A 144,179-nucleotide genomic window follows, 5' to 3' on the forward strand; every position below is an offset into this window, starting at 1 on the left:
TGCCACCTGATGTGCTGAGACTACCTCTGAGCCCGTTTTCCCTGCCAGCTTGGGACTTCAGTACCCTGTCTTGTTGAGCCAGACACGCTAGCCTGCTGCAAACACAGACCCAGGTCTGAACCATGTCCTCCAAAAGCTGCAGACTTAACTGAAAACAGCTTAAGAAGTGCTCCTGTCTCTAGCATCCAGACACCCAGCTCCCAATGGGATCCAAACTTCAAATAAATACATTTTACTCTGTAAGCTTATACAGGGTAAACTCAAATTGTCCACCCTCTATAACACTGATCGAGAGAGATGCACAGCTATTTGCTCCCCCAGAAATGAATTACTTTGGGTTAATTTATAAGCAAAAGTGATTTTATTAAATATAAAAAGTGGTTCCAAGTAATAACAGAGAAAACAAAGTAAGTTACCAAGCAAAATGAAACAAAACATGCCAGTCTAAGCCTACTACATTAAGAAACTGATTACAGATAAAATCTCACCCTCAGAGACGTTCGAATAAGCTTCTTTCACAGACTGGACTCCTTCCTAGTCTGGGTCCAATCCTTTCCCCTGGTACAGTCCTTGTTCCAGCTTAGGTGGTAGCTAGGGAATTTTTCATGACTGCAGCTCCTTTGTTCTGTTCCCCCCCCCCCCCATATAACTTTGGCACAAGGTGGAGATCATTTGTCTCTCTCTCTCTCTCTCTGGGTCCCCACTCCTCCTTCTAAATGGAAAAGCACCAGGTTTAAGATGGATTCCAATACCAGGTGACATGGTCACATGTCCTGGGAGACCCCAAGCCTTCATTCTTCCTTGCCTGACTCACAGGAAGGCTTGCAAGTAAACAGAGCCATTTACAATTGTCCTAGTTCATGGGAACCATCACGATTCCAATGGCCCACACTTTGTATAATTACAGTAGGATCTCAGAGTTATATTTCATATTTCTAGTTTCAGATACAAGAACGATACATTTATACAAATTGGATGACCACACTCAGTAGATTATAAGCTTTGTAATGATATCTTACAAGAGGCCTTTTGGATGAAGCATATTCCAGTTACATTATATTCACACTCATTAGCATATTTTCATAAAATCATATGGAGTGCAGCGTCACAACAAGTTCTACCAGCGTGCCATTTTCCACAAGGCTGGCCTGTGTTAACCTCTTATGCTTAACAATCTGTTCCACCTTGTATTTAGCTAAGGCACTCTGCTTATCTTTTCGAGACCTGAAGAAGAGCTCTGGGTAGCTCAAAAGCTTGTCTCTTCCACCAACCAAAGTTGATCTAATAAAAGAAATTACCTCGCCCTCCCTGTCTCAATCACATTAAGGTTTTCTACTTGACATTTACTTTGTGTGAGCGACACCTACTCTTTGCATTGCTGGAGTCCTGTGGTACACCAGTCCTCTCTAAATGTCTGATATGTGCTCTGATTATCAAAAGCTTCGAACCAGTGCTGCAGGCATTCTAAGCACTAGGTACTATGCCCTAGATCAGGGGTGGGCAAACTATGGCCCACAGGCCAGATTTGGCCTGCAAGCCATTTCATCCAGCCCTCGAGCTCCCGCTGGGAAGCGGGGTCTGGGGCTTGCCCCGCTCTGGCACTCCAGACAGGGAGAAGGGTCGGGGGCCACTCCACACAGCTCCCAGAAGCAGTGGCATGGTCCCTCTCCAGCGCTCCAGCCAGGGAGCAGGGTTGGGGGCTGCTCCACGTGGTTCCCAGAAGCAGCAGCATGTAGGGGCATCCAGGGGGCTCTGCTCTGCACACTGCCCCCGCCCCAAGCACCGCCCCCGCAGGTCCCATTGGGCAGGAACTGCGGCCAATGCGAGCTGTGGGAGCAGTGTCTGTGGACAGGGCAGCGTGCAGTCCGCCTGGCTGTGCCTCCGCATAGGAGCTGGAGAAGGGCATGCCGCTGCTTCTGGGAGCCACTTGAGGTAAGCATCTCCCCGAGCCTGTATCCCTGAGCCTCCCCCCGCGCCTCAACCCCCTGCCCCAGCCCTGATCCTCCTCCCACCCTCCAAACTCCTTGATCCCAGCCCAGAGCACCTTCCTGCACCCCAGACCTCTCATCCCCAGCCCCACCCCACAGCCCACACCCCCAGCTGGAGCCTGCACCACCTCTCGCACCCAGACCCCAATTTTGTGAGCATTCATGGCCCGCCATACAATTTCTATTCCCAGATGTGGCCCTCAGGCCAAAAAGTTTGCCCACCCCTGCCCTAGATTTTTAAGTATCTAGGCATCGCTGTGGTCAGCGTTGCAATGCCAAACTGATATAGGAGCCTACATCTCAGTTTCAAAAGGACTTCTAAGTAGCTAAATTCCCTTTGAAATTGAGCACAGCAACACTACATACCTTGAAAAAGCTGAGCCTAGGGCTCTAACACCTGGTATCTCCCAATGTACACTCCACTACTTGCCTCCCACACCACTGTCCTCAGGGCCCCCAGACATCCTACCTCTGTGACCCATTCCTCACCAGCTGCCCTTCCAGTCATCCTGGAACAACTTCTGAGTAAGAGGAAAAAGAACAGAAGCAAATTCACCCTTAAGGGATTCACCACACTGCCCTCTGCTGACATAACCCTGTTCAGCTGGCTCATCCTATTTCCTCTTTGCAGAGGATGGTATACGTCCTGCTATTGCTTCAAGATAACACTTACATAGAATGTAGAAACAATCCTACTTTGGGAGGGGATGGGTTAATGATCTGATAGTATTTTCCATTTCTGATCTGAATGTTTCAGAGAAGTCTCATAGTACAGTTATTTTATTTGGATCCATATGTACACATTAATATCCATGGTTCAAGGCCTGTATATTGCCCTCCTTTGACTGCAAATAATTCAGGTATTTGTATCCTATAATTCAAATAGGATAACTGTCAGAATGCCATATAAAGGTATAAAGAGTATGTTTTTGACCAATGAAAATGAATAGGAGTCCTTTTTATGATAAAACCTCACCCTCCTCTCGAAAACATGTGTCAGCACATTTATTTGCCAAAGGTATCACCATATTCAGGCTCGCACCTTAGATTTCACTGTGCATTCATAGCATACAAAATAAGAGTGAGCATGTGAGAGAAATGCCACCCTCTGGCAAAATGAGTTAAGTAACTGCTAGTACTTGCCAACAGATAGGCACCTTGTGTAGAGCTCAAAGGTGATGGGAAAGGATTCCCATTCCAGAGCCCTTCTGGTGACCCTTTCTCAGGAGTATGAGGGAGAAGGAAATATTCCCACACTTTTCCACCAAATCAGAGATAGAAAAGCCCCAAGTGAAAGATAAAGTCTTTGATAGTATAAATTTAAATAAAATAAAATGATTTTTTACATAGTAGTTTCCATTCCCTTGGAAAGTAAAGAAAATGACAATGTATGATCCCAAGATAATGACAACAAAAGCTGTTAGTTTACTTATATTTAGGGAAAAATATTTTAACCATAATTCAGGAACATAGCATCAGAAACAAAAATAAAGTAAGTGCTAGAAGAGGTTATAATTAGCATATTTTAATTTTCATCTGTGAAAAGATGCAGTAATTTTAAATCGTGAGTATTTGTTTTAAAGTTAGTACTGTCACCACAGAGCAATGATTATTTCCTAATTATGACTTCCTGTCCAGTGGTTCTATTTTTGATGGAAGTAAGTACAGTAACTCTTCTTAAACAGAATTCCGACTGCTCAGACAAAACACAGTTTTCCAAACATAGTTCTTTAGATGGGAAACAATTTTTCCAAACCAGATGTGGCCCAGGATCTTTTCTGCCTACCCAATAAATCCAAATGTCTCTTGGGATAACTGGGTGCTTGATTACAATGAATATTATGTGCGGGGGAAATAGAACACATCAGCTTTTGACCAATTAATGTTTAAACTGTATCTCAAAGTGATAATCAGAAAAACTGGGGCTTCAATCCTGCACCTGGAGCTACATGGATAGATGCATATGCTTTTACTGAACCAGTAGGGCTCCATAGGTGTCTCAGGGCCTAGCTACATGGTGGAGGAGCAGGGTCTTAGTTTGATTGTAAAATGCTAGTGTCATCTTGACTATTGATCCAACGCTTATTTTCTGTTTCTTGACATACAGCAGAAAACTTAAATGTTGTCAATATTTGATGTCAGTTCTTGAAAGTGTTACAGCTTCATTAACGAGCAATATTAATGGAGCAGTTGCAGTTCACAGGTTGCATTATTCACTCCTCTGTTATTTATGACCTGGCCACTCCATTAAAAAGATATTTATTTTCTATAGAATGCAAGGAATTACTGTACATCATGTATGTCAGAGTACTGCAACAGTTTAATAGGGAATGCAACAAATTACCCCTCAACTTTAAAACTTTTTAGGATACAGTCTATATTTTCCACACAGTAGACTGCTTTCCACAGTAGTAATGGCGGTATCTAGCTAAAACCATAGTACGTTATAGGACACACTTTTGTTTCTACCATCTATGGAAAAAAGAGCAAGACAATCAGAAGCAAAATCAGGTGTTTAAAGAATATGAAAAAGTTTGGCAGCTTTAGTTTCCTCATTAGCATTCAAGGGATGTAGTTATCTCCTCTGTACTTGATGCCCTGTATATATGTAATATATTTAAAAGCACTAATGTAATTTATTATTCTTGATTATGCTGTTTTTCTTACAATGCAAAAATAATCACTTATTTGACACCAAAATATTAAATCCTGATCGATATTCCTTATAAAAAGGGTTTTAAAAGACTTGGCTTATGAATCATAGAGTCATAGACGTGTAGGACTGGAAGGGGTCTTGAGAGGTCTTCTAGTCTAGTTCCCTGCAGTCAAGGCAGGACTAAGTATTATAGACCATCCCTGACAGGTGTTTGTCTAACCTGCTCTTAAAAACCTCCAATGATGGAGATTCCACAACTTCTATAGGCAGTTTATTCCAGCATTTAACTTCCCTGACAGTTAGGAAGTTTTTCCTAATGTCCAACCTAAACCTCCTCTGCAGCAATTTAAGCCCACTGCTTCTCATCCTGTCGTCAGATTAACAAGAACAATTTTTCTCTCTCCTCCTTGTTAACAACCTTTTATGTACTTGAAAACTGGTATCATGTCCCCCCTTAGTCTTTTCTTCTCCAGACTAAACAAACCCCGTTTTTTTCAATCTTTCTTCATAGGCCATGTTTTCTAGACCTTTAACCATTTTTTGTTGTTCTCCTCTGGACTTTCTCCAATTTATCCACATCTTTCCTAAAATGTGGTGCCCAGAACTGGACACAATATTTCAGTTGATGCCTTATCAACACAGGATAGAGCAGAAGAATTACTTCTTGTGTCTTGCTTGTGACACTCCTGCTAATATATGCCAGAATGCTGTTTGCTTTTATTATAACAGTAATACACTACATATTTAGCTTGTGATCCACTATGATCCCCAGCTCCCTTTCTGCAGTACTCCTTCCTAGGCAGTAATTTTTCATTTTGTATGTGTGCAATTGATCCTTCCTAAGTGGAGTACTTTGCATTTGTCCTTATTGAATTTCATGAGTGTCTAAACCAGTCACTTCTGTATGGGTAGTTAGCAGAACTGCAGTTTGGCTCTAAAATATGGTATGAGCTATACATCATTACAACAACATCATTCCACCTTTGTAGCTATGCTTTAATGGGATGTTGTGCATCAATTACTATTTGAAACTGAGTCTGGTGGAAGAACAAATATACTTAGAAATGTCCTTTTAACAAGCAATACTCCTGGGGGAATTCTGCACCACTGCACAATGCAGAATTTTGCAGAAATTAATGTTGTGTAGGCAGAATTTCCTTTCCCCCACAGAAACTGGCTGCAGTGCTGCTGGCCACCACTAGGGGCCACTGGATGCAGCAGAGCCCAGTTCGCACATAGAAGACACTGCCAAAGGAAGGGAGCTAGAGGGTTCCCAGCAGCTGCAGTTCCCAGCACGCCTTGAGGGAAGGAGACAGCCTGCAGGAAACTCCATGCAAGCCTCCATCAGGCTCTTTCTCCTTCTGGATCCCTGGGCTCTGAGGGGTAGGGGGCAAGTGTCTGGGCATGGCTGGGCTTTGGTGGGTAGAGGGTGTGAGTATCTGGGCAAGGAGGGGCATGGTTGGGCTCGGGGGGGCCTGCAGCTTGGCTGTGGGGGGAAGGGAGTGTGGGTGTCTGAGCTACGGGGGGTCCTGTGACTGGGCTCTGGGGGGAGGGAGGGGTTGTGGATGTCTGGCTCCCTGCTGGGCTCGGGGGGGGCAAAGGGGGCAGAGAAACAGGAACTGGGTTGTCATAGGGCTTTCTTTAGCTCTCTACTCCTGGGGGAATTTTTGTGTGTCTGTATTGTTACAGAGATACTTGCTGATTTTGAAATAAATTACCAAATTAATTGAAACGGGCGTGATTATGCAATGTTATTTTGACAAAATTTGCAGAATTTTAAAATATTGTGTGCAGAATTTTTAATTCTTGGCGCAGAATTCCCACAGGAGTAAAGCAAGAGATTTTATAAACCGAGTAAGTTTTGAAGTCCACAAAATTAGGATCCAGACAGAATTTCTTTTAAAGCAACCCTCCCAGCCTCAACCATTTTGAAACGGCCAAGAGAATGTCAGCAGCTTATTTTACACCCAAAGGGGTTTCATATTGTACTCTGATGCTTATAGACTTTATTTCATGTTCAGTAGGGCCACCCAACTGATGATACTGAAAAAAAAAAATCAACTTCTGACAGTTGATAAAACTTAATCACAAATGGAAATATTCAATTTGCCAAATAAAAGATTGATTGATATGAAAACGGTATTACAGTTATTCTTCTAGGAATAAATTTGTTAAAGATCATTATGATTTTTAAAAGAGTAACAATTCAATGTTTTTTTTAAATACTCCATTCAGACATCCACACCCTTTCCAGCTTTCAATTTCAAATAGCTGAACTTCCCTGTATCTTAATAATTTTGGTTTTAATTATGTTTCAGAACTGTTACTTGACTTTAATTATATTGTAGTTTGTAAAAATTAATGATTTCCTCTTCCCTCCTCCCCCACATTTCTCTAATCTGAGTCAATGCCTGTCTGCTGTGTGTAAAGAAGGAACAGCTTTAGAAAATCTGGTCTTAAAATCCTCCTTTTTATATACCTCATGGTAAAAGTTGTTTAGATTATGGGAAGCAATGTTTTTTCATTAACTTGTAATGTTTTATCAGTTGAAACTTTTGAAAGTACTTGGGAATTTATTTCACTGTTTCCTTATACTTCTTTTAAACAATTTTGTCATCTAACAAATATTTGCTTACAATGCATGTTTTCCTTCTTACAAGGTAATGTTTTCTAATCTTAGTAAAACTTGCCAGAGGGTCTAATATGACAAACAGTGGGAACAGTACAAGGCCAAAGCCACCAAAGTGTAACTTTTGATAGATGATAGTTTGCCAGAAGCTGGGAATGGGTGACAGGGGATGGATAACTTGATGATTACCAGTTCTGTTCATTCCTTCTGAAACACCTGGCATTGGCCACTGTCAGAAGACAGGATACTGAGCTAGATGGACCTCTGGCCTGATCCAGTATGGCCGTTCTTATGTTCTTAATACATGCTGTTTTTGTTTTTTTACTACTAAGTTAAAATTGATTATAGTTCAGCAAACTTTCATTTATAGTGTAGTCTTTTTTTGTTGGAAAAGAACTTTTGGTGAATTAAAAAAAACCTCATACTAAAAAAAAATTCCAATACTTTCATTGTACCATAACTTTAATTATAAGTAAGATTTCTTTTGAACAATACTTGACCTATCCTGCACTCAGACTGAAGTAATGGGACTCCATTTGGGTGTAACGGTTCCACGCATCCAGATTTGACGGCAGGATTGGGCCTTAGGAAAGCCTCCTACTGTTGCAGCATAGCTAAATATGGAAGATGAGACTGAACTGGGCCTACACAAAGCAAATGTTTCACAAGTAAAGTGGAAAGTCACAGGCTACAGGTGGTAGACATGGCACGACACAGTCACAGATTCTACAGCAAAATCACAGCATGGGAAGTACTTTGTTCTGTTTTTATCTTTAGCAAATTCCACCTAATTTGTGTCTTCGCCAACCATGCATCAGTTTTGTTTTTTTAAATATACACCAGCAGGTCCATCCCAACAACTTTGATAGCAACCCTGTATTTTAAATCAGGGAGCAAAACAGTAAATATCTGACAATGGGGAATGCTTTCATTCATGCTTAATTTTACATCCATGAGTAGTCCCATTAAAGGTAAGCGTGTATGTAATTATTTTCTGGACCTGAGCCTAATTTATTTCAGTATTTTACTGATAGTAACTGTGTTCTCTCCCTAAATGCCCAGCGCTATATAGAAAGGATAAAAGTTTTGAAAATTCATTTTAAGTTTCAGCTGTCCAAAAGTTTGATATGCCTTATAATAAGAACAAAATTCAATATTTAAAAAAAAACAAAACACCTTGAGAGGTGTGATTCAAGTCCCTTTGGAGATATTTTTATTAAAACCATGACAGAAAGAGAAGTCACTGAGTACAGATCAGTGGGGCCCTGACTATCTGGTTCCAATTACTGCTCTCCTCACCTAATGCCACTCAACACAGGCTGCTCCCAGCTTCAGAGCCATCCAGCCTCTTCACTACCCCTCCTCTCCCCAGCCATCTGCCCTCTCCAGCCCCACATCTCCCAGCTGCCCCTCTTCTCCATCCACACCCATCTGCCAACCCCATTGCAACTTCCCAGCCACCTGCCCTCTAGCTCCGCTACTGCCCCTCCTCTCCCCAGCCATCTGCCCTCTCCAGCCCCACATCTCCCAGCCGCCCCTCCTCTCCATCCACACCCGTCTGCCAGCCCCATTGCAACTTCCCAGCCATCTGCCCTCTCCAGCTCGGTTACCGCCCCTCCTCTCCCCAACCATCTGCCCCCTCCATCCCCACCTCTCCCAGCCACCTCTCCTCTCCATCCACACCCATCTGCCAGCCTCATTGCAACTTCCCAGCCATCTGCCCTCTCCAGCTCCGCTACTGCCCCTCCTCTCCCCAGCCATCTGCCCCCTCCATCCCCACGTCCCCTCCTCTCTCCAGCTGCCCTCTGCCTCACCTCCAAAACTACCCACTCTCCCCAACGGCTCCCCCGAGTCCCCAGCTGCCCGCTCCAGCAGCCGGTGCCTGGGGCTCTTGGGAGCGGCAGCCCCAGGGCCCGCGGGGGGACGCCGCGCCCTGCCCCGAGAGGCCGCCTGGGCTGTGGCGCAGGAGGGCTCGGCGTGGGAGCAGCGCCTGCGCGCCTGTCCCGCCTGCTCTCGCTCTGGCCCAGCGCTGGGACCGGCCGCGGCAGCCCGGCGGGAAGGAGGGCGGGCTTGAAGGGGCGGGAGGCGCACGCTGTTTCCCTTTCTCTTTCGCTGGGCAGCGCGGCTGGGGCTGCTGCCGGCCAGAGGCCGACGGGCGCCGCAGGTACTGCTCGGGGGGGCTGGGGCGGACACGGGGCAGGAGGCGCCGCAGGTGCATGGGGGGAGGGACAGGAGTTTTCCAAGAGGGAGGGAGCGCCACACTACAGCCCTGAGTCTGGGCCGTGGTGTCCCGGCCTGCCCAGCGCTCGGGGAGACTCCCCCCCTTCCCCTCAGGCCGGGGGACGGGACCCGCGCGGGGAGAGCCGCCCTTCGCCGGGACCCACTGTGAGGCCTGTTTACGGGCTGTGCCTCTACGGAAGGAGGAGTTCGCCCTGTGTGTGGTTCAGTGGGACGTTCCCAGGCTCCTCCAGGGCTTACTGAAAATCTCCCAGGGTCCCGGCAGCTGAAGCGCAGCCCCTGCACCTGTCCCCCACCCACCTTCTCCCCCAGCCCTGAGTGTCACCTTGCCCTGGTCACTTTGCTAGCCTCACGGTAAGCTCATGGGGGGCGGAGGCACTGGCTTAATTCTTGTCAGCAAAAAGCACCTAGCACAGAGTCAGTGCTGCGGATTGCCCCATGCGAAGGACTGTGACACTTGTCTGTTGGGACATCATCATTATGCTTCTCCTTTCACATGCCTTGCAGGTATGAAAACGCCTAGTCCAGAAAAGGAGCAGGAGTTATGAATGATGTCCCTGTGAGAGGTCTGGAATGTCCATCAAATGCCTGGAGAGGTGCAGTTGCACAGAGCAGCTCCTGTGAACCACATCACCTCCAGCTGTCAAACTCACGCCTCTGGCCTAAAGCGTTCAGCCAGCATCGCCTGCCCCACGAATGGCTACCCAGAGGAAGCACTTGGTGAAAGATTTCAATCCTCATATCACCTGTTACATCTGTAAAGGATATCTTATCAAGCCAACCACAGTAACTGAATGTCTCCATACCTGTAAGTAGTACTTTGCAAGGTATCCATCCTTCACAAGTAATGCATCCTCCAGATATCACCACTCATTTTTTAAAAATTGTATAGCCTGAAAGATTATAAAGTGTTTCAGGATGTTCAGCTTGGATATACACTGTTATCACTGAAAAATCTCACTGTGGAGTACTTTGGGCCTTAGAGTTAATTGGGGAAGAGAGAAGTCAAATATTTCAGTGGGATTTATTATGGTTCTGGTAGTATACTCTATTTAAAATTACAGTATACTGTATCCAATGTACATTTCTAGTAACATAAGAACATGAACTATGGGGAGGGAAGGCTCTGAACTAAGCCAAGCTCTGCCAGTTGGTGAGAAATTTTCTGTCTGCACTGAAAATGAATGGCCAAGGCATCTGCACAAGACCCCCCACCTTTGAGTTTCTGCACATGGAACTGACTACAGCTTTACAATGTATAGCCACCAATGTGGGAACCATTCCCTTTGTGGCAAGTTGAGTTGCTACTGGTGACTATCCAAGAACAGAGACTACTTCTCCCTGAGAATTCTTTGGTTTGCAGAAGAGCACTCTGGGAGATATAGCATAGGAGGAATCTGTTGCAGTGAAGCATGTCCTGCTGATCTGTATGCCAAAAATACCTACATTCTTGTGAGGATGGAAGGCTTCCAAAACTTCTGGGGCTGTGGATTGTTTTCACTTCCCAGTTCTTTAACCCCAATCAGCCGTCAGAGTTCTTCAAGCCTAAATCATACAATTCTAGTAATTTAGGCTTGATGGATCACACAGGGTGCTTCCTGAATAATACATGCTATTTGTGCGGCACAGAAGGGCTACTGATGGTGTTAGTGCTGTGGCTTCTCAGGGACTTGACTTATCATTTAGCTAGTAAAGCCACACCCAGATGATGAAGATGTTGATGAATGGCATCTCCTCAGCCTGGATTCTCTCTTCGTTTCTCTCCCTTTAGACCAGATGTATATTATTAGCTTTTCTTGGTAGAGAAGTTGTAGATGCAGCTGCTCTGCCACTCGTAATATTTAGGTATCTGGACAATGGTCTAAGTGCAGTGTCTGTAATAAGTAACAGCTAGGAATTTTAAACCATCCTGTGCCTTCTGAATGATAGAGACAGGGAGAACTCTCTGGGGTATCTTACACACAGAGTATAGTCCTTGCAGATCAGACTCAAAGAGCAGCATCCTCATCAAGTGAGCGTGTAATGTCTACTCAGTGAAGTTCAGGAAGGAGGGAGTACTAGCTTTACCATGATTTAAAGATGCCATTCCACACAGAAAAATTACCTGGGCCAGAATTTTCATAACTGTTTGTTGTTGCGTATTAAATATTAATAATAATAAATATATATATATATATATATCAATCTGAGTGTCTTTGACATAAATTACAAAAACAAATCTCCCTGCTGTAACTACCAGCTCATCCTACAGCATCTCCTAACAGGACTGTACTCACTTCAGAAGGCCTACAGAATTTCCCAACCCTCAACAAACAAACCTCAGTCCCTTTGGTGCCCTTCCCTCCTCTGAAGCCTAAGTAATTGTGTATGACTTGCAGTGTGTCCTGAAGGTCAGTAAACCCATCCAGTTTTGGAACAAGGTGAGTCCCTCAAAGAGGATACCCTACCACCAAGACCCCTCCATTTGTAAATAGAGGGAACTCCAATTTGAGTCTCTGCTCCTTGTAATTGTGACAGTAAGGTGGTCTCTTGAGCGTGTACTTAAATAGGCAGATAGGCACTTAATGGAGCGTGTAAGTGGAAGATAAGTGCCTAAGCAATTTTCAGAAGGGTGATAAAGTGCGTGCAAGTCTGCAGTAGATTTGGGGAATAGTTGATCCTTTAATGGAATTCTACATTGTAAGTGAGTGGCTGATTAACGGTCAACTTTATTTGTGCCCTTGAACAAGTGAAGTGTTTTTAAATTATAATTTTAAGCTTGCTAACAAGGACATTGTTCTAAAAATTAGGTTATTTTTAAAGTTACTATATAAAGAGGTAAAAGTTTAGTTTAATAAAGTAGCTGATCTACAGAGAAGCTTTTCTGTGTATCGCCTATCTTGTTACTTAGCTGTGGGTAAGGGAGAGATGAGTCAGAGCTGGAGAACCACATGCTATTCAGATCCTCTGGTCCTTCCATATGCCCCTTCTTGCTCCAAAGGCGTGGAGGCTGGAGTAGCCTCTGAGAACTGACTCCAGTTTGTCTTTGAGTTTTAGGCCTGCACTCTCTTGATTTGGGCTGGATTCTGAGGGAGGTTTTGCCCTATAATGAGCACTTCTATTGAAAATTTCATCTTATATAAATAGAACAGTTATTCAGTGTAAAATGCAAAATATAATGTAACATATAAGCAAATCTCTTGTTCCAATATGAGACTTCTGCTTAGTTGCAATCAGTGCTTAGATACCTTTGTGATTATCATTGAAAATCTTAGAGAGGCTCTTTCCCTTGAGCTATTTTTGACATAAAGAAACTAGAATGGTATGTAAATACAATTGTTTGCAGTCTTGTTGTAGCTGTGTTGATCCCAGGATATTCGAAACACAAGGGGGGTGAGGTAATATCTTTTATTGGACCAATTTCTGTTGTGGAAAGAGAGAAACTTTCAAGCTTACGCAGAGCTGAAGAAGAGCTCTATGTAAGTTCAGAAGCTTGTCGCTTTTTCAAACAGAAGTTGATCCAATAAAAGATATTACCTCACCCACCTTGTCTTTGTAAATAAAGTATCAATCACGTTGTGTTCCTTCAGTGTTAATGTGGGTGCAGCAGCACTGACACGTATACATAACTGTTTGGCTCAGTACCAGGGTTTGAAAGTGGATCATCCGTATTAACAATTACCCTATATAAAGGGAAACTATCGCACTGTATGGCATGATTTGTATGTTAGTGAATTAAAGGTATGTCACATTGGTGCTTTTAAGCTGTGGTAAGTCACCTAGAGTGAGTCGTGAAACTTGTATAATGGTTTGCCCTAAGTGTCATGGTGCAGCCAAAAATCAAGTATATCTGACGCTTCTCTCGCTTCACTGACATGCATGGCACATATCTCAAAATTCTGAAACCCATCTCACATTTTGTTTATTTTTTTCTCCGTTGTATTGGCTGTCGCTTTGTGTTGTACTATAAAACAAGACAGTTAAAATTGTACCATATTTGTGTATCTCATACTGTAAGTGTAAAGGTTTTTAAAAGGTGTTAAATAAATATAGTTGTCACTTAAATTCCTGCTCCGAGATTTTTTCCCCCTACTCTAGAAATTTCAAGTGATAGACCCAGGACAATATGCGGAGTTTTCCATATTAGGAATAATAGAATAAGAACATGCCTGTGACAGATGAAAATATTGGTTGATGGGCCTACTCCTATAGAGGTATCAAAGTCTGTACAAAGTTTTTGAGTGCTAGAATTCGCATTTTGAGTTCTAATTTACTGACAGATATGTAAAAGTCATATATAGCTACTGGTAAACAACTCCCTAATGACAGCACAGTTGTACATAATAAAGAGCACAAGTTATTCAATATTCATTTACAAATCAGTTTTTCCTTTTTCTGATGATGACCAAGTGTTTTGGGCTGGTAACATTCAATTTTGGTCAAACTATGCCCTTTTTTTCTTTAACCTGGGGTAATGGAGGGGGAGTTCTTATCTTGACATCTGTCCTTTTTGGAGGATGAGAAGATTTTTGCTTATTCTGAGTTGCATGCAGAGGTAATTATCAGTCACTTTTATAAAACTAAATTACGAAGAGCTTAATTGCAGATCTGTAAGAAGTCATTGCGACTACTTATCTGCTTAAAGTAAAACATGTCTTTAAGTGCTTTGCTGGATCAGGGCCTTAATGTTGTTAGGTAGATTTTATAGCTCTTTTATATTTGAAGTTTAGAGTATTGACAACTTATTGCATACTGTTTTCTAAGGTAATAGTTTGTAAATATATTCATATGACACTAAAAACGATAGTACTGAAGTATTCATGTTTAAGAGGTTTAGGTATAAAAAAAGTTCATATAAGAGCAGACAAGACTAGAATATCAAGTTTGTTCTTCTGTTCTTAAGCCCTTTGAAGAATTTTTGCTCTGTAAGATCGTTTTGTTTTGTGCATGTATTTTCATACAAATGAAAATCAAGTTCAGTATTTAGAGAGTCAGAAATATTGAAGTATTTTATTGTTGATTGCTGTAATGAGATCTGTGTAGCGAGTCTCTGTGGTTACTGTTTGTTGCTATTCCATATTAATACTTAATACCATGCAACCCCAGATAATGAAAGTTCATTTGTGTCCTGAGGGTTGTACTGTGCCTCCTTGATGGCATCTGCTTTCTCCTCTGCACCCTGTGTGTCACAAGCCTGAAGTGCATCAGGTGTGCCCCTGTTACTGGACTTGCCAGCAAGAGATCCTCCTCACTTCGTTAGGATGATGGGGGACCTGCAGTGCAGCCTGGCTTCTAGATCCATCCATCCTTGGGAAGCCAGTCATCACTCTTTATAATTAGGAGGGCCAGCCAGTGGGCCTTAAAGTCTGTGCCCCAGACTCAGGGAGACGTGAATGCAGACTTTAGAACTTCTTGTGCTGGCTTTCAAGATTATTAAAATGCTTGTTTTGTGAAGATTTCAGGAGTCCCTCAAAGATCCCCATATTATTAGGGTTCACTGTTTTTGTTTCAGAAGTGGTTTTAGTTCTTTGGAGAATTGTTGGAAGAAATTACAAAATAGTTTTTCAGTCCATTTATTAAAGTATTTGCAGTTCACCTTTCAATTCAGGTGAAAAATAATAAATAGAAGAGAGTTAATCTGCATCCAGAACATTTAAACAAATTAATAATATCAGACCTATTACTTCTTGCCAAATTATGTTCCATGTTTTGTCTTAATGATGCTAAAATCTGCACTTAATCATATTTGGAAGCAACCACAGTGCCATACTTTCTGATTAAAAACTATAGCAGTGTTTGGGTTAATATAAATTTGTAGGCTCTTATTTTGATGTTATTTATTCCTAATGCAATATCCATGCTCCTCTGATTATTCTGATTTTAAGATTCAAGTACTGAATGTTCACCAGTGCTTCTACCATCACTGTTGTTAAAGGTTATATATCTGGTGAGGAAAATAGCTCATTTCAACCAGCAGAACAATTTTTTATAATTTTCTTTTTACCCTTTTAGAAAATAGTAGATGTCAAGTTTTTCAGTCACCAACATTGCAAGGAATTCTGTATCGTAACTGATTGCAAACTTACCTTCATTTCAGATCCTCCAAAGTCATGGCTAGCTCCTGCTCTGCTGAGACTCCCCAGCATGCAGTTTCTCTGAATTGCTGTGCAATGTTGTGAGGAATATAAAACAATAAAAAAAAATTGCATACTTATGAACAATACTCTCCTAACCTGTATTCGCTCAATGTTATAATATCTCAGCAGGCCACAGCTAGTCTTAATTTTTGGGAACAAGAAACAGATAAGTTAATGGTGCATTGTAATCACTTGTGTTAAAGAATACCCCTCTTATCCCTGCTACCAGAAGCATTCAGCATTAGTCTGTTTTTTTTAATTGCAAGCCAAATGTGAGCAATAATATTTTCTTGATCTAAAAGTTGCACTGTAATAATGTATAATTTTATCTAATGCACAATTTTTTCTTTTACAGTTTGTAAGACATGTATTGTTCAGCACTTCGAAGACAGCAATGATTGCCCCAGGTGTGGCAATCAGGTGCATGAGACCAATCCATTAGAAATGTTAAGGTAAGACAACATTAAACAACATTTGATTAAATATAACGGTCTTTTTAATAACTTCATTGTTCTAAGGAAATACCATAATTTTCTTCTTTTTTATTTTTAATTTATTCAAATGCTGCCTCCTATGTGTATGCTCTAGGCACCCTTTATATTACTTGAATATAAAACTAAATGAATACCCAGCATAATCCACCAGCAGCAAACTGGTCAACTAAAAAGTTTCAATTTCCCCTCCTTTAAATTACTCCCGGTCTTCAAATACATAGAAAGAAAGGTGACCATTGTAGTTTGATTAACCTCCATTTAGAATAAATTCACTTAAAAGGAGAAAGCACTTTAAAAATACCTCTGACATCTACATTAAATGTTATACGCTTATTTTGCAACTGGGAAAGGAGCAGTGGCACAAACTCTATATATTCCCTAGAAAGCTCTTCCAAAACTGCCAGTTCCCCTTCTAGGCCTCTTCTTTTAATATGATTTTTTTAAATTTGCTGTTACTATATTTTAATGGTCTGTCGTTTTGCCCATTGCTCTGTAGCCTAATGTTTATATTTAAATTTACTGTTGTTTCTAGTATGGCCTTTCACTATATTGTTCATTCATAATTCAAACATTCCAGAATGCACTTGTACAGTTGCTGGGTACCATTTCAAACCCGATCTCTAATAAGTCCCTTTTCCAGAATTGCCTCACCAAGAATTGCATACAGTAAGCTTACATATGTAGATGATTGCTTGATCTAGGCCTGTAAATTGATTGGCATTAAAATTTATATACCCGTACGCCTGTCTGGATGCAAGCATCCTTAAAGTCTAGCATTAAATATCCATAATATACTTTGATTTATTCAAGACATTAGGCAGAAGCTAGACAGAAATCCCCTCTTTAGCAGACAAGAGAACAGTAGACATGGTGTTTTCCATCCCTAAAGGAACCCAGTTTGATGCTATATGAAATAGAAACAACAGAATTAGCGAATTACTATGTCGGATTCCCAGTGGCATGTTTCTTGATTTCTCTCTATCATATTTATAAGTTGCCTATCGCCTTGATATCAACATAAGATTTCCTCAGAAGAATTCAAAGTTTCAAGAAAAACAGTTGTTTAACAGAGTTTTGAATTGTCATGATGTGAAAATATATTTCATGCAGTTAAAGGCATAAACCTCCAATACCTAAATTCTCTGTCCTATCTGCCTTGTTGAGCAGCTTTTCCTTGATCCAGTTTAGACTAACAAGGCTACCTCTAGAAAATGTTCTCCCTTAAGTACATAACTAATTTCCCACAGTGCAAAGTACTTACTCTAGAGAGAAACAAATGTATATGAAATATGGAATCCCATAGGCTGAAAGGCCAAAACAGTTCACCGCTATAATCCTCATGGAGAGAATGGGATATCTATTACTTTTTTAAAACACATTTTATTTTTGCACCAGCCCTAGCGCTGTCCCCCATTTCCTGCGTCTTTCCTTCCTTTTCTGTCTCTGATAGTGTCACCAATATACTGGCAACTGCAGAAGTTAACAGGAGCTACATACACTCCAGAACAGTTTTTCCAATGTCCCTCTGTGTCAGCCCAGGTACATAATGGAGTATAAGTTCTCCTACCAGCCGATGGAGTTGGAGAAAAGCAAAATTCTGGTGACAACACTCCTGCTATAGAGGGCTCTGGCTGTGTCTGTTTGTCTGCAGCCCATGATGATAGTTCTTTCCTTCTTAGCCTAGCCATCTTTTTCTGTATGTGTATACTTTTCTTTTCTCTCTCTTACCTCTCTGTCAGGATTAGATTATTTAGTGAAGGGCACTTTGAAATGACACTAGAAGAAATTGTTCCATTCTTCTCAGCACTGATAAGGCCTCAACTGGAGTACTGTGTCCAGTTCAGGGCACCACACTTTGAGAAAGATGTGGACAAATTGGAGAAAGTCTAGAGAAGAGCAACAAAAATGATCAAAAGTCTAGAAACCATGGAAAGATTGAAAACAATGGATTTGTTTCTTCTAGAGAAGAGAAGATTGAGGTGAGGGGGGGTTTCATAGTAACTATGGTCAAGTACATAAAAAGTTGTTGTACAGAGGGTGATATCCTTATCCCCTGAGGGTTGGACAATAAGAAATTAACTTAAATTGTAACAAGGGAGATTTAGTTTAGACATTAGGAAAAATGTCCTAATGGTAAGGGTAGTTAAGCACTGGAACAAATTGCCTGGAGAGTTTGTGGACTCTCCGTCATTAGAGGTTTTTAAGAACAGATTAGACAAACTCCTGTCAGGGATGGTCTAGATAATACTTAGACCTGTCTCAGTGCAGGGAACTGCGCTTGATGACATATCCAGGTCCAGTCTATGAGTTCTGAAGGGAACTTTTAAGGTGAAAATTAGTACCCATTTGCTTAGTCATTAAAATATGTTCATCATGGAAGGAGCCTTGGCCTTGCCAGAAAGGGAGTAAGAACTGCCTACACAATGTTTATTGCCTGGTGGTTCTCCTGAGGATGGCTGTTCCAACACTTTTTGTCCATGTTCCGCAGAGATAGTTACAGCTCCAGCCTTGGATGACTCTGTAGATTTGGGTGACCAACTCTTCTCCCTGATGATTACTTAGTAGGCCAAATGATAATTGGGAGAAATGCAGTTTCTCCCATATATTGTCCTTATATGAAATATATCAGCCTTCATGGCCATGGCCTCTGTCCTAGTCTCATGACAGCTCACAGTTTCAGCCTTTGACCCAAAGGAGAAAGAAACCTCAGTTTCAGAGTTTTTCTCAGCAGCGGATTAGCATCCCTTTGTGGATACCATTATTATGGAAAAAGCTATGAAAACTAATAATCCTGAAGGGAAAAAATTCCTATGGGGGTGAGTTGGACATTTTCAATGTCAAAATGTTTTAAAAAGAAAATATATTTATGCCAATTGAACAGGTGAGCTGCATTATTAATCTACAAGAGAACTCCTTGAAGTCGAAGAAGAGAGCTTCAGTTATTGCTAGCCAATGGAATATGTTTATCCACAACATTTTTGACAGAGGATGAACTATAATGGAAAACCCCCCACTATTCCAAATGCTCTTAAACAACTTTTAAGTGGCTCTAAGAATGTATCTAATTTCAGTTCTTGTAGCATCTAAAGGTATGTGTACATTGCATCTGCGAGCAAGCCTCTCAGCATGGGTAAATAGACTTAGATTTGCGGGGCTCGAGCTTGCATGCTAACAATAGCATTGTGGACATTGTGGCTCGGGCAGTAGCTTGAAGACCACCCAACCCCTTGGGTCTAAGCTTAGGTGGCTAGCCCAAGTCTCTGCCAGCACTGCAATGTCCACATTGCTATTTTTATTGTGTTAGCTCAAGCCCAGGTAGCACAAGTCTGTCTGCCTGGGCTGGGAAGTTCACTCCCAGCTGCAGTATAGACGCACTCTAAAGTAGAATCCAACATCTAGAAGTGCATAGAAATACCACTTTCCTAGTTGACTGGAAGGGAGGGTCCAAAGGTTTCAGTGGGCTGGAAATCAGAGAGAGAGCACCTGAGAGAGTTCATGATTTTTGCAGTTTCTGTGCAGCTTGTGATCTGTTTGGCCTACAAAATCCTGCCATTAGTAATGTGGTATAGATCTGGTAAAGTGATATAGCAGAAAGAAAACACCAGTACAGTAGAGTCTGCAAGGGTTTTTCCTCCAAGGGTGATAGATATAGATATAAATATATTATAGATATTGACATTAGGGCTGTCAAGTGATTAATTAATCACGATTAATCAAGCTTTTAAACAATAATAGAATACCATTTATTTAAATATTTTTTGATGTTTTTTATACATTTTCAAATATATCTATTTCAGTTACAACACAGAATACAAAGTGAACAGTGCTCACTTTATATTTATTTTTTATTACAAATATTTGCACTGTAAAAAACAAGAGAAACAGTATTTTTCAGTTCACCTAATACAAGTACTGTAGTGCAATCTCTTTATTATGAAAGTTGAACTTACAAATGTAGAATTATGTACAAAAAAATAACTGCATTCAAAAATAAAACAATGTAAAACTTTAGAGCCTACAAGTCCACTCGGTCCTACTTCAGCCAATCTCTCAGACAAACAAGTTTGGTTACATTTTCAGGAGATAATGCTGCCAGCTTCTTGTTTACAGTGTCACCTGAAAGTGAGAACAGGTGTTCGCATGACACTGTTGTAACCAGCATCACAAGATATTTACGTGCCAGATGCGCTAAAGATTTATATGTCCCTTTGTGCTTCAACCACCATTCCAGAGGGCATGCATCCATGTTGATGACGGGTTCTGCTCGATAATGATCCAAAGCAGAGCAGACTGATGCATGTTCATTTTCATCGTCTGAGTCAGATGCCACCAGCAGAAGGATGGATTTTCTTTTTTGGTGGTTCAGGTTCTGTAGTTTCCACAACGGAGTGTTGCTCTTTTGAGACTTCTGAAAGCATGCTCCACACCTCGTCCCTCTCAGATTTTGGAAGGCACTTTGGATTCTTAAACCTTGGGTTGAGTGGTGTAGCTATTTTTTAGAAATCTCACACTGGTACCTTCTTTGCGTTTTGTCAGATCTGCAGTGACAGTGTTTGTAAATCAAACGTGCTGGGTCATCATCCAAGACTGCTATAACATGAAATACATGGCGAATGCAGGTAAAACAGAATGAGAGACATACAGTTCTCTCCCAAGGAGTTCAGTCACAAATTTAATTAACGCATGTCACCAGCATGGAAGCATGTTTTCCGGAATGGTGGCTGAAGCATGAAGGGGCATATGAATGTTTAGCGTATCTGGCACACAAATACCTTACAACAGCTACAAAAGTGCCATGGGAACTCCTGTTCTCACTTTCAGGTGATGTTGTAAATAAGAAGCAGGCAGCAGTATCTCCTGTAAATGTAAACAAACTTGTTTGTCTTAGCGATTCGCTGAACAAGAAGTAGGACTGACTGTACTTGTAGGTTCTAAAGTTTTATATTGTTTTGTTTTTGAGTGCAGTTGTGTAACAAAATGAACATTTGTAAATTACACTTTCACAATAGAGATTGCACTACAGTACTTCCATGAGGTGAATTGAAAAATACTATTTCTTTTGTTTATCATTTTACAGTGCAAATATTTGTAATAAAAGCTATATAAAGTGAGTTCTGTACACTTTGTATTTTGTGTTATAATAGAAATCAATATATTTGAAAATGTAGCAACACATCCAAAAATATTTAATAAATTTAAATTGGTATACTATTGTTTAACAGTGCGATTAATCGTGATCAATTTTTTTAATTGCAGTTAATTTTTTTGTGTTAATGACGTGAGTTAACTGCGTTTAATCAACAGCCCTTCTATATATTCAGAAATTAAATCAATCGAGCCTCTGAAAATTTTTCATCCAAAAATGTTTCAATACAAAATGGCTTTTTGAAGAAAATGGAATTTTTTGTTTCATTAAAAAGTTACAGTGAAATGAATCAAAGTGAAAATTGTTTTGTTTTGAATCAAAAAAATTTTCAATGTTTCCCCCCCTTTTCCAGTGGGAGAGATGAGGATGGGAACAACAATAATCCCTTTAATAACTGAAACAAAATGATGATTCAAATAAAGACAGTTTTAATTTCACTGAAGCATTTCAGTGAAGATTTTTGAACAAAGTGAAAATATTTTAATTTGGTTGAAAATTCACAGAAAATACTTGTTTTTTTTTTTTAACTATCCCCCAAAACTGAGTTGACACAGGCAAAAAAAAGTTAACAGATGACAACCTAGAGTTCAACTCAGTTCTTGGGTATGGAGCCCTGTCTTTCCATAGGCATTCTTCCCTCTGTGTCCCTCAAGCAGTTATTTTATGGTTCTTCCCAGAGTACATGTGCCAAGAGGAGGGTGAAGTTGAACTGAGGTTAATCCCTTGTTCACTAAGGACCAGATACTGCCCCAGCAACCTGTCACTGCTGTCTACAATACTGATTTCCAAGGCAGACTGATGAGCACTTTTTCTCGTAGGTAGAGAATTTTGAGATTTTTCTCTGCAATGGCATAATAACATAAGAACGACTATACTGGATCAGATCAATGGTCCATCTAGCCCAGTATTCTGTCTTCTGACAGTGTCCAATGCCAGGTGCTTCAGAGGGAATGAACAGAACAGCTATTCATCAAGTGATCCACCCCCTGTCACCTATTCACAGCTTCTGGCAAACAGAGGCTAAGGAAATTTCAGAGCATCATTTTGCATCCCTGTCCATCCTGGCTAATAGCCATTGATGGACCTGTCCTCCATGAATTTATCTAGTTCTTTTTCGAACCCTGTTATAGTCTTGGCCTTCACAACATTTTCTGGCAAAGAGTTCCGCATGTTGAATGTGCATTGTGTGAAGAAATACTTCCTTTTGTTCGTTTTAAACCTGCTGCCTGTTAATTTCATTGGGTGACCCCTAGTCCTTGTGTTATGAAGAGTAAATAACACTTTCTTATTTACTTTCGCCATACCAGTCATGATTTTATAGATCTCTGTCATATCCCCCCTTAGTCGTCTTTTTTCCAAGCTGAAAAGTCCCAGTCTTATTAATCTCTCATATGGAAGCTGTTCCATAGTCCTAATCATTTTTGTTTCCCTTTTCTGTACCTTTTCCAATTCCAGTATATCTTTTCTGAGATGGGGCAATGAAATCTGCACACAGCATTCAAGATCTGAGCATACCAGGGATTTATATAGAGGCAATATGATATTTTCTGTCTTGTTATCTGTCCCTTTCCTACTGATTCCCAACGTTCTATTAGCTTTTTTAACTGCTGCTGCATACTGTGTGAATGTTTTCAGAGAACTATCCACAATGATACCACTCAAAAAAGAGATACTGAAAACAGTTAATTTAAATCCCATCATTTTATATGTATTGTTGGGATTATGTTTTCCAGTGTGCATTACTGTGCATTTATTAACACTGAAATTTCATCTGTTATAGTATCAGGACTTCATCTTTGTTGTGGATGCCCTAGTTAGACAAGCCTTAAGGCTACAAACTTGATGGGCAAAAATCACTTTGGTAGTTTTGACCTACAAGAGACACTCAAATTTTAAATTGTTAAAGAAGAATCTGAAAGTTGCCTTCCCCCTTGGGTCAGCCCTTTTTACCAAAGGGTTAGCAGATTTGGGGATGCAGTGTCCTGACAGCTTTTCACCTCCTCCAAGGCCTTCAAATGTGCCCAGTTGTGCACACAAGTCTTTTACTTTCTGGGTTTTTTATAGGCACATACTCTGCAGTTTCTTGCTGACTAGAGTAAAGGTGTATTAGGGATAAGTAATTTTGTTGCTCCGTATTCCTCTATACCACACAGTATATAACCCACAATTTTTGTGGTGCTGTTTGAGTTAGGGTTGAGTTTTTCTTTGAATAATTTTGCATGTAGTTCCTTTACATTGGTAGGGTTTGTATTGTTCAGGTAACTTTTATCTAAATTAAATTGGGCAGACAGGCAGACTACTGTATAGAGGGAGAGATATCACAGGAGCTAGTTTGGTGGATTTGGTTTGCTATTTTTTTCTCTCTGCTGAAAAGAGGACATTTAACCATTGTCTGGGCTTTCAGAGGGAACTGAAGAAACCAAATTAACAGATAAGAAATTAACTATTCTCTGAGGTACAGTTTGCATGGTGAAACTGACTATAATTGATCTAATATCACCTGGGAAAAGCTGTAATAGGTATCTGACTCGTGCTTAAAAAGGTAGTTTAGTGTTAATGATAATTTTTGAGGATGCATGATGGACTACCTACCATCTCTTTGTGCCCAGCAACTATCTCTTTCTTTCTGTAAGGGTAAAAAAAATAACCCCCAACCTTTTACACCGGTAATAGTAGTCTGAGTTTTTCCTACTTTGTAACAGATATTCTACCAGGAGAGCTTATGATTAAAAGTGAAGAAAATATCCATATGGGATCAATATAAGAGCAAATATTCAGGTCTTAATTACATCAGAGTTGTTTATTTGTTTATTCCCTGGGGGTTTATGGTTAGGTGTTTGTATGTAGAGCAGTCCATGGGAGAACGACATGTTTAAATCGTATACAGAAAAGACAGGGTGATATTCAGCTGCATCTGACCAGTTTGGTTAATGAGTATCTCATAAAATGTCATTCTGAGCTTTTGGGGAGGTTAGGCATGAAAGGACCTCTCTCTCTTTATATATACTATATATAAATGTTATAGGTATTCATATTGCTTCCCCTCACCATAGTGCCTGAGTGACTCTGGTGCACTGTGTTTGTCCTCTCAGAAGATGGTGTGTAGCACAAACAATGCTACTTATGTGCTGAAAACAAAAATATAGTAGAAATATTTCTATGTTGATGTGAGAATTTCACTTAATCTGAAAAATACATTTCTGAACTATGTAAATAATTTTGTGCTCTAGACAGGAAATATGAACGTGAGAAAAAAACTAAGACCACAAGCTAGAACTGCAGAAACAGCAATATTCTGTGGGAAGTTTCCTTAAACCCAGTTACCCTAAAAGGGGTTTATTTGACAAGAACCTTCATAAAACAAGTAGTTTGCTAGTTACAATTTATAAAAAACAGTTTTAAAGATATGTTAAACTCAAAGTTATCAGAAGAGCAAATGAGCAGAAATATCAAACTGAGTCTTCTGATGTTGACTATATGGCTTGCTGTATATATTTTACACAATGAGTTTTCAGAGAGCCTATCCTTATCATTGCTTGAGAACAGAATAATATTTTATGTGCAATGGCATTAAACCCTGTATGAAGTTTTAACTAAAACGAATTGCACTGTAGTTTATTATGCTTGAAACTTCTCAGGGATATATGAGTGAACTGTGTTATTACATGTTTGAACCAGTTAGATTTTTGAAATATAGGTACTATATCATTATAAACTAACTTCTGAGTAATTGCCATAAGTGTTAATTTTTTAAAAATATATCTTTCAGTTACTAGTGTTCAGGGCCTGTCTAGACTGCAAAGTTAACTGTGAAATTCTATGTCAATCTTGAAAATGGAGATTCAGTTTCTGAGGGATGTTACATTGTTAAAATCACTTTGGGCCCTGTCCTGCATTCCCTGTCTAACAAAAATTATGTATGCACCAAAAATCATTGGGGGCTTTGGGTGCACCAAGAAGGTAGGATCACACACTTTTGATATCCTGCTCTAGGGACACCAGTGAACCTGAATGAGTTTTCAGTTTGCCTTGTGATACACAATTAGTAGTGGAGAATTGCTTTGCTCATGTAATTCATCCTGTCTTTTAAAAATAAAAATGTCAGGGTTCAGTCTAAAGCTGGTATTTACATTTGATTGTTTATGCTCTTCTGTACCTTTGGGGTTTTTTTGATGCAGGGAAAGGTGGCTATAGTTAATCTCTGAAAATACTTGCTTCAAGTTTTACAGGAACTATTATGTTAAATAACAGAAAGGATTGACTTTGGAATTATCTAACGTAGGTGTTCAGGTTTCATTTTGGAATTGGTTTGGTGTAGAATGAAAGACCTTTCCTTGCAGTTTTGAAAACCTTAGGATGATGGGACTACTCTGAAAGGCACATCTGAAAGTGACAAATACTTTCAAATTTTTTTTTATTCCCTATAGTTTGTAGTCAGAGCCTAACATTACTTTTTCTGCCATTTTTTGATTTATTACTTCAGACATATATTGATTTGTGTAATATTTATGCTTCTTAGAGAGCAAATGTGAAAATGACTCTGGTTTGTTTCCTTATTGAAAGAAAACATTAATTGTAGACCATGAAACCAGTACTCAATGCTATTTTCCATCTTTGGCACCCAAGTCAGAAGACAAAATAAAAGCCAACAGATGGGGAGTTCCACTCTGTAAACAAAAAGGATGGAGGAGGTTTTTTCGGGGTTTGTTTGCCCTTCTGGGGAATTAGGAGCTGTTTTGTTGGGGAGGGGGGCGGTGTTGTAGTAGTAGGAGGAGGAGTCAGATGGAGCTACTTTAGGATATAGAGTTGGTTCTAGGTAGCCTGTGCATATTCCCACTTGTGTAATATGCCCTTACCCCAGCACCACTAAGCTTTGGGAACCTTATACAAAACAGTGCCCCTTAGCTGCACTGGACATTCAGAGCTGAGGCTATAAAAGGGCCTCAGTGCACCTGGGCCAGGCTGGCAGGCTTATTGGGGTAACTATCAGAGCAGGAGTGCTTCAGTGTCCTGGGATTCTTGTTCTCCCTCTAGCTCTATGAGTGTTGCTCTCTTAGCTTCCCTGGCCTGTTGGGACAGCCCATTTTAGATGGTAGAGTCTCAATTTAGTTCTGGCATGAAGTTGAGAAATAATTAGTAAGTGATTTGTAAAAGTGCCTAGAATATGAAAAATGCTATAGCAGGGTTTTCTTCACAATGTGACACAATAGGCCAGGACTAAAGTTCAAAAACGAGTATAGGTGTCTCATACCAAAATGCTTTGGTGACCGATCTAATTTGACCTTTTTTTAATTAGACATGCTGTCTGTAAAGAGAGAATCTGGAATTCTCATATACTTACTACAGGAAGATAATTATCTGTAGAAATCACCTTTATCCGTTCCCCAACTATAAGATCACCTCTCTCCTCTTCCTTAACTTTTCACCCCTCATAGGAAAAGGTAGTGAACAAGCATGCAGTCTATGGGAGGATTATATTATAAATAATACATTTATAATAAATAAATTTTGACTGAAATTTGGCATGCATGTCTCAGTCAGAGAATAAGGTTGTGTACCTTAGTTTCTTTTTCTGTGAAATTTGAAAAAGGTATTTTATTGTACAGTTGAAGAATGGATAAAACGAAATCTGTTTGAGTCAAAATCATTTTGTGGAAGAAAGGTAACAGAGGCTACGGTGGGATAGTGCTTGGGATATGCTACAGACCCCAAGGATCCGATTTGAATATAGATGGAGACCTCTTTAATATTTTTAATGAAATAAATACTACTGGGAATTGTGTGATTAGGGGAGACTTTAGTTTCCCAGATATAGTTTGGAGAATGAGTGCTACTAATAATGGTATCGCTCAGATATTCCTGGATGTGACATCTGATAGATTTCTTCACCAAATAGTCACCGGACCAACAGGAGGTGATGCCACTTTAGATTTAGTATTGGTAGCAAGGACCTTATAGAAGAACTGATTGTAGAAGACAACCTTGATCGAGTGATTATGATCTAATTTAATTTAAGATAAATTAAAGATAGATAAATGAAAATAGGTCTGTAACTAGGATCTTTGATTTCAAAAGGGCAAACTTTAAAAAATTTAAGGGAAGTAGTTGGGGAAGAGGACTGGACTGAAAACTCAATTATCTGAATGTAGAAGAGGCTTGGAATTACTTTAACTCAAAGTTGCAGGAACTATCTGAAGCCTGTACCCGAAGCAAGGAGAAAAAATTTGTGGGGAAGGGTTGAAGACCAAACTGGATGAACAAGCATCTTAAGCAGGTTATTAAGAGAAAGCAGAAAGCCTACAAGGAATGGAAGATAGGATGCATCTTGGAGGTCAGAAAGTGTAGGGGGAAAGTGAGAACTGCCACAAGCCAAGCAGAGTTGGACCTTGTAAAGGGAATTAAAACCAATAGTAAAAGGTTCTTTAGCCACATAAATTAAAAAAAAAGCAAGGAAAGAAGTGGGCTAAACACTGAAGATGGGGTGCAGATTAATGATAGTCTAGGCATGGCGCAACACCTAAACCAATGCTTTACCTCAGTTTTTAATAAGGGTAATGAGATTAGAGGAAGTGGCAGGGCCTAATGGAAATGAGGATATGGAAGTAGAAATTACCACATCCAAGGTAGAAGTCAAACTCAGACAGCTTAATGGAACCGAATCGAGGAGCCCAGATAATCTCCAGCCAACAATATTAAAGGACCAGACACACAAAATTGCAAACACAGTAGCTGGGATTTTTAATGACTATGTAAGTTTGGGGATTGTATCCTATGACTAGAGAATTGTTAATATAGTACCTATTTTTAAGAGAGAGGGGAAAAAATGATCTAGGATACTATAAGCCTATTCGTTTGACTTCAATTATATACAAGGACTTGGAACAAATTTTGAAAGAGAAAGTAGTTGAAGGCATAGAGGTAAACGGTAATTAGGATAAAATGCAACATGGTTTACAAAGGTAGATTGTGCCAGACCAACCTGATCTTTTTCTTTGAGAAGATAACTGATTTTTTAGATAAAGGAAATGCAGCAGCTCTAATCTACCTGGATTTCATACAGTTCCACATGGTTAATATGGAGAAGATGGGGCTTACTGCAAGAATTGAAAGGTGGGTAAGGAACTGCGTAAAGGGGAGACTACAATGGGTTATACTGAAAGTTGAACTGTCAGACTGGAGGGAGGTTACTAGTGGGGTTTCTTAGGGATCAGTCTTGGGACCAATATATTTAACATTTTCATTAATGACACAGAATTACTCAATTTGGCACAGAACGTGGGAGTGTGCAAATAAATTTGCAGATGACACAATGTTGGAAACTATCGGCAATACAGAGGAGGACTGGAATATCAGACAAGAAGAAGTGGATGACGTAGTAATAGAAGTGGAGTAATAGAAACTGAATATATTTAATAGTGTAAAGTGAAAAGTCATGCACTTAGGGAATCATTTTTGCTATCAGCTGGGGACATATCATTTCGAAGTGGCAAAGGAAGAGAGGGACCTGGGTGTTTTGATCTGTCACAGGATGACTATGAGCCACCAATGTAATGCGGCCGTGAAAAAGACTAATGCAATCATAGGATGCCTCAGATGAGGTATTTTCAGTCAAGATAGGGAAGTGTTATTACCATTGTACAAGGCACTGGTGAGACCTGATTTGGAATACTACATGCAGTTCTGGTGTCTCATGTTTACGAAAGATGAATTCAAACTGGAACAGGTTCAGAGAATGGCTACTAGGATGATCAGAGAAATGGAAAACCTTCCTTATGAGAGGAGACTTAAGGAGCTTGGCTTGTTTAACCTAACCAAACGAAGGCTGGGAGGAGATACGATTGCTCTTTATAAATACATCAGAGGGATAAACAGCAGGAAGGGGGAGGAGTTTTTTAAGTTAATGGCCAATGTTGGCACAAGAACAAATGGATATAAACTGGCCATCAACAAGCTTAGGTTCATAATTAGTGAAGGTTTCTAAGCATCAGAGGACTGATCAGGAATAGCCTTCCAATGGGGGGAAGTGGAGGCAAAAAACATAACTGTTTTCAAGACTGAGCTTGATAAGTTTAGTGGGGATGGTATGACATTCCAGGGTGCCATCCAGACCTGTGAGGGCCTTTCTCACCCTTGCCCTGCACCCTAGGATGTCTCACAATGCTTTGCTCCTGTAGCTCTCACCTGGGCTACTCTCAAACAGCCTGCCAGCCACAAATCAGTCACATTCTGGTGTCCACTTCCAGGTGGCCCCAGCATTCTCACAGTCCTGAATTTCCCCCAAAAACATGTGTTCTGTACTGTCCAGCACTCTTCTGGACCAGATTCTCATGCCAGGATCTACTCCAAAGTCCAAAGGCTGTTCCTTTTGTCGTCTTAGGTGAGAGAGAGAGAGAGAGATGGATAGGGAGAGATATCTTGGGGTGTTTTTGCCCCTCACTTTATAGTTCAGTCCCTAAAGTTCATTGCTACTGTTGGAGTCTTGTGGTGAAAGAGGTTTCAGGCTATTGTTTGCTAAGATACAGATCTGTTCATACAGTAACTCCTTGCTTAACATTGTTCTTGAAAAATGCAACTTTAAGCAAAACGATGTTTAGCTAATCCAATTTCTGCATAAGAATTAATGTAAATACAGGGGGTTAGGTTCCAGGGAAATTTTTTTCATCAGAGAAAAAACATATATACACACACACAGTATAAGTTTTAAACAAACAATTTAATACTGTACACAGCAATGATGATTGTGAAGCTTGGTTGAGGTGGTGAAGTTAGAGTGTGGAAGAGGGTGGGATATTTCCCAGGGAATGTCTTACTGCTAAATGATGAACTAGCATTCAGATGAGCCCTCAAGGGTTAACACATTGTTATTGTAGCCTCACACTCTACAAGGCAGCACGAATGGAGGGAGAGGAGACATATCCTGTGTGAGAGAAATGCGCATTGCCCCTTTAAGTATGCTGTCACCACTCTAAGTACATTGCCTTTTTAAGTAGATCAGCAAGTTGAGACAGTAGCTGCGACCAGCAAGCTCCCTCCGTCCAGAGCCCTGTCGTGTCTCCACCCTGCCCTATATGGAGAAGGGGTAAGTGGGGGACAGGAGCAGGGGGGTGGGGGCCACCCTGAAATTAGTGAAGGTTACTACTGACACACCCACACACCCCCACACAGCAAGCAGGAGGCTCCCAGGAGCAGCACATGGCAGTGCGGGCAGCTACAGCACAGGGAACTTAGGGGAGTGGGGAGCTGATAGGGGGGCTGCCGGTCCACCTGGGTTCCAAGCCCCTACCAGCTAGCTCCAATAGGCTGCTCTTCCTGCCAGCAGTGGACAATGCAGGTGGCTGCCAAACAACATTATATGGGAGCATTGCAGAACTTTAAACAAGCATGTTCCCTAATTGATCAGCAACATAAGAACGAAACAGCATTAACCGGGACGACTTTAAGTGAGAAGTTGCTGTGCTTGCTCCTCTTCCTTGCCAAAAAATGGCCACTTGATAGATGATTGTCCATCTACTTTTATGATATCTGGTTAGAGGTGTCATCTTGTCCTTTGTCTTTGAGCAACTGGTTTACCCAGACTTGTCTGGTAAACACATTTCAGACCTAATTTAGCTGTTTATAACTTTATATATAAATAATCATGATATTATTGACCAGTGAGTTATTAGTTTTCAAATGATATTTTACAATGCATATTTTGTACAAAGATTATTATAGTAGCATGTGGTATGTGAATACCATTATAGATGGTATGATGAGATTGCCTATACTGGCATATGGTCCATCTGTGACTGCTAGTGGCAAATATCTCCAACTGCTGGACATTGGACACTACATGGGGAGGACTCAGAGTTACTACAGTGAAATTCCTTCCCAGGTGTCTGGCTGGTGGGTCTTGCCATCATGCTTGGGGTCTAACTGATCATCATATTTGGGGGCAGGAAGGAATTTTACCTCCAGGTCAGATTGGCAGATTGCCTTCCTCAGCAGCATGGGCACGGGTCGCTTGCTGGTTTAAACTAGAGTAAATAATGGATTCTCTGTAACTTGAAGTCTTTACGTGAGTAATACTCAGACCTCCATGCTTCGGGAGTCAGATTAGTGATCAGCAATACCCAAAAGAGTCACAGTAGTGTTAATTCATTTTTTAAAAAATTTTATTTATTTATTTATTTATTTAAATTTATTTTTACACACACACACACAGCAAAATGACTGACCAAGTATTATTATTTTATCAACTACAGTTGACTAATAACCTAGTAAAAGCATCCTGATTGGTTAATAATTAAATCACACAGTGTTTTAATATCATCTGCCACAAAGAGCCTCAGGAGACATTCTACAGAACCACTTGCAAGCCTAAGTCTGATTATCACTGCTTTTAAATCATGATTTGAGGACTTCATTAACTCAACCATAAGTTATGGCTCTGTTACAGAAGTAGGTGGATGGGGTTCTGTGGCCTGTAATGTGCAGGAGGTCAGACTAGATGATCACGATGGTCCCTTATGACCTTAAAGTCTATGAGTCTAAATAAACAAACTGCAGTTAGGAGTTTCAGATGATACACACACACACAGCTTCAAACAGCTTTGTTTGCTACATTGTCGTTTTGCAAGTTAATAACATCTAATATGCATGATAAGGGGTCAAGGATGGGAAATTTAAGGGCTTTTTGTTTAGAAAATATTAATAATGGTGTTAGTAAAATGTTAATTACTACTTCAGTATTTTTAACACAGAGATTTACCATAATTTCCAGAAAATAACATGCTCTTTTCATTGAATTTTGATGCTGAAAATTAAAGGAGGTGTGTGTATGAGTGCATTTTCTCTTCTACATTATTAATTATTGTGAGGGCAAGTAGAGTGCGCAACAGACATCTCGCATAATCCAACAGCAAACACTGCATTTGTGATGTGACCTCTGAGTGACTCTAGAATTGTTCTGTTTCCCTAGTATTATTATATTGTACCTTATTTGTTTGCCTTAGAGTCCTGTTTGTTGTCCAGGTTCTGAACAACGTACTTTACTGTTGGTGAGAGGAGATGAAACAGTGAGGAGAGGAAGGAAGAGAAAACAGGAGAGAAGAGGAAACAGAGAGGGAGAGGAGACCAAAAGGAGAGGTGAAGAGGTAGAAAGAAGAGGATAGACTAAGTGGACAGGAGAGTGGGTGAGATTAAGAGAGGTAAAAGAACATTGTTAGCTTTAGCAATAAAAACATAGATGCATGTTATTTTCTGGAAAATATTATATCTGTTCTTGGCAGCTGTATTGAAACAATGGGTCATATTTTAGTGATCAGAAAATTGAGAGAGAATTGATATCAAAACCCTGCATTTTTAAGTCTCTAAACGCCCTTGTACATAGTGTCTAACCATAAATACAGTATGTGGTGGGTTTTTTATGAGAGACTGTAGATGAACTGAAGGCTTAAAAACCTATTAGGACAGCTGTCTATTGACCAAATTTAGACCTGGATTAAATGAGTGCAACTCCTGTCAGGTGTAACTGGATCACAAACCAGTGTAAATGAAAAAGTAGCACAGCTAGCATCAATTTGGCACCTGGTAGCCTCAGTTCTCACCTGTGCCAAATTCACGCTCCTTGGGGAAAGTTGGGATATGGCTCAAAGCCACCTTTTTGCTTCCTTGATCCTGCGCGGCTGATGGCCAAAAGGATTCCCAGCATAATTTAGAGCAGCCTCTAACTTATGCTCGCAGCAACCAATCAGCATCCTGGGGGATCTGGCAGAGCCCTCTGTGCTCAGACCTGCTCCTAGAATGTCCCACTCCATCACTCCCTCTATGTGAAGAAGTGAAACAAGTTGCATTGAGCCAACTACTCTAGCTTTACTTTAGAGACTAACCAATTTATTTGAGCATAAGCTTTCGTGAGCTACAGCTCACTTCATCAGATGCATACTGTGGAAAATACAGAAGACGTTTTTATACACACAAAGCATGAAAAAATGGGTGTTCATCACTACAAAAGGTTTTCTCTGCCCCCATCCCACTCTCCTGCTGGTAATAGCTTATCTAAAGTGATCACTCTCCTTACAATGTGTATGATAATCAAGGTGGGCCATTTCCAGCACAAATCCAGCTTTTCTCCCCATACCCCCCCCACTCTCCTGTTGGTAATCCTGTTGGTTTGTGGTGGGGGGCGGGGGGAGAAAACCTGGATTTGTGCTGGAAATGGCCAACCTTGATTATCATACACATTGTAAGGAGAGTGATCACTTTAGATAAACTATTACCAGCAGGAGAGTGGGGTGGGGGGAGAGAAAACCTTTTGTAGTGATAAATACCCATTTTTTCATGGTTTGTGTATATAAAAACATCTTCTGTATTTTCCACAGTATGCATCCGATGAAGTGAGCTGTAGCTCACGAAAGCTTATGCTCAAATAAATTGGTTAATCTCTAAGGTGCCACAAGTACTCCTTTTTGCGAATACAGACTAACACGGCTGTTACTCTGAAAACTACTCTAGCTTTGTGTCACCTGTGGGATTCTCAGCGGGAGGAGTCCAGGGTTGAGTCCCCAGCAAAGCAGCCAGAACAGGGACCAAGGATTTAGCCTAATGAGTGTCAAAATTCAGGATGCAGAAAGTGGGGTGATCAGGAAAAGAAACTTACAGAAGGGTTTAAAAGCAAGCCCACCCCACCACTTTCTTATACCTCTTTGCTAACAGCTTGACAATAGAGTGGAATCATCTTTGCTTTATTTTTTACTTTACTTTTTGTTTTCGATCTTGTCCTTCTGTTCTGTGGTGGGTAAATTACATTCATTTCCCACACCCAATTAATGCAATATTTGTGTATATGCTATTCTAGCACTTACTCCAATCTGCACCTCCCTTTATATCACCATTGAATTTAGTCCTATGGTTTTACTATTCTATAATATATAGTTATATTTTATATGGAACTGTTAGATTATTTTATCAATAGTCTGAATTGTTGATACCCAAAATACATACATTCTCTTTTAATCTAAAGATTATTTGGATGTCATATTACTATAGAAAACTGTATGTTTTGTTAATATATAAAAAAGCAGTGTCATAGAAACTGAGTTCCTATCCAGGCTGGTAGAAGTGATAGCAGACGCATATTCTGTCTTGTTTCATAAAGTTTAAGATAACAACTTCAGTACTAGGTAGTTACCCTCGTCTGTTTACACACACCGAGATAAAAATATATTTGCTACCATTATCTGTAAGTAGCCTTCCTTTTGTTAGTTTGTGACACAAAACTATAACCTTATGAAACATAATGTTTGTGTGTGCTAGCACTCTATATTAACCCAGTGGTTATTTTTCTGTATGGCTACCTGTTTTTAATTATTTTTAAGAGGTGGTGTGTCGTTGCTTTGTTTGGTGGTACCTTGATACTGTAGTGATGGACATCTTAAAAATGCTTATGAGCATAATAGTTTATAGCAACATTCTTTAGTCCAGAAAAAAAACACAGTCAACCAGAAATTTACCAGAGAAACATTACGGTCAATGAATTTATTATTTAAAGTTGACTACAATGGCCACCATCTTAAAATGGTTGGGGGGGTGGTTACGTTTTATCGTTTTTCTAATTGTCCTTTTCAAATATTAAGTAAACCACTTCACAATGATACACAATAATTTGCATGTGATAGAAATTGAAAAATACTATGAATGTTTTATATAGTGAGATTGTTTTTCTCCTCTTTCTTCCCCCCTTCCCTTTTTCTCTGTATTTTTTTAAATACTGACACCTGAAGTTATGCCTGATTCTGTAACAAATCAGTGCAAGGGATGGGTGAGAGGAGATAAGTGTGAATATATTTTTCTCATGTTTTTCTTTTTTATTCATTTTGAAATCTAATGATGTATTACTTACCAGGAGCATTGTTATATAATTCCTGAAATGTTTGTTTAGGAGGCTTTTTAAATTTGTTTTTAATTACTTATAAGGGGTGTCTAAAATCCTGCATAGGCATCTTCTTTCTTTGAAAGAAATATTTTTTTTCTTCCTTGAAAGGTTGGATAACACATTAGAGGAAATTATATTTAAGCTGGTGCCTGGACTTCGAGAACGTAAGTTTGATTAGTTTTGCTACCTTTTTTGTGTTATTGGAAGCAGCATTTCTAGTGATATTTCTATATTGCTGATCTGAAACATCACTTTGCTTTTGTTTGATGTTAACTAGAGGAACTTCAGCGTGAGATCGAATTTTGGAAGAAAAACAAACCTCAAGAAAATGGACAAGGTGATTTTTTTGTTGCTGTTCTAGCTATAAATTTAATAATGTATCTGTTCAGTAATGTAATGGCTCCTCCATAGGCCACAGTCCCATGTAAATACTGGTGTTTGTGTATAGGTCCATTGAATTAAGTGGTTGGAACTACACAGGTGCATAAAATTACACTTTTGCATACGTGTTTACAGGATCAGGGCCACGATACCTTGATGTTTGTCTATTTAGCAATTGTAAATTTTAAATCTAACAATTTCATCCTTATTTTTACTTGCATTTCCCAATAATATTCCCATGTTTGAGATTCATACTACTTTCTGCTTTGAATTCTTAATATCTTTTATACTTGATGTTTTCTACTTTGATCCTAGTTATAATCTACCAGGGGTAAAACATAGAACTACGTGAGTCTTTATATACAGTTAATTTCTTTTGTTATCAAATTTGGCCAGCTGTTAAGTGGGAGGTTGTCAAGAATTAGGTTTGACAAGTAACAGAAATATTTTTCCACAAGTGCTAAACAATTGCTTTATATATATATTCCAGAATGGATGTCTTTCACTATTTAGTCTTAAAAATCTTTGGGAGTCCTTTATTGAGCTGATAAGTAGTGCAGAAAATCCAGGGGTTTTGTATTCTCTAAACTGGCTTCATGATTTGGATGCCACAGCGTGTTTGACTTTTTGTAAACCATTTAAAGACACACAGTCAATCCAAAGAGAGATTTATTATGCTGTATGAGGATCATCTGTTTCAAAGAGGCATTGTCAAGTACTCTTTTTATAATATAAATATAAATTTTTTATATATTTTCTGTTTATAATATCCTCTTTGCAATTTGAAAAAATAATATTTCCTACCTCACTAGTACTTTGTACATTTACATTTGGCAAACATTACAGGGACAACTTTAATTTTTTCTCTTCGTATTAATACAATTATTTTAATGTTAGCCTATAGTACAATTTAGACAAAACTTTACTAGTCCACTACAAAGTACCAGATATAATTAGAAGTACATATTAAATAAACTTAAGACAAATATATTTATTTATTAATTTTTATTAAAGATAAACAGAACTGTTGATAGTGTTATTTACTCATCATAATGATCCATTAAAAGAAGGGTGTCCTTTACAAGATAAAGGAATATAACAGAGTCAAGGAAATACACTGTAAATTTATACAGTTATAAGGATTGTACGATTGATATATTTTTAACCAGTTCGTCCTTCTAGATCTTCCTCAAATAGTTCAGTTGTTAATCTAAGGACTTCTTTGCTTTGTAAATCAAAGTGTAGAATATAAACGGGTTATGTAGGCTGGCTACTTCCATCTCACCACGATGAAGTCTTCTTGGTTGTCATCTAGGCTGAAAGGTTGCTTGCCTTTGCTTCTACTGTGCGGTTGTTGTGACATTTTGGGGATCACCCAGGTGATTCTTTCACCACCTGTCTTGTAATTTTGGGTGCTTTACTGCTATGCTATAAGAGCTCAGAGTTTTGACACCAGTAGCCAGCCTACAAGCATAAAGGTCTCAACCCTGGCTTCCACCTGCCTAGTTAGTCGTTGCAGGGCTGATCCCACCAGCCCTTCTAGTCTCGAGTCTCTCCCAAATCTGTCTGCCCAAGTTCTTAACTACCGGACACTTGGACTTTTCTCCTCCAGTTTGTCACCCCTGAAGGAGTGAAACCTGCCCCCAGTCATGAGTTCACTTGGGCACACACACTCCATACAGTTTGCACAACAAACTCTTGCTTGCAGTAAAAATAAACCAAAGTTTTGTTTGATAGAAAAATCATAAATTCAAAGATGGAATAGGGAGGAAAAACAAACACACGTTACACAGAAAATATATATAAAGATGGAGTCTCGGTCTTTACACTTCTATGTTAGTTAAATTCCCTTTTCTCATACAAGTTACCTATTGCCTCTGAACAGTTTCCCAGCATATACCCTCTGTTCTACAGGGGATCCCATGTTTCCCAGATAGCACCCAGCTTAGAGGCTGGCCCTCAGTTTTTGGATAGCCTTCACTTCAAACCCTCTTCTCTTTTAACAGGGTGTGCCTTTTTTTTTTTTTTTTTTCCCCTTTCTGTCAGGCTCTGGTAATTCATGGATACACAGAGCAGGGGAAACTCCCTCCTTCCTTAGTTTTCTTTTCAGTTTAAATGTCTTTCCATTAACTTTAATGATCCACCATTGTATCTTCCTGGCTGGACAATGGGTGGGTATTTGAAGTTGGTTTCATGTAAACAACTGACCTGGAAGATGCCCTTCTCTGCCTGATTACTTGACCCTCTGTTCTGAGGTGATGCTGTAGTTACACCACAGTTATTACAATTTTCTACACACACACACACATTCATAACCATAATCTGTATACATATCACCTAATGACCATCAAGGTCAGAACATTACAAGCTTTCATAAAAGACCTTACTTGGCATATACTTATACACAATAACACTGTATACAACCAGTTGATTCAGTTGCTTATTCTCTCGGGTTCAGACACACCTGTTCTCCCTGGGGTGTCTGCGCCCTGATTGTCACAGTTGTTACCTTCTTTTTCTTCTCAGGTGTCTGTGGCAGCTTGCTTGTAGAGATCGATAGGATAACTGTAGGAGTGCTTGAGCAGGGTAGCAGAGAGTGTGAGTGAAGGGTGGTCACTTAAGAGTTTTATACTCTTCTTTCTATTTTAATGGAATTATAGGAAAATACACCTCTTTCAGGTCTCTTTAGATTCAAGGTTGGCTGCCGTTATACTTTCATGGGCTCCATGCCTGGTTTTGGTCACACCTTCAGCTCCTGAGCACACAATCTGTTTAATGAATTTGTCGCATACTTCTAATTGCCTTTGTTCTCTTATCCTCAGATAATCTTTTAAAGTTAGTTTTATCTTTTTTTTGTTGTTATTGGTATTATTATTATTATTCAGTCCATTTCCTGAGGGCAGATCTACACTTAAAAGGTGGCAACGGCACAGCTGAACTAGAGTAATGTTTAAGTGAAGGACACGCCTATGCCTATGGGAGAGCTCCTCCCGTTGGCGTAGTTACTCCACCTCCACAAGAGGCGCTAGCTGTGTTGACGGGCAAACCTCTCACACTGACATAGCGCTTTCTATACAAGGGGTTTGGTCAGTATAACTACTGGTGTGAACAATCCACACCCCTGAGTGATGTAGTTATACCAAACTAAGTCTGTAGGGTAGACATGGTCTCAGAGATCTCTCCAGTTTCATTAGGGTTCAGCAGGAAATGAAATTCTGTTTGTAAAAACTCCAGACGCTCTTAATATAAACATTTTCAGTTTTACAGTCTTTTTTAAAATTAAATAACTTTTAAAGAGGGTCTCTAGCTTAAATGGTCATTACAGAATTTATTGATTCATCATAATTTTTGGAGAGATGATTCTTCCTGACTTGGGGGAGGGGATTGCTTACATATTAAATAATTAATAAAGCTCCCATCAATATATATATTCTATACTTAAAAGGCTTCTTAAATTAGAAATCAGTTTAGCAAGGTTATTAAATTTCAGGTTGGTACATAAAGCATTTTACCATAGCCATGATATTAACAAACCATATTAAATGTTTTTCATTCACTTAGAATACTTGCAGATACGCCATTTCAACATTTAAGAAATAAACAAAAATTTTCTGTAAGGCATTTTTCCTAGAATTTCCAGAATGAAGATTTTAGAGTGATTGTGAAATAAACCCATTTCAATAAGGATATTTCCAGCATTCTTTTGTTTGGGTTTACTACAGTGTTTTTTTTCTTGGAAAGGGGAGCTTGCAGAGACCCGCTATACTCCTGGGTTTTATGTCTTTGATAAGGATCTTCAGTGTTCCTCTTTGAGTGGTGTCCCTGTGGGTGCTCCATTCTAGGTGTTGGTGCGTCACTGCGCCGGAGATTGGAGATTTCTCGCAGCAGTACGCGGTCGGGGGAAGGGCACCCACAGGAGTCGTCTCGTGCAACCGTTAGAACCTCCTGTAGTGTGCACTCCCCCAACCGTCCTCGGCTGCAGACAGATTTCCGCGGCAGTGCTCTCTTTGATACTTTCTATTAAAAAAAAAAAAGTTGCAAGTTACATAGGAACTTCTTTTTAGTCTATACTTAGTTACATTGTTTAGTTGGTCTTAGTCTATACATAATTACATAGTTTCATTAATTTCTCTTAGATGTTTTTCTTTAAAAAAAAAAAAAAAAAAAAAGAAAAGAGAAGAACGAAAAAGACTTTTTCTCTCCTTAACTCCCCTTTGGGAATAGTTTCTGTTTACCATTACCTTATCTCTAGAGAGGTGGGAGAGGCTTAACTGCAATCATGCCGGGCTCAACAGGATTTAAAAAGTGTGACTCCTGCCGTGAACCGATGATGGCCACACATCCTGCATTCGCTGTCTGGGAGAAACTCATATCTCCCAGAAATGCATACATTGCACCAACTTAACAACAAGGGCAAGACGTGACAGGGATCTCCGCTTGAAAGTGCTTGTCCTGGAGAAATCCCCCCAACCTCCGCAAGAGACATCTTCCGGGGAGTCTCATAAATCGAGATCCCTGAGCTCTGATAAGGCTCTGACTTCCAAACTGTCAGGAAGCGAGCCTTGACCTCTCCATCAAGGGTCTCTCAGAAAAAGAGAGCTTCCCCAGCGAGGTCTTTACCCTCAGTGCTCCACTCATCCAGAGTTAGCACTTACGAGGCACTGGGCTCCTCCAGCACCATCCCTCAGTGGAGCCCTGCCCAACCTCAACGCGCGGCACAGGAGTTGAGACGTCAAGTCTCCTCCACAGCACACCCCGGTGCAGAGCACGGCACAGGCAGCGGCACCGCGGTCAATGCTGCCACCACCGGCACTGACCCAAGACTTGCTGCCGCCTAACAAGCCGAACCCAGTACGTGTTGGTGCTCCAACGGTCGACCACAACCCCAAGGCGGGACCAGCACAACTCCTGCATCCTGCTGACATAGCAGTTTCTTCAGCACCACAGTCACCGCTGCTCGGCACTGAACACTCCCCGAGCTACATAGTGCGGTACCATCCTTCATCTCCTGCACCACTCTCCATGCATAGTGGCAAGGAAGGAGATGTGCAGGACAATGGCGTCTCCTCTCAACGTTCATCCCCATCACAAATGAGACCTACGTGGAATGCTGTGAAGCCTAAGCCTCATCCCTCCAAGCATTTACAGCCCTGGTATGCACAGCACTGCCTTACCCATTACCACCTTAGCCCATGCAGTGGCCACAATGGGGTCCTTGGCCCACATACCAGAGCCCCTATTCTGGTCCCCCTTCCCCAGCAACAAGAGGTTCCAGGGTACACCCATCATTACCACACAGAGAAACCTCTGACCCCCCTGAGACAGAGATAGAAGAGGAAGAGATACTATCTCAGGCAGACCTGGATGATTCACCACGTGCCCCACACTCATCTTCTGCACCAGATGAAGCAGTGACGCCGTCTACCCCTACGACACCAGATGACCTGAAACGGTTCCAAGAACTCTTCAAAAGAGTAGCAGACAGCCAAGAAATTGCCTTGCATGAGGTGCAGGAGAAACAACAGAAGTTGTTAAAAATCTTACAACCAGCATCATCGACCAGGATTGCCCTCCCCATGGATGAGGCTATAATGGAGCCTGCAGAGGTAATATGGCAAACAGCGGCATCGGCACCACCCACCAACAAAAGGGCTGACAGAAAATACTTCGTTCCAGCCAAAGGCATGGAATTTTTGTTTTCACACCCTCAAGCCTGTTCTCTGGTAGTAGAGGCTGCTAATCAGCGCAGTAAACAGCCTCATTTCTGCTCCTCGCTGCAAGATAAAGAACACAAAGAGACTGGACCTCTTTGGGTGAAAAGTTTACTTGTCAGCCACCCTTCTGCGTAGAGTTGCCAACTATTCTGCTCTACTAGCAAATTACAACTACTCTAACTACAGTAAAATACAAGAGCTTGTGGAGGATAAAGCATAAACATAGCATAAACATCCTCAACTCAACACCATTATCGATGAGGGTCAGTTAATAGCCCGCACAGTGCTGCAAGCCTCAACGGATGTAGCGGACACAGCTGCCCGAACAACCGCAACAGCTGTCGTAATGAGAAGAACATCATGGTTGCAGGCTTTGGGAATTCCAAAAGAACTACAAATAGAAGTGGAGGACCTCCCCTTCGATAGGGATAAACTATTCTTGTCTCAAACAGACAACATCCTCCATACCATGAAGGTCTCCCGAGCAATGCTGCATACACTAGACATACACCCACCGCCAGACAAACGCCCTCGCTTTACACCATACTAGAGGTCACGAGACGCCTTGTTTAACCGTCAACAAGCAAGATACTTCACTCAGAACAGACCCAAACAACGGGCCCAGAGACGACGAGCTCCACAGAACCAGGCCTCGTCCACCTGTCCATTTACATCTAAGCCACAATTTTGAAGTCATGGTCAAGAGTATGCACGACCTCCCCACACCTCTAGTGCCAATAGATACCCCATCCCACAATTTTGATCACCGTCTATGCCCAGCTTACCATGCCTGGGCTGCGATAACGACAGATCAATGGGTTTTGGAGATCATGCAGTCTGGCTACACCATTCCTTTCACAGCTATCCCTCCCCCCTACAGTCCCCCCTTCCCCGTCCCTCTTCAGGGACCCCTCTCACGAGCACCTTCTGCAGCAGGAGGTAGAGCACCTCCTACTGCTGGGTGCTGTAAAACCAGTACCACATCAGTACCGAGGGAGGGGTTTTTTATTCCAAATATTTCCTGACAGAGAAGAAAGGAGGGGGATGGAGACCAATCTTAGATCTCCGAAAACTCAACAGGTTCATATGCAACCGCAGGTTCAAAATGGTCACTCTGGCCCCAATAATCCCAGCGCTAGATGGGGGGACTGGTTTGCAGCCCTTGACCTCCAAGATGCATACTTCTATATTACAATACATCCTGCCCACAGACGGTTCCTGAGGTTCACAGTAGGACCCATCACTACCAATACAGGGTCCTTCCCTTTGGACTGTCCCCTGCTCCCCGCATGTTCTCAAAAACGCTCACGGTAGTAGCAGCACATTTACGATGCAAAGGAGTCATCATCTCCCCCTATTTGGACGATTGTCTTCTCAAGGGTGCCAACCGACAAAAAACAGCAGGCATGCTGAAGACCACAATAGACCTGTTTCACCACCATTATCTACAGATAAATGAAAAGAAATCCACCCTGGAACCAACCGAGCAATTGGAGTTTATTGGAGCCGACGTAGACTCCATACAAGCCAAGGCAATATTGCCAAACCACAGATTCACTACATTGACCAATCTTATTTCCATGGTGACCGTCAGCCCACAAACTTCAGTGAGGACATGCCTTCAGATTCTGGGATGTATGGCAGCTACGACTTTCGTAGTAAAGTATGCCAGACTCCATATGCGCTCTCTGCAGCACTGGTTGAGCACGGTCTGTGCACCCAGCAAACACTCAACAGACGTGTGACACTACCACCCAGGGTTATCCTCTCCCTACAATGGTGGACGAAGCCAGGGAATGTGTGCTCTGGGATTCCCTTTCAACAAGACTACCCATCAGTGACTATTACAACAGATTCCTCCCTGATAGGTTGGGGCGCTCACTTGGGTCACCACAATGTACAAGGCAAGTGGTCTGCAACAGAAACCCGACTACATATCAATCTCCTGGAACTCCATGCAGTACACAATGCATGCTGACGCTTCCTCCCTCTCATACGAGAAACCTCAATCTCTGTTCTCACCGACAATGTAGCATGCATGTTTTACATCAATCACTAAGGAGGAGCCAGGTCTCACTCGCTGTGCATAGAAGCCATGAATTTATGGAACTTCTGCATCCGCAACAATATAAACATCACAACATCATACCTACCAGGGTGCCAAAACATTACAGCCGACAACCTCAGCAGGCACTTCTCACAGGAACACGAGTGGGAAATCCACAACAGTGTTCTCAACACAATATTCCAAAAATGGGGTCACTCAGTAATTGACCTTTTCGCCTCAGTGACAAATCACAAATGTCCACTATTTTGCTCAAGGGCAGCCCTGGCACCTGGATCGTTAGGGGATGCCTTCCTCATCCCATGGAATGCATCACTCATGTACGCCTTCCCGCTGATACCACTGATCCCACGGGTCATCCAGAAGATACGACTCGATAAAGCATACATCATTCTCATTGTCCCCACACAGCCCAGACAGACTTGGTTTGCATACCTCTCACGTCTAGCAGTCTATGCCCCACAACCACTGCCTTTCCGGATGGATCTCCTTCCTGTCCCAGAACAAGAGCCTGACGCTCCATCCAGACCCAGCGAAACTTCATCTCAAAGCATGGCTCCTCTGTTCGGAGAAAGTAAAACAGGTATTACTAAATAGCTGTCCCCTCACCACTAGAAATACTTACCGCCATAAGTGGAAAGATTCTCCCTTTGGTGTCAGCAAAAACAGCTGGATGTGACCAAGGCGCCTCTCTCTATGATTCTAGACTGCCTACTAGAACTTAAGGAAACAGGGTTAGCCATAAGCTCTATTAAAGTACACCTCGCTGCCATTATGGCCCTCCACAAACAGATAGAAGGGGCTCCAATATTCGCTCACCCAATTAAATGGCGCTTTCTAGCAGGTATACAGAACATGTACCCAGAGGCACGCCAACCTGCACCATCATGGGATCTCAGTCTTTTGTGTTCAAATGTCTCACAAGACCACCCTTCAAACCTCTAGCAACCTGCTCACTCCTTCATATGTCAATGAAGGCTGCATTCCTAGTGGCAATCATGTCTGCCAGATGTGTCAGATGTGTCAATGAAATAGGAGCATTTATGGCTGAACCACCGTACACTGTATTTACCAAAGACAAAATTGTTATGTCCTCACCCAAAATTCTTGCCCAAAGTGGCTACAAATTTTCATATTAACCAAACCATAACTTTACCTGCCTTCTATCCCAAGCCACATAACAACTCTCGAGAAGCAACATTGCACATGCTAGATGTCAGACGGGCTGTAGCCTTCTACTTGGACAGAACTAAACCTTTCCGCAAGTCACCAAGACTATTCGTCTCTATAGCAGAGCGCTCTAAGGGCTCTACAGTATTCACTCTGAGACTTTCCAAATGGGTCTCTACCTGTATTCAGACTTGCTACCACCTGCATCACACCCGTGCCCACATACCCATGGGCATCAGTTCCCACTCAACGCAAGCCATGGTGACATCGATTGCATTCTTGAACAATGTCCCCTTAATAGATATTTGTAGAGCTGCAACCTGGATATCGGAGCACATTTTTGCAAAGCATTACGCTATCACCTGAGGCCTTGTCTCAGACTCTATCGTTGGCCTTATAGTGCTCTCATCAACGGAGGGACTGTCGGGAGAGCGTGTGCTACAGGAGGTGCCAACGGCTGCACGAGACGACTCCTGTGCGTGCCCTTCCCCCGACCAAGTACTGCTGCGAGAAATCTCCGGCGCAGGGACACACCGATACCTAGAGTGGAGCACCCACAGGAACACACATCTCGAAGAACCATCGTTACTGTACAAGGTGAGTAACTTCTTCTTTCTGAAGTCCTTTTGACCAAATTGTGTTTAACAGTTGCAATTTTTACAATTAAAACTCCAGTTAAATATTCTATACAAAGTATGAATCACAACAACCAAGTTTGCATCCATTTTCCAAAACATAGCATAAAAGGAATTGGCATAGAAGGTTAAAGCAAGATAAAGTTAAAAATGCAGCATTTCCAAGTTTTTGTAAATACTCTTAGGCGTCCTAAGTATCTCCCTTGATACTTGGGGACTTGTCCCTCAGGTGACAGGAAGCAGAAGCCTCCTGGAATTCCTTTGATTAGCTAGAAAACCTCCTAACATAAATAACTAAAAACATGTTTGTCATACTCACCAAGCACCCTGGCTATAATCTGCTTGTAACTATATGTTACTATTCAGTAAAGGTACAAGCAAGTTTGTTATGACCTAATGTTTTAAGAATAAGTTATAATAATTTTATTAATATCAGTAGTGAGGTCTGTTCACCGCAAGTCTCAAACTACCAAAATATGCTGCCACAGATATAGGGTCTTTCTGTTAGAGCAAAGGTGACCTTGGGCTGAGGGGTTCTGGATCTGCAAGACACTTCTAAGTTCAGATTACAGGATATGTTTACATAACAGAAGCATTTGGAATAAGTTAGACTCCCAGAAAGTGCTTAGAAATCTGCTCTGAAAAGAAATTAAGTGTATGGATTTCTTACTGAATAATTTCACTAGTGCTTCCTTGTGGTACCGGCAGCAGCTTAATACTGTAATGTGTGAAGGACTTTTCTGCCATGTGTGGTTTGGTTCTTTTGACTTGAAGAAATTTCTTGGATACTGATTCAGTATTATAAGTCTAAAAAAGATTTTTTTTTTTTTCAATCGCATCAAGTCACGCTTTAATAGGTTGCTTGTACCAGATGCCTGGACAGTTGCCTAGACAAGATCATAGTTGAAATAGCTGCAAGGACTTTTCTGGGAAATAGCATAGAGCTCTTAAGGCCTGGGAGGGGAGTTTGAATTCCTGTCCGGGCGTCCTGAAAGATATTTCTCTTGCACATGTTCCTGGATTGTTTATCTGATTGAAAGTTAGCTAATTCCCTAGTGTCTGGTATTGGAAAAGCCTTAACAGGAAACCCAGATCCTTAATTGAAGCTTCCTCTATTATTCAACGTTAGTAACTACTGAAAATTAAAGTTATGCAAGGTTTTGTATTTGCTGCAGAAGCCGTGAAGCACAGATAATTCTCCACAGACAAATGCTTGTCATATGTACTTTGCCTGTTCGAGGGAAGGGGTTTAATTCCTGGAATTTCACAGAACTTTCCTTGGTAGTTTGATACAGTATATCCTGTTTATAGATGGTAAAAAGCAGCTGCAGGGACAAATAAAAATGTGGTTTGTTCAACTAGAAAACGTGCCAGTGATTAGTGATGTCTTGTTTCTGGCTTGTCTAAGATATTTTTCTTTCCAAAAATTTGGAGTAACAAAAGTGGACAAGGTGAATAAGGTACTATGTCTGAAAATGTGTGCATTTATTCATTAATTACTTTAGGCATGAGAGATTGTTTTCCATACAGTTTTGACTCTGGTTTCACATTTTAACTGTTTTTATTCATGTATGAGTAGTTTGAGGTGGAAATAGAAAAACATAATAGAACCTGATTTAACAGAGTATCAGAATTGGCAAAAAGTAATCCATTCAAGTTGCTTGTTTATCTCATAAACCAGTTTTTGCATGCATGTGAATTGGAGCTGATAGATCAGAATGTTTAAACTGTTCTTTTGTCCTAGTTTCATTCTTATTTCTCAATTTTTATCAGCTACTCATTTTTCTGTAACTCATGTCAGCACTTTATTAGTCTTGATATGTTGAATTAGTGTTTTGTACCTGCAGTGAACAGCATTTATTTAGTAACCCCCTAAATAAAATAGAAAGACTCTGAGATTGCCACTATTACAGAGGTGGGCAAACTACGGCCCACGGGCCACATCCGGCCCGCGGGACCCTCCTGCCCGGCCCCTGAGCTCCTGGCCCAGGAGGCTAGCCCCCGGCCCCTCCCCTCCTGTTCCCCCTCCCCCGCAGCCTCAGCACATTGTGCCACGTTCTGGACAGCTGGGCAGCGCAGGTGCAGAGCTGCGGCCCGACCTGGTGCTCTGGGCGGCACGGCTGTAGCACTGCCAGCCACCGGTGCTCCTGGCAGCGCGGTTAGGGGGCAGGGGAGTTCGGGGGTGTGAATAGGGGTTGGGGGGGTCAGAGGGCAGGGAACGGGGGGGGTTGGATGGGGCGGGGTCCCGGGGGGCAGTCAGGAATGAGGAGGGGGTTGGATGGGGCAGCAGGGGGCAGTCGGGGTGGCAGTCCGGGGGTGGTCAGGAGACAGGGAGCAGGGGTTAGTGGATGGGGCAGGAGTCCTGGGGGGGCCATCAGGAGACAGGAAACAGTGGGGGTTGGGTAGGGCAGGAGTCCTGGGGGAGCCGTCAGGGGTAAGAATCAGGGGGGTCGGATAGGAGGCAGGGGCCGGAGCACACCTGGCTGTTTGGGGAGACACAGCCTCCCCTAACCGGCCCTCCATACCATTTTGGAAACCAAGTGTGGCCCTCAGGCCAAAAAGTTTGCCCACCCCTGTACTATTAGGTGTATATAATAGGTGTGTTGTATGTTGTCTTCCAAACTTGTTAAAAGCTAAGCCAGTTAGAAACACACCATTTTAATTTGCTGTATGATTAGTGTTATTTGTATTACAAAAACACCCAGAGGTGCCTGTTAGGATTGGGACTCTGTCAGGGGCACCAGAATGGGGGGGTCAGGGGGCCACGGCCCCCGCACTTTTAAAAGTGGGAGGGCTATGCACTTTTTACCAGCCATGAGGGCGAGTGAGGGGTGAGGAAGGGGCGGAGAAGAGTGAGCGGGGACGGGGCCTTGGGGGTGAGGGGCAGCATGAGGGCAGGGGCTTGAGGAGAAGGAGCAGTGCAGAGGCGGGGCCTAGGGGCTGGCAGCAAGGGCAGGTCACCAGTGGGGCTCCCCACACTTCCCCCCACTTTTAGGAAGCTTCCGCTGATACTGGGCTCTATTGTGCTGGACACTGTAACATACATGGTAGGAGACACTCCATGGCCTGAAAAGTTTACAGTGTAAATTAAGATGCAACAAGTGGGTGTAACAAATAAATGGAGGGAATGGGTGAAGGAGGATAAAAGGTAACTGATAAGAACACATAGTTACAGAGGCTATGTCTTCACTGCAAAAAAAAAAAAAAAAAGGAGGGGGGGTTTACAGCAGTATATTTAACATATTAGCTGTAAAATCTTAGTGGAGACATGGCACCTGTAGATATTACTGCAAAGTCAATACTGTACCTCCACCTGTGGCTGATCTTGCCTAGTATACTTCATGGTAAAAATACAGTGCTTTGTCGCCTCTATCCTTTACTGCAGGATAGCTAATGCATGTTAGTTATCCCACAGCTAATGCATGTTAGTTTTGCATAGTTAAATGGGGTTGACTTATTCTGAGATGTGAGCTTTATTAATTACAGGAAGTAAACACACAAAAATAGACTACCATAATCACTATTCACCACCTGCCTAACCACTATCTGTAAAGTAGCAATCCTTTATGTGCATGTAAAATTGAAATTTCAGTAGTAAACTTCAATTTTCAAGGATTGTAAATTGAGCTGTTTTTAAAGAATGTGTTGAATGAAATTCAGTCCAATAGCATATTTTTAAAGAACATGCCAGATTTAAAATAATTGAACCAAAGCATTTTAATGCATTTGGGAGAATTTAGCTTTAAATATATCTTTGATTTCATATCTATATCTCTCTGTGTATGCATGAGTGTACTAATTCATTCCCAGACATTGCAAACCATTCCTTTTAATTGTATGGTACCTGAATAATCTGATCTTTATGTTTTACAGATGAAAGTTCAAAAGCTGACAAGCCCAAAGTAGATGAAGAGGGTGATGAAAATCAAGACGATAAAGATTATCATCGGAGTGACCCACAGATTGCTATTTGCCTTGATTGTTTACGGAACAATGGGCAGTCAGGGGATAACATAGTAAAAGTGAGTTGTTGGAAAGAATCTGTGCTGCTTATTATTTCCTGACAATTTAAGATAAACTTCTGTGGGAGAGAGTTTTGCAGTGTTCATGACCTATAACCATCTCCATTGTCGCCATAACAAAATCCTCTCTTGGTTGGAGCATTATAAAGAATCTTGCAATTTTCACAATTCGCTGCCTATAAAATTACTCATCTGTGATTAACCTTTTCAATAATCTATAGGACTAGCACATGTTGTGGTAAAACAGGATGAGAACTGGAATACCAAATAGAAATGTACACTGTGGTATTACAATATTTTAGATCTTCTTCTGTTGTGGTTTGTCCACTTAACATGAACAGGCTCAAATATCTTCCCATCACTTTCACAAAAAAAGTATTTAGTATTTTTAACCCAAGGATTGCTCGAGTACTGAGGAACTGAGAGCCAAATCTTCTGAGCTATAAACCTGGTGTTGACACTAACTTGTTCTGTGACCTTGGGCAAGTCACTTTCCCTATTTGAAAAATGGAGATGATGAGGCTTGCTTACCAGTCTTCCAGCACTTAGGGGTATTTTCTTTCTCTCATGTCTGAACTCTTTCTAGGGGGAGTAAGCTATGTAGGAATCCTTGCCGATTTTACTGTCAAATTGTCAAACTGCTGCAGAGAGAAAATCATAAAATGGTAGATACAAAGTACTCACCTAGTCAAATACTACAGAATGTTTTACTGTGTAGGTGTGTATTTTAAACAATCATGCTCAATATTTGAAACTCTTACTCAGTAGAAAAGTCTTTGTTCTGACCTAGGATCATCAGAACTGTGTGTGTGTCCATGTCCCTCCCTCAGCTTGATAACTCACATGTTGCAAGAAATGTCTCTTTCTCCCAAGATAGGTCTCTGTGTTTTGCAGGTTGGATGAAAAGTGTTAACCACATAAGCGCTAGGGTCTGCAATAACAGATCACATCTCAACATTGGGGCCTTAGAGAGTTTTCACTGGATTACTTGAAAAAGGTTTTAGTCTTTTACTCTTATAAGCCAAAGAGGTTTCAAGAAGTGTTCCATCTGTTCAGCTATCATGTGACTGTGTCCCTTTCCTGTTAGCCTATGTCCCTTTTATATTTTCCTCATTTCTGTATTTTTTTAAAAACTGTACAAAATACTGATACATTGGAAGAACTTGCTTCGTCAATGTTGTTGATTCCCTTAAAAGAAAGTTAAAAGCAATGCAATAGAGGACCAGCAGGGGGCTGGACAAAAATGGCTTCCTGAAGCCTGAGATGTAAGGGGTTAGCAAAGTAAACTGCCTCCATCAACTTTCTGAACCTACTAATTCCTCCTGTAAAGCAGAGCACAGGTTTTCAGAAGATGGAGTCTCCAAGGGAAAAAAAAATCAGAACACCTACTCCAGAGGTAGAAATCAAGGATAAAATGCTGGAAAAATCCTGGCAGATGGTGAAACCCAAGAAAAGGAGACTAGGAAAAGAAAAGACACATCCTCTTGATAACGTAATGTCAGTGGCAGAAGTGAACCTGAACAGGAGTACTCAGATATCTGAGGAATCAGCTAAAGATTATACAGAAGGGACTTCCTGAAGTCATCAAGAATGAACAATTGTGAAATAACTGTATTAATGTTAGAAGGGAAATAGTATGGTGTTTGCTTTAAGTGAGATGAGCATAATATTGTGATAGCTGCATTTTAGAAAATAAAGGTTCAATAGGGAATGGGTAGGGGTATCCTAGGGATGGAGGAGATTGACAATAGAGAGGTAATGGGGAGGAGCCCTTAGGATCAAATGTAATTCAAATTAGCAGGTGATAATCAATCCCTGAGGGTGAGGGTCAAGGTCCCATAGGTGGAGAATGTACCATCTTTGAATTACAAGAGAAGCAGTCCAAGTATTCATGGGGAGAGTACAGAGGTTTAGTTCAGCAAAACACTTGTTTGGGGAGTGATTTACATGCTATGGTGGTATTTTGGTTTTGGATTGAAACTATGGGAAAGGCAGGAGTGGGGAGGCAGAGGGGAAGTGTTATAGGAAATAGCTAGGGAAGTTTAGAAACAGAAATCAAGCCATATTCAGGCAAACTATCACGAATGCAACACAATTAGAAACCAGAGACATCGGACACAAAGATTCATGCCATCAAACAGCTAAAAAAATCACAATAATTTCAAGTTTTTCAGTAAGCTTAAATAGTTATTCTCAATGGCTCTTCCTTTTAAATAACATCTTTGAATGTCAAAGGGCTAAATAATTGCATTAAAAGGGAAAAAGTTCTGGCCAAATTTAAAAAACATGCTCTTAGATTATTGTACTTCAAGAACCTCATTCTCAGGAGGGGCAACTTTATGGGCATGAAAGGTAATTGGTTTAGGCAGATCTTTACTTTGGCTGAAGCAAAAAATAGATGTGCATGTATTTGCTGAACATGTATGTTTTAACATTAAAGACCAGTTTAGCTTGTTGAAGGGCACCATGGCTGGGTTATTAATAAGAGTTGGCTCAGTGCCTCCCAGTGAAAAGCAAATTCTTTTTTTTAAGATTTTTAAAATTCTGAAGGACTTTAGGATGGAGAAATTATACCTGGAGGAGACTTCTGTTTCACACTGATTCTTTAGGGGGACAGATCTGACAAAAAAGTCAAGAGGGGTGGGAAAACAGGTGTAGCATTGATTTCTCTGTGCTAATAACGCAATCTCAGATTGTAGGAGAGAACTGCACCCGTGGGAAAGAGACTATACATTTTATTCACACCCATACTAGGCTAGATGTATTGTTTCTGTCTAAATCCTTAATGACGCAGACAGGACCTGAACAAATTGGCACCATTACAGGGTCAGATCATGCACCGCTGAAAGTAGTATTTGATAGGTGGGATAGGTCCTAAAGATGACTTTTTTGGGGAAAATGAACTGCTTGCTTCTCCAAGACAAAGATCGGGTTTCAGCAGTTAAAGAGGATATTGTTAAATACTTTCAGATAAATGATATACAATGATCTGATATTTATATTATACAATATAAAAAGAGGTCTTATCTGGGAGATAGGTAAAACTGTATTTAGGGGCCATTTGAATAAGCAGAACTCTCAATTGAAGAAAGAAAGAGCTCAAGAAAAAAAACAGAACTAGAATGGGAGATTAAAAGATTACAAGAAAGTCATACAAATAGGTTCAAAAGAAGAACATCAACGATTAACTAATATAAGGGGAAACTGAATACGTTGATGACAGATGCCACTGAAAAATCCTGTAGGTATCCAAAGCAGATGTCTTATGGAAAAGGAAATAAAAATGATAATCTTTTGACTCAAAAGCTTAAAGGGATTCAACAGCAACGTGTTATTCCAGTAAGTAAAAACAATCAGCAAAAGATAATTACACACCCTAATGAAATATGTGCTATTTTTGCTGCTTATTATAAAAACCTCAGTATGTCAGATTATCCAAGCTCTGAAGCTATTCAGAAATATCTGTAAATAGCAGGCTTGCCAAAGATAAAATTGATTAAGCAACTTAAGTTAAAGAAATAACAGAAGAAGAAATGTTAGAGGCAATAGCAAGCATCAACAGCGATAAAACTCCAGGACCTGATGGTGTTCCAACTGAATTTTACAAGATATTTAAGGAGGTATTTGTGGGTCCCTTAAGAGGTACCTTTTGCCCTTTTCTGTTAAAGGAAGAACTTCCACAACCTATGAAAGAAGCTACTGTTATTCTCCCTAAAGTAGGAAAAGATCTTACTTTATGCACTGTTGAATCATGACATAAATATTTTAGCAAAAATACTAGCTAGCCAATTGCAAAACTCCATGCTCTCAGCTTATATAAATCCAGATCAAACTTGATTAATTAGAGACAAATGTCAGACAATATTCAGAAAGTACTTGGAATCATCCAAAATGCTGAATCGAGTAAAGATTTATTTCTTTTGATATTGCTTCTTGTAGAGAAACCCTTTGGTAGAATAGAGTGGAACTTTCTATTTCAAGTCCTGCCCCTTATGGATGCGGACCCCCAGTTCCTTAAATAGATAATTGCTTTTTACACCAGTCCAAAAGTAGCTGTGCAAGTTACTGGGGTTAAATCAACACTGTTTGAATTACACAGAGGGTCTAGGCAAGGATGTCCATTGTCCATTACTTTTTCACTGGCATGGAGCCTTTTGCACAAAGAACAATGAATCTGTCACAGGAATAAAACTTGCAGGAACTTCATAGAATCATAGAATATCAGGGTTGGAAGGGAAGTCAGGAGGTCATCTAGTCCAACCCCCTACTCAAAGCAGGACCTAATCCCCAACTAAATCATCCCAGCCAGGGCTTTGTCGAGCCTGACCTTAAAAACCTCTAAGGAAGGAGATTCCACCACCTCCCTAGGTAACCCATTCCAGTGCTTCACCACCCTCCTAGTGAAAAAGTTTTTCTAATATCCAACCTAAACCTCCCCCCACTGCAACTTGAGACCATTACTCCTTGTTCTATCATCTGGTACCACTGAGAATAGTCTAGATCCATCCTCTTTGGAACCCCCTTTCAGGTAGTTGAAAGCAGCTATCAAATCCCCCCTCATTCTTCTCTTCTGCAGACTAAATAATCCCAGTTCCCTCAGCCTATCCTCATAAGTAATGTGCTCCAGCCCCCTAATCATTTTTGTTGCCCTCCGCTGGACTCTTTCAAATTTTTTCACATCCTTCTTTTAGAGTGGGGCCCAAAACTGGACACAGTATTCCAGATGAGGCCTCACCAATCCTGAATAGAGGGGAATGATCACATTCTTCGATCTGCTGGCAGTGCTCCTACTTACACAGCCCAAAATGCCATTAGCCTTCTTGGTAACAAGGGCACACTGTTAACTCATATCCAGCTTCTCATCCACCGTAACCCCTAGGTCCTTTTCTGCAGAACTGCTGCCTAGCCACTCAGTCCCTAGTCTGTAGCAGTGCATGGGATTCTTCCTTCCTAGGTTCAGGACTCTGCACTTGTCCTTGTTGAACCTCATCAGATTTCTTTTGGCCCAATCCTCTAATTTGTCTAGGTCCCTCTGTATCCTATCCCTAACCTCCAGTGTATCTACCACTCTTCCCAGTTTAGTGTCATCTGCAAACTTGCTGAGGGTGCAATCCACACCATCCTCCAGATCATTAATGAAAATATTGAACAAAAAATTATCAGAATGTATCTTTAAATACAAGTACTGTCATATTATTTTTAACTAAGCCAAATATTTCCCTAAAATAAATTTCTAAAGAAATCCATGACTTTGGGAAAGTGACATAATTTACTTTAAATCCAATCTGAAATGCTAGCTATAAATTTGCCAGATTCTGAAAAGTCTGCTCCAGAAAATTTGAAGGTACAAATGGGCAACAAATTCTACAAGATACCTGGGAATTTAAATCTCAGACAACCTAGAAGAGCTCTATGATTTAAATGTCAAACAACTATTTCAGCAAATGAAAAAAGATACGGAGGACTGGAGCGAGTATGCAATTGGGTTAGGAAGAAGAGTCCATTCAAAATAAACGTTTTGCCAAGAATATCTTTCTTGTTTCAAAATCTTTCTGTGATTATCTCAGATAAAATCCTTGCAGGAATACAAAGGTTGTTGTTAGAATTTATATGGAACAAGAAAAGACCTAAAGTGAGTGTACATACTTTATACAGACCCATTGAATAGGATGGGCTAGCTGTTCCAAATATCTATGGTATTTTCAAACTAGCCAGTGCAAAGCAGTAGCAGATTGGGGGTGCTCTAACTCAGCCGAACACCGGGTCTTTACTGCCCAAGAAAATTGTGGCAGTGTAAATGTCACCAGCCTACCTTGGATTAATAAAAAAATCAAGCCTTCCAGAAAGTTATACACATCCTTCATGAATTAATAATAAAACTAAATAAATATAGGCACTACAGTAAAATTAGTTAACAGTAAACATGCCCACTCTAATAAATATTCTTGTAGCAAAAGTTGCATACATGCTATTTAAGTGAGGGTGCTTTGTTTCAAAATATCTAACACCCCGACTCTGATATGTTCCTTTAGGGTTTAATGAAGAAATTTATCCGCTGTTCTACACGAGTGACTGTGGGAACCATCAAAAAGTTTCTCAGTTTAAAATTAAAGCTTCCGAGTTCTTATGAGGTAAGTTCCCCTGCCCCCAACTGCAAAATATAAATTTAAGCTTCAGCTAAACAAAGGCTTTTTAAAATAACTCAATCAGTGGGTACAAGGCAGTATTCAGTCTCTGGTACAAGGTTTTCTAAACCTGGAAATGAGCCATGCCCGCTAAAGGGCACTTAAAAAATGGAGCACCCAACTGCACTTGCTACCCAGGCACCTTCATATAAATACTGCTTGTTGCTCAGCTTTGGAGTGACCATCATTTTGTTTTGTCAGTAAGGTTAAGATTCTGTCACAGGTATTCTTAGTAAAAGTCAGGGACAGGTTGCGGGCTTCCGTGAACTTTTGTTTGTTGCCTGCGACCTGTCCCTGACTTTTACTAAAAATACTCTGGGGAGGGAGGGACAGCTGCTCCAGCCCTTCCACTGCTCTTGCGGCAGGGACTGACCCAACCCCAGCCAGCTTCTTCGGTGGCCCCGGGGCTAGCCGCTAGTCAGCTGTTCCGGGGGGGTCACTGCTCCAGCCCCCATGCTGCTCCTGCAACAGGGGCTGACCCAACCCCTTTGGCAGCCCAGGGCTGACAGCAGCTCCAGCCTGCCCCAGAAGAAGTCGTAGAGGTCCTGGAAAGTCACAGTATCCATAACAGAATCTGTGTAATACTTACGTATTAGTTATCTTTTCAGTTTTTTGATATACAGGTCTGTTTTCTCTTCTTGCCTCCTCTTATATAGTTAATAACAAAAGTGAGCCCTATAGCTATAACTGCTGAGAGAGGAGGAGTGGTGACTAGACATCACCTAACCAAAACATTCTGCAGTTTCATTAGTGATTCTTCATTTTTACTGTGTAATGTGAAAAGCAGCCCAGTTCTGATAGACTAGCCTATGTCTAAGAACTTATATGGCCTCCATTACCATAGTATCTGAACACCTCATGATCTTTAATATATTTGCCCTCACCATACCTGTGTGAGGTGGGGAAGTAATATTCAACTAGTCAGTGGAGCAGCTCCTCTGCTAAGCAGCAATAGGAAAATTTCTAAAAAGTCTCAGTGGAGATAAGACCTGAGTGACGATAAACAGGGGACCCCACAATGCCATTTTTGTAGAAATGCTTCTCACAGACTTATCTCACTTCATCACATTGCTTCCTTCTCCTGCCCTAAGTCCTCAATTAATGAAGAATGGTATTTGCATTTTTGGGTTATTCTTATGTTTTTTAATAAGCAGGAAAGTGTGATAGTCATGTGTGTATCCTTAGGACTGAAAGAGTATTGCAATGTTCAGAGCATCTTCCAAGGCACACTGTAAAGCTTTTCTCTTTACTCAGATAACTGTATAGGATTAATAAAATCAATATTTTAGGGGGAATTCATCTGCATTGACATTTATCAATATGTTATTTAATCAATGTATGGTTCATGCACTAAGAGTCTCTGGTGGGATTATTAAATACCTAAGAGATTCACTTATGATTTCATTTAAAGTAACAATTTTATATCTGTTGGACTATGTCATCATCTTTTTTTAAAGCTGGATGTACTATGCAATGGTGAAATTATGGGGAAGGATCATACTATGGAATTCATCTATATGACAAGATGGAGACTAAGAGGCGAAAATGTGAGTACTTTTATGATTTTTACATGTATTTGTGTGTGCCTGTGTAGAGAAAGATTTCTTTATAGAGTTTGTATGGCTTCGTGGCTTGGTCCAAAAGGTGTTCTGTGATCTTTACAAAATTTGTATTTAAAAATTAATCTCACATACTCTTCAGATTATTTATATTAAAAAATTCTAAGATTAGTTATTGAAACACTACAACAGGCATACTATATAGAGTTTGACATTCAGAATTAGCAGGAATACTAAGTTTGAATATACGTTCTAATTTTGAATTCTTAGGTGAAATATCTGAAACCACAAACACTTAGTCATCCTGGGAATTTCAGCTGAAATAGTATGATCCCTTAACTTGCAAAAGTCTAAGAGTTTGTGTCCAATCATTCTGTATTCAGAATGCTCTATTTATAATACGATGGGACATTGAGAAATCATTCGAGCCATCTAATTATTTTGACATTGCTTAATTCTGTATTCATGTCATGTACACTAAACATATAATAATGTCCACAACAGATAGGACAGCTAATTTTTTACCCCCACATATATAGTTTAGAAAAGCAATAGCTATCTTGCTGAAGGACATTTCTTAGGGATCAATAATCAAATTAAGTTAGTAACCCTTAGGTTTGTTTTGGACCATTAACTACTCCCATTTGATCACTGATTGTCAGAAATCATCTCATTGTCTGTTGTATTTATTTTATCTTTCTTTTATATATTCATTCATGTTATATGTGGTTATATATTTTGCTATTACCTTGCAAGGCTTTGGATTGTGTGCAAAGTGGTTGCATTTCAGTGCAAGGGGAAGCTGCACATGGGTTCAATTAAGTTAAGTACTGGTGTAGTTTTACATACTGAGCTGTAGTAAATTCCAGAGCACCCCCATCACTCTGTTTTTCTGATTTACGAGTACTCACTGTGGCATGGGCAGAGGAGATGGGATTAAGCACAATGATGATCAAACAACTTGCAAACTTCTTTAACAGTTTTACCTTTAAACCTAGAAAGACCTTTAAAAAAATTAATTTCTGCATAGCAAATATTGACTGGGTTTGAGGACAGAATATTGCACAGAGATTAAAATAGCTATCAAGAATGCAATATTGCACCATCAAAGAGTGTTTTAATCTAAGAGTAGTATTGCCCTTGAATCCAGTTGATATTTGTTTTACTAACCTTCTGAATTTTGGTAACATTGCTTTGTGCTCTAAGGAAATATTGAGGAGAAATGAGGCAATAACAATAATAGAATGCATTCAAGATGGCTGAACTACTGCCTCCTGTCAACACATGGATCCTTGACAGTTGTATTGGTTTGGAGGCAATATTTGGACAAATGCTCATATTTGCATCAGCTTAAATTTTTCAAAAAAATTAAAAGAAAAACTTTTTCTTGGATATATATGATGTTACTGAAAACTCAGTGAAATTTTATGGATCATTTATAGTCCCACAGAATCTCCAGGTGATGCATTCACCTTTTCCATTGGAGAATTATAAATTATTCTTAATAGCCAATGATTGCAAACCAAAACCAACAGAAAAAAATATAAAATGTATAATACTGTCATCTTTGAAGTAGCTCAAGTCTCTTCAGGGTGCTATTCCTGCCTGGGTGAAATATTTCAGAAATTATGTTGGTAACAAACTCTCCAGTTATTAATCTGTTTGGAAACTTCTTCTTTTTTTTTTTTTTTTTTTGGGGGGGGGGCGGAATTATCAAGAAGGTTATAGTAAGGCAGCTCCAGTGATGTATGCTCTTCTGTGGTTGTCTAGCCCCTGGTCAAGTTGGTTTTAGGCCAAAGTGTGGTACAGAAGCTATACTGGTTCTTAGCTGATAATCTTTCTTTGATGGATGAAGCTCAGTTAAATCCATTATCTGTGTCTATGACACTGTTCACTGTGACCTTTTGTTGACACACCTCTGGACACCAGGAGAGCTAGATATAGTCTAAGAAACAATGATAATATATTCCTTGGAAAATGCTTTTCTATTTTAAAAATAATTAATTTTAATTCTCTAATTTGAAACAAAAAAAATTAAACGATTGATGATAAATGTATGTGTCCAGTTGTGGATGCCTCTTATCTGATCAGAAAATCATCTCCTCCGCAGTTTCGGTGTCAGAACTGCTCATCTTCGCAAGTCTGCTCACAGGATGGCACTTTTTATCAGGTAAGAGGCACTCACGACTGTACATATTACAGATCCTGTCAACATTTTAATTGTAACTCGTCATTGTGGAGGTTTTATAACTCTATGTTTCTCTGAGCTAAAACTTGACATATAAGGTCTAAGTCGTCTATTTATTCATTCCATAAAGCTTGTATTGAATTAATGAAGTACATTCAGGAGTTTTAAGGCTTACGATTTTTTAAATAAAGGCTTTTTATCTTCATGCTTCAGTGCATACAATGATCGCCAGCAGGGTGCTAAAAGACGGCTCCACTCTTCCCTTTCTCCCCTTGTCCTCCCTTATGATAATACTGCATGGTTAGGGACTGCATGGTACTGCATGGTTAGGGACATAATGGAAGTTTATACCTCTCTAAAGTATCCAAAATTGGCGAGTAAAGAAATGTTAGATTTTTCTAATGTTGTGTTCCTTTTTACTGCTTTAAAATTTGGAAATGGGCTGACATCCCAGCTTCATATCCCTCTAATGGAGCAAACCAAAACTCTAGATCTAAACACTCCAAAACATTGGAATCAAAATCTGACAAAACTTTCTCAAATTTTCATATTGTTCACAATGGGTGTTCTAATTTGGCCTATTTTAAAGAAGATTTCAAGCAGCAAATTTGGATCTGAACCTGGTTTCAGTGTTTGATTTGAGCCCATCTCTATTAAAAATGGCTGTTTTTTAAAAATGACCCCAAGTAATATTTTTCTTACATGGAAAACCAAAATTAATGATCGAGGGTCAAATTCTGATACAAATGACACTTTGCAATTGTGCTGACTTCAGTTGAGTGACTTTGGTGTAACTGAGGACAGAATTCAGTCCAAATAAAAGGGTGTTCTAGAAAAACATTGTTGTTCACGCATCACAATTTGTATTTGTTCAGTTAGCTCAACATTTCTAGTGGTATGCAGACTTTGTCCACAGCAGTTTTGAGTATAGTATCGTCTCATACTAAATTTTAGGGGTGTAATTGTCCTCAGTGCTTGTGTATAATTCCCATTAGTGTTAATAGAAGTTAGGTGCTTGTGTTCAGAAGCAAATACATAGTCTGCAAGACCAAGCATTAGTTTGAGGTGTGAAAGATTCTTAAATGTTAAATGGGATGGTTTCCTATTTCTCATGTAGTAATCATATACTGGACTAAATAATCTGAGATTGAGTTTATTTGAGCATATGGTTATTACTTATAACAAGAACTCACTTAAGGTGTTTTCTGTCTTCTCACCCAGATGCCCTAGATACTGTAAATACCTTTGCTCTAATTGTCTGATTTTTCAGATTTCCACACCTAAAAGCCCACAACAATTGTGATCACTCCCATTTCTGACTCCTTTTCTACCATAGTGAGAAAAATTCATTAATTTCTTGCATAAGTCTTGAATGCAATGGTTATTCTTTTTTTTGGTCTCTGAGATTCATCTGTTGTATTTGAAGAATGAAAAAAGAATGCAATATTTTTGTTGCTAATGATAATTTTGTTAAACCTCAGTAATTCCACCCACACAATTAAAGAAGTCTGTACCTCAACTGTTGTCCCTTCTGCTAGTGAAGTCAGAGGCTGTTTGAACCCCATGCTACTGCTGACATAATAGACCATTCCTGATTTTGTGTTAGAGAAGCTTCAACACTGAAGTAAAGTTATGTGGAGAAAACATCAGACTTCGACTGAAAAAATATACATTATATAAATGGAACTTTCAGCAGCAAGTGACCACAAGAGCCACCTTCCTTCCCTAATCACAGTGCTCCTCAATTTATGTATCCAAATGGATGTGTTGCATTTTTGTGAATGCACGATTGAGAGCTATTGAAAATGCAGCCCTGAATGAATATGAAAATAAGGGAAATATTTTCGGGAGATTTCAGTCCTCCTTTCTCATGAAAGCAAGTGACTGGTTGACTTGATTTTCAAAAGAGTTGAGTAACTGCAGCTTACATTGGTTGGTACTGGTTATAATGGGAGCTGTTGGCTCTCTGTACTTCTGAAATATCAGGCCAAGTATGTCATCTTAGAATTGATTTGATCAATATGGGATAAAAACATCTTGTGAATGTTTTTGTCAAATCTAACAGCACAGGAATACCTGAATTATTTCTAGGATCACACAAGTGTGGTTCCTGTATGTCATACATACAATTTAAGTTATGTAGCATGTGTATTGTGTATGGACGATATAATTATTATCTGACTTGTGACCTCACCGTGAAAAAGAAACTTTTCATTTTATTTTTGAAATCTGGTTGTGGATGTAAATTTTATTGAAATGTATAAAACCATATTAATCTAATGATCACCCTAGAGGTAAGTTTTTAACTTTCCTTACGGTACGGTTTAATTATATCTTGTTTGTATTTCGTATAAACCATGCCTTCATGTTATCCTTGTTTGTCTTTTTTTGTTTGTTGTTGTGTTCTTCTTTTGTTTTTGTTTCTAGTCTTACCCTATGGTACTGCAGTATCGACCCAGAATTGACTTTGGTTAGACCAAAGGGCTGGATCCCACTGAGATGAATCCTGCACTATTTGTTTACCCATCGACAGATTGCACAATGAATGGATGTGCCTGGATTAAGGGGACACAACCAGACTTTCAGCATGCAAATAAGGACATTGTCTTTCTTAAAATTGTCAATTGCATCTTTGTTGTTTCTATTAGAGCAAGCCAAGTGCCATTCTGTTACTGAAATGTGCATAAGATATTTGTAGTATCTTAAAAGTGTGCTGCAAGTCATAGCCAAAATCATGACGTGTATAGTCAAGATTCAAAAACTACAGAACATTTTGCCTGCCTGTTAGAAGAGTTTTCTGATCCTAATGTTGATTACACTAGCAAAATGGCAGAATGCTCATTCCATGTGGTGTTGCAATTGTCACATATTTACTATTTTACTGATTATTGTTGTATAAATGATAGCGAACTGTACAAAAAGTTATGGATTATACCTTGAAAATATTTTGTATAGAAAATATATTTAGAACAGTGGTGATTGTGCCACTACATTTTTCTTGTTAAGTTTCTCGTGCGTCCAGGTATAGCTCGCTCATGAGTGTGCAGCAGTCCTTTTTCAATGAATGGAGATTATCCTTACAACAATATTAGAACATAGTAATTCAACTAAGCCATTTTAAAGTGTCTAAATAGATTCTGCCAGTGTCACCTAATAGCACAATAGCCCTTGTGAGTGCAAAATTGTATGATTGGCCTAGAGATTGGAAAATGATATACAACTATTTAGGATAATGGCAGCTGGTCAAATTAAATTTCTTTTAATAAAGTCAGTGTAAAAGTGAGGTTAAAATCATTTAAATATCCAATAAAAAAGCAGAAATTCCTGTCTGAAATTACACCATATGACAAACATTTATATATCTTTTGTCACTCTGTTGCCATTCACATTAAGGATTTCTTTTTAAGATTGGGTTTAGATGTGTCCAAGTGTGGCATATAATAGAGTAAAATAATACAAACTAACATATTTCAAAATACACAGCTTTAATGGCATTAAATTTCTGTTATGTTTATCTGGAGTTCAGAAGCTATTGCAGATTAATTTAATTAGTTATTGTCGCATCTTAAAGCTAGTTCCATAAAACTAGAGGTAATGCAATGTAGTAGATAAGCAGTCTGATGAAAATAGGCTGTTCAAGGCATTTTTTTTTTTCTCAGACCTGGTGGTGGTGGGGAAAAATGTGATTTTTGCCTTAGGTATCACAAATATAATGGTTCTAGTGAAGAAAATTGTATTAAGGTTTCTAGTAACATTGCAGGGAGCATTATATTTCATATATTTTCTGTAGTCTTCCATTGTCTTTGCTCAGTTTACAAGTCAGAGTGGGTTTTTTATTTCAAACTCTGCAGAGATACTTACAGTTCAATACTTGGTATAATTTCTACTTAATGCACAGCTACCAGCATTCCTACTAACTTTTATATGACTTTATGTATACAAAAAAAGGAAACAAATTGACTTTCAGAAGCTACTATAGAATGAATTACTCATGCTTTGAAAATCAAACAAAAAACCTAAATAAAAAACCACAGGGTCAAAGCATAAAAGCTAGATGATGGGAAATAGCTCCTATAGAAGTTTGGTGTCAGTACAATTTATATGTGTTGGGCATGCAAACAAACATGCATTACGGGTGAAATGGTGGCCCCTGAAGTCAATGGGAGTTTTGCCATTGACTTTAGTGACAACAGGATCACATCCTGTTTGTACGCACTGAGTCAAATCCTACCTTTGTGTTCCAAAAGCCACATAACAAGGGGGAGTAGAGACATTGTCCATAGCATTCTGTTAAGGAATCCTGCCATTGCAGATGAAGATTGCATATAATGTGCTGACACAGGGTGCCATGGGAAACACTCTGATACTCCCTTCTGCAGGCACAGTGTGCTGACTGGTTTTGGGGTTAGTTGGGTCATACAGTTGATAGCAACAGATGCACTTGCTGGTTGCAAAGGCTAGTCACCTCTTGCCCTCCCAGTCCATGGCATGCTTGTTCCCAGTCCATGGCATGCTCGTTGGCAGATTTGACAAGCTGCTCCATGGTGGTAAACCCCCAGCTCCTACACAGAGCCTTAACAAATGCAGTGGTACTCTTGACAGACACAGAGGTCTGCCCACATGGATCAGCTTGCAGGAGGGGGATCCAAATTTCTATTGCATATCAATGTTATGTACATCATACTAAATTCCTTTATAAAGTAGCAACAGGATGTTATTTCTAAATATTTACATGTATGTACAAATGACACCTTACAATTTTTATGCCCTTCACATCATAGAAGTATTGTTTTTATGCCAGGAGTATTTTCAAGGTGGCTTCACGTTCAAATGAAAGGTTTGTTTCAAAGCTTTTGGTTTCAGTTTGTCATAAAATTAATAGCAATATTCCAAGCTTAATTTTTAGTTGATTTGGGGGAGACAATGTATTTCTTCAGTTGTATATTTGCTGGTTTGGTACATTTGGACTGGGTGTTTTAAACAAACAGAAGGACAGCACAGAATTTGTCTGCAGTGTTGTTGTAGCCATGTAGTCTCAGGATAGTCGAGAGACAAGTTAGGTGAGGTAATATTTATTAGACCAACTTCTGCTGGTGAAAGACAAGCTTTCAAGCTCACGGAGCTCTTCTTCAGGTCTGAGAAAAGTACACAGTGTGTCACAGCTAAATACAAGACGGAACAAATTGCTAAACGTAAGGAGTTAACACGTTGCAAGAGACCATTCAGGTCATTAAGTGAGCAATTAACACCTCTGCAGTCATGGGACAAAGGAGGACTAGTGGAGCACAGATGGTTATAATGAGCCATAAATCCAGTGTCTTTATTGAGTCCATGGTTTTTAATGTCTAGCAGAGTTGTGAATTTTTTCCAGCTTTTGAAGGTGTTATGCGGACTTCCTTTGAGGATGAGGATAGGTCAGATATGGAGTGATGGCTTTTTGAAAGGTGTTTGGTCACGGGTGATAGGGTGATTTTTGTCTTTTATCATTTTTCTCTGTGAGTTCATTTGAGAGTATAGTGATTGTCTGGTTTCACCCACAGTTGTTAATGGGGCATTTAGTGCATTGGATGAGGTACACCACATATTGTGTTAGGTATGTGTAGGACCCATGGATCTTGAATGGTGTATTGTGGAAGATATTGATCATTATAAAAGTGGAGATATGTCATCCGGGTTTTGCATCTGTTGTTCTGGCAGGGTCTAGTGCCACTTTGAGTTGGTGTATTCTGATCTGTGGGGAGCTTGCTTCTGATGATGACCTTGGTAAGGTTGGAAGGTTGTTTGAAGGCCAGAAGAGGGGGTTTGGGAAAGATTTATTTCAGGATGTGGTCCCATCGAGTATGGGTTATAATTATTTAATGATTCCCTATATGGGTTCCAATGTGGAAACACCATATTACCTGTGGGTAAACATTTTTCTCAAATATTTTTCCCACTTTATCTTGAATGATCTCTTGAAACGTGTTAACTTTTTATTTTTAACCGTCTGTTCCATCTTCTATTTAACCGTTGACAATCTGAGTATCTTTCCCAGACCCAAAGAAAAGCTCTGTGAGCTTGAAAGCTTGTCTTTCATCAACAGAAGTTGGTCCAATATAAGATTTTCCCTCACCTACCTTGTCTAACACAAAATTTATCACTTTGAGTCCATTCTTAAGGCCATGCCATAGACAGAATTTTGCACCCAACCAACAAATTCATATTGGATTTAGCATGGCCACTGAAAATTCTTTTTACTCTATTATGAGGGCCCATGAGTGACAATGAATAGAGATTTGAATGTTTCATAAGATTTTCTGCATTCTAAGTTCAGGAAGCCAAAAATTTGTCTTGCTCAGAATTGACAACTGTATTATTTCATGGTTTTTGTTTGTTTTTTAAATCCAGCTCAGAACTGGATTAGGGAAGTCAAATCTTCTTCACTGTAAGTTCAAAAACTAAGGACAGATACATTTTCAATGTACTTAGCTGAGTATCCTGTCTTTCAGTGCTTTTATAAACATACGATCTAGCTACCTACAAGTATGAATTTCAGATATGACAGCATAGTGCCTGCTTGTGGTTTGGTTGAATGCTTGTCCTAGGGGTTAGATGCCAGCCAAATTGATATCTATATGGGCAGTTTGCATAACACAAGTGCTGTCTCTCCTGCAGTAAATTCCTCTTTTCTTATACTGCATAGTGTGACATGTCTACAGATATGTACGTGTGATTATCCCTGTTGATACATTGTGCCAATTAAAAAGTAAGACAAATGTAAGAATAGTCAAGTGCATGTACAGACACTTTTGAGTGCCAAAGTCAGATTATAATGCAGTGGGAACATGGGTATTCAATGAAAATCACACAGCGTCTCCAAATAAAATAGGACACTACTACGTACAGGCGTGCTTGATGTGGACATTTAAATAGCAGACAGTGTCTCACCGCTGCATAAAGTCAATCAGGAAGGAAGAAAATAGCTGAGCCCACAATAGTTATTCTGCAATTCCCACCTGCAATGGGGGGTGGTCAGACCTAAAATGAGACACTTTCCCTAATTGTACAACCTTTAACTCTATCTCACAAGTTTAGGTTTTTTTCTAAAATGAGAGCCCAGAAGTTACATCCTCCTCCTTCTCCCAGATAGCCCATTAATAGAAGTCAAATGTAATGCCTTTTGTTAGACTAGAAATCTGTATGCAGTGTATGTCCCCTAACATACTGTAAATTAAGAGTTTACAGAATAGGATCTTGTAAGATCTCAAAAGCATATATAATACAAATCTATTAGATTAGCATGAAATGTGCATTACATTGTGTACTATTAAACTACCTTGACTAAGGGCCCAATCCTGCAAACACATGAATAATTCTTATTTGTCTGAATAGCCCCCACTGTAGTCAGTGGAACTTATCACTACAGTAAGGATTATTCAAATAAATGTTTTCAGAATCAGACCCTAACGTATGGGGTGCTCAGATAGGAAACAATGTGCAACAAAAATGTAACTATATTCTTCTTTTTAATGACATTTTATAATGTAAATTATTTTGACTCTTCTGGTTTTACTGAAAATGTTATTTAAAGGAAAATGGTGGATTACTAATATAGAATATCTTTTAGACCCACTTCATACATTTTAAATAAGAATATTTTTCTGTGTATTATAAATGGTCTCAATATTTTCAGTAATAGTATTTCTTAATAGAACTCTACATAGAAGAATCTTCCTTCAAGTGAAACAAGCCGACATCAAAGAAATATTTTCTGTTAATTAGGCAGTTTAAATATGGGCAAATACAGTATCTCACATACTAGAAACTATTTAAAAAGGATGAGTCTTATGTTGAGTCAATTTTATTTTCCCCTAATCTTGAATTCTGGATCCTTATCTTTTTCCTTAGTCTGAGATATTTTGGCTGTATTTCTCTTGCAAATTCCAGGGGCAACTCAGATTTGTCCATTGTGGTTTAGGACTTAAATTTACTTTCTGCAGCAGAGTGGTAGACAGGGCTCCCATCTTATCCATTTCAATCCTAGCTTTTTAAAGCTGATTTTGTGACAGCAGCAACCAAAATCTTTTGCTCTCTACTCTCCCATAGTGAACCAAAATTTGTAGGGCTTTTCTCCCTAAATGGGACCACCCACTGAGCTCTTTTGCTCTATATGTTTTCCATTTCCATATCACCACAGAGGTCAAGAGGCAATCTATTTGCCATAAGGTCTGAGAAGCTACAGAAGGGCATTCCATGGAGTTGCAGCAAAACCACAAAAGCCAACTCAGCTAGACACTAAGGGCTTGTGTACACAAACATTTAATTTCCCACAAACTGCAGTGTGAATATACCCTACACTAGCCTGCTCTCGATCCTGCTGACAAGTATTAACAGTTCATTAATACAGTCTCATTTAGTTAATAAAAGAACTGTTAATGCACGTCAGTTAGTCCATGGCAAAATAAGGCAGGGTAGAGTCACATCCCAGTTTGCCACAAACTAGAGAAGCCCTAACTGATTGAAGTTCTTGACAGCATAGTTATTCAGTGCCAATTCTCTGAGTTTCAAAACACACCAGCGGAATCCTATGTGGAGAAAAGCTTGATACAGTGCTAGCCGATTACATGGACTAGCCAAAGTGTTTGCTCCCATTCTAGTCAAGTTGAAGGATGTAAAGGTCCTTTTATTCCTATCCACAAGGGGGTAAGAACATAAGAAGAAAGCCCAAACCAAGAAATGAGTCCAACTCCTCTTTCCAGCTCATTCAGTTTGAGCAGTCAAGTAGGCCTACAACAGTTTTCAGTCAAGTAGGCCTACAAAGCAGGGTATTCCCTTTTCCAGATACCTCATTCTAATTTCAGGTTTCAGAGTAACAGCCGTGTTAGTCTGTATTCGCAAAAAGAAAAGGAGTACTTGTGGCACCTTACAGACTAACCAATTTATTTGAGCATAAGCTTTCGTGAGCTACAGTTCACTTCATCAGATGCATACTTGCATAATGACTAACAGGTAAGTTCAGAACCGAGTGAAGCAGAGATGCACCCTGGAGTTCCAGACTCCTCCACATCTCTTTTTCATCCCTCTTCAACCTCGCAAGACAACTAAAAACATCAAATAATCCTGAAGGAGATCTCACACCTGAAGGAGAGTATCCTAGTTCAGTCAGACAGTCACCTGGAGTAAGAAGCAATAGAACTTGTCCCTCAAAGTTTCGGGACTGTGCTTCATATTCTTCAGAGTAAGAAAAAGATGAGGAGAGTCCAAGTGGTCTTAGACAAGGAAAATGAACAGGTTGACAAAATAGAAAATATTCAGATAGAAGAATTTTCTGAAGCCCTCTCAAAGTATCATTCACCTAGGAGTTGAATGCAGCCTTACCAACACAGGAAAGATTAAACATGGCCCACGCACTGATCTTTAAGTTGTGCGTACTTGCAGCCCCTTGGTCTTCTGGCCTTGTACATAGAAATTACGCCCTAGACAAGAGTGCATATGGTATTACGTCAAGGATTTCTCTTATGAGCCTGGAACTGTCACAACAAGAGATGTGTAGGAAAGCAGATACTATCCAGAGTGTTTCAGTGATTCATTTGGTGGTGATGGGAAGCTCATATGATTGTAGCAACTTCCTTCTGCAGTCCAGATACCAAAATCCAGACCTCTGGTATCAACCTTTCAGGATGGGGAACACACCTGGAGCACCACAATAAACAAAGTTAAAAAAGCTCCAGAGCATCAGGTTCCCAGATTTGGGAGCCTTCAGGCTGGCTCTTTGAGACTTCAGCTCTTGCCTTAGGGAAGGAGCATATTCTAGTTCAGTCATGACCATGGCATATATAAATTGACATGAGGACGTGAGAATTTCAAGTCTAAATGCCAAAGTAATGCAGATTCCCTCCTGAGAATAAACTCATCTATTTTCCAATAAAGCAAGCCACATAGGAGCTGTCCACAATGCTACAAGCTTTCGCAATCCAGACCTTTGAATCAATGATACATAATTCCCTGTATTTCCTTATAGTAAAGTTATGCGTCATGTCAACCAGAAGAGTTTCAGAAAACATTGCTTTTAGGAGACAAAGCTTTACTATATCTTCCAGGAGGACAAGATAAAGCTCTTTCTACTCTAGAGGCATTCATAAACAAGGTTAACCCATCAGTACTTCATGGGAGATTATTCATTCATTTTGTCCAGTACCTCACATTTGGAGAGGATAAAAGCATGGCATATCCTACATGTGAGAAGAACAGTGAAATATACCTTAGTAGAACCAATCAATTCAGAAAAATATTGATTGTTTTGTTTTTGCCCATAATGCCTGGGCTAAGCCAGCTAAATCCTCCATAGTCAGGTGGATCTAGTCCTGCTTCACCAAAGCATATTCAGCTGTAGACAGACTGATTCTAGAAGGGATCAGAGCCTACTTAACACTTTCCAAGATGGCTTTCAGGGCAGAAAAAGCTTGAGCCACCACAGAAGAAATCTGAAAAACTTCCACCTGGTCATCTATCAACATTTTAGTAAAACGCTATTGGCTTGATCTTCCCTTCTCAACTGAAGCATCCTTCTGTGGGAATGTGCTCCAAACAGTGATCCCAGAATAGATTAATGCTACTAATTTTAGAGAAGGGGAATATTTTCCTTGTCTTACTCATCTTTACTTCCCAGCTAATTTTTTTCCTTACTACTCACTACGTCCCAAATGTCTCAGATGGATGGGAGGGAGAGGTCAGGATCTTTCAGATGGGATTTCTAAGTAGGGTTTCCTTTGACGCAAGACATTCTGCTGGTGTTTTTACAATGGTCACTTCTGAATCCTGTCATTACCATTAAGAAGTTTGTTTCCTTTACTGATAAGCAATTTAATGTTTCTATACAGCTCTGGAAGCACTTCAAGAGTGGTGGTAGGGGTGTGGAAAAGCCCGTAGACCTGAGCTGCCTCTTGTATTTGTAGAAAGAGAGGTGCAGCTCTAATGTTTCAAACTGCAGGAGAGGCCAGTCCCATAAGATAAAGATTCCATGATTATATTAACGAACCAAAGAGAGGCATTAGATTGAATTTGCATATTGCTATGATATATGTACTTTTTCTTACAGTAAACTATTAAATTTTTTCTAGCAGATATTTTTAAAGGGGGCTTAATACGTGACATATAAAAGGATGGATGGGATGAAAATAAATTGTTATTTTTTTCCCTTAAGGTGATGAGCAGCAGGCAGGGTTTGGATTAAGAGAGAATGGTGTAGTATATAAAATTCTTACAAGGGTAAAACATTTTTGTGCTGCTGGCTATAGTCTTAAGTTTTCTATTGCAAACAAAGGTGAAGCAAAGATGTTTACTGTCAAAGTGAGAAGCATTTATTCTGTGGTGATATTCTGGTCCCATAACTGTGTTTTGTATTCTATCAGGTGATTAGCAATGTAGATGTTGCCGTTGTGTCTGAGGGATTTTGGTGCAGTATAATCAGTTGCTTACTGTACCTTTTTACGGGAAAACTGAATTCTGATTGACTTAAATTACTCCGTGCATCTGCCTATCATACATTTAATTTATTCATAAAGTTTTTTTTAAAGACTATATTTTTATGACTTATTTGCTTGCCTAATAGTTTAAGGGACGTTTTAATACCAAAGGTCAGCCATCCAGAAACTGACTTGGAATAAAGCATTGTCATTTTCCGTTGAGGAGTGCAGTGGACATCTAGTTAGTCAAGTGTAATGCATCTGGTATCAAACAAACGTATGTTACTGGTGGTAGCTGTTTATTGCCAAACTAGAGTTTGGCATACCTGTCAATTTTTGAATAACAGATAAATTATTGGAAATTAGCATAAGGATTGAATTTACCAGTCATGGGTAGAAAGAATGGTCCCTTTTAGGTCATGGGTAATGTCTGTTAACAAAAAGAAGCATAAAGGCTTGCATTACTGATATCTGTGCTATACCTGGCCTGTGAACTAATAAAATACTTCCATGTACTGTCAATCTCATAAACCTTCTGAAGCACAAAATATTCACAAAGATACTTTTGGGTTTTCTAGCTGTAGCTTAGTGAATTTTTGGAGGGTAAAAAGGACAGACTTGGAGGATCATGCAAAGATATTAAAGTACATTTTACAGATTTTATAGCTATTTTTTTAGCAAATGGCATTGCTTTCAGGAACATCAGACTATTGATTAGTAAAAATATCAAGGTTATTTTGTGTGTGGTGCAGTAAAAATAAAAAATTAGATAAATCTCTTGCATTTCTTTTCCAGGATAGTCCTGAACTACATTGGAAAAAACAGAACAATTATTTAAAGAGATTTTAAAATCTGTCACTTAAAAAATTGCAGTAGCTCTTATTTCTTTTCTTTTTTTTCAGGAGTAGAAACTTCCTGGAATAAACATTAAGCAATGGATAACTTTGTAAATATTTTCCCAAATGCAAACTCAAAAATATTTTGCATTTTAAAAAAATCAATGCAAAGCCTGATCTATTAGATGTTCCAGGCTACCGAATAGTCTGTATAGAGTACTCTAAATGGCATTTTTTTGGATGGGGGCCTAAGTGTCCTTATATAAGCTGTGATCCAAGTAAAGATAAGAAAGGAGCTTGTGGTGGGCAGTAATTCTTCCTTGCATCTGGTCAGTGGCTATCCGTTTTTAATACAACAGCCCTCACAATACTTAGAGATCATAGAACGTATTGTAATGTTATGTTGCTAATTTTCTTTTAAAATATAAAATATTTTAAGCTTTTTGTCAAAAGTGATAACACCTTATTACAAATGAACCTTTTTGTGGTTGTAAAATTTAGCTTATAAATCATTCAAATTGAAGTGAAAAAAAAATACCAGGTCATTGTTAATGACTTAGTCTATCCTACTACTAAGAATATATGTATTTTTATAAAGGAAAAGCACTTGTAGATATTTAATCAGTCCAATATCTATGTTTATGTTTTGAAAAAACAAAAAGCTGCTTAGAGAATCACTTAAATATTTTTATTTTTGTGCTCAAATGCATTCTCAGTTGATTTATGGAATGTTTATTCTGTATAAAGCTGTATAGTTGTTACAGCTGGGCTAAATGCATTTTATACCTGGACTTAGCCAAGTCTATCTGACCATGCTACAAAAAATGTCTACATTATCAATAATTTGATTGCATAACATATAATGACGGTGCTGTTTTTTCATTTTTGACATTAGTTTCTTCCTACCTTATAACATTCCTACTTTATTGTATTTGTTGTGATACAGCAAATTTCATTGTGAGGGTCACATTCCAATGGATGTTTTAAGGTATACAATATTTACATAGTCCATTTACAGTTTATGCAATCCATAAAATTATCTAAAGTTACAACAGATTTGCTAGACATCAGTATTTAATAGCAAATTCCCCACTGAATGAAAATGACATACCAGATATGTGAAGCAAATAGTATTTTCCTAGTGCCGTGGGACATATCTGATACTCGATATTTTTGAATTTTAGGAAACTGCTGCTGGAACATATGCATGTTACAACTGCACCTTTTGAGTTACTAGTACATAGTAATTTGTACCAACCGTACTTTTAAACTACTTTTTTGAAAACACAAAAAACCACATGATATGACATTAGGACTTAATCTCATGGAACCCTGGACACTGAAATGGTGAAATTGCAATGATGGCTGAAATGCCATTCTTAACCCATTTTTTGTGCCAGCTTGTACTGTAGTATATCTAACATCTAAAAGAACCCAGCAACACACACACCCCATTCCAAATGAATTCTACCAGATCACTGTTAAAGACAGATGGCCAGACTCTGATCTCAGTTCCACACATGTAAACCCACAGTCTTCACACAATGGGACTCTGCATGGGTCTTCACTAACAGGTCCTCAGGCTGGGTCAGAGCTCTAGATTTGACTTTAATGGTGTTTCTTTGCTTTTACATTCATGTAACTTAGACTTGAATATGGCCAAGAGTTCCCACCTTAACTCTGAATTTCCTTACATTTGTGGCATCTGTCATATCTCTAACATTAGTCACACTTAATGTTTTGTGTTAGTTTTCCATAAGTTTGTAAAGTTTAGTAACTATAAGCCCAGAAGTCCACAGTAAATTACAATATTACAATCCTAAATGTGTGTAAATATTTACATAATTAAATAGTGAGAGGATTTTATTCAATAGACTGCAAATACTTGATAAAACCATTACCATATTAATACACTTACGCTTTTCTTAAGTTCCTAAAGTAGTCAGTATTTCTTAAACATCTTACAATTTGAATATTTTACACTTTTTAAATTTCTTGTTAAATAGCTACTAATAGTATGTCCATATTAAATCAATGGGGGCTCAACATCTCAGGGTCAACAAAGTAGTATTTTAGAATCTCAAACCACTTTGAGTTATAAATGTAATATATATGTAAAATATATATTGCAGCCCTATATATTTTTTTAAATAACCAATTGAGTATTTTTGTTAGTGTATAAAACAAGTACTGTCGTTTCCCCCCCGCTCTGCCAAAGGTCACTCTGGAATATTCTTTTCAGCTGAGTTATAACTCTTTTAAAAAATAGTGGGTTGTCCTGAAAAAGGATGATAAACCCATAACTACATTAGAACAAGTGAACACTTCTATAATTAGGTACTGAGTTGGTACTAGCCTTCATTTGGCAAAATCAGGTCTGTGTTGTATTTTGATGCAGAGAGAATTGAGTTTGTTTGGAGTTATATCTACATTTGTAAAGAGGGTAAATTTTAGTACAATAACTCATGCAAACTCTGTAAATGGACATTTTAAGAAATATATTTGATATGTAACAGTTTCTTATTGTGATTGTATGTATGCTTCAGTACCAGTGATGTTAAATTGAGTGTTTCATGTAATTGTCAAGAATATCCACGGCACCTTCATTTACTGCTATAGTAAGTTACAATTGTGTAAGGTCCATATGCTGCAAGATGCCTCTGGCCCAGTTGAATTAATCCTATGAAAAATCTAGATGAGCAAGAAGTATAACTAATCTGCTTACTAGCACTGAATTGCTCCTTTCTGAAAGCAATAAATATATTCATGTTGTAACATCTGTTGTGCAGCCTACAAATACAAATTGTTTTGTTGCATTTTGTTTTCTATATAATTTATTTTGTGCAATAAAAAGTTTCTCTGGTTTCTCTGACTTTTCTCTAGATTGTAAAAATATTTGAATTCACATTTCCTAATTTCAAATCTAATCATGCAGGCTTTATAGACCAATTAAACGGCAGGTGCCTTGCTTCAAGGAGTCTCTTTTTGCAATACTTGATTTAACGCTCAATCCTATATGATGCTTTGTGCCTCCTATAGGCATGGTGTGTCCTGGTCATTGATGGCACTCAGCTAACCACAGGGTTGGGCTTTAAATTAAATACAACACAAGAGTTGACCTAAACAAGGGGAGAAGAGATAGGACATGACAGTGTTAGAGCAATAAAAAATCAGGACTTTTAGTAATCAATTAATGTAATATTAAAATGTCTGAAGAGTGTCCAGAAGTGAAAACTTCATTCAGAATGTAATTTTATAAAAACCTACTTTTAAAGTTATGAAATACCAGTGCTCAAAACCAATTGGAAATGGAACGCTATATATTTTTGCTAGATCAGCATGCACTTGTTTTATGTGGAAGATTGTTGAGTGTTGACTTAGAGTTACTACCAGCAACCACTTAAATGTATAAGTATTCTACTGTATGTTAAACTTCCTCTAGATGAGTGTTTCTCAACCTTTTTGATACCAGGGACTGACTTGCTGCCTTCCTAACTGTATCAGGGAGATCTCAGGGACCGGTTGTTGAGAAACACTGCTCTAGATGACATCATATGTACGGCCCTTGAAGTTTTTAAAAAGCTGTATGGAAGTTCAAGCATTACACTGCTTTCTCTCCTACAGTAGAAGATAGGATGTGCAGTAACCATTAGAGCATAATTTCACCAATTATTTGCAGTATAAAGAAAAAATTCTTTTGTCAGATCCACACATCCTGATCTCAGAAAAGTGGCAAATAGGGCCTGAGGATTGAAACAGTAGCTCCAGATCATGTTTCAGATGGTAGAGTTCCAAACCAGATGTCATCAACACACCTTCTTCTCACTTAATTTCTGTTAGAAATTTGCGTAAAAGGTTAATCTCAGGAGTGCCAGCTATTCTACCTTTTAAGTGAAATAAGTCCCACTCTTCCACCTTATTTGATGTGAGATTGGTAGGAACATTTCAATCAATGTGTTTTGTATGTATAAATCTAATGTTAACATTTCTGAACTAAAGAACCTAATGCTGATTTCTGGACACTCCTTAGAAGTTCTAGGTTCCATAATTACCATAAATAATCATGTGCTATGCACAGCCCTGCCCCTGTGTGTTTTGTGCTGTGGAAGAAGAAACTATCTACAGCAGGGGTTCTCAACCTTTTTCTTTCTGAGGCCCCACAATATGCTATAAAAATTCCATGGCCCACCTGTGCCACAACTGTTTTTCTGCATATAAAAGGGCTGGCATTAGGGAGTAGCAAGCAGGGAAATTCCCCAGGGCCCCATGCCACAGGGGCCCCCACAAAGCTAAGTTGTTCAGGCTTTGGCTTCAGCCCCAGGTGGCAAGACTCGGGGCCCTGGTCTTCAGCCCCATGTGGTTGGGCTTTGGCTTTCTGTCCTGGGTCCCAGTGAGTCTGTCAGCCCTGCTTCATAGACCCCATGAAACCTACTTGCAGCACCCCAGAGGGCCCCAGACCCCCGGTTGAGAACTGCTGATCTACGGTACTTTATTTTTCTTAGACCAACATTCTGAAATCTCCAAATCAAAAGACCCATAACTCTGAATAAAGTTCAAAATGCATATGAGATACTGTTTATTTAGATAATTTTAATGTGTTCCTATCTGAGCCTCTTGGTGTAAGTCCAAATAAGTGAAAATTACATAGAAGTTCACATGTACCTTAGGAATAGGGCTTGGCTCTAATGATTTTTCGTTAACGTCCAGATCAGTAAGATTGATTTGATTGATGAGTCTTTCTATTTTGCTTTTATACTTTATTGTGATACAGCCATGAGATGTAATGGTAAAACATTTGGGATGGAAATTTCAAAGGCACTCAGTGTAGGCCTAATATTGCTCCTATTTAAGTCATTGGGAGCTTTACCATTAACTTTAATAGAAACAGAAATAGGCTAATAAATACTGAATGGTTTTGGAATACCCATCCTTAAAATACAGTTATCTTAAGTGTATTTTTCAAATCAGAGTATATAGTGTGGGCGTGTGTTTTACCATACAATTCAGTATTTTACGGTCACTTATAACTTCCAAAGCAATCCTTTAAAATGTAACAATACGATTGTAGCTTTTTCATCATGATATTTAATTTCCCTTTTACATTCTTTCCTTTTGATTTTGTTACAGCGTCTGCTTGAGTTAACCTGATATCAGTATTGTTCCTTGTGACTGGGTGTATATTTTCTAATTTCTGTTTGTTAGGAATTTCAAGAAACTAAAAAAAAACATTAAAAATAAATATATAAATACATACAAATTATAATCCAGCAAGTACACCACAGGAGAGACCCCTTCAGGAAGATGAGAAATCACCTCATTTACTCCTGGGGGAATTCTGCACCTAAGCCCTGTGCTGAGCCTCATCCCCCTGCCAAGAATCCCCCTTGTCATAAATATAAAGGGAAGGGTAAACCCCTTTAAAATCCCTCCTGGCCAGAGGAAAACTCCTCTCACCTGTAAAGGGTTAAGAAGCTAAAGGTAGCTTTGCTGGCACCTGACCAAAATGACCAATGAGGAGACAAGATACTTTCAAAAGCTGGGAGGAGGGAGAGAAACAAAGGGTCTCTGTCTGTCTTTATGCTGCTTTTGTCGGGGATAGATCAGGAATGGAGTCTTAGAACTTTTAGTAAGTAATCTAGCTAGGTATGTGTTAGATTATGATTTCTTTAAATGGCTGAGAAAAGAATTGTGCTGAATAGAATAACTATTTCTGTCTGTGTATCTTTTTTTGTAACTTAAGGTTTTGCCTAGAGGGATTCTCTATGTTTTGAATCTAATTACCCTGTAAGGTATCTACCATCCTAATTTTACAGAGGGGATTTCTTTACTTCTATTTACTCCTATTTCTATTAAAAGTCTTCTTGTAAGAAAACTGAATGCTTTATCATTGTTCTCAGATCCAAGGGTTTGAGTCTGTGGTCACCTATGCAAATTGGTGAGGCTTTTAATCCAACATTTCCCAGGAAAGGGGGGGTGCAAGTGTTGGGAGGATTGTTCATTGTTCTTAAGATCCAAGGGTCTGGGTCTGTAGTCGCCTAGGCAAATTGGTGAGGCTTTTTACCAAACCTTGTCCAGGAAGTGGGGTACAAGGTTTTGGGAAGTATTTTGGGGGGAAAGACGTTTCCAAACAGCTCTTCCCCAGTAACCAGTAATTGTTTGGTGGTGGTAGCGGCCAATCCAAGGACAAAGGGTGGAATATTTTGTACCTTGGGGAAGTTTTTGACCTAAGCTGGTAAAGATAAGCTTAGGAGGTTTTCATGCAGGTCTCCACATCTGTACCCTAGCGTTCAGAGTGGGGAAGGAATCTTGACACCCCTGATCCCCCCTGAATCTCCCACCCCAACCCCAAGCCTCACTCCCTGCATCAGGAGCCCCCCACACCTGGACCCCAACCCCACCCCACCAAGCCTTACTTCCTCAGGACCCAGACCCCCCCGCTGAGCCCTAACCATCTTTACCTGGACTTGCCTGCGGAGTCCCATTCCCCCTGCACCCAGAACCCCCCAATGAGCCCCTGTGCATCCAAATCCCCCCTGCACCCTGACCCTCCATTGAGCTGCCTGCACCCAGATTGCCCCACACAGAACCCTGGTACTCTTGAGGGAATTCTACATCAATAATTAAAAATTTTAAAATTCTACCAAGTTCTGCATATCTTATTTGTCAAAATAACACTAGCACAATAACAATATAATCACACCATTTTTAAGTATTTTGGTAATTCGTTTCACAATACTTGTCAGCAAATGGTGTGATTATATTGTTATTTTAACAAAATATGCAGAATTTTAAAATATTGTGTGCAGAATTTTTAATTTTTTGGTGCTTCCCTCAGGAGTACTTATGTTCTGAGTCATCTCAGACACAAAATGGGGAAGCCACTCATGAGGAACTCTGTCTATCCCTGTTATGATCAAAATCATGTCAATATTACCTCATGGTCAGTGATCTCAAAGGCTGTTCATAAATCTAAAGAAATAGGTAGGGATACTTGGTCTTCATCCTTGCCAGAAGATGATCATCAAACAACAAGATACGTACAATTTCCAAGCTCATAATATGTTCAGGGTATCCAGGAAATCTGAAGACTTCAGATTTTACAGAATTGCGTCACCACACACTTCTCAATATTCATTAAAGAGGAATATTAGAGAAAGGTCAATAGTTGATGAGATTCTCAGCATTGCAAGGATTTTAGTAAGAGCCTAGCAAATCCCCTTTCTAGCACTAATCCTTCTGAAGGGAGGCATTGGAGGATTTTTCCAATAATGGACTCTCTGCCTCCCTACTGGACTTCACAAGCCAACAAAAACATGTGTCCACCGCTCATAGCCCAGAACTCTTCAAACACTTCCAGAAACTTTGTAATTGATGCTGACTGAAACTAAATCAAAGACACTATATTTGCATCCTGTCCCACTCCTCTCCAGCTATGGTTCTGCCATCCAAATTGGAGTGATTTTATGTAGGTAATAATCCCACAATGAGAAGTGCTCCATTCTGTAAACTAATGGAGATGGTCTGGATTCACCAGGCCCTGTAGCACCTGGAACAGTTCTTTCCCACTTTCTCTGTCACAAGCAATCTGCATATCTTGGTGCCAATGGTGTGCGTCATGATACAGAGGATACAGGACTTGGCTGTAGTGAACAAAAGGGATATTTTATTTAGAATGCTGTAATGTAGCCTACATTGCATGGTGCCACCACGCATGGTATAAGCACTGGTCTACATTAATCAATCCTACAATGGATTGTTGACTGTAATACAGTGAGTATGAAGAGAGCCTTTCAGACCATTTGGCATCAGCTTGTGAAATTTCTTGTAGACTGTTGGAAGCAATTTGCATCTGCTTATCTAAACTGGATCCATACCCTCACCGAATGTGCTGTATTTCTCATCCAATTTAGTACAATGCAGCTATCTATTTCAGGCATTTTTAAAGCACTCATAGTATCTAAGCATATAACACAGGGCCAGATTGCACCACCTTTACTCATGCTGAGTAGCACTTGACTCCACAAGTAGCTCATTACTTTCTTAAAATGAATCATGTATTGTCTCTCTTAAAATGGACCATTAGCTCTGCTGCTTGAAAATATTCCCTTCCTAGGAGTTCTTCCTGGGTAATAAAGCAAATTTTAACAAATCAGTATCATGAGCCAGCAACGTGCGGGAGCTACACCTAATTAGTTGAGTCCCCTTTAATACATTTTCTAGAGGTGCTCAGATACTATGGGTGCAAAATAAGAAACTCGACACCAGCAGAAACAGCTGGCTCCAGGTCAGGCTGTTGCATTTTGTTTGGTATATCAACTGGATGAGCAAGGGATTAAAATATCTTTTAATATGTAGTCATGCAAAATCATATCATGTTGAGAAAGATGTAGGCAAGGAAAAGAAAAAGGAAGGAAGGAAATTGATTCACATGAAATTCTGACACTACAATAGATGTTTATGACTGTTAATGAATACACCAGCACTACTAAAAAATCTTAGAAGCCACTTAAGAAGGTGGGGTGGAAGAATGGGAGATGCATGCAATTTTGCCTTTTTTAAATGTTAAGTTTCTCAAAGAGCAGTGAATGAAAATCATAAATCTGAGAGATGTATGAATCTTGCAAATAGTTCCATTAAGCACAGCATTTTTCTTTTGAAAATGGATTTCGTATTCTTTGGGGTTAACCTGCATATCTATACATGTACACACGGTGGTTACATTTGAGCTTGGGAAAATGATAGACCTTCAGATATAAATAGTTCGGAAAAGATGGAGAGAATGTTTTGAGCATAAGAATATTTCTCTTCCTCTGTTAATTTAATGGGATAGATGCCAATGCTTTTATGAATTATGAATGCAGCAGACGTTTTTCCAAATGAAGTTGTTGGAACTCTGCCCTTGGAGTGAGGCACTCACGTTACAGACTGGCAGCAGATTTCTGTTTCTTTAATGAAAACTGGATTATTAAATCTCTTTTCCTTTGAAGGAAAAATGTTATACAAGAAATTGCTATAAGCCATAGTGCAGTTGCATATCATATTCTCCTGTAGAGTGTTATAAGAAAAAATGTCATGGTACAAAAATTCAAAGCATAATTCTACCATCAGGGAGATTTATATGCAGAACTCCTGATGTTCTTTGGATTGTTGTATGATAATAAAGCTGCAAAACATTTACCAGATTCTTCCCAAATTTCTAGTTCATACATTTTATTTGCAGCTCTGGCTGCAAAAGTGACTTGCAGATTCCCACTTCAGTTACACATGGGCAGGATTTGCTCAGGAGCTAGCCATGGAGCTGCTGCTAACCCTGTGCATTGTTTCTCCTATTAAAGTACCTCTTTTTGACTGCCCAAACAAAAGACACCCTTCCAGTAGTTTAATTACCTGAAATTATGGTGGAGGTGCTGGCTGCTGCTCCATATTTAAGCTTGAATTGAATTTTGTACTTAAAGCAGGATTCAACCACTTTATTGCGCATGAAGAATACTCATCATTCCCCTAACTTGAAGGTGCATTATGTAAAGCATAGTTATGTTCTGGGTCCATAAGTTATATCAAAAAGCAGCTCCTGAAATGTGGGCAAGTGGGCCAGCCGCCTCAGCCTGGCTGTAAGGATATTGAGCCACTGGCACCAGGAACGGAAGGGATCTTGTCCAATAGGAAGCGTTAAATTAACCGAGATGAAAATCACGTTTCCTGCCGTTTGGAATAAAACCGGCCCTTACAGGAGCGTGGGGCTGCAGTGTGCGTAACAGACCCAACGCCTTGCCCTTGGGCGTAGGAAGCAAACCATAGCTCCGTTGCCCTCCCAGTCTCAGCGTCCACCCAGGTGCATTCACGTCCGTTCTGCCCCCACTGCTGCCTGCCTTGGGGGCGGGGCTTCAGCGGCAGGCGGGCTCGGCGCTGCAGAAGGCGGCTACCCGCGGCGTGGGTTAGACGCTGCTGGCGGAGACCCGCCTGTACCGACCCAGCTTCCCCAGCCAGCCCCCGGGCCCAGCCCGGCTGCCGCTTCCACGTCTCCGGGCTCTGGAGCACTGAGCTCACCCGGAAAGGTGCGAGAGGGGGGCCGGCTGGGGGGGGCGGTTGCAGGTGTGGGGGCTAAGGCGTGGACGCTTCTGCTCTGTCCGGGGAAGGAGCCTGCTGCCCCTAGCTTGAAGGGGATCAGCGCCCCGCAGCCCTGGTGGCTGCATGCAGGGAGTCCTCGCTGCCCATTAACTGGGGCCCCGCGGGGGGCGAGCTGCTCTCTCAGCCCGTCCCTATCCCGCGGGGTCTGTCACCGACACCCAACGGCCTCTGCAAGCCCAGGCCGGGGTCTGCTCAGTCAGTCCGCCTCCGACCCAGCTGCATGAGGCTCGGGGGGCTGCCGCGGACTCCGGTGGGAGGGCTTCTGTCCGGAGCGGCCTCCGCATTGCAGGTATGTGAGCGTGTTCAAAAAGAGCTACTTTTGCAGCCTATTTCCAACAGATTCATTCTCCCTCAGAGCAGAGCGCGCCCCTGCGTAGCACCTGTAAAGCTGGAGTTAGCCGGCTCCTCCCCACCTCAGAACCAGGCACCGTTCTTCGCTGGGGTAGCAGTTTTACAGCCCATGTGTACGGTTCCCCTCTGCCTCTGCAGGCCAGGGTCCGGTTATCATTCCTGGCGGTGAACATCCATGGACCAAGAGAAGGGGAAAGCCGCCTCCCTCCCAGGAGCTAGAGTTGTCTGAGTGTAACTTTAGCCAATCCACTCTTGCCCTCTCTTCTGGACGCTTCCAGTTGTCAGAACCTTTCTTTTGTCATTATGTGGTACTTGACAAATGGAGGCATGGCACTGCTAACTCTGTGAGGAAACAGAGTAGCAGTGTGTTAGTCTGTATCCGCAAAAAGAACAGGAGTACTTGTGGAATCTTAGAGACTAACATATTTATTTGGGCATAAGCTTTCGTGAGCTACAGCTCACTTCATCGGATGTTGTAGCTCACAAAAGCTTATGCTCAAATAAATTTGTTAGTCTCTAAGGTGCCACAAGTTCTCCTGTCCTTTCTGTGAGGAAAGGAACTGAAAACATGCTGTTTATCCTGATTTAATGGCTTCTGTTTTGAACAGCCCCATGGTTAATATTCCAAGACAGCAGATGTTGTGATGGCATGTTTAGAGAAATTATTAATAAATGAACTAGCATTCTGTATCTAACTCAATAAAACTTGTGTTCCTTCATATATAGACATAATGTAAATACCACTTGGTTGTGTTGATATAGTTTGAAATGTATTACAAAAATAAAGAAACTGACTAGTGCTCTAGCCTATTTAAGAAGCAAGTTATGCCATGAAGGAGAACAAGTTCATCTATTCTTATTTCAGTTTTCAGAGAAGGCGACTGACTCTCTCAAGAATATATTTAAAATGTCAAGTTTTTCCTCAATCTACAGATTAGAAATCCACTCTGGAAGACATTAAAAACACACAAAGTGATGGGTTCCTTTAGAGAGTACCCCAGTACTGTAGTTAATGTGTGATGTGATTTGTCCTGTAGGCCCTTCCCCCAAAAGCTTAACTTTCATTCTCTATTTGCACAACATTTACCACAATAGGGTCCTGATCAGTGACCCTAAGTGCTATTGAAATATAAATCAATAATCATATTATAATCCACCCATAAAAAGGTGGTCATGTTTACTGTTCAAGAGTAACTTTAATATCATTTTATGCATCCTACATTACAAAAACCTTGAAACTGAAAAATGATTACAATTTAATATCCTTTTCCTTCACCAAAACCATAAGAAATAAATAGAAGGAAACAATTTTTATATTGCACTATTCTAGCAGTGTGAAATGGATGTCATGATCCTACAACCAGGCATGTGTGTAAATTAGAAGTTCCCGTGAATAAAGTTATACATGTGTAAGTATTTGCAGGATCGAAGCCTTAGTACTGAAGTAACAGTATCTTGGAAACTTGGAAAACCACAAATGTCCATGATGTTAATGAGCTGTGTGTGTTTTACAGAATGCATTTATGCAAGAAAAACATATCAGATAGAAAATAAATAAATTTTAATCTCAAAGGAATCCAAAGTTTTATAAATTTTACACATACACACTACCCTAGTTGCTACATTGCTGAATTGCAGCCATTGGTAGAAGTAGAAAGAACATGGTAGCTTATGACAGAAAAAGTATACTGAACCCAACTGCAACCTCAAGGGAAATTTTTTAAGGTAGTTATTGTGACGTTCCCCTCGGGTGTTATCTGGACTGGAGATCTGCTAGGTCAGTCCAATCCTTGATTCTGGGAGCCAGACTTACCCTGCTTTGCTGTGAGAACCCCCACTCCTGGGTGGTTCACTCACAGCCTCTAGCATATAAACTGCTCCCTGGATTGTGCAACCGAATAACACTAGCCAATATCTCCGGTCCCAGACACAACCCTAGGAACCTCCATCTTGCAGTGTCCAGTTATGCCTGCTGGACACTGCAAGCTTATATGAGTTTGTCAATTTAACAAAGAAATTGATATGTACCAGGCCTTTTATCCCAAGTGGAGCATCTGACACACTTCAAACCAAACACACTGCTTCAGGTTGAATAAACAAACAGATTTATTAACTATAAAGATAGATTTTAAGTGATTATAAGTCAAAGCATAACAAGTCAGATTTAGTCAAATGAAATAAAAGCAAAACGCATTCTAAGCTGATCTTAACATTTTCAATGCCCTTACAAACTTAGATGCTTCTCACCACAGGCTGGCTGGTTGCTCTTCAGCCAGGCTCTCCCCTTTGATCAGTGCTTCAGTCGCTTGGTGTGGTGATGTCTTTAGATGTAGGTGGAAGAGAGAGAAAAAGCATGGCAAATGTCTCTTCCTTTTATCATGTCCTTTCCTCCCTCTTGGCTTTGCCCTCCTCCCCTTCAGAGTCAGGTGAGCATTACTGAGTCTCTCCAAGCAAGGTGGAGCAATTCCCCTGGTGTGGCCTCATGCAGGTGAGTCATTGCATTGTAGCTCCCTTGGTGGACAATGGTTGTTGATGGGTTGTTCGACACCCTACCTGGGTGTTGGTTACTTTCCTTGCTGTTGCCTCAGGGGAACTAATATCTGGCTGATTCCCACAACTTACAGCATGTTTTAGGATATGTCTACACTTACCATTTAAAGCGCAAAAAGTTCCTTTTTTGCGCTAAAACCACAGGAGCATCTACACTTGTTAATGACCTTTTGTGGTGAAACTCAGAAGTTTCACCGAAAAAGAAAACCACCTTCACGAGAGGTGTACAGTCTTACCGCTGTTCTTTTCGTGCTGCTGTGAAAGTGAAGACATGTTCCACCAGTGTAAACACCCTTTGGCCTCCGAAGGATATCCCAATGTTCCAAAAGCAACCACTCCGGCCAGCATCTCTGACGCATGGATATCCGCCCCTCCCCCTGTAAGCCCCGGGAAGTTTCCCTTTGTTTGTAAATGTGGCGGGGAAAGCAGCCAGAAAGCAAGAGGTTTTTAAAAAAATGCCACAGAAAAAAACAGGAAGTAATGCGGCTCCTGAGACATGAAGCAGGGCAGCACTGAGCAGGGACCCAGAATGCCTTTGGCTCAGCCCTCTCCCCCTTCCCACAGGATCTATCGAGAGATCTGCCCTGTGGGATAGCTGCCCCACAGCGCTGCTCTCATCAGCGATGGAAGTGCTGGTAGTGTAAACACTTTCTGATGCCTGAGGAATTGAGTGAGTACACAAACCAGTGCTTTACTTTTACCGGTTCCCTATCACCCGTGAAACTTAACAGTGCAAAAACTCTGTAAGTGTAGACATACCCTTTGTGACAACCATACTACACAATTCTCATAACTTCATATGCATTAATGATATACACATATGGATAGAGAAATGACTTTTAGCAGATTGTAACCTTTCCCCTGATACCTTACAAGGCAGGCTTTATACATAAGATCATGATTATATGAAAATGAGGAATATGGGGGTTACAGCACGCTCCCCCAAGGTATAGAATGTCACAGCTATAATGTACAATAATCACCCATTATGGAATTTGACAAGATCTAATACCCATATTCTTGAGAAAAGCGCTAATATATCTTTGATAAGGGGTAAAGAGCTCAGATTTTACATGTCCCCCGAAAGACTATTCTTTTTTATTTCTGTTTGTAGCTGCTGGCCAACTCCCATAGAAGCTGTGCAGCAAATTCCATAGCAAACAGATTCTTTGGAGCAAAGAGCCTTTAATTAGAATTTTACTCCATATTTCCTTTCTGTCTGTAAGCCTTAATAGAGTTAGTTGCTAACCTGGTGAAGCTACAGCAATAATCACAGCCCACAAAATTGGAAGAAAAACTATGTTCTTTTGAAGTTCTTCAGACCACTCACCTTAGAAAAGGTCATTTACGTGGTGGCAGTGACTACAGTACCCTTTTGGGGCCTATGTACTTAGTTTATCTTTTCTTCAGTCAATGAAGGAGACCAGCTAAAACAAAACCTTGAGCCCAGGGAGAAATTAAATGTCCAATATGCCTAGTTCCACTCATCTCCCATATAATTAGCATTTAGCACCCAGTATCAATCTTAGTACAGTGCTAGATGAAAGTGAGGGCAGCTTTTTACATGGGAATCAATTGTGAAAGGTTTAAGAACATGTGAGTCAGTACCTCATGGCAGGAGGGAGGCGAGGGGAGCTAGAAACTCCAGTTTTAGAGATGCTCCTGAAGCAAAACCCTAGTTCTGAACACCCCAGAACTTCAGGGAGGTTCAGCTATGGATCTGAACTTTATGGCTTGTCCCTATCTCTTATAACAGGATGTTTGGACCTTTCCCAGGTTAACCCTCTGCCCTGCAACAAGGACCAGAGTTTCCTGCAGGGTGAGTGAGTGCAGGGTAGTAGGGCTGGACTGGATATGAGGAATTAATTAGTTTCCACATCTTTGTTATAAAAGAGATGTACTGTGAGGTGTTGGGGCTGAAGCTGGCGGTCAGAATCTCTGAAAAGCACTAGTCCTGAGTGGGGAACTAGAAGACAGATATTTTATTCTTCTTTGAAATTTGGTTGTATTGAACCACACTTAAATACTTTTCTTTGGACTTGTCTGAAGTGAACTGTCTTTTACCTCTATTTTGAATTTTGTCAGAGAGAAGTCCTATTGTTGTGTTTGTCCTTTGTGGGGGTGGCATTTTCTTAACAATAAAGCACATCTCAAAGATGTTTCAGCTACAAACAGATGTGTACAAAAAATGTTCCTGTTCCACCAGCCAGTTGCTTCCTTACAAAGGTTCAGATCTGATACCTAACCGCCCCTCCCTCCACACACCTGGGCTTTGGGGAAGTTTGGCCTGGGATATGAACTGTTCAGCACAGACACAGCTCTAATTAGTTCTAGTTCACTGACCTGCTGGGTGACCTCAGGCATGTCATTTCACCTGTCTGTGCCACTGTTTCCTCTCTCACTCTTTACCTGTATAGTCTGTTTAGACTGTGTGCTCTTTGGATGAAGGATTGTCTCTTACTACGTGTTTGTACAATGCCTAACACAATGGGGCTCTGAACCAGGTTGAGGCTTCTAGGTGCTACTGTAATACAACTAATTAATAATAATGAGCACAAGGGTATGAAGGACTGCACTGAGGGGCAAAGGTTACCTGGGCCAAGGCAACTGTTCCTGTATAACTACATGTACCAATTCTAGCTCAAACCACATGTGCAACATTTCCACTAACGAGCGATGAATGAACATTTGTCTGTTTCTTCATCTAGTTCTGGTGCTTTGAGAAGACAGGGTGTTACAGCAGTTAAGACAATTATGCAATAAAAAACAGTCACAGTTGCCTGGTATGAAGGTAGGCCGAGTTATGATCCCTCTTCTATTATAACTTCCTATCCTTCACCATAAAATAAAATTCAGAAAGTGGCCTTTACTTAACTCTCCCAATGACAGAGGCAATTAAGGTAGGAATGCAAAACAGATTTAAGGCTTCTTTCTGAAAATAGCTACTGAGAGCCAAAGGCTTGATTCACAAGGGGGTCATTGAGTGTTGCAGCACCTAACTTTTCGAGTATGTCTACACTGGCAGAGTTACAGCACCAGCAGATACAGCGCCGCTCAGAGAGCTCTGAAGGGCAACCACTGTTGTGTGTTCACACTGTCAGCTGCCTGCACAATAGTGTGTTCACACTTGCGACACTTGAAGCAGTATTCAGAGTGGTGCACTCTGGGCAGCTATCCTACAGAGTATCTCTTCCTCTTCTGCCGCTAAGAGTTGTGGGGGTCGTGGGGCATCATGGGTCCTGTCCCAATGCCCCATGATGCATTGCTTCACATCCTAGCAATTCCTGTGCTTCCGTCTGCATTTGGCACCATCTTTCAACAGCTTGTGTGCTGTGCACTCTGCCTCTTCAGGCTGCAGGAATGGATCCTGAACCGCTGACCAGTGTGCCGCTCACTCTAACACATCACAAGTGTCAGTGGAGTTATTCCTTAAACTACAAAGGCAAAAGGAGTGCGACAATGATCTTGCCACACGTAATAGCTATGACACAAGATTGCTTGTGGCATTCACGGAGGTGCTGACCACAATTGAACGCTGCTCTTGGGCTCGGGAAACAAGCACTGAGTGGTGGGATTACATCGTCATGTAGGTCTGGGATGACAAGCAGTGGCTGCAGAACTTTCAGATGAGGAAAGCCATATCCATGGGACTGTGCGATGAGCTTGCCCAAGCCCTGCGATGCAAGGACATGAGAATGAGAGCTGCCTTGCCTCTGGAGAATCGTGTGGCGACTACACAGTGGAAGCTGGCTACTCGAGACTGCTACTGATCAGTTGCTAACCAGTTCGGAGTGGGAAAGTAGACTGTTGGACTCATGTTGACTGAAGTGTGTAGGAGCATTAATCGCATCCTGCTCCAGAAGACCCTGACTGTGGGCAACGTGCGTGAGATTTTGGATGGCTTTGCACAAATGGGCTTCCCTAACTGCAGAGGGGCGATAGATGGCACACATATTCCAATTCTGGCACCAGACCACCTAGCCACCAAGTACATTAATCGGAAGGGGTATTTCTCTATGGTTCTCCAAGCACTTGTGGATCACCGTGGGCGTTTCACAGACATTAATGTAGGCTGCTCCAGAAAGGTGCATGACACATTCATCTTTTGGAACACTGGCCTGTTCAGGAAGCTGCAAGCGGGGACTTTCTTGCCGGACCAGAAGATCACTATAGGAGAAGTCGAAATGCCCATTGTGATCCTGGGAGACCCTGCCTACCCCTTAATGCTGTGGCTTATGAAGCCATACACGGGGCACCTTGACAGCAGCAAGGAGAGTTTCAACAACAGGCTAAGCAAGTGCAGAATGACTGTTGAGTGTGCTTTTGGCCGTTTAAAGGCCCACTGGCACTGCCTATATGGGAAACTGGACCTGGCTGATGACAATATTCCTATGCTTATAGCTGCATGCTGTACGCTTCATAATATTTGTGAAGGGAAGGGTGAAAGCTTCACTCAGGGCTGGGCCACTGAGGCTCAGCGCCTGGAGGCTGAATTTGAACAGCCAGAGACCATGGCTATTAGACCATGGGGTGCAGCACGGGGCCAGGGTCAGGGGTCTCTTGAGGCAGCAATTTGAAGCTGAAAGCCACTAATATTTGTTGCTATGCTTGGGAGTGCAGTGCTTGTAAAGCTAGGAGGTGATTTGGATTGGTGCAGACGATGTACTATAAAGCTTTAAGATAATTGTTGCTTTGCAGGGCTCTGTTTGCTTTCAATTAATAGGATAAAGATTGCTTTCAAACCAACACAATTCTTTTATTAAAAAACAACAACCGGAGGAGAGAGACAAACAAAAAAAACACATCAGCACTGAGGAGGATGAGGGAAGGGAAGGTCCCAGGAGGAGGTGGGGTCCTGGGACAGTTAAGGATTTGTGTATGTCCAGGGATCATATCCAACCTTCTTCTTTGGAATACAGTGCAGCGGGTACTGTAGTTCAGAAGGGCTAACCTGAAGAGGAATGGGTGTTGAGCACAGTGGGTACTGGGAGTCCGCAGGGCTGGACTGTGACGGGGCAGGAGTGGAATGCCATGGGTACAGACTGGAGCCAGGAAGTTGATAAGAGTGCGTTGACGGTGTCTGGGGGGGTGCATGGGAAAGAGTTTTGCGACAGTGGCTGCAGGGAAGGGTGAGCATGAGGCTACTTGGTTTGCAGTGCTAGTATCGCCTGGAGCGTGTCCACTTGGAGCTTCATAACGTTTAAAAGCTGCTCTGTGGCTTCATTCTGGCGTGCCACATTCTCCTTTCTGTCCCTCTTCTCGCTGTCTCGCCACTCCTTCAATTCCTGTTTGTCGGCCGCAGAGTGCATCATAACCTCATACAGAAAGTCCTCAGTTCTTTGTTGCCGCTTTCTAATTCTGTGCAGCCGTTCAGCTGGTGATAACAAAGGGGGAGGCTGGGCTCCCAAGGTCATCTCTGTGAAGTTTAAATACGACGTTTTACAGAAGCACTATTGTTTGCAACACAGACAATACTGATTCAGTGCTTTAAAACACAGGCAGTACTCACACACCTGTCACTAACTGGCTGGCCCCAGGCAAGCACACATGAGCCACAAGACCCCCAAAATGGTGAGTAGCTGCGGGGGCAGGGGAAATCAGTGTTCCCAAACCCTACTGTACACTGGGCACATGGCTCTTGGGGAGAGCCATCACTGTGGGGGGTGAGGCTGATAACCATTCCTGTCCCCACATGGACACCTGGAAAGATGAGCTGAGACCACTGCACACATCACTGAGCAAACAGGAATTTCAAAATTCCAATGGAATTTACAGGGTGGGGATGACAGTTGGTCACCTGAGGGCAGGGCAGTAGAGTTCAAACTGATGACCAGAGAGGCAAGAACAGGCATTGTGGGACACCTCCCAGAGGCGAATTGCAGCGCTGTAATCGAACAGGGTATCTACACTGGCACCGTGGCGCTGTACCCCCAGCGCAGAAAGCTGTACGTCTCTCGGGGTGGTTTTTTTACAGTGCTGAAACTGCACGGTTTCTGCGCATTAAGTGGCTTGTCAGTGTGTACACCTCAGGAGTTACACCGCAGAAAGCTGCTTTACTGCGCACAAGCTTGCCAGTGCCCTGCCACTCAGTGGAATTCACAACCCTGAGTTAGTTGTCAGTCTCCCTATGCATTCAATGCATGGGGAAAACTAGGTGGCTAAGAATGGGATCCACAGAAGCCAGCATGCTGACTGGGAAGCCACCTCAGTTAGTTATTAGTAAGGCTACGTTTTAGTCATGGGTATTTTTAATAAAAGTCATGGACAGATCACAGGCCATAAACAAAAATTCATGGGCCCATGGCCAGTCCATAACTTTTACTAAAAATACCTGCCCTGACTAAAACTTGGGTGGGGGGCTGTGGCCTGGGACCCCTGCTGGTGCTGAGGAGGTGTGGGGGTTGGTGGGGCTGGCAGGGGCTTCCTATCCAGCTCCGCATCCCTGCAGCTTCTAGGGTGGGAGGCAGGGGCCAGGGCATAGGCTCTGTTGCTCCTGTCACCAGTGCCAGCTGCCACAGCTCCCATTGACCAGGAACTGCAGCCAATGGGAGCTGCGGGGGCGGGGCCTGCAGGCACAGGCAGCGCACAGCACAGAGACCCCCCCCCGCCCCTCCACCACCTAGGAGCTGCAGAGGGGCCATGCCAGTGGGAGCCAGGGAGCCCCCAGCCCCAAGGTAAGCACCTCCCTGCACTCTCCAACCCTCTGCCCCTAGCCCTGAGCCCCCTCCAACACACCCAAACTGCTGCTGCTGGCCTCTAGCCCCTGAGCCAGCACCAGCTACTGCAGACATCACGGAATCCGTGACAGACTTGCAGCCTTAGTTATTAGGAAGTTGGACACCTAACTCTGGGCTAGAGGAAGGCACCTAGCTTTGGTCAGGATTCTCAGTCATGAACCCTCCTGGAGCTAGGTGCCTAAGCTCGGTCATTCCTTTCTCATGAAAAATGGGGTGGGGGTTCCCTTTATACCCAATAGCCCACTGGTTAAAGCACTCAGCTGACAGAGGAGATCCAGATTCTAATTTCCACTCTGCCTGATTGGGAAGAGGGACTTGAACCCAGTTTTCCCTCTTCCCAGATGAGAGTCCTGAGCACTGGGGTGGTGCTTGCTGAATCTCTCCTGTTGAAACTTCCATTTTGTATGAAATATTTAAGTAGTTACTGGACCAGAGAGAGTGAGAATTACACTATAGCCCAGTGGCAAGAGCACTATCGTGGGAGGGAGGAGACTTGGGTTACAGTCCCTGCTCTAGTGACTAGTCAAGTAGTTCATACAAAGTGGAATTGCTTCAATAGGAGAGAGTGCCACCCCAGAATACCCAATAGCCCAGGGGTTTGGGCACTTACATGGAAGGGGAAGACCAGGGTTTATGTCCCTGCTCCAAATCAGGCAGAATGGGTATTTGAGCCTGAGTCTCCTAACCACTAGGCTATTGAAGATAAAGGGAGCATCTCTTCCTCCCCAGCTGTCTTTTGTGCAGGTTAGATGTGCTCAGAAGTTGGCTGCTGGGTTGGGCCCTCCAGCTGAGATAGGCATGGGACTGGCTAGTTTGTGAATCCTGCTGGGTGTTAGCTAGGTCTGAGGTAGGGTTCAAAACAGCTAATGGGGTCAGGACTTAGGGAGCTGTGCCACAAGCAGAAATTTAAGTGCCTAAGGAACTTTAGCAGTGGCAGCGTAGTTGTCTATTGGGTTAGGCAGCATTTGAGTGGTGATTTTGTGGCACCTAAAGGGTGGCCTTAGGCAGCTAAAGAGGCAGTTAGACTCCCTTGTGAATCTAGCCCCAATTACTCTATGTGAGATGAAGGAAAATTACATTGTCAGAGACACCTAGTGGGGAGGAATGAGGCTATGTATTATGCAATGTGGAGTCAAGAAAGAGCACACTGTTTTTACATAGAATGCAACCGCCTGCCACAGCTCTGGAGTGAACAGTACAATTAAACTACGGATAGGCAAGACATTTCAAACCAGAGTCAAAACAAACCTCAGATCTTGCTTTACCGTTTGTTGTTTCAAATGTTTATAGCTTTAATTCACTTCTCTAGCTAACTGGTACTGTCTGGTTTTGGACTAGAAGGAAATGGCACGGGAGAGATTATTATCATGACAGTGCCAACTTGACCAAAAGCAGGAAGTGAAATGAAGATAGCGTGAGAACCTCTTCTTGCATTATTTCCTGCATCAATGGCAGCCTACAATCTATGCAGCAGCAGAGGGCCTAGTATTTCCAAAGGCTTTGCACTATATAACTTTCCAGCCAAAGCATTATTCTTCATTTGCAGTCCTGTCTAAGGCCTGTCTATACTGAAAAAATGCTTCCTGTTATAAAAGGTTCTAACACAAGGTTAAATACTATGTATCCTTTACTGTCAACAAGGACAGTAATGTTTAAAAATATGTTAACCTCGACCAGCTAACACATTTTTAACACAATGCATGTCTCCAGTACGAATGAGCCCTAATTCAAGTATCAACCCACCACAGCAATGACTGAATACAGTAAACACCAACCCCCTCTCACTGTTGGAAGTTAGTTCTTCAGCTGCTGGTTTCCCTGTCCATGTAAGGGGATTTCTAGAGGACACAGAACTGCATGAATTTGGAAAGCAGTGGAAGGTGCATCAGGGCCTTGGTATGAGGGCATAGTCAGGAGAAAGGGCCAAAGAGTTGGTCTGAGCATGCAGAATCTTGGACACTTTGTTAGAGGTGGTGATGGAATTAGAAGGGGCTACACAGCTACTTAGCATAATCCCTGGTTTTATTTAATTTCTTGTTGTCAATTATTTTAGGAAGTGCAGGCAGTGGGGAGGAAGTGCCTGACTGCAGACAGTAACACGATGCAGCTACAGCAGCAGGACTGTTTTTCTTCTGAAAGACAGCCAGGTAGCCTCGGAAGAATTCATCAGGAGAAGAAACTTTGTATGAGAAAAAAGAAAGGTGCCTCAGGTAATGTGGTGAGGAATGTCATAGACATGGCTATAACTAAAATACCTGTGTGAGTGAGTGGACGGTAGGCAATGCTCCTTACCACTAAGAAATTGCTAAAGAAAAAAAATGTCATTTAGCATGAGCAGCAACTTGTGGTCTATAGTCTACAGCCAAGAGAATGTGCCCCCAAATTACCCCCATACAAAGTATCTGTATCCTTTTAGGGTACAGATCAGAGGTTGCTCTTTCACATTTTAGTTCAGGTTCCATTGTACGTGTTTGTAATGGGGAAATACCACAGGTACAATTGCCACAAATACAAACAGACCACAAAAATGCCAGTACATTTTTAACTAAGGAGCTAAACTTTGGGGGCTTAACTGAACGTCCAGCTTTTGTATGCATCACTGATCATTAGAATTAAAAAAAATGATGTGGGTGGGGTGGTTACTGTGAGGGGTGCATTAAGGATGCCGTAGCTATGGAGAGAAAGTACATTTCTACCTGACTAACAAGTTCTGGAAGTTTTGGATGTAGGAAGTCAGTGCCCTGCCGCTTATGTGTAGCCCCAAGAAAATGCCAACTATGGGTCAAATTCTGTCCTCATTTACACTCAAAACAAATCCACTGAGGTCAGTGAGATTGCACAGGACATAAATCACAGCAGGATATGACTCTATAGATATATAACCTGAATCTGACTTCACCCCAACATAAATCTAGAGTAGCTTCACTTAGGACAATGGAGTGACACACATGTAAGTGAGATTAGAATCAGGCTTCTAGTCCCTCTTATATCATATATATCATATAATATATCATATATTATTAAATGTTATCATATATGATTACCAGAGCTGGGCAAAGAAAAGATTTTTTTGTTTTCTGACCATTCTAAAAAATACATTGAAAAAAAATGATGGTCAGGCCAAATCAAAGCAAAAATCTCAAAAATATTTCAGCAAATCAAAAAGGGAGAAAAAATAATTATAGGTCAAACAAAATGTTTTATTTTGATTTTGAACATTTTTGAACATTTTTGAAAATTAAATGAAATTTCCAGACAAAAAAGTTTCTTTAGTGTTTCAAATTGAAATGTTTATTTCAAAAATCTCAGAACAAAATGTTTCAATTTTGAGAGGGGGGTAGAGAAGAGGGGAAGGTTTCAACCAATACAATTCAGTGAAATCAACACAAATTCATGAAATGTTTCAGTATCACTGAATCTACATTTTTTTCTGTAAAAGGTTTTGGACAAAATTTTTTACCCAGCTCTCATTACATCCAAAGTAGGCAGCACATATAAAAAGAGTGTACATTTGCAGGCATTTCTAACTTGATTGATGTAACATGCACTACTCACTACAGGGTACACTACTCAAAATGAGGCTTTGAATGACTCCTCTGTATATTGATTGATCCATATGTCTTACACTATAAATCAGTGTTAAGTTTACCTAAAAATAAGCTGAAATGATAAGACTGTGGTATTTCCTCAGGCTTTTCTGAGGAACAAACTTTCTTTCCCCTTTGGAAGTGGCATCTCTTTTATAAAGTGGAATGTAAGCGACACAAAGGGTATGTCCACATTGGAATTAGACACCCGCAGCTGGCCTATGCCAGCTGACACGGGCTAAGGGGCTGTTTAATTGCGGTGTAGATTTTTGGGCTTTGGCTATAGCCCGAGCACTGGTCTTAGAGCTCGGGCTCCAGCCTGAGTCCAAACATCTATACCACAATTAAACAGCCCCTTCGCCCGAGTCAACTGGCACAAGCCAGCCGTGGGTTTTTAATTGCAGTGTAGACATACCCAAAAAAGCAGTTTCCTTTGATCTTTGTGCCAAAGTCAGAGGAGGTGTATTTTACACATTTTGGTCACACAAATGAAATCATTCTTGTGTCTGAATTTGGCTCATTAGGAAAATGACATTATAGTAAAATGTTTATGGCAATAAAAAAATAAAAATGAATGTTTTAGAACTGAATTGTGACTGACTGTTTTTAAAAAGAAAAGAAATAGATTATTCATTCTCCAGTCATGCCATTATGGACAGCAAAACAAGGATACCTCATTAATTCCAACTTTAACTGTGGGTTGACAGTTGGTGAGAGGCATTTGCATCAGAGTGGGTTTCCTGTTTTAGAGTGAGTGTATTTGAACATCTGCTTGGGTGGGTGGCTGCTTTAGGGAGTGAAAATGAACTTTATTAATTAATTGAGCATTTGCCTTTATAGAGCATCTGAAGGGGTGGATTCCATTTCCTGCTCAAAATACTGTCGGTTAAATTGAGTGCATTTGGAGCATGATTCAGTGGGAAAGTGGAAAACAAACAAAAAACAAATTCTTTACCTCAAACAGGGAAAGAATGCTGTTGCTCCAAAGAAGCATGGGAAAAGTTGCATTGGGATATCTGGTATTTCAGAGTAGCATTATCAGAAGATACTTGCTAGCTTTCATAGTGTTGGGCACCACAGAAATATTTAAAATGAATATAAATTCTGCTTTTAGAATGGAATGGCTCATATGGAACTTGAGGCATCTATCTAACCACCACATATGTAAACACACTTCCTTCAGAAGAGAGGGCATAAAAGGCTAGATACAATGATTCTTACTTAGGAGAACGTGATGGTATGTTTAAAACACAGACAGTGAAGGACAGCAAAAAAAAAGCTGGATTTCCATTTTATGAACTTGTGTGTAAATCCACATCAGAATACTACAAAACACTGGCATGGGAAAGCCTAGGGCTGAAGGAAAGCTGTGTCATATTTTGGTCCCTTTCCTTATGTGGACAGGTGAGTAAGAATCATAGAATCATAGAATATCAGGGTTGGTAGGGACCTCAGGAGGTCATCTAGTCCAACCCCCTGCTCAAAAGCAGGACCCATCCCCAATTAAATCATCCCAGCCAAGGCTTTGTCAAGCCTGACCTTAAAAACTTCTAAGGAAGGAGATTCCACCACCTCCCTAGGCAACGCATTCCAGTGTTTCACCACCCTCCTTGTGAAAAAGTTTTTCCTAATATCCAACCTAAACCTCCCCCACTGCAACTTGAGACCATTACTCCTTGTCCTGTCCTCTTCCACCACTGAGAATAGTCTAGAACCATCCTCTCTGGAACTACCTCTCAGGTAGTTGAAAGCAGCTATCAAATCCCCCCTCATTCTTCTCTTCTGCAGACTAAACAATCCCAGTTCCCTCAGCCTCTCCTCATAAGTCATGTGTTCCAGACCACTAATCATTTTTGTTGCCCTTCGCTGGACTCTCTCCAATTTATCCATATCCTTCTTGTAGTGTGGGGCCCAAAACTGGACACAGTACTCCAAATGAGGCCTCACCAATGTCGAATAGAGGGGGACGATCACGTCCCTCGATCTGCTCGCTATGCCCCTACTTATACATCCCAAAATGCCATTGGCCTTCTTGGCAACAAGGGCACACTGCTGACTCATATCCAGCTTCTCGTCCACTGTCACCCCTAGGTCCTTTTCCGAGGTGTAAGAGGGAGGTGTATGAAGAAAAGTGAGGTGTGGAGTTTGCTGCTTGCTTTTAAAATTCATACATTAGTTTATGGACCCTAACTCTGGAACAGAACAATTCTGTGTCAATGCAACAGGGGCCCTTCCCCCACTGAATCAAATCGAAACAATTTAGGACCAGACAGTGCTTTTTAGGTCCAAGCTTGGGCAAGTGACACTATGGAGCCACACTCCCCATGTGGAAACACTAGGCGGCATTGTGCTTCACGATTCCCCATCATGCAGGGCTCATGAGGTTTAAATAGTAAATGCTTGTGAAGTACTCTGAGGTCCTCAGATGAAATGCAAAGTATATATAAATGCAAAGTATTATTCCTCTTTTTATTTTTAAACAGAAACCCTAGTTGTTGTGCTTCCAAGCAGCATTTCTGAATATGTTGAGTATTTTTTTCTCTCTGACTTATTTAGCATTTGTTAGCTTATTCTAGCTTCTGCAAAAAGATATAAAAGGCAAACAAAGCCATCTCTGCATTGCTGATGCCATGAAGAATAATTTAACAGCACCAGAGAATGCATTTCTACCCAGCACGTTGGTAGCCATCACTCATCTTATTCTCTTGCCAGCTGGATGGTTACCACTTTGTCTTAAGCTACACTCCTCTCTGTGCCATTGTGAAAGGGTACAGTGGGTAGTTAAGATTCAGGATCCAGAATGTCACAGACCTTTTACATCACTGGCATATTATGGCCTGATATTAGCATCTCATTGTCTCACCACTCTCATCAGAAAAGCATGCATTGTGTAAATGCCAGCTAAAAACTCTGGCACCTTTCATGCACTGAGCAGTGTTTCCTATCCTTTTTTAAAAAGATCTGTTATGTTTATAAAATGTTATTGACATATAATATTTCAAGGATACTATTTGTTCATTTCTAAAGACTGTCATTTTAATATTATCTTTAAATGGTTTCTCTGCATTTTTGTAATAAAGTTAAAGATGTACCAATAAATGGGGGACTGAAAGGTTTGCAAACTTAGAAAAAACAGACATTTTCCATTATTTTTCAGATCAACAAAACATAGTTGAACATACAATGTTTTTATTCATTAGTGAATTGTCAAATAGACCCCCACAAAAAAAAATTTTATGTGAAGCTTTCTGCTCTTTAGATGAAACATGAGTCCTGGTCAGATAGGGGTGTTTACCCCACTTTCCAGATGAAATACCATTTGGATTATTACATTCTGTCTATCTAAAGTTTTCCCTGTCTCTTTAATTGGCTATGTTCTAATTGGATATGTTGCCTTGTGAGTCTGGGTAAGAGGAGCATGCTGTGAAGATAATTCTGCCCCTCCTGCCAAACTAGGGATCAGGATACCAAAGAAGCTCCTGTAAAGGGGTGTCTATGAAGTCTAATGAGCAGGCTGCAGAATCTGGTCTGCCACCCTGTTAATCATCTGTCCCAGCCAGTTTCATGGATTTCAGCTCCCTGCTGCTTGTAAAAATGGAGAGGATTGTGGAGTGTTAACAGTTTACACAAAATATATATCTGCTGCTATCAAATGTATTAAAATGCTCTGGGTAGAATAAATGTTCAGAGACTCCAGAAATCTTGCACTAGTATTACAACCTGTGTATCACCTTTAAATATACTCTGTCTGCTCCAGTTACCAACTAGAACTTGCTTTTCAGGAGTTAGGGAAGAGGTGATGGTATTCTGCTTAAGGAATCATTCTCAGCTATTCCTTTGATCTCTCTCTCCTGGCACTGCACTATGTCATTATATTTGGTTTAGAGGCACTAGGGCAAATTCTGGTCTGTGACACCAGTATAAAACTGGACTAACTCCATTTAGTGGAGTTACTCCAGATTTACATTGGTGTGAATGAAAACAGAATTAGGCCTCCTGAGCAGGCCAAAATCATGTTTGAGATAGAATAAAACCCCAAACATTTTAAAAAATAGGTTTTTCTGTGTCTTTGCCCTTCTACACGAACTAGATTTTGTTTGCTAACATGGTTGGAAAAGTAGTGTGGGCGGAGATGGGGCATGAGAGAGATGGGAGGAGGTCTCCTTCAAAAAGTTCCTACAAGCTATCAGTTCTGATGACAGTCGAGGGTAAAAAATTCTAAAAAATGGTGTTTCAGAATTGTAGTGAATACTACAGTGTTTTTGCTGGCTGTGTTCTTCACTTTGGTAGTAGAGAGAGAGAAGAAGGCAGAAAGCTTTTGGCAGTGGTTTTATTGAATAACGTACCAAACAGACATACCTGATGGTTGGATTACTTTAGGCACATGCCTCCTATATTTGTTCGACAAACACTTTTAGATGTATACATACAGTCAAATAGTACAGTCTGATGCCCAGAGATACCATGGTCCACAAGTGGAAGAATATTAGTGGTAAACTTTTATTACTACAAATGAAGAGGCACTTGCCTACTTAAATTTTAAAAATATGAAAGGTGGGAATAGCTAGTTGAGTTGTGATATATCTCATGAGCTGCATACCTGTGTTGAACATCATGACCTAAAAGACCTAGTTTGCTCATCTTTAGACTTAACCAGGATGTCTTCTATACTCTAGTACAAAAGTACTATACTGATACTGTCTAGACAGGCATGCAGAGATATGGATTCATTTCACTTCCGTTCCACTCTGAGGCCAAAGACTTGCTGCTTTACCACAAAGTGCAAAAGAGCGTTTTTAAATTAAATTATTTTTGTTAATAGAACTGGAGTACATCTCTGTTCATGTAGACACATTCTATGTAGCCATCAACAGTTCCACGAAGTTGCTCTCCTAGTATATTAGGTATTTCTATGTGCATAGATACTAGGAACTTAACAATTACCTAGTACACTAGAACCAAATTTAAATAATTGTAGTAATAATAAGAAGAATTATTCCTATCTTAAAAGTAGATTAGAAACAATTGCCATACCATTAGTTCCTATGTCATATATTCATAGCTTCTCTGAGGTATAGAGATAACTCTAGAGTTCAGTGACACTACTGGGAGTGAGCTTACTTAATGTATTTCTTATTATCGGGGTTCTCTTTAAACAGTGGTGAGAGATCTCTACGTTACAGGTTTGAATTCAATGGGAATTGTAGATGTCTACTCTAAACTAATCTTGATGGATCCTTGAAACAGCAAAATAAAAGAACGTAATCTAATTACTCTGTTTAATCAACTGCAGTGTTTATGTGACTGTCACTCTGAAATATGAAATACTGAATTTTTTATTGGGTGCCAAACAGAGAAATAGGGTTGTGATTCTTCGCACACTGTGCTTTATAACTGCAGTACAATGGTACCTATTTTGAATATTTTTTTTAAAAAAACCTTAGTTTAAATTAATTGAAATGTGGTAGGACATAACAGATTTGATGTTTACAGTGAGTTGTCTTTTGGTAAATTTCGTATTTTCCCACAGAATTGAGCAAAATTAAAGAAAAATGTATACTTGCAAATTAAACCAAGTGGCATAGCCTACAATACTCTGTTACATCATCGCTGCTTTTGCTTTTGACTTTCTCCACATAGGACCGCATGGCTTAAAGAACTGGTAATGAGCTACAGACTAGATTGCAACCTCTAGGCCACTTGTATGAATGCCTAGGTTAGTAGAAAATGGACAAAGTCATTACCACCTGACATCTGGTAGGTGGCTTACAAAAAAGAGAAGGAGGGCTCTAGGTGACCTGCCTTAGTTCTATATGTACTCATTATTAAAGGCACTTCTAAAAGCATCCTTCAAACTTCTGCCTTTTGTTGCTGTTTTGTGGGACCAACAGGAATGTCTTTGTATAGGCTGGGACATTGCCTCATGTGGATCCTGCATTTGGCAGTTTGTCTATCAAATTTTCAGCTCTGAATGGGGCAAAGATTTGGGATGAAGGTACGGTTATTCTACTGTGAATATTTTCATTCTGTGTGTGAGGTGCCCCACTGTGGAATTTCCAGTTGTCTAAAAGTGAATTGTGCCCCAAATTTAGGAACTCATAACAATGGACAAACTAACAGCCTACGGGGCGGGTGGGGGGAGGAATGCAAGCTGGATATGAACACATGGTTTTCTTTTTTTGTTCACAGATCACAGTTTAAGAACCATGTTATTTCTGTGCTATTTGATTAACATTCTTTTGATTGTATTTTGATGCTCTTGAATTCACCTGACAGATCCATATCACATGCTATTCCACCTTCAGGGTAAATAGTTTCCAACTGCTATCTCTCTCTCTCTTGCATATACGTACCTGAAAAATTAAAACTTTTTTAAAAATAGCAAAGCCTTTGTGCTGTTTAATAGAGTTACATGCCCCAAGTCATGTAGGTGGGGTGTAAGCAAAAGCTGATCTCCAGCAGTGGCTTTGCAGTACCTGACTACCCAACCACCCCTTAATGAAAACTGTTAAGCAAATGTGAGTACGTTATTGAATGAATTTTGGTGTAAATGGGGAAAAAAGCCCCAAACTGTACTATGTTATGTATTGCTCACAGAAAGGAATGATGATAAATGCTCACTATGTCCACAAATCAAGACAGACTTTTAAAGGAAGAGTCAACTTTTGCAGTCTGTGCTTAAGCAAAACTCCCATTAATTTGAAACGGATTCCTGCTCCTGTAAGTGTTACAGAATGTGGCAGCAAAAAATAAGAGCCTTTACAAAACTTTGGTAGTTTAGGGGTGATATTCCTCTTTATTTACTACCTTTTTTTCTAAACTATTTTTCTGCCTGAACTGCAAGAGCTCTCCCTCACAACACAGCCCACAGAGCCTACTTTAGAAACAACCCATTAACACTGTCCCTAAGATATTGTATTGACTGTTTTCAACTGCTTATCTTCAGGTCGTTGCTGAGATCTGTCTCTCACCTCAAAATGTACTAAAATAGCTGCAGTGACCGTTATAAATAGATCAATAAACAAAGAGCTCTTCTAAAATAAGGTTTCAGAGTAACAGCCGTGTTAGTCTGTATTTGCAAAAAGAACAGGAGTACTTGTGGCACCTTAGAGACTAACCGGATGGAATCCGATGAAGTGAGCTGTAGCTCACGAAAGCTTATGCTCAAATAAATTGGTTAGTCTCTAAGGTGCCACAAGTACTCCTTTTCTTTTTTCTAAAATAAGGGAGCATCATGAATTATTGCAGAGCTCATTTATCTCCTCCAGCAGCATCAACAGGTAATTCAGCTGCTCCTGTGCTCAGCAGTTGGCAGGAGCACTGCTGTCAGGACTAGAGCTGAGTAGGGATTTTTCAATTCAATGCTTTTTTTGTCAAAACCAAAGACTTTTGCTGGAATCTACCAGTTTTGACAAAATTTTCATTAGAAAAGGGTTCTCAGATGCAGGATGAAATTTCTGCTCAAAAAATAGCCCCACGTACTCTGTAATAGCCATAGCCTATTTATTAGCCTGTTCTGAATTGGGTATAGCAGGGACTCGAACCTAGGGCTCCCACATCCGAGAGGAGTCCCATAGTTGCTGGATTATTGGGTATTCTGGGAGGAAGGGCTCTTTTTCCTTTTTCATGAAAATTTCAGAAGGTTTCAGTTTCATATAGATGTGGAACAGGAAAATGTTTTAAATCTTGAAAAGTTTTGCGGGACAGGAAAGCCTTTTGCTGCTCTGCTCTGTACTGGTGCCGCCTGTTCACTTAGTACTTCCAAAGCAGAGGTTTTCAAAATGTGAGGCTCTGAGGAACATTCCAGGGGGCCAGCTCCAGGCGGCGGGGCTTGGGGAGGGAATGCCACCTCCGCTCCCTGGCTCACCTCAGTGGGTCACCCAGCCTGTCTGGGTTGGGGGGAGTGCAATCAAAAATTGTATCTCAAAGGGGTGGGGCTCAGTTCCAAACTTTTTTGGAGCAACCCTCTGAGATGAGTTGGGATAGAAGTGGTGCTCTGTCTCCGAGCCCCGCCATGTGGGGCTGGCCCGAGCTGCCTGGTGTCGCTGCTTGCCCCCCTGAACGTTCCTCTGTGCCCCCTAATGGGGCATGCCCCACAGTTTGGAAACCTCTAGAAGCTGTTGCTAAATAGAAGGCAGAAATCTTGGGGGTGCATTTGACCCTGTGTGCCCCCCACATGTTGCCTCTGGCTAGCTCAGATGGGGGTACGCGGTAGACTACATTATTTGGAAAGGGGTATGCAGCCTAAAAAGTTTGTAAACTACTATTCTAAAGAATTCAGCCATGTCATATTATCATTGAAACAGAGGAAACACTTCACAGTTCAAACTAAGACACATTTATTACCTAGGAAAAAAGACATAAAACACATGCTATTACTTTACATTCCCTGTGGAGCAAATTGATTACTACACAAACATAATGGCTGGTCTTTTTCACTGCTCTTTCACACTCGAGGAATGCAAAAGGGTAAGCCAGGACATTAAGTGGCTTCTCTTGTAACACGAAACTCAGATATAGCATGCATATGAGCAAAGCACTTGCGTATGGCTCATCACAAATAACCCTGCAATGATGATCATACTTCGTTATTGACGGAAAGATGATACGGCTAATCAGTCACACTGAAACAGCTCTCCTAATGGCTTGCATTATTTCATACTTAAGGCATCCAGACTATGTTGCTAGCAAACAGCTCTGCCTTATTAGGATGAGACAGAGTTCCTTTCACAGAGACTACATTTTCCTGTGTTGCAGGAGAGACTGATGGATAGTTAGCACACTAAACCAAATCTCACTTTTTTTCTACCAAACTGGTTATACAGTTACAGTATAAACTGTAATCTGCTTCCAGTAAAAGATAGGCTGCCATTTCTTTAGGTATAATTGTTTTCCTTCCATCTCAACTCCTGTTCATTGCCATCTATGGATGAATAGCTACACTGTTGACATTATTTAGGTCTGCTTGAGCCTCTTCTTCCCTAGAGAGAGGTTCCGCTTGAGTCTTTTCTTCACTATCTGTTCTGCCATAAGAAGAACAAACTCTTTATCAGTGGGGTCTTCTCAAGCGACTTCAGTAGTATTGCTATGCTGCTTGGAACAGGCAATCTTGTGACATGATAGATATTCTGTATGCATGAACCTCAACTCTGCAAGTAATCAGGAGTACAGTATTACATATAGCATATATCAGCATTTTTTAGAGTTCAGGTCGCGACCCAGTACTGGGTCACTCTGGTCAGCACCGCCAACCAGGACATTAAAAGTCCCATTGGCGGTGCTGCCCAGCTAAGGCAGGCTAGTGCCTTCCTGTTCCAACACCGCACTGTGCCCCAGAAGCGGGCAGCAGCGAGTCCGCCTTCTCGGCAGGGAGTGCCACAGGCTCCATGCGCTGCCCCTGCCTCGAGCACCAGCTCCGTACTCCCTGGCGGTGTGGGGGAGCGGTGCCTGTGGGCAAGAGTCGCGTGAAGCCGCTTGTGTGCATCCGCCTAGAAGCCGGCCCTGGTGCTGGCTGCTTCCAGGGTGCAGTGCAGTCTGCAGTCCGGGATGCAGAGACAGGGAAGCCTGTCTCTGCACCCCAGCTGCGCTGCTGACCGGGAGCCGTCGGAGGTAAGTCCGCACCCCGACCCAGTGACTCAATCCCCAGCCCTGAGCCCCCCTAAACCTGGAACCCCTTCCTGTACCCCAAACCCCTCATCCCCAGCCCCACCCCAGAGCCTGCACCCCACAGAGCCCTGACCCCCTCCTGCACCCCAACCCTCTGCACTAGTCCAGAGCCCCCTCCCACACCCTGAACCCCTAACTCCTGGCCCTACCCCGCAGCCCTCACCCCTGCACCCCAACCCTCTGCCCCAGCCCTGAGCCCCTCCCACACCCCAAACCCCACATCCTGAGCTCTGTTGAGTCAGGGCATCAACAATTTTCTTCAACTGGGACCCCAGAAAAAAAGCTCGAAAACCACAGGCCTAGATGTTATTTGCGTATATGGAATGTATTTGCATTTCAGTTTTGATGTTAAGCATGTGTCTACTTTTTTTGGCAGCTATGAATCTTGGACTTAAAAAAGCCTTAAATGATACAAATTCCAGGCTCCCAATTTACCAGATCAATCTAAAAAAGGTAATAACACCAAAACAGTTCGCAAAAATGAGTTGTGATCTGCTTGAGAATTGTAGGGTTTTTCCAGCAGATCACAAATCTACTTTTGTTATTACCAGTACCATAGTGGAGGGCTTCCATAAACAGGGCTTCCATATCAGGAGAGAGATCCAGATGCACTATGGAAGTTATGTTCTTGGTCTCCAACTACGGATTGTCTAACACGTAGATCAGAAATTTAATGTCAGTAAGACCTAACGGTGGATCTCTTAACTATCTGTGGATCTGTGCAACACGAAAATTCACCCTAGTATTGAAATCAATGGAGTCACACTATGGATTATTTCAGTATAGAGCAAGCTGTTCAGATGATGTTAAATGTCATACTTCTACTGAAATCAGTCGGAGAGACTTCCCAGAGCAGCCAATAGCCCAGTGGTTAGGGCACACAGGGCTTGTCTACATTACCGGCTGGATCGATGGGCAGCAATCGATCCAGCGGTGGTCGATTTATCGCGTCTAGTCTCGACGTGGTAAATCGACCGCTGAGTGCTCTCCCATCGACTCCAGTACTCCACTAGGGTGAGAGGTGCAGGCAGAGTCAACGGAAGAGCGTCAGCCATCGACTTACCGCAGTGAAGACACCATGGTGAGTAGATCTAAGTACATCGACTTCAGCTACATTATTATGTAGCAGAAGTTGCATAACTTAGATTGATCCCCCCAGTGTAGATCAGGTTCAGTATATAAGACACCCCGTTTCAAGTCCCCACTCTGCTTGATTTGGAGTGGGGACTTGAACCTGGGACTCCCATATCCTAGGTGGGTCTCTACTCTGGAGTGTGTTTTACAAAACTTTTTGAAAGGTCTAGTTTTAACCTCCTTTTTTGGGGAGGGGTGCAGGAGACACAGAGGGTGGAATTCTTGTTTTCCAGCCAGCCCTATTTAGAACACAAGTTTGAAGAGTTGTTGACCATGACTTTGTGGTCAACATCAATAGGAACAAGTCATAGAGAGTACAGTGTCAGCTGGACTGAGACCCACTCATTTCCCATAGGCTACCAAACAGCTGTCGAATATCAACTTCCAACTACTTCTGAAATGAGCTAGAATTGAAACAATGCCCTAAATTGCTGATATTTTGCTCTAAAATACAAACAAAATGACAGTGCTGAAAAGATAAGTATCATTAGATAAATTCTTCAGTCATTCTAATCACCATTTCCTATCACCTCAAAAACTAAACATTTCTTAAAATTATAATTGTATTCATTTATTAAAGACAAATAAGTCAGTGATAGAATAAAGGTGAAATATTTTTGAAGCCCCCCACTGAATACAAAAAAATCTGCAACCTCTTTTGCGGTCACTGTGTGAGTTGCCTCTTTTGCCGCCTCTTGGGATTCATCTTGGTGCTACAGCACTTAGCTTCTTTTCTGAACTCTTTTTGTGGGGACTCATTTGGCAGATTGCCAGAGCAAAAGAATGCCTTCCCAGACTCATAATCATAGGAGATGTTCTGTTGCTATGACCTTTTCACAGTTATTTTTTTATCTATACTTTGTTACTTTACAGCTTTTGTTCTCTTAACTTTTCCTAGGGACATTCCACAGTAGGCTTTCACCAAAGTTAAAGAGAATTTGAAGTTACACCCATAACTTCCTTAAATGGATTCCAAAGAGAATGCATAATCTGTTAATTTTTGGCTCACTCTAACATACTATATCTTTGTGAGCTTCAATATTTTTTATATTAGCCACCAAACAAATGAGCAGTGTAGAAGATCCCTGCATTGCATTTACTATTTAGAACTTTGTTAAGCATACTCGAAAGCACAAAGTCTGCCAACTGACTGTGATCCCATTTTATATGAAGGATGTGCTTTTATTTAATAACAGGTAAAAGAAAACCTCAAGCAGATAGTTTATGGGATTGTTCTACTAAAGTCTTAAGCCCTGATCCTGCAACATGACCATAAGGATGGACCCCTGCACTCACGGTGAGCCCCCCTGTCTTCAATGGGACTCTGAATGGTGCCAGGGGGTTGTGTGGCTCATTCTCTTTGCAGGATTGGAGGCTTCAAGAAGAAAGAGTTGTGTATATCATGACAAATATGGGGAGTAATACAAAGAGTAAAAGAGGAAAAAGTTGATGTTGAATTAAGGCAATATGGAGTTTCTTTACTTGTTTAAAACTTTGCCAACTACCAAATTCTTATTTCTGCACTGTAGTGTTTAGACTAACAGTTACATCAGTAAAAAAAAAAATAAAGGTGTAAATACAGCTATTTGCTTCTACTTCCAGTTAAGTTTGGTACACAAAACAAAGCTTCATACATTGTTACCATGTTGCATGCAGAAAAGATGAAATATGATTAAAAACAAACTGATGCTTCATACAAACTTTGAATTCCTTTCCATTTAGAGACCTAACCCTTACTTATTTCTTGTATTTTTCTTCCCTCATTTTTTAATTGTTACAGATACTTACATAAAAACAGGAGTTTTGTTATGAGTTCATCAGTAATAATCCTCTGGATGCTTTCATAAATTTGTAGGGGCAAAACTGGCTTCCATTGTAAAGCCAGTTACAATGAAAAATTGGTTTAGTCTGAAAATGCCAGGGTTCCTATGAAGTTGAAAGAGAATATTTTTTTCAAATTTGAAGAAAACTAATCAAACTGTTGCTGGGTTACAAATCATTTACAAAAATTACCCTGATAAGAAAGTTTGCCTCTTGTCTAACAATTGCCTCCCTCTCACTCACAAATGGCCTCTTCATACTTTCTATGTAATTACATTTTCCTTAAACTCATGCACCACTTTGTCTGAAGAAAGTAGTTTGTAAGTAAACAAAATCTTCTTTTTTTTTTTTTTTTTTTGCTGTGGATAGTGTTAGGTCCACTTCTGCTCCCATTGATTTTAATAAGTTGTGGGCTTGATTCTAATCCCATTAGTACCTATGAGATTTTTTGCCCTTGATTTCAGTGGGAAGCAGAGTTGGGCATGATACGCGTGTGTGTGTGTATGACTATATTGCAATTTAGAGAGAACATAAAGGCGTTATTCTATTAGACAGCTAACAGAGTTCTCCCTTTAGTTTGAGGCCTGTACTTCTGGCGCTAAAGGGCCAGTGTTCCAGTCTTGGCTCTGCAGAGGTGTAATTTATTATGGGGCTCAATCATTTTGATATATTTATTTTACACTTTCTACCAACCTTGGGAGTAAAGGCAGGCTGAATTGCGCACAGTGGTAAACACATGACTGGCTTAATTAGAACTTATATAGAACTCTCGCACCTTGCCAGATATGCTTGAATGAGCCAAGCATCTTAGCTACCTTTATCATCTTGGATAGTACTACTCATTCTTTCAGTTTAATAATCAGGTGATCTCTCCATCCCACATACCTAATTTAATAATTAGGTGATCTGTCCATCCTACTTATTTAATATTTTAAATAAATTGTGTCTTCATTTACCATCACACCATTAAAAAAAGCCTGTGAAATTCTCAAATACACGAACAAAGAAAAACAACAACAACCCTCCCTGGATAAGGTGGCTAAATAGTATGAATGTCATTTCAGCATTTATAAAACTCAAGCACTTAAAAGCATTTTAATGAATTGTTAAGGACACCATGAATTCTACATAAGGTGACCAGACAGCAAGTGTGAAAAATCGGGACAGGGGTGGAGGGTAATAGGAGCCTATATAAGAAAAAGACCCAAAAATCGGGACTGTCCCTATAAAGTCGGGACATCTGGTCACCCTAATTCTATGCTGCCCATGGGACAAGTAACATTGTTTTATCATGTGGGTAATGTAACATTTATTATCTTAACTATTCCATTCTGTGCTTGAATCTAGGTTTTGTAAATGATGTTGTAGGTTACTGAATTGTCACTTAGCAACTTCAACAGTTTTTTCTAAACAAAGTTTTTTGGGTTTGTAATCACTTCCAGAATAGCCAGTTTGGATGAAACAGAACATTTGGATGAAATTCTTCCCTATGTAACTCTTACAAAGTCAGACAGGGGTTTGACTTTATGACTTAATAAATGTTCTGTGAGCAGAAGCCAAAGATATATTAATATTTATTTTCTAGAGTTAAAGAAAGCTAGATAATCTACGTCTTAAAAGTGAATGTTTATAAAGGTAGTGTCGGAATGAATAGTCTTATCCTTGAAGGGGGTTGTTTAGTTTGGAACTTGCTGTGACTGATAGAAGCCCTCTGTCCCCAAGGGAGCTTTCAAATATTGTACCACTATTTGTCTTAGTATCTCCTGTTATAACCCAGTCCAGTCCCACGCTTTGAATGGACACCAGTCCCTTAATGATTGGATCCGGATCTTTTGGCAGGTTTAGAACCAAGAGCTGTTGAGGCTCAGGGTCTCCAAAACTCCCTCATAGTTACCAAGAGAGACAGATGAAGAGGCACCTCACCAGTCTGGGGTTCTGAGGTCCCACAGGAAGTCCTATCAGAATACCCAAGACCTAGGAGCACGTGATTGGCTCCCACTGCTACTTAAGCCAGGAAGTGACCCAGATGGTCTGTCTGCGTAACTGCACAGACTCTCTGTTGCTGCTGCATTGGACTTTGCTCTTTGCCTGTCCCTCATGATCTACAGTCAACTTTTGCTCCCATTTCCTGCCTTGCTCCTGCTCTGTGCTTGATCGTTACCTTATGTTTGGTTCCTACTCCTACACGTCACTCCTGACCATCAGCTATCAATCCCAGCTCCGACCCCGGCTCTCGGCTTTGAGCATTCGGCCTCTGACCCTTGACTCCAATTCCTGGCTCTGACTCTGCTTGACTCTTGGCTTTGGCATCCAGTTTCTGACCCTCTATTCCATTTCCTGACTCCTGCTTCAACTGCTAGGCCAGACTCCTGCTCTGACTGCTAGATCAGACTGCCTATGTCTTGATTCCTAACAGGATCCAGCTACTGAATCCCATGTGCTTCTAAGTCCCCTGAATCTGGATAGTGACTGATCAGTGCTCCTAGCTCTGGGTCTCTCAAGTTCACTCCTAAGTGCAGAGCCAGTGTCTGACAGCCTTCTTGGGAAGTGGGACCCTACATTCCAGACACCTAGACCCTAGAACCAGTGGCACATCCCTCCCAAGCCCCTAAGTTGCTTAGGCACACTCTGCCCTGTTCCCCCCCGCCATGACCAAATCCATTTGGCAGTGGGACCTCTGGTTTTCTAGTTGCACTCTTCGGGGACAACATGGCATAAAGCAAGGAAACACGGGCCTTTCAAAGGAATTTCTTATCCACAAACACTTTACTCTTAAAAAGCACAGAGAGTTAAAGATCTATGGAAAGCAACAAACTCTTGAATGCAATCCCCCTCAGTGTCATTATAAGCAGTGTGAATCCTCAGGTTTGGTTATCTACCTTATGGGAAGCCAATTCCCTCCTACTTCCACTCTCTCTAGCTGGGCCTTCTCTTTCTGGCATTGAAGTGGTTTCCTTGGCTTAGACAGCATTCCCCTTTTAAAAAACAGCCTCTGACCCTTTTCTGTGCTGGAACTTTGCTAGGGAACTTCCAGGCTCCAAACTCCACTTAGGCTTCTTGGTAGATGACCAGTATAGACAATTACATTTTTGGTGACAATAGATGCCTGTGTTTAATTGGAAAAGCAGTAGTAGAAAACTTAGATGGGTACATACTGAATAAATACATTTGGCCAATAGATGAAATCGGGTGTTGTGTGGAGTGGGACACTTAAGAAAGCATGTCCCCCTCTTCCCACAAAAAAACATCCATGAGCCAGCCATGTAGCCCTATCACAGTTCATCCAATGAGGCAGACAAGAGAATATCTGAAAACACATTTGTAACTGGAGCTAACCAAGTATACACAACTACAAAGCTGTGTGTGGTTGACAGAGATTGCAGTGAAGATGCAGACCAGTAAATACTCTAAATACATTCAATATATAAGAAAAAGGTGGTTCCATATAACAGGGAGAAAGTGGCTAAAATTCATCAAAAAAACTCTTCACAATGAACAATTCAACTAGCTTTACTGGCTAAGATAGTTCTAATTAGATTGGGCCTTCTTTAAGGGCCTGATCCAATTCCCATTGCTTCCAAAGGGTGTTGAATTTGGTCCTAAGTAATAGCCCTGAAAATCCAATATTGTCTCATTTCCATGTGCCCTAGCTTTTAGATAGGGTCCTATACCATATCCCTTACTCACTAATCCTCATGTGCATGGAATTACAATGAAATCAATTAATGAGACTAAAAGTTTCAGGAGGGGCTTTTGTAATTTTAAAACAACAATAGTTTGCAATATTATCTAAACTTTTACTCCACACATAGCTTCATAAAAAACTTTTGTTTTAATACAGGTCCTGGACCGAAAACAATTTTACTTTAACATACTTCATTATAATGCAAACAATATAGAATATGTAGTCTAAAATAGCAGATAACACTGAGCAATCATCATTTAAGTTTTATGAAACAGCATTGAAACTAAATGTAAAGAGCAAAATGCAGCATTTAAAATACAGTGTTCAGTTGTATGGTTCATAGTGTCACAAGGTACACCTGAAGTTCTGTCTCTGCTGCCTTTACCAGCTACTTTCCAATTTTTATGAGCTGAACATTTCACATCTCATTGAGATGAAATTAGATATGCAAAGTGTCAACACCAAGGCAAATGACTTCATTATCATTTTTTAAAATAACAGAAAGGGGTTTTAAAATGTCTTAAATATTTAACATTAGAAAGTAACTACCAGATTTGTACAGTAGGATTCAATAAACACATTCAATAAGCACATTTTCAAAATAGTTGACAAACATTTATTCAATGTTTATAACCAATCCATTTCTGAGGCCAATAATCAGTATAAATTAATTATATCCATTTTATAGATGGGAAAAATGAGGCAGAGAGATTAAGTGACTGTGACACAAGATCAGAAAAGCAATTAAAGTAGGAGTCAGGATTACAATTTTTGTGCTCTAAGTCTCCCAGTTGAGAGCTTAACTCATTAGACCACACTTCTTTTTATGAAATTGTTTTATGGATTAATCTTGTAAAGGGCTGAGCCCCTTAATATGTCAACTCACGAGTCAAATAAATAGGGAGCTTGTGTACTAATAAAAGTTGCTGTGCATAGTTTCAATTGTACATAAGCAGTAATTACTCTCCTTGACATTTAAAAAAAATCAATGTTTTTAAATACAACCTGTTGAAGTGAATGCTAAGGGTAATGCATACTTTAGTATGAAAATCAGTTGCAGGGTAAATCATTCAATACACAAAAAGAGAAACCCTTTGTGACAAGATCTCTGATACCATTGTAGTAGTAGACCTGTTGGGCAAATTTTAAATCTTTACTGTTGGTTTTTAGTGCATGCTTTTGTGCAATGCCTGAACCAAGTGACATTGCTCTAGCCTGCTCCCCTTGTCTATTATAGTCCTTAGCAGAATTCAGTCTTGGCCTCTCATGCAATGAAAAAAGGAAATACTTAAAACAGTCTATTTTTATGTCACCATGGTGGATCTGCTGTCAAAGTTTCAGCATGCTATCATTCCTGTTGCTCGGGCTCATGGGACTCTCTCCTAGTATATGCAGAAAGAAAAGGAGTACTTGTGGCACCTTAGAGACTAACGAATTTATTTGAGCATGAGCTTTCGTGAGCTACAGCTCACTTCATCAGATGCATACCGTGGAAACTGCAGCAGACTCTATATATACACAGAGAATATGAAACAATACCTCCTCCCACCCCACTGTCCTGCTGGTAATAGCTTATCTAAAAGCCATTTCCAGCACAAATCCAGGTTTTCTCACCCTCCACCCCCCCACACAAATTCACTCTCCTGCTGGTGATAGCCCATCCAAAGTGACAACTCTTTACACAATGTGCATGATAATGAAGTTAGGCCATTTCCTGCACAAATCCAGGTTCTCTCACTCCCTCACCCCCCTCCAAAAACCCACCCCCATACACACACAAACTCACTCTCCTGCTGGTAATAGCTCATCCAAACTGGCCACTCTCCAAGTTTAAATCCAAGTTAAACCAGAACATCGGGGGGGGGGTAGGAAAAAACAAGAGGAAATAGGCTACCTTGCATAATGACTTAGCCACTCCCAGTCTCTATTTAAGCCTAAATTAATAGTATCCAATTTGCAAATGAATTCCAATTCAGCAGTTTCTCGCTGGAGTCTGGATTTGAAGTTTTTTTGTTTTAAGATAGCGACCTTCATGTCTGTGATTGCGTGACCAGAGAGATTGAAGTGTTCTCCGACTGGTTTATGAATGTTATAATTCTTGACATCTGATTTGTGTCCATTTATTCTTTTACGTAGAGACTGTCCAGTTTGACCAATGTACATGGTAGAGGGGCATTGCTGGCACATGATGGCATAAATCACATTGGTGGATGTGCAGGTGAACGAGCCTCTGATAGTGTGGCTGATGTTATTAGGCCCTGTGATGGTGTCCCCTGAATAGATATGTGGGCACAATTGGCAACGGGCTTTGTTGCAAGGATAAGTTCCTGGGTTAGTGGTTCTGTTGTGTGGTATGTGGTTGTTGGTGAGTATTTGCTTCAGGTTGCGGGGCTGTCTGTAGGCAAGGACTGGCCTGTCTCCCAAGATTTGTGAGAGTGTTGGGTCATCCTTTAGGATAGGTTGTAGATCCTTAATAATGCGTTGGAGGGGTTTTAGTTGGGGGCTGAAGGTGACGGCTAGTGGCGTTCTGTTATTTTCTTTGTTAGGCCTGTCCTGTAGTAGGTAACTTCTGGGAACTCTTCTGGCTCTATCAATCTGTTTCTTTACTTCCGCAGGTGGGTATTGTAGTTGTAAGAAAGCTTGACAGAGATCTTGTAGGTGTTTGTCTCTGTCTGAGGGGTTGGAGCAAATGCGGTTGTATCGCAGAGCTTGGCTGTAGACGATGGATCGTGTGGTGTGGTCAGGGTGAAAGCTGGAGGCATGCAGGTAGGAATAGCGGTCAGTAGGTTTCCGGTATAGGGTGGTGTTTATGTGACCATTGTTTATTAGCACTGTAGTGTCCAGGAAGTGTATCTCTTGTGTGGACTGGACCAGGCTGAGGTTGGTGGTGGGATGGAAATTGTTGAAATCATGGTGGAATTCCTCAAGGGCTTCTTTTCCATGGGTCCAGATGATGAAGATGTCATCAATATAGCGCAAGTAGAGTAGGGGCTTTAGGGGACGAGAGCTGAGGAAGCGTTGTTCTAAATCAGCCATAAAAATGTTGGCATACTGTGGGGCCATGCGGGTACCCATAGCAGTGCCGCTGATCTGAAGGTATACATTGTCCCCAAATGTGAAATAGTTATGGGTAAGGACAAAGTCACAAAGTTCAGCCACCAGGTTAGCCGTGACATTATCGGGGATAGTGTTCCTGACGGCTTGTAGTCCATCTTTGTGTGGAATGTTGGTGTAGAGGGCTTCTACATCCATAGTGGCCAGGATGGTGTTATCAGGAAGATCACCGATGGATTGAAGTTTCCTCAGGAAGTCAGTGGTGTCTCGAAGGTAGCTGGGAGTGCTGGTAGCGTAGGGCCTGAGGAGGGAGTCTACATAGCCAGACAATCCTGCTGTCAGGGTGCCAATGCCTGAGATGATGGGGCGCCCAGGAGTTCCAGGTTTATGGATCTTGGGTAGTAGATAGAATATCCCAGGTCGGGGTTCCAGGGGTGTGTCTGTGCGGATTTGATCCTGTGCTTTTTCAGGAAGTTTCTTGAGCAAATGCTGTAGTTGCTTGTGGTAACTCTCAGTGGGATCAGAGGGTAATGGCTTGTAGAAACTCGTGTTGGAGAGCTGCCGAGCAGCCTCTTGTTCATATTCTGACCTATTCATGATGACAACAGCACCTCCTTTGTCAGCCTTTTTGATTATGATGTCAGAGTTGTTTCTGAGGCTGTGGATGGCATTGCGTTCCGCATGGCTGAGATTATGGGGCAAGTGATGCTGCTTTTCCACAATTTCAGCCCGTGCACGTCGGCGGAAGCACTCTATGTAGAAGTCCAGTCTGCTGTTTCGACCTTCAGGAGGAGTCCACCTAGAATCCTTCTTTCTGTAGTGTTGGTAGGGAGACCTCTGTGGATTAGTATGTTGTTCAGAGGTATTTTGGAAATATTCCTTGAGTCGGAGACGTCGAAAATAGGATTCTAGGTCACCACAGAACTGTATCATGTTCGTAGGGGTGGAGGGGCAGAAGGAGAGGCCCCGGGATAGAACAGCTGCTTCTGCTGGGCTGAGAGTATAGTTGGATAGGTTAACAATATTGCTAGGTGGGTTGAGGGAACCATTGCTGTGGCCCCTTGTAGCATGTAGTAGTTTAGAAAGTTTAGTGTCCTTTTTCTTTTGTAGAGAAGCAAAGTGTGCGTTGTAAATGGCTTGTCTAGTTTTAGTAAAATCCAGCCACGAGGAAGTTTGTGTGGAAGGTTGGTTTTTTATGAGAGTATCCATTTTTGAGAGCTCATTCTTAATCTGTCCCTGTTTGCTGTAGAGGATGTTGATCAGGTGATTCCGCAGTTTCTTTGAGAGCGTGTGGCACAAGCTGTCAGCATAGTCTGTGTGGTATGTAGATTGTAATGGATTTTTTACCTTCAGTCCTTTTGGTACGATGTCCATCTGTTTGCATTTGGAAAGGAAGATGATGTCTGTCTGTATCTGTGCAAGTTTTTTCATGCAGTTGATAGATTTCCACTCCATACGGCTAAATGCAGTGCCTTGCATAATGACAGGTTTCAGAGTAACAGCCGTGTTAGTCTGTATTCGCAGAAAGAAAAGGAGTACTTGTGGCACCTTAGAGACTAACGAATTTATTTGAGCATGAGCTTTCGTGAGCTACAGCTCACTTCATCAGATGCATACCGTGGAAACTGCAGCAGACTCTATATATACACAGAGAATATGAAACAATACCTCCTCCCACCCCACTGTCCTGCTGGTAATAGCTTATCTAAAAGCCATTTCCAGCACAAATCCAGGTTTTCTCACCCTCCACCCCCCCACACAAATTCACTCTCCTGCTGGTGATAGCCCATCCAAAGTGACAACTCTTTACACAATGTGCATGATAATGAAGTTAGGCCATTTCCTGCACAAATCCAGGTTCTCTCACTCCCTCACCCCCCTCCAAAAACCCACCCCCATACACACACAAACTCACTCTCCTGCTGGTAATAGCTCATCCAAACTGGCCACTCTCCAAGTTTAAATCCAAGTTAAACCAGAACATCGGGGGGGGGGTAGGAAAAAACAAGAGGAAATAGGCTACCTTGCATAATGACTTAGCCACTCCCAGTCTCTATTTAAGCCTAAATTAATAGTATCCAATTTGCAAATGAATTCCAATTCAGCAGTTTCTCGCTGGAGTCTGGATTTGAAGTTTTTTTGTTTTAAGATAGCGACCTTCATGTCTGTGATTGCGTGACCAGAGAGATTGAAGTGTTCTCCGACTGGTTTATGAATGTTATAATTCTTGACATCTGATTTGTGTCCATTTATTCTTTTACGTAGAGACTGTCCAGTTTGACCAATGTACATGGTAGAGGGGCATTGCTGGCACATGATGGCATAAATCACATTGGTGGATGTGCAGGTGAACGAGCCTCTGATAGTGTGGCTGATGTTATTAGGCCCTGTGATGGTGTCCCCTGAATAGATATGTGGGCACAATTGGCAACGGGCTTTGTTGCAAGGATAAGTTCCTGGGTTAGTGGTTCTGTTGTGTGGTATGTGGTTGTTGGTGAGTATTTGCTTCAGGTTGCGGGGCTGTCTGTAGGCAAGGACTGGCCTGTCTCCCAAGATTTGTGAGAGTGTTGGGTCATCCTTTAGGATAGGTTGTAGATCCTTAATAATGCGTTGGAGGGGTTTTAGTTGGGGGCTGAAGGTGACGGCTAGTGGCGTTCTGTTATTTTCTTTGTTAGGCCTGTCCTGTAGTAGGTAACTTCTGGGAACTCTTCTGGCTCTATCAATCTGTTTCTTTACTTCCGCAGGTGGGTATTGTAGTTGTAAGAAAGCTTGACAGAGATCTTGTAGGTGTTTGTCTCTGTCTGAGGGGTTGGAGCAAATGCGGTTGTATCGCAGAGCTTGGCTGTAGACGATGGATCGTGTGGTGTGGTCAGGGTGAAAGCTGGAAGCATGCAGGTAGGAATAGCGGTCAGTAGGTTTCCGGTATAGGGTGGTGTTTATGTGACCATTGTTTATTAGCACTGTAGTGTCCAGGAAGTGTATCTCTTGTGTGGACTGGACCAGGCTGAGGTTGGTGGTGGGATGGAAATTGTTGAAATCATGGTGGAATTCCTCAAGGGCTTCTTTTCCATGGGTCCAGATGATGAAGATGTCATCAATATAGCGCAAGTAGAGTAGGGGCTTTAGGGGACGAGAGCTGAGGAAGCGTTGTTCTAAATCAGCCATAAAAATGTTGGCATACTGTGGGGCCATGCGGGTACCCATAGCAGTGCCGCTGATCTGAAGGTATACATTGTCCCCAAATGTGAAATAGTTATGGGTAAGGACAAAGTCACAAAGTTCAGCCACCAGGTTAGCCGTGACATTATCGGGGATAGTGTTCCTGATGGCTTGTAGTCCATCTTTGTGTGGAATGTTGGTGTAGAGGGCTTCTACATCCATAGTGGCCAGGATGGTGTTATCAGGAAGATCACCGATGGATTGAAGTTTCCTCAGGAAGTCAGTGGTGTCTCGAAGGTAGCTGGGAGTGCTGGTAGCGTAGGGCCTGAGGAGGGAGTCTACATAGCCAGACAATCCTGCTGTCAGGGTGCCAATGCCTGAGATGATGGGGCGCCCAGGAGTTCCAGGTTTATGGATCTTGGGTAGTAGATAGAATATCCCAGGTCGGGGTTCCAGGGGTGTGTCTGTGCGGATTTGATCCTGTGCTTTTTCAGGAAGTTTCTTGAGCAAATGCTGTAGTTGCTTGTGGTAACTCTCAGTGGGATCAGAGGGTAATGGCTTGTAGAAACTCGTGTTGGAGAGCTGCCGAGCAGCCTCTTGTTCATATTCCGACCTATTCATGATGACAACAGCACCTCCTTTGTCAGCCTTTTTGATTATGATGTCAGAGTTGTTTCTGAGGCTGTGGATGGCATTGCGTTCCGCATGGCTGAGATTATGGGGCAAGTGATGCTGCTTTTCCACAATTTCAGCCCGTGCACGTCGGCGGAAGCACTCTATGTAGAAGTCCAGTCTGCTGTTTCGACCTAGTATATGTCCACCACATGAAGACTCAGGTAATAGTGCTAGTGTTGGCTGCCAACCTGAGAAATGGACTGAACCAAGTACCTACTCACCTTTCCTTCCCACCATTAAGGGAGCTGGGTTGTGGAGGGAAACATTTGCAACACAATAACTTTTAATTACAATCAGTGACCGCAAAGTTCCTTCTACATCTCCAAAGTCAAAAAGCAAGCTGATTCACTCTTTCCTTATAACAAACTTAGTCTTAATGGTTCATTTGGCTCTGTAGAGTGAAAAAAAATATATAAAAGGCAAGTTATAAAGATTTATATGCAATCTGTTGCTTATCCAAGCTAACAGCTGGTGTAACAAGCTTTAGCATTTTCAGATGCAACAATACAAGTTTTCCCTTAATTTGCTGCAGACAGCAAACATCTCTGGCTTGCAGAGTGAAACAGTGTAGAGTGAGATGAAAAACACTCTGAACCTCTCCAGTCTCTGCTTTATTATTCCTTGCTTTTCAATTGCTTTTGTGACAACTGCCAATTTAGTGTTATCTGCTAATTTAATTAATAAAATATTTACTCCATTTGTCGTCATTAATGGAACTGTTGAGTAAGATCCACACCCAATGGGATAACACCCTTCCTCCTCCCCTCAGTTCAGGTGACTTCCAATTTGTTAAGGTCCTTCAGAGCACATTCCCATCCAATGCAATTTGAACAGATTTTTCAAATAGGATTGAAGGCTGCTCCGCTGATCTGACGCCACCAGGCAATCCCCCATATACCAGAGGTATTTCTTGGGGCTGGTGAAGCTTGTACTGTGACCTCTGTATGGCTGCAGAGACAGTTTATGGGAGCCATAGCAGAGGCCAGAATCAGGGTCATTTGACTTTAAACTTGAGAATTTACTTTGGGACATTTCTAACTCATTTATATCTGAGCCTTCAGTACCTGAGTCAGTGAAACAATGAGGCGTCTCTGTTCTTGTTATTTGTATCTCTGATGGATAGTTATTTAATTGTTTTCCCGGACCACACAACAGGGTAGTAGTTTCAGTAGAGGTGTATAGCTCTTCGCCTTAAGCAGTGGCAGTGTGTTAAAGTTATCCAGTGTTGGAACTTGACTGCCTCATTGGTTGTGTAAGGTTCTTGATTCACTGAAGTTTGTAAAACACTTTGAAATCCTTTGAGTGGCTGTAGACACACCTGTTGTTATTATATTTCAAATGGTGGAACTGTAATAAGATTGTAAGTCTTGGTTTGTTTTAGTGTCACACAAGAGACTCGGTAATCTTCCTGCTGCATTTTGTGCTTGGAGAATTTATTTTTAAAGAGTCTTCACGTTGGTCCTGCCCATAGGCAATGTTCTGCAGTGCTGGGTGGGAGAAGCACATTCAGTTGCCAGGGCCATTCTCCTCTTCGTCAAGATAGTGGTGCTTCGTGCTTTGAGTCCTCTGAGAGGTGAAAATGTCTTGTATTCCTCAGCTCTGATTTCTCTGTACAGATAAGTAGCAGCATTAATGGGCTCCAAAGGGAATCTCATCCTTTTTGCAGGATCATAGCCATGACAAGCAATCTGAAAGATCATTGTAGCCTCAACATGGGGCCTTGAGAGAGCGATCAAATGAATATTACAAAAACCTTGCAAATAATATCAAGACAGCTGGTTAATATCAGCTGAACATAATTATAGTAAACACAACTTTAAACCACAACTGTTGTGAAAAATAAGTAAAGTAAATTGTGACAGAATTATTTAGTTAAAGGTATATTTACTGGATTCTCACTAACGTTCTAAGATTGTCTTCAGCCTTGTACATTTGGTATTCCTTTGGGTACCTACAAGTGGTAGCTGCTGTTACAAAACTAGATCCAACTCTCATCTAAAAGCTAGCTTGTGCACAAACTGTCCAGCTTCCTCTGTTTATTGAGTGATGGGCCAGGAGATTCCAGATTTTCTTCAGAAATGTGGAATCTGAAGAAGGATCTATTGTACATCAAAGTCGACAATTCCTCCTTGTCTGAGCACTATATGCCTCTTATGCTGCTGAGTATGGAAGGAAAGATGGTCTTTCCTATGGCTATGAAATGGGAAGGGCTCAACTTTCAAATTCAGACTCTAAGGTTAGGTATCAAACCCCACTTTTGTGGTATGAATCAGCACTTACTAAAACAGGAATTTACATGTATCAGGGTCAGGGGACAAGATGTAAAATAACATTGGGAAGATCAGCATTCTGTTGCATCAGAAGTCATGCAGGATTTGCTGTGGAGAGGGTATGAAGTTGTGGAGAATGGCTATTACCCATGGCCCACCACTTCCTACACATGAAGCTCATACGATGTGTAGCACCTGTGCAGACAATTCTGTTGAGCCAGGGAAGTGGGTGGGCATGGATCTTTTCTCCCTGTCTTTCATCACCTTCACCACAAGAGATGAATGAGAATACACCTCTTTAATTTTAGAAAAGGAAATGTTTTTTCTCCTTTATAACTCAAAATGAAAAGTGTAAAGTACTCATTATCTCCATAAGCCTTAGGACCTAAGGTCATGGTTAGAGCTGGTTGGGTATTTTCCACCAAAATGATTTTTGAAAATGTAGCTTCCACAAAATCAAAATTTTGTGTTCAGGACCCACTTTTTTTAAAGTCCCTCCAGTTGGATCAGTTTGCATGTTCAGCATGCCCCTCCTGGCCATCCATGTCTCTCTTGCATGGGAGTGTCCATTAAAACCCATCAAAGTTACATTTCATTAACGTTTCATTAACTTTTACACAAGAGTCTTTGATCAGAAGTCCCATATGGGGGGAAGACCATATGATTATTATTGCCTCATTATGTTCTGGGAGTTTCCTTCCAGTCTTCTGTCTCCAAGGTTATGTTACGTTAATACCCACCACAATATTCATGGTGATCAGCTTTTGATCTTGTTCCTGTCTATCAGTGCTAGTTCATACCTCCTTCTATCTATCTAGGGTATTTGTATAGCCCCCATTACCACAGAGTTTGAGCCATTCACAATCTTAGAATAAATAAATTGAAGACCCCTATGAGGCAGGGAAGTACTATTACCCCCTCTTTGCAGATGGGAAATTGAGGTACAGAGAGGCCAAGTGACTTTCCCAAGATCACAGAAGAAGTCTGTGGTGAAGCGGAAACTTGAATCCACTCTAGTGCACTAATTACTGGAACCATCCTTTCTCTCTGCATGCATCCGGTTTCTTTCTGGCACCATAACAAATACATGACTGACGGACTCTTAATCCTCTGTCACATGCCTAAATGTGCATTTAGTGGCTGAATTTTAGACTCCTACTTAAAAAAAATCTCAGCTATATAAAATTTCTGCATATAGACTCCAAAAAGATATTTCTCAAGAATGTTGATAAGGGAAAACCAAAAAGACTTAAATTTCAAGGGAAAAGTTATGGACCAAGTTCTTTGCTGGTCTAACTGATGTTAATCTCCAACATGCATATATTATTTTCAAGTTGCAATAAGGCTAATTTCAATTAATAAACTGGATCTTGTATTTGTTTACTGTATGTTTTATTAGAGAAGTTCCATTTTAAATAAGTACATTTTATTTATGGGTTTTTTTTAAATATTCAGTTGTTGGAGCTGTTGACATAGTCCTATTAAAACTTTCCAATTTTAGTGAAGCAAGAATTTTTTATCTGTGATTCAAAGTTCTTTTAAAAAAAAAAAAGCCAAGGGAAATTTATTTCCTAAGCCTTGCTGATGAAAGAATAATGATTCTTTCATTAGATAACACTTTGTAGGCATATTTTGCTGATACTTCATAGCTGGCACATTCTTTGTCCATCCACAGGCTTGGCCATATGCCAGGCTTATGCAAGCATTTGTAACCCATTTAAATCTGCAGTAGGGTGAGTGATATATTCTCATGTATCTCAGAGTGTGAGCTCATATCTTTGGTTCTTGACAGATCTGAAAGCTTCTGACATCTAGCACAATCTTTCTTGGTACATCTTTCAGACACTGCTCACGAGACTGTCGATATCACATCAGTCCCTTTGGAAACTAAGGAAAATTAATGACGTGTTAAAGCCAATGTTACAGAAGGTTAGAATGTGAGTGCATAGGAATTGAAAGATTGGGGGTTGTTGCCAAAATCAACAAAGAACTAAACTGTAACAAACAATTGAATCTGATGTTGCAAAACAAAATGTTCCTTTTTCCAGTTCATTTAAGTTTTATGGTAGGCTTACCCTAAACTATGATTGTATTAATAGAAGGTGATAAATACTAATGGTTTTTTTTTGCTAGAAAAGATTTTGCTCTGTGGTTGTGTTTAGATTTTCAAATGAAGGATCATTTTTCTTCCTACTATCTTTATCTCCTTAAGATGTGTCTGTTCAGAGTCTATTTTCCCCTATTTTGCTATACAAAAACAATATTTAACCTTACAAAAAAAAGTCTTAATTGATTTTTTTCTTCAGCATGATATTGCACTATTGTATATGTAATTTTAAAATTCCTGATGTTCATGTATCATTTCAGCCAGATTGGGATATCCTTATTCAAACTAATATCCTACTACACAAGAAGTCCCATCGAAGTACCCAGGAGTACAGGTATCACAGTTTGGCCCTCAATACTTTCCCAAACTAAGTTGAATTGTATTATACAAAATAGAGAAATATTTATTTGTAGTTCAGTAGCACCCACAACATACTAACTACTGTCCACCTACATCTGAAATCAAAATCCCTGCTCTGAAGAGCTCATAATCACTGCACAATTACGCCAACACAACTTTGCTACAAGAGTGATTTCAAAACGCTTTGCAGGCAGATGGAAAACCTTCTGCTTCAGTTACTTCAGCCACAGTTTAATGAGGTAGCTTCTTTAAAAAACTTAATCCTAGTCATACCACACATCCAAAAATCCCCATACTTGTTTTGCTGTTTCAGTAGCATTGGCTGACAAACACTGTCGTTGTGGTTGCTAAAAGATACCATAAAAAGGAGGTCAGTTTAAGCACAGCTAATCGCACAATGGTTTATTTTATTTCATCTAGTTTATTATCTGTACAATAAATTAGGATTTGCTGAAAGAATAGTTAAGGAATAGGAATTAGTTTTAGATTTTGAATTTTAACTAATATATAGCAAAAAATTGTCTAAATTTAAAAGTACTGATGGTAAACAGCAAGTACTGTGGTAATAATTCCTTTCTCCTAGAAAAGTGTCACTTCATAAAACATGAGTTGGATTGCTAGCTTCATATGTTTGCTCACTGTAAGTAAAGAAATTCAGTAATTGGGAGACTGGAGGGCTCTGATTTGGTAACAGGATACAAAGACTCTTACTTTGAAGTCACAGGACTGAATTTAACTCAGCCTGTAAGCAGCCATAAGTAGTTACTATGTAATAGCTATTGAGAGATTTATTGAGAGCCAAGGTCAGTTCCTCCTGGACAGGTGTTCACTTCAAAAACAAGAAAAAGTCAAAACTAGCATATTTGCTGGTCAGCCAAGGGCAAAGACTGAACAGTCATAGACTGAACTCCCCATTCATCCCTAGAAGTGACCCTCTAGCTCTGGGCTGTTGAGAGACACAGTGAGTAGTGTGGAGAGGCTAGTACTGCTGCTGCTTGTACTGTCCATTGTATGTTCTTTGGAAAAACAACAGGATCAAATGATCCACACTACGACCGTTTTGCACCACTCTGGCAGCTCAAAACTGCCTTAAACACAGTTTAAAGCACCTGCCCTGAGGATTCCCCCAGCATGGGGCAATCCTCCAGTGACACAGGGCTACCATGACAGCTCCTAGACGACCCTTTCGGTAGGCCATTCACACCTGCCTTTGTGACTCACTTTCTCAGTCTGAGTCATGCTAGAACCTCAACTAGGCCTTGATATTCAGGCAGAAACAGGGGCAAAGAGGTATTTTTTTTTACCTATCTGTCACTAGTGAGAAGTGTGCGACCATTCCTTTCAGGTGGAGACCTTGCTACGTATTAGCCTTGCCTTTCTCACTTAGATGTTAGAATACTGTAATGCACTTTATGTGAGGCTATCCCTTAAAGACTGTTTGGCAGCTTAAGTTAGTTGTAGAATGTTTCTGCAGTATTTTATGCATTAGACATATCATTGGTGGTCTATGCTGGCTTCAGATTAGCTTCCGGATAGAGTTTAAGTTGTTCTTGACCTGCCATATAAAGTCCAAAGGTTTGGAGGGTGGGGTTGGCTTTCTTCAGAGGCCATATTTCTCCCCATGCAATGCTGCCACAGGCAGCAGAGGTTTCCAAGCCAAGCACCGCTGATTTGGAAGAGGAAGCTCGTGGTAGGGGATTTTCCTTAATAAAGTCCTTTGCTCCGGTACTCTTCTCGTCCTTTCTTCTTACTCTAATGAAGTCTGGGCCTGTTGATCTTTAGAGTTTGTAGCAAGGCTTAGCTCTGTTCTTGGGACTTCATGGAGGAGTATGAGCTGTCCAGATATGCTCTATTTGTTTGGGCAAGTTTTTGTTTTAGCCAAAATTGCATGTGTAGCTTTTTGTACTTCTATTGCGTTGTCTCTTTTAAATATTAAAAAACTGTTTGGATCAGTGCTTTAAAGAATCCTAAATAAATAGTCTTTCCCGGATGTTGGCTTCGTTAGGCACAAAAATTCTGAGCGCTAGCAGTGATCAAGTAGGCGCTCAGTGAAGAAAACATCCAAGCAGTAGTTCTGGTCCCTGCCAAACTTTGAGTTAGCTTTGTGTTAATTATGGAAACACTTAGTTTAGGACAAAGATTCTGTTAAGAAACTAAAAAAGACAAGTGAAGCACAATGGGGGCAACTGAGGACCAGGAACTGGGTTTGTTAAGTGGCTGGTACTCTTAGCCTTTCCCTCAAATGTTTTTAACTGAGAGAACCCCTAGTCTGCATGAAAAGACTCGCTCAAGATAAAAGTATCAATTTATCCTTATTTCTCTGATGGAAAAATTACCCTTTTACTATTGTTTTGTGTTTGGGTGGTAAAGAAAAAGCCATATACTGTTCTAAGATTTCCTTTCCTACTTGGCTAAGGCTATGGAAAGCAGTGCTGCTTAATTAAGTTATTCTTAGATGAAATAGCTCTTTGGTAACTGATTGAAGCTCAAGTATAATTCCCATATCAAAATCTCTGAGTTACATTTATGATTGCTTAACTGCATTCCGTATCAGCACAATCACTAAAAATTCAAGAAATCATGGATTTAAGTTAAAATTTTTATCAACTGTACTCTTTATTTACATGCTTTGCCACCCAAACCTCATAATATTCAAACATTCACAGATTCCTTTTCAACCCCGACATATTATCAACTATAGTGCACAAATACAATTCCTTACTATCCAACTATAGTGCACAAATACAATTCCTTACTATCCAACTATAGTGCCCAACCTGAAACTTCTGTCTGAGGGCTTGGCTACACTTGCAAGTTACAGCGCAATAAAGGAGCCCCGGGCACACTAGCTCACTACCCGTCCACACTGGCAAGGCACGTAGAGCGCTCTGACTCCGCGGCTACAGTGCTGCTGGTACTCCACTTCGCCTAGTGGAAAAACGTTTGCTGTGCCCTTGCTGGAGTGCCGCGGCACCAGTGTAGACGCTCTGGTCCTATAGTGCGCTCTGATTGGCCTCCAGAAGTGTTCCACAATGCCTGTTCTAGCCACTCTGGTCATCACTTTGAACTCTACTGCCCTGCTCTCAGGTGACCAACCGTCAGACCTGCCCTTTAAATTCTCTGGGAATTTTGAAAATCCCCTTCCTGTTTGCTCAGCCACGCATGGAGTGCGAATCTCTCCAGGTGACCATGCCTCCACGCGCCAGGCGATCCCGAGTATAGAGCAATGGTGAGGTGCTGGACCTCATCACTGTTTGTGGGGAGGAAGCTGTCCAGTCCCAGCTGCGCTCCAGTCGTAGGAATTATGATACCTTCGGGCAGATATCAAGGGACATGATGGAAAGGGGCCATGACCGGGACACACTGCAGTGCAGGATTAAATTGAAGGAGCTGCGGAATACCTATCGCAAAGCCCGCAAGGCAAACAGCCGCTCCGATGCTGCCCCTGCGACCTGCCGTTTCTACAAAGAGCTGGACGCGATACTTGGGGCCAACCCCACCTCCACTCTGAGTATCACCATGGACACTTCAGAGCCCAGTTCAACAAGGTGGGAGGAGGAGGAGCAAAGTGGGAGCGAGGGTGCTGAGGCAGAGGAAGACACCCCGGAATCCCTAAATACATGCAGCCAGGAGCTGTTCTCGAGCCAGGAGAAAGGTAGCCAGTCACAGCGGCTGGTGTTTGGGGAAGGGCAAACACCAGAGGAGGTTCCCAGTAAGCGGCTTTTATTTTGGGAAGGAAGTTATTCGGTGTGGGCTCTTGGGGTGAGGAGGGTTAGGGCTGTATGCATGCCCAGATGCGGAAGAGGGCATTGATGTGCTCTCTCACATCGTGGTAATCGGCCTCAGTGATCTCTTCAAAGGTCTCATCCAGAACTTGGGCAATGCACTTGCAAAGGTTTCTCAGGAGAGCCCCTGTGTTCCTTGTCCCAGTAAGGCTAACTTGTCCGTGCCACTGTGCCGTGAGGGGTGGGGGGGCCCTTGCTGCACACAGGCAAGCTGCATATGGGCCAGGGCAGAATCCGCCTTAGAAGACCCTCCCTTGCTTCCCAGGTCACCCTCAGCAGCGAGATATCTTTCAGGACGAATTCCTGTGGAAAATGTGGGGACAGTGTTCAGTATAGGGGCTCCCTGCTGCTGTTGGCTCTCCCCAAAGCACAGAAACCCAGAGAACAGTACAGCCGTGAAACAATCGGTCACACTTGACCCTGTGATTACTCACCATTTTGGGGCTTCTGTGGGTTATGCGCACTTGCATTGGGACGGGCAAATTATGCTATTGTGTAGACTGTTCTTGCCCTTAAGTATGGGGGAATCATTGCTCTGTCTGGTGTGAACAATGCTGCCTCTGTTAAGTGTTGTATTTTGCCTTTACAGGTGCAACCTTGAGATCTCAGCCATCTGTGTTATCACCGGCCAAAAGACTCCAAAGAATCAGAAAGAGGCCACGTAGAAGCAAGGAAGACATATTGAATGAAGTAATGCAGCATTCAAGTAATGAAAATCGAAAAGTGCAGGAGTGGCGGGACAGTGAAAGGAGGATCTGCCAGCAGAGTGAGGAGCGCCGGCACAAAAGCGCGGTGCTCCGGCAGCAAAGCAAGGATTGGCTGATAAGCATAATGGAGCACCAAGCGGACTCAATCCAGGCGCTCGTAGCCATGCAGGGGAAACACTACCGTGCCTGACCCCCCTGCAGCCCTTGTCCCAAAACTCTTTCCCTTGTGCCCCCATGTCACCTCCAACCCACTTTCCCCAACATCCAGGTTCTTATCGCCACCAGTTGCCTCTAACACCTGTAGCTTCACCACCCAGCCCTGAAAACTATGACCCTTACCCACTGCAATCAACCTCCATCGCCATGCAGTATAGCCATCCTGAAGTGCAGCACTCATTGCACAGCACTCCAGACAGGAAGGCTGAGTATGATAACAGGACATATGCAAATCTGTGATTATACCATTCCCCCCCGCCCTGCCCTTTCTGTTTCCCAATCAGATGTGTTTCTTTTCAATAAATGAATTTTCTTTTCAATAAATGGATTTTTTGGCTTTGAAAACATTCTTTATTATTGCATAAAGTGAAAGATACCTTAGCCCAGGAAAGAAACAGGCACTGCAAGTCAGCGTAGCAAACACAGATTCCTACTAACATTGGAACCACTGCACTTCACTCCCGTGCAGGGCATCAAACATTACTGGTGGCTTTCAGCCTCAAATTGCTCCCTCAAGGCATCCCTAATCCTTGCAGCCCCACGCTGGGCCCCTCTAATAGCCCTACACTCTGGCTGTTCAAATTCAGCCTCCAGGTGTTGAACCTCCGAGTTCAATGCCTGAGTGAAAAGTTCACTCTTCCCTTCACAAATGTTATGGAGGGTACAGCACGCGGATATAACTGCAGGGATGCTGTCATTGGCCAGGTCCAGCTTCCCATACGGAGAGTACCAGAGGCCCTTTACAGGGCCAAAAGCACACTCCACAGTCATTCTGCACTGGCTCAGCCTGTTGTTGAACCGCTCTTTGCTGCTATCAAGGCTCCCTGCATAGGGTTTCATGAGCCAAGGCATTAAAGGGTAAGCGGAATCTCGAAGGATCACAATAGGCATTTCGACTTCCCCTATGGTGATCTTCTGGTCTGGGAAAAAAGTCCCGGCTTGCAGCTTCCTGAACAGGCCAGTGTTCCGAAAGATGCGTGCGTCATGCACCTTTCCAGGCCAGCCCATTGTGATCCACAAGCACCTGGAGAACCATAGAGAAATACCCCTTCCGATTAACATACTCGGAGGCTAGGTGGGCTGGTGCCAGAATTGGAATATGTGTGCCATCTATTGCCCCTCTGCAGTTAGGGAAACCCATTTCTGCAAAGCCATTCACAATGTCATGCACGTTACCTGGAGTCACGGTTCTTCTGAGCAGGATGCAATTAATGGCCCTGCAAACTTGCATCAACACGATTCCAACGGTCAACTTCCCCACTCCAAACTGGTTAGCGACTGATCGGTAGCTGTCTGGAGTTGCCAGCTTCCAGATTGCAATAGCCACCCGCTTCTCTACCTGTCAGGGCAGCTCTCAATCTCATGTCCTTGCACCGCAGGGTGTGGGCGAGCTCCTCACACAGTCTCATGAAAGTGGCTTTTCTCATCTGAAAGTTCTGCAGCCACTGCGCGTTATCCCAGACTTGCATGACAATGTGATCCCACCACTCGGTGCTTGTTTCCCGAGGCCAAAAGCGGCGTTCCACAGTGGTGAGCATGTCCGTGCATGCCACAAGCAAACTCATGTCATATGCGTTACTCGAATCGATGTCGTCGGAGCCCTCACTGTCACTTTGGATCATAAGGAATAACTTGACTGCCAAATGTGACGTGCTGGCGAGACTCGTCAGCATACTCCTCAGCAGTTCAGTCTCCATTCCCGCAGACCGAAAGGGAAGACAGAACGTGCAGTACAAAAAACGTTGCAAGATGGCTCCAAATGTGGATGGAAGCACAGGGATCACTGGGATGCGAACTGATGCATCACGGGGCATTGGGACAGGAGCCAGAATGCCCCGCAGCCCCTGCCCCTTTCCCACAAGCCACAGCGCCAGAATGGGAAGAGGGGCTCTGTGGGATAGCTGCCCATAATGCACTGCTCCCAATGCCGCTGCAAGTGCTGCAAATGTGGCCATGCCAGTGCTCTTGTTCCTGTCAGTATGGACAAACTTCAGCGCTTTCCCTATGCGCTCTCCAAAGGCGGGTTTAACTCAAAGTGCTCTACATCTGCAAGTGTAGCCATGCCCTTAGCTAGTGTAAGGCTTGTCTACACTTGAAAGTTAATTCGAATTAGGGTAGGGTGTGAATTTAAAGCTCAATGGCTATTCCTGATTAACTCCATTTGTGGACACACTTTTATTCTGGAATAAGAATGCCTTGTTCCTGTTTAGCTTAATCCACTTTCAAATTATAGCTATTCTGGAATTATTCTGTGTGTAGACAAGCCATAAAATAAACTACTTACAGATGTATGTGTAGTGGTAAAGTCTTTAGTGTGCTACTTGTACATGAAAAAGTATGAGGTAGGATTTGAGACATTGTATTGGAGTGGATGTGAATGATTATCCAGCGATTTCCTAACCGGGAATGAGATAATTGCAGTTTCAGCTATTTCATTGTAAATTATGTTTTTTGTGTTGGAATTTCTCAGGTTTTTAATAAGTATGTACCTGTCAGTGTGAATAAGTATCTTTAGTGATATCATTGCTGATATATATTGTTTTCCAGTAACTTCTCTCAAAGTCCTGATATCCCCCATGTCCTCTGCACAACCCTTGTTCCCACTCTGCCCCTCCCACACACAGCTGTCCTGCTTCCCTATGTCTCCTTGCAAAGCCTCATTTACCTATCAAGCCTTTCCCATTTTACCCTATATTAATCCTCCCCTCCCTTTCATCTCAGGAAGCACTGTTTTCCCCCCTCCTTCTGCACAGATCTGCTTCAGTCTCTGTCTCTCTCTTTCTCTCTCTCACACTCACTCACCAATTCCATTCCAATGTTAAATGCTGATCTACATTGATATCTGTCAATTTATAAGTGGAATGAGATAGGAGACAGGAAGGGCATGGGGAACGTGGGGCTGTGAGTACAGGAGCATGGGGGCAATATCTAGAGAGGTCAGAGCGCCTTGTGGGAAACCTAGGTGAGCTCTTATGAATCTCCTTTGGTTCCTCGAAATGGAGCCTTCTATGGTGGTGAACTGTAGATAGTATATCCGAGATGAGCTCCACTCTGATGAACCACTGGAGAAAAGGCTACATTGTCAGAGCTGAGCTGCTAGGCCTGCTTCTTTCCTTCTGAAGTTTTGGGAAGGGGGGAGAGGGTGGAGGAGAAGTGCTGGGTTGTGCAACCTATGTTCGGGGAGTGGAGGGAACAGGGATTCTGAGAAGGTTGGGGAGGAGCCCAGTTTTTAATTTATGTATCAATGTCTCCGTGCATATGGATGGGATTTCTCACTGAGTTATTGGTCTAACCATAATCCTAACTGTTGGGGAGCCCTTGTTGTGCTGAAACCTTGGCACATTACAGCATTTGATACCTAAGCAGTATCTCATTGGGAGCCATGTACTGGGAAAGGAGAGAGCTTTGACTTTGTACTGCATGCCTTTTCAAGTTGCTCAAATGATATCTGCATTTGTGTAAGTGGTGTGATTCTCTGGAAGACATCATTTTTCTGACCATAATATGGGCTCATTAGATTGTAAAATGTGTACAAGTGAGTTGTTTTTCATGGGGTGGGTGCAAAGGAAGTAAGGCTCTGGTGAGACCAGTATATTTTAAAAGTTTCTATATTTTCCTCCAAACCTATTCAGGTGTAGGCAGACCTTGCTTGGGCAAGAAAGGGATATACAGTATTTCAAATGGACCAGAAGTTCTGAGCATTGCTCCATTTGTGCACATTGCTGTTGGCAGTTTCCTGTGCAGAAATGCAAGATGGCGTTGGCTTGTGCAGCTAGAAAGGAGAGATTCAATTTTGGTGGATATCTGGTCTTATTTTCTTTCTTCTAATGAGGCTAACTCTAGCAAGTTTTAGGATGACTGTTGTTCAAGACAAACTGTGTAACTCCTCTTTTGGAGACTTTAAAAATTGGATACGGAACTAGAGCTGCATGAATAATTGATATTTTAAGTTTGATAAAATGGGGCTGGGATGTGTGGAGGGGTTATGGTGAGGCAGTTGTGTCCGACCTATAGATTATATATTTAATATTTAGTGTAGAGAAAAATGAATATCCCATAGCCCAGTGCACTCACCTGGGAGATTAGAGGCCCAAGTTCAAATCAGGCAGAGGGGGAATTGAACCCTGGGCTCCTACATCCCTGGTCAGTTGGCTAACCATTGGGCTAAACGTTATCAGAGGTTGTGGCTGCTGTCTCCTCCTTCTCCCATTTTGTGAATCTAGCCTGAAACTTTTTGGCCAAAACTATTTGATGAACTTGTGTCAAATTTGTGAACAGTTTTGGATAGACTGAAACTCAATTTTTTGACAAATAAACTATTGGCCTAAAAAATGTGCCCAGCTATGTGTGGCACCATAGTGGGAAATACCTGAATCAAGAAGTTTTAACTCATAGGATGCTCATCTTATAATGTTAATGCAAACTTTCCAGAAAAGTGACAGGTTATGCCCACGATACAAGCTATGAGATGTAATTTGCGCTGAAGGGGTATAAGTCTAATGCACATAGCTCTGTGATATACCCTGAAATATTATTTTTTAGAGAGAAAAGGTGGATGAGGTAATATCTTTCTTTGGACCAACTTCTGCTGGTGAGAAAGAGAAGCTTCTCCTGACCTGAGGAAGAGCTCTGCATAAGCTTGAACGCTTGTCTGACCAGCAGAAGTTGGTCCAATAAAAGATATTACCACACCCACCTTGTCTCTGTAATATCCTGACACTTACATGAATACAAAACTGGATACATACTATTTTTTAGTAAGTCAGTTGAATTAGAAGTGCAGTGGAAGGGGAAAATTTTCAAGATTTTTCACTGAGACTATGTGCTAGTGAGATGGGAATAACCACTGTTTTTTATTTTTTATCTTAAAACCCAAGATGGTGCCAACTATTTATATTAATGACCTCTTTGCTACTTCTCTCATGCATTCATATGATACTGACCAGAACTGTGAAAGAAATGTTTGAAATGTATACCTAAGTTCGTACTTCTGTTCCAGCAATTTGTACTATAGGATACAAAGTAATATGAACCAGTAAAAGGGGCCCAAGGTGTCAGTTAACACTGTCCTGGAAGGTTTATTACCTTCCCCAAAGACCAGAAATTCTTCTTGGTTGACTGATGTTATTGTGGTGAGATCTCAATTTGAAAACCCACATACTGTGGAAATTCTTGAAAACTTTCCCTTTGTACGGCTGTGTAGTAACAGTCTGTCAACCAGTGTCATCCACAGGACTGCTGCAGTAGCAGAAATATTTTGAACACTATTTCAGGAACAGGAAACATTTTTTCATTTCTAGCAAGTTTCATCACTTTAACTTAAAAAAGCTAAAAGATACTGTAGTTCCAAATGAGAGGACATGAATTACTGTGCTTCCTTAAAAACAAAAATAAGATTAAGTATTATACAGTATGGCCTTACTTCGTATCACTTACCCTAGTCCTGTCTCATTTCTAAGCTACCTTTCACCAGGAACCCCATTGTGCCATCAGTTTTAGGCTGGATCACTTGTACACCTGGTTATGGCACAGTCCTACAGTTCTCACTCATATAAGTAAAAAGAACGAGGAGTACTTGTGGCACCTTAGAGACTAACAAATTTATTTGAGCATAAGCTTTCATAGGCTAAAACCCACTTCGGATACATGCAGTAGAAAATACAGTAGGAAGATATATATATATATATATCCACACACAGAGAACATGAAAAAATGGATGTTGCCATACACACTATAACAAGAGTGATCAATTAAGGTGAGCTATTATCAGCAGGAGAAAAAAACCTTTTGTAGTGATAATCAGGATGGCCCATTTCCAACAGTGACAAGAAGGTGAGAGTAACAGTAGGGGGGGAAATAAGCATGGGGAAATAGTTTTACTTTGTGTAATGATCCATCCACTCCCAGTCTTTATTCAAGCCTAATTTAATGGTGTCCAGTTTGCAAATTAATTGCAATTCAACTCTCTCTCATTGAAGTCTGTTTTTGAAGTTTTTTTGTTGAAGTATTGCCACTTTTAGGTCTGTAATCAAGGGACCAGGGAGATTGAAGTGTTCTCTGACTGGTTTTTGAATGTTCTAATTCTTGACATCTGATTTGTGTCCATTTATTCTTTTACATAGAGACTGTCCGGTTTCGCCAATGTACGTGGCAGCGGGGCATTGCTGACACGTGATGGCATATATCACATTGTTAGATGTGCAGGTGAAGGAGCCCCTGATAGTGTGGCTGATGTGATTAGGTCCTATGATGATGTCCCCTGAATAGATATGTGGACAGAGTTGGCAATGGGCTTTGTTGCAAGGATAGGTTCCTGGGGTAGTGTTTTTGTTGTGTGGTTGTGGTTGCTGGTGAGTATTTGCTTGAGGTTGGAGGGCTGTCTGTAAGCAAGGATTGGCCTGTCTCCCAAGATCTGTGAGAGTCAGGGATCGTCCTTCAGGATAGGTTGTAGATCCTTGATGATGTGCTGGAGAGGTTTTAGTTAGGGGCTGAAGGTGACAGCTAGTGGCTTTCTGTTACTTTCTTTGTTGAGCCTGTCTTGTAGTACAGTGGTCTCCAAAGTTGGGTGCATGCACCCCAGGGGGTGCGCAAGACGATCAATTGGGGGGTGCGGCAGGAGGAGTGCAGCTGGAACAAAAGGGCAGAGTGGCAGGAGGACCACTGCTGGAGGGGGGAAAAAATGGGGGGCCCTGAGTCCTCCGGCCCATGAAGGAGCAGGGGCAGCCGCGCAGCCAGCAGCCGGAAAGAAGCGGCACTTTCCCCTTCAAAGCCGGCCGGAGAGAAGCGGTGCTTTGAAGGGGAAAGCGCCGCTTCTCTCCGGCTGCTGGCCGCGTGGCTGCCCCTGCTACTCCTGAGTCCTCCGGCCCATGCTCAGAGAGCCACATTCCGAAAGGGGCTTTAGAGCTGCAGGCCAGGGCCCCGGGGCCCCCTTAGGTCAGGGCCTTGAAGCTCCTAAAGCCCCTGTGTTTCGGCTGGCCTGCCTGCTGTGTGTGTGTGTGGGGGGGCAGCTCCCAGAATTGCGGCTCCCAAAATCATGGCCATGGGGATGGTGCTGCGCTGCGCAGAGCCACCTGAACACCCCCTGCACCAAACAGGAGCTTCCCCAGGTAAGTGTTCTGCACCTCCTGCCTGCCCCAGCCCTGAGCACCTTCCCACACCCTAACTCCCTCCCAGACCCCACACCCCACAATGAGTGCCCGCTGAATCACAAAGTGTTAAACCAAGATTTTCAAAAATAATAAAGCATATTCAATCACATTGCTCTCACTAAAAATATTATTATTAATAATAATTGTTTTAGTGAGAGCAAAAAGGTTTTTTGTACCATCAATAAATAAAATAAAATAATTTTTTTTAAAATATTGTTTATTTAATCTTTATCTCATCATTTTTTAATTTCTATTTTTGTGTATGTTTTATTATTTACATAATATATAAGTACAGTAGTACATGTATATAATTTATACATAAATAAATATACATATATTGGGGGTGCATACTCAAAAATTGTTTACTGATAGGGGTGCGTGATCAAAAACGTTTGGAGACCACTGCTGTAGTAGGTGACTTCTGAGTACTCTTCTCGCTCTGTCAATCTGTTTCTTCACTTCAGCCAGGTGGGTATTGTAGTTGTAAGAATGCTTGATAGAGATCTTGTAGGTGTTTGTCTCTGTCTGAAGGGTTGGAGCAAATGTGGTTGTATCTTAGAGCTTAGCTGTAGACAATGGATCGTGTGGTGTGGTTTGGATGAAAGCTGGAGGCATGTAGGTAAGTGTAGCGGTCAGCAGGTTTCCGGTATAGGGTGGTGGTTATGTGACTATCACTTATTTGTACTGTAGTGTCCAGGAAGTGGATCTTTTGTGTGGACTGGTCCAGGCTGAGGTTGATGGTGGAATGGAAATTGTTGAAATCATGGTGGATTTCCTCAAGGGCTTCTTTTCCATGGGTCCAGATGATGAAGATGTCATCAATATAGCGCAAGTAGAGTAGCGGTGTTAGGGGACGAGAGCTGAGGAAGCATTGTTCTAAGTGAGCCATAAAAATGTTGGCATAGTATGGGAGTATGGGGGTACCCATAGCAGTGCTGCTGACTTGAAGGTATACATGTAATAGTTTAGATAGTTTAGTGTCCTTTTTCCTTTGTAGAGAAGCAAAGTGTGTGTTGTAAATTGCTTGTCTAGTTTTTGTAAAGTTCAGCCAGGAGGAAGTTTGTGTGGAAGGTTGGTTTTTTTATGAGAGTATCCAGCTTTGAGAGCTCATTCTTAATCTTTCCCTGTTTGCTGTAGCATAGGATGTTGATCAAGTGGTTCTGCAGTTTCTTTGAGAGTGTGTGGTATGTAGATTGTAGTGGATTTTTTACCTTCAGTCCTTTTGGTATGATGTATATCTGTTTGCACTGGAAAGGAAGATGATGTCTGTCTGTATCTGTATGAGTCTCTTCCTGAAGTTCATGGATTTCCACTTAATACAGCTAAATGCAGTGCCTTGCATGGTGACAGGTTTCAGAGTGGTAGCATTGGCCAAACCGGACAGTCTCTACGTAAAAGAATAGATGGACACAAATCAGACGTCAAGAATTAGAACATTCAAAAACCAGTCAGAGAACACTTCAATCTCCCTGGTCCCTTGATTACAGACCAAAGGTGGCAATACTTCAACAAAAAAACTTCAAAAACAGACTCCAACGAGAGACAGCTCAATTGGAATTAATTTGCAAACTGGATACCATTAAATTAGGCTTGAATAAAGACTGGGAGTGGATGGGCCATTATACAAAGTAAAACTCTTTCCCCATGCTTATTTCCCCGCCACCCTACTGTAACTCTCACCTTCTTGTCAACTGTTGGAAATGGGCCATCCTGATTATCACTACAAAAGGTTTTTTTCTTCTGCTGATAATAGCTCACCTTAAGTGATCACTCTTGTTATAGTGTGTATGGCAACATGCATTTTTTCATGTTCTCTGTATGTGTGTACATATATATCTTCCTACTGTATTTTCTACTGCATTCATCCGATGAGGTGGGTTTTAGCCCACGAAAGCTTATGCTCAAATAAATTTGTTAGTCTCTAAGGTGCCACAAGTACTCCTCTTCTTTTTGCTGGTACAGACTAACACGGCTACCACTCTGAAACCTGTCATCATATAAGTAAGTGACTTCAGTGGGACTACTGACATGAGTCAGGAATCAGACTTACCATGTGAGAAGATGTTATAATGCCCTTAATTTATAACAGTTATAAAGGTTAATACCCTGTCTGCCCACAAGACTGGAGCAGGGTAGCACAAGAAGGAAGGAATGGACACTGCAGACACCTGTGGCATGAGAAAGCAGATACCTGCAAGCACAGAGATCTCGTGCCCTTGGCCTCTGTTGTAAGTTGTATAGAAGTCTCTCATTTACCATTAATAATATTTATTAATTTTATTGGTTGTCAAGCTGTCTGGAGTGGCTCACCACTATGAGTGACAACCTCAGGGCAGACTGCTAAGAAGAGGAGCACAAACCCCAAATTGGTTGTGTGTTCTATACTTAGTTTTTACCAACCGAGTATCTAGTGTGAACTAGTCAAGCACTATGACAGCCTTACCTTGGCGTTACAGACAGTCCCCTTGGGTACCCCAATCTATCCTGCCACTCAGGTAAGCATGTCTTTGTAAGAGATGGTCCCTTACACCAAAAATAACAACATTCAGGTTACTCCCAGTCCCAAAGGACCAGTCATTTACCCGTGGTCAATTGTACCTCAGCAGGGCTTGTATACACTACAAAATTGTCCACTTTATCTAATTCTACCTTTACCCTCCGAATTAATTAAATCAATTGTGCATGGCCACACCATGCTCATTGTCTCAATGGAGTGCGTCCTCATTAGCAGTGCCTGCCTCGATGCACAAAGCAGTGCATCCTGGGTAGCTATCCCAAAGTGCAATTTGCCGCACTGTGTTTTGGGAAGTTTGTGCAATATCTCATGGGACCAAAACATTGTCACAGGGGAGAATGGGAACATTGTGTCGGCATGATGCACTGTGCTCAATGGCAAACAACCCAGTGGTTTTCGCACCTTAAAACTGCCACAGATACACCATAACCCCAGAAGCATGGAGCCTGTTCAGTTGTGCACTCTTGCTGTGAGCATCTCAAACACCTCGCACCTTCTCCTGCAGTATTTCCCGAGCCAAAGTAGGGTCTGCCGCACGGAACATAACGATATCCTGCAAGCAGCCCTGCTGCAAGCCACTGAAAAAAACAATTAACCGTTGCTGCTGGCAGTCACAGAGCAGCTGCACTCTGTTGAGTGATGTTTCTGGTCCCGTGAAGCAAGCACTGACTGGTGGGACCGCATTGTTTTGAAGGTATGGAATGACAAGCAGTGGCTGCAGAACTTTTGAATGAGGAAGGCCACCTTCCATGAACTTTGTTCAGAGCTTTCCCCTGCCCTTCAGTTCAGCAACACAAAAATGAGAGGTGCTCTGACAGTGGAGAAGCAAGTGGCAATCACTATTTGGAAGCTTGCAACTCCAGACAGTTACCGGTCAGTGGGGAATCAATTTGCAGTAGGTAAATCAACCACGGAAACTAAGTACAACTGCTGTGCTCCAAGTGTGCAGCGCCATTAATTGACTTATGCTATGAAGAGTATTGAGTCTGGGAAATGTGCAGGACATAATAGATGGTTTTGCCACAATGGGGTTTCCTAATTGCGGTGGGGCGATAGACGGCATGCATATCTCCATCTTGGCACCAGACCACTTTGCCAAAGAGTACATAAACCGAAAGTGATACTTTTCAATGGTGTTGCAAGTGCTGGTGGATCACAGGTGGCATTTCACCAACATCAATGTAGGATGGTCGGGAAAGGTTCATGAAGCACACATCTTTAGGAAGTCAGGTCTGTTCAAAAAGCTGCAATCCAGGACTTTCTTTCCAGACCACAAAATGAACACTGAGGACGTTGAGATGCCTATAGTTATCCCTGGGGACCCAGCCTACGCCTTACTCCCGTAGCTCATGAAGCCATACACCGGACATTTGGACAGCAGTAAGGAACGTTTCAACAATAGGCTCAGCAAGTGCAGAATGGTGGTTGAATGTGCCTTTGGTTGTTTGAAAGGGCGCTGGAGAAGTTTACTAACAAGGTTGGAACTTAGTGAAAAGAACATCCCCATGGTTATAGCTGCCTGCTCTGTGCTACATAATATCTGTGAAAAAAAGGGGGGAAATTTTCTGCAGGTGTGGGCAGTTGAGACAGATCACATGGCAGCTTTTTTTGAGCAGCCAGACACAGGGCAATAAGAAGAGCACAGCAAGGGGTGCTGCGTATCCTCGAGGCTTTAAAAAGCTGTAGTGAGTCACAAGTAAAAAGCAATAATGAGTCACAGTAATGTGAGTTGCTTCTCTGCATTGTGCTTTCCCAAACCTTCACCTGTCTTGTACCACTGTCCCTGTAAAGCCAACTCCCCGCGCAAGCCCACTGCTTCTACTCAATAAAGAACATTTATTTCTCGAATCCATTTACTTTATTTAACAAACATAAAGTAAGAAGGAGAACAGAAAAAAAGGTAACTTTGGGGAAAAGGGGTTGTAAAGTTGGAACAGGAGAAACATTTTCAGCTGTGTAACATAACACCGCATTCCAGACCATCAACGGTCTGTGAATGGGAGCTTTCTGTTCCTTGTACCTTCCCCCTGAGATAAGTGAAAGGGATAATGGACTTTTCACCCACACCTCAGGGAATGGTTGGGGGAGGGTGATTCTGCACCAGGCGATGCTGGCTGGCTGGCTGTCCATCAGAGTTTGCAGAGGGACTCTACCTTCATGCTTCTGTTCCTGCAGTTCAACCAGATGCCTCAATGTGTCTACTTGGTCCCTCATAACCCGAAGCATCTCATCCTGTGCTGCATGCTCTCGCTCGTTGGAAGCTTTCTTGCTCTCCATGTCCATGTCTAACTTCTCGGTTAGTGAAATCCTCCACACTCACAGCGCTGTGTCAGTTGTCCCGGAGGCATTCATTATCTTGGTGAGCATGTCCTCCTCCATTCTCTTTCTCCTCCTTCTAATCAGCAAAAGTCTTATTTCAGGTGTTGATGACACACCAAAGGACACATTTCCAGCTGACAGTCATGGGAAAAAATAAAGGAGCCATTGTACATGAATAAAATCTTTCCATAGCAAGACCATTTTCAATAAAAAAACCACCCTTTTTTGCTGCATTGACTGTTCGCCTCCCATGCCTTCTGGTATGCTTGGTGAAGTTCTTTCATTTTCACACGGCACTGCTGTGTGTCCCTCGTGTAGCCCTTCTCCCCCATTCCATGAGCGATCTTTGCATAGATGTCAGTGTTTCTTCTGCTGGATCGGAGCTCTGCCTGCACAGACTCTTCTCCCCACACAGCGATGAGATTCACCACTTCGTGTGCAGACCAGGCTGGAGTGTGTTTGAGGCGTGTAGTCTCCATGGTCAAGCTGGCATGCTCCCAATGCTGATCAAACAGGAAATGGGAAATCAAAAATTCCTGGGGCTTTAACCAGGGAGGGGCTGTTTCCTGTGTACCTGGCTGCAATGCAGCAGAGTTGAGAATGATCTCCAGAGTGGTCACAGATGATCATTGTGGGACACCACCTAGAGGCCAGTTAAGTTGAATTACACAACACTGCGTCTGCACTGTCTTGCATGAAAATCGAATTAAGCGTTATGCCTCTTGCAGGGGTAGATTACAGAAGTCAATATTAGAGGCAATTTATGTCAGCGTAAAGGACCCGACAGTGTAGATACATACATTAACAGTTCGACTTAAGGCAGCTTCCTTCAACCTAACTTTTTAGTGTAGACCAGGCCTCAAATCTTACACCAAAGACAGCACTTGTAGCCAATCCTATAATAAACTAACTAAAAATTTATTAACTAGGAAAAGAGAAATAAGAGAATTAGGCCACATCTACACTAGCACTTGTGTTGGCAAAACTTTTGTCAATCATGGTGTGAAAAAACATCCCCCCACAGCGACGTAAGTTTTGCCGGCATACATGCTCATGTGCACAGCACTATGTCGGCAGGAGACGCTCTCCCGCCAACATAGCTGCCACTGTTCATTGAGCTGGCTTTATTATGTTGACGGGAGTGCTCTCTCCTGTCGGCATAATGCGGCTACATGAGCAATCTTACAGCGGCACAGCTGTATCAGTAAGTGTAAATACGGTCTTATTTACAAGGTTAAAGGTGGTAAACGTTAACTCATTTGTGTATGTCAGTCATAGATTTCAAAAATAACAGAAGCTGCTGTAATGTGCAAGCTCTATATGTCCTTTAGGGCTAACCCAAGCTAAGCAGCCAGAGATCCCTTGCTTAGGCTTAGAAGTCTTCACCTCTCCCTAAAGTCCAAGCAGCATATGGCTAACAATGTTTTCTTAACAAGGATTTTTATCCCCTTCCTCTCAAAGTTCAAGCTGATGGGACAAGTGTTTGGGCATATTTTCTTTTAGTAGGTGTGGGGAGAGGACTCAACAAAGTCTTTTGTCCACTGATGTGCCACAAAGGCTTGTCTGGTGTCTATAAGTCTTCTTTTGTTGGAGAGAAGATGACACTTCTTGAGGTAAACTAGCATTTCAGACTTGGTAATGCTTCTCTCCTGACTGCAGGGGTTTACGGTTTTAGATCAAACACTTAAATATTACCGGATAACATCGGATGCAGATATCATAAGTGAGATTAATGCATGCAGCAACTCACAAGCATTTCATAAAGTCTAATCACTAAACACACATTCTTATAAACTGAATACCTATTTTAACAATACTAACACACAGGTGAACCAGACTGGTTTCCACCTATCCATTTGTCAGTATTCATTGAGGCCTAGAGACCTTGGCAGAAGCTGGCATGTGGTCTGGCAGCTTCACGCTGGGGTAGCACACCTGGATCAGGACTCAGTTATGCCTGGCACTGTACGAACACATGGGACACATGGCTCCTGCCTTAAGGAGCTTAATTAAATTAAGCTTAAGACTTCTTATGCTTTGAAGAGAGAGTGGCAGAATTTGTGTCTGAAATTAATTAGTTGCATGTCAGTGAAATGGAGACTCAGTTTTATGGTTAATCCAACTAGCTTTGACTGATCGGAACATGAGAATTGCCAGACTGGATCAAACCCAAGTTCCATCTAATCCAATACTCTGTCTCTGACAGTGGCCAGTACCAGCTGCATCCGAAGTAGGCAGCTGAGTGGTAATCTGTCCCCCACATTAGGTCTCATTCTGTCATCTAATAGTTAGAGATTCATCTTTGTCAAGGAGCTGAGTTGGTGAGACCTCCCCAGAGTCCATTCAGGTCTGCTGCTGGCCTCGATCTGTGTCATCTCTTGCTGTGGAGAACCTACGGGAAGGGAGTCAAGAGAACTTAGGACTTTTGAGCAGAGTCCACTCCTAGCTGTTTGGAAATGAGATCTTTGCCACTAAGAGTTCTTTATCTTTGCTGAGGCTCTCTGGGAGCCCACTGCTCAGATTACTGCCTATCACGCTGATATTTTCTCATTGTTTCTTTGTACTACCCTCATCTGAACTTGTCCATCTGTTGTCTCTGTTCTTACACTTACAGTGTAAACCTTTTGTTGCTCTTGTGCTAGGCACTGTATGAACGTAGATCAATGAGGTCCTCCTGCATGACTAGGGCTCCTAGGCACTACAGTAATATAAATAAATAATAATAGTAAATTTTGTGTATTGTTATGGTGATTCCCTGTAGCCTAAGCCAATGAAGCTCTCTATGGCAGCACTTTTCCACTTTCACCAATGGAGGGAGTAAAAAGCTCTTTTCCCCTCTGGAGCTTCTGGCCATTGGGCTTACATTTTATATCCCAAGTGTGAGTAGGTGGGGGGAATCAGATGCTCGGCCATACACAGGAGAACATTGTCAGCATCTAGAGTAGATGTATTTTGTTTTCAATAGATCATCTTATTACTTTACTATACTCTGTTGCATAGGTGCCAACTCCAGGGGTGCTTAGGGAAAAAATCTAGTGGGTGCTCAGCATCCACCGCAGCCCCCCATCAATTCCTCCCCCTCCCCCCAGTGTCTCGTGCCCATGACAGGCCCCGCCGATTAGCTCTTCCCCCATCTCTCAGCACCTCCCATCCACTGCAATCAGCTGTTCAGCGATGTTCAGCAGGTGCTAGGGGGAAGAGTGAGGTCAGGGTGTGCTCGGGGGAGTGGGTGGAATGGGGCGGGGCAGGGGCGGGAAGAGGCAGGGACGGAACAGGGGTGGGAAGAGGTGGGGTGGGGGTTTGGAGTGGGGACAGGGCCTGGGGTGAAGCGGAGGTCGAGCCCCCCACCCCACCCCCCAGCCACTCATAAAGATGGCGTCTGTGCTCTGTTGTCTTAACACAGCTGCTGATATATTGATGGTACACCCCTTCCTGTAAACCTTTTTTAAATACAATGGGCAGATTGAGAATCTTTTGGAATATTGCTGCTTATGGGTTGGAATAAAAAGTGTTAAACCATTTTCTCAGCAAACAATAGTTCCATTATTCCCTATCAAAGTTTTTTTCTGAATGTAGTGATGTGATCCATGATTCTTCATGGAGAGAGCCTACATGTGAGATAACATTTAAGAGTCTTTTCAGATTACGCATCTAGGTTCTTATAAGCATTATGCCAATTTACAACTGAGAAAATTTACAACTGAGAACAATATTGTTTAGCCCATTTGTAAGTAATTTTGTTAAGACATTTAGCTTATGTGTTTCTTGAATAGTATAAAAAATAAACTCTAAAAAGTACCTTTTGCATATAAATATTGCTCTTTTTAGCGACTGTATATATAATTACACAATTTATTTATGTATCACAGATAACAATGGGAAATTTTAAAAAATTGTTTTAAGAAATTATCATAAGAAATAGTTACTTTACTAAAATATTTAATAATTACTCAAATAAACTTATTGTATATTGAAAGGGAAAATATTTGCTAGAAGTACATTATTAAAATCATTGACGTTTAATCCATATATAGCTTTTGTATTCTTTTACATTTGTCATCACATCTTTCCATTCCTTTCAGATCCATCCCTAAGATGATCTTTCATTACTGTATTTATGACAAATAAGTGATTACTGTGGGCAAATCTAACCCCACTAGTGTTTTCCTAGTGTTATGTTCAACAAGATAAGCAATTATATGTGCCCAGCATAATTTTTTGGCTATACAATACTGTACATATCAGATATTGTAAACTTTTTGGCATGGAATTACATAGGCCAGATTACTGGATCCACCCTCATGACTCTAAAATGTTACATGCCATACAACTTCTGGGGCAGAGCGAATAGACAGTTCCTGCCTTTATTTTCTGCACCTGTTATAAATTTTTGTTTACTTTTCCTTTGTGTATTCTGTTGATACTAAATTTACATTAGTACAGACAAGGGGAAATTCACCAGAGTAATGTTCAGAATGAGTTAGAGCATGGACATCTCAAAGCATAGGTTTCACTGTTTGACTCAATTGTATCCCTATATCCAGACATTCACCTTGGAACACTCTATCCAGCCCCTCATCCCCATATCCAGCTGATCCGATATTCTAAATAGAATAATAAATATGTCATTAATAGAATTATTAAAGTAATATTCACAGTAGAAACATTAGAACAAAAGATTTAATTTTCTTCAGTAATATAGCTAGTGACTTAAAAAGCAAATAATTATAGTAGTTTGAGACTACTTATGTGAATGAAGTGGGCATGATTTAACTCTGTATCTCTCTCAGACTGAGGCATTTTCTGCTATTTAATCATATTTGT

At 41.3% G+C, this 144,179-nt stretch overlaps 1 protein-coding gene across 3 annotated transcripts; it reads left to right on the top strand.

The window, feature by feature from the left end:
- The first annotated feature begins 9,302 nt into the window (after window positions 1-9,302).
- PCGF5 (polycomb group ring finger 5) lies at window positions 9,303-74,253 on the top strand. Of its 3 annotated transcripts, XM_077822466.1 has the most exons (10): window positions 9,303-9,437; window positions 10,019-10,319; window positions 15,983-16,079; window positions 35,291-35,346; window positions 35,460-35,519; window positions 49,021-49,169; window positions 55,202-55,300; window positions 56,812-56,901; window positions 59,024-59,083; window positions 61,529-74,253. In XM_077822466.1, the coding sequence occupies exons 2-10, from the start codon at window positions 10,208-10,210 to the stop codon at window positions 61,574-61,576; spliced, it is 771 nt and encodes a 256-aa protein (XP_077678592.1). In that variant the 5' UTR covers window positions 9,303-9,437; window positions 10,019-10,207; the 3' UTR covers window positions 61,577-74,253. The 3 variants fall into 3 exon arrangements, with proteins under 3 accessions (XP_077678592.1, XP_077678593.1, XP_077678594.1); XM_077822467.1 differs by lacking the exon at window positions 59,024-59,083; XM_077822468.1 differs by lacking the exon at window positions 35,460-35,519.
- Window positions 74,254-144,179: the final 69,926 nt, after the last annotated feature.

Source organism: Eretmochelys imbricata, chromosome 7 (genome assembly GCF_965152235.1).
Source record: "Eretmochelys imbricata isolate rEreImb1 chromosome 7, rEreImb1.hap1, whole genome shotgun sequence".
Taxonomy (NCBI): Eukaryota; Metazoa; Chordata; order Testudines; family Cheloniidae; genus Eretmochelys; species Eretmochelys imbricata.

Bases quoted from the DNA above. Each gene is read 5' to 3' on its own strand.
- PCGF5 (XM_077822466.1), top strand. From the start codon at position 10,208: ATGGCTACCCAGAGGAAGCACTTGGTGAAAGATTTCAATCCTCATATC. The intron at 35,347-35,459 runs GTAAGTTTGATT...GATGTTAACTAG, and splicing joins GGTGCCTGGACTTCGAGAAC to AGGAACTTCAGCGTGAGATC. The intron at 49,170-55,201 runs GTGAGTTGTTGG...ATGTTCCTTTAG, and splicing joins CAGGGGATAACATAGTAAAA to GGTTTAATGAAGAAATTTAT.